General features: G+C 41.6%; 1 protein-coding gene across 1 annotated transcript; it reads right to left on the reverse strand.

The window, feature by feature from the left end:
- Positions 1-200: 200 nt before the first annotated feature.
- On the reverse strand, positions 201-106010 carry FOXO1 (forkhead box O1). The gene is made up of 3 exons (XM_059684508.1): positions 104929-106010; positions 1295-2650; positions 201-839 (listed from the first exon to the last, which is right to left on the reverse strand). Exons 1-2 carry the CDS (start codon positions 105568-105570, stop codon positions 1313-1315), a joined length of 1980 nt encoding a protein of 659 aa, XP_059540491.1. The 5' UTR covers positions 105571-106010; the 3' UTR covers positions 201-839; positions 1295-1312.
- Positions 106011-144179: the final 38169 nt, after the last annotated feature.

The raw sequence follows: 144179 nt of genomic DNA on the forward strand, positions 1-144179 counted from the left end.
TTACAAGTATACTGTAATAAAGTAGACTCTAGGTTTAAGAAAACATTACAGTTCAATATCTATTCCAAAAATGATCTCAAGTCCCAACAATAACATCAAAAATCATTTATCTGGAAATTAGAACCATTTATATGTTTGTACAAATTTGCAAGTAACAAAATAAACCAAAAAAAATAGAAAAGACCTGTACAAGGCTGGTGTTTACTCTTTTTTTTTTTTTTTCCAAAAGAGTTTGACAAGTCCATTAATTCAGCAGATTGATGACAGATTACTGGTTCTCATGGGAATTATGTGGCAAAATGAACAGGTTCAAAGCTGTTCAATGAAGGTGCAGAATGGAGAGTTTGATTCTCTGTGATTCATCAGTCCAGCAGAACACAGGTAGTACAAACAAAAGTTTAACTTATCAAGGACAGGAGACCATCACAGTATTACAAAAAGAGTATAAACTTTCCTTGGACCAAATGGATATACTTAAAAAAACAAAACACACACAAATACAATTCTGTAGCTACTGCTTATATACAAAACTTGAAAGCACACCAGGATCCGAAAGTCTTTTCTGCAGTTATATGGTGTAGTGAGTTTGGCACTTGATTGTAATGAAATTTCCAATGGCACAGTCCTTATCTACAGCAGCACATAACCTGCAAACGTTGGGCAAACATCCTGTACAGGAAAAGTGTCTTTGCTGCCAAGTCTGACGAAAGAAAAATAAAATAAAAAAGGTTTTTGGTGTGTGTGTTTTTTAATCAAGAAAATGAAAAGATGGGATGAAGGACATCTTTGGACTTCTTAGTTCTTGCTGTCAGACAATCTGAAGTACTTTTAAGTGTAGCCTAAGGAAAAAACAAACACACACAAAATAAAAAATATCCAAATTAAAATCAATGCAACTTAACATGTTGGAGTGACAGACATACTGGGGGGAGGGGAAATAGCTAGAGCTTTCTCAAACAGCTCTGAAATCATTCAATGGGGGCAATTCCACTTAAAAAGCCCTTCAGCATTTCATTTTTATTAAATGTATTCATTTATTGAAGAGCTACTAAAACGATGCAGCCATCTAACTGTTAAAATCTTTACAGCAGTTACAGGAAGGTTCTGTATTTAAACTCAAAAGGAAAATTTATAAGCTATAAAAAGGGCGAAGAATGAATAATAAGATACCTCTTTGCAAGAGGTAGCTAGTTGACCTTTAGAAAGTCTTAACCATGGAAGATAGATGGCAAGTTATAGTATTCCTCTCTTTTAAGTTCTGTTTGCATGTCTTTTGATAGTGGGGTAATCTTACCTGCTCAATAACTCACTCCTAGCCTGACACCCAGCTATGTGTTGTCGTCTTGACACTATGCGGGAAGCTTTGGTTGGGCAACACATTGTCAAAATTAAAATCCAAAGTATCTCCATCCATGAGGTCGTTCCGAATGATGGATTCCATGTCGCAGTCCAAGCGCTCAATAAACATGCCGTCCAGGTCACTCGGGAGCTTCTCCTGGTGGAGAATGCCCATCCTGCCATAGCCGTTGCAGCTGCTCATGGAAGAGTAGCCCCCAAGGGCGTTCATCTGCATGGGGTGAGGCAGAGGCACTTGTAAAGCTGTCTTCACTGGGGCCAGGCGGTTCATGCCTGAGGTGTGGGGCATGGTGTTCACTGCATGGGGCAAGGCGCGCCCATTAACTACAGATGTTGGCTGAGCATGTCCAGGGTGGGAATGGGAGCTGGGATTCATCATTTTGTTATGAGATGCCTGGCTGCCATAGCTTGGCATGACCGGATTAGGGCCCATCAACACATTCTGGCCCAGGACCCTACTGTTAGGTTGAGCCACCCCAGGATCAACTGGCGCCATAATGTCATTATGGGGAGGAGAATCAGAAGTAAGTAACTCCTTCAAGAGTCCTGGTGCACAATTATACTGATTCATACCTCCATAGCTCGATTTATTGTCCTGAAGTGTTTGCATTGACATCTGGGGCAAAGGGCTCATGCTGGATTGGCCATAGGTATATTTTTGGTAATTTGGACTGGGTGAATTCAAGCTGGTGTTTGGCGGTGCAAAGGAGTAGCATGGTGTCTGTTGCATCATGGCACCAGGTGAAGATTGGGTTGAAACAGTTAATGACGGTGGTGATGACAGAAGGTTGAGATTATCCAAAAGGTTTTCCATGTTTTCGGGATTGCTTATCTCTGACAGACTGGGCAGAGTAGAAGCCATCTTTGCAGCAGAGGGTGGGTACACCATTGAATGCACGTCGCCATCTCCAAGATCATCCTGTTCGGTCATAATGGGAGAAAGTCTCCCACTAATAGTACTAGCATTTGAGCTAGTTCGAGGGCGAAATGTGTTCCAGTTATCAAAGTCGTCATTGCTGTGAGAGCCAGGACTGGCAGGCCACTTGGAGAATTGAGACCCTGGGCTGTCCCCGGCACCCTCTGGACCAGACTGGAGGGATGCTTTTTTCTTGGCGGCTCGGCCGCGGCTCTTGGAAAATTTACTGTTGTTGTCCATGGATGCAGCTCTTCTCCTGGGGGATTTTCCACTCTTGCCTCCTTCTGGGTTGAGCATCCACCAAGAACTTTTTCCAGTTCCTTCATTTTGCACACGGATGAACTTGCTGTGCAGGGACAGATTATGACGAATTGAATTCTGTAAAGCAAAAACATCGTGTTAGAAATACAGTACTTCTCCAACCACATGGAAGTACAGATTTCAACCCATACGGTCAGAGTGGTTCTGAACCCCACTATAAAAGAGCTCAAACTGTAGGAGAAAAATATTATCTTATCTTAAAAATAAAATCTGTATCTTAATGAGGGAACAAAATTAAATACTCATTATTATAAATACCTTCTTTTATATAAGTATATTTTATAGGGGAATTACCGAAACTGGTTTTAAAACCACTTACATTTTGTTTATAATCAGTGGTATGCAAATAGTACTTCCTAACAAAGTGCTATAAAAACTCTTTCCACTCTATTATCCCTAAAACTACTGCCAATTCCATAAGGTTGCACATATGTCATTTACTTAAAGTGAGAAGTTTTGCATTACTGGGCCTACATGATTATGGAAAAGAAATAAATGAAGCAGCATATATTCTTAGTCAAGAATTAAAACCCTGAAAACTCTAAGACTTAGATTCATTTAAGCCCGAAATATCCATTAGGCAAATACAGGTGAATATAAGAAAAAAAATGGTCACTTTTTTTTAAATTTTAGAAAGCTGAGCTGCCCTCCATCCCCTGAAGAAAAATTTAAATTCGGGTGTTATTTGCCACCCCCTTCTCCCAAAAATAACCAGTAGTATGCATCAACTAATCCAAGGACACTGCATCAGAAGTTATGCTCTATCCAAAAAGACAACCTGGGAAAGGAGGAAGGCATGGAGAGTACAAACAGCTTGAGATTTCAACCTGCTAGGTACAGCTCCATGACTGAACTGTGCCACCTGTACTGCTAGGACAATTTGTAGAGAGAAATCAGCCTTTTTTCAACATTTAGGTGGCTCTGCTACTTACTGGCTACATAACCGCCTGAAATCCCTTGGACCTTCTCTCTCTCTATACAACACTAATAAATATGCAAATAGATCGAATGATGGAGCAACCGAACAATCCGTCACTATGATGTGTGCTGACCACCAGAGGGTGCGCACAGAACATGGTGGGCATCGGCTGCAGCAGGATGGTGGAGCAGGTGAGCGGGGGCACCAGACCAAGGCGGGGCACCGTCGCTGTCATTCGGGCAAGCCTCTGGTGGTTAATGAAAATTCTTTGCTCCTACGCGCAGTGGTCCCGCCAGGCGCTCGCACCTGTTGCCGGCGCTGGCCCCACTCGCACCTGCTGCAGGTCCCAATCACTCGCTCGACACCATCAATAAGTGGGGGTGTGAGCAGTGGCTGCTCGCACCTGCTGCCAGCTCTGGAGCTGCTGGCAGACAGGGGACTGGGGACACGGTGGGAGGGGCCAGGCGGGGGCGTGGAGGATGGGCCGAGACCTGCCCCTGTGCCCACCACAGCCTCAAAACCCACTGTTCCTTTCAAAGTGCACAAATTCATGCACTGGGCCCCTAGTGGTATATAAAATGCTCAGGGGTGTCTGGTACACAGTAATAGTCACCAAGAGGAATGTATTAGATCCCATCTTTGAGGACACAAGTTTTCACCAGGCTAAGCTCTATTTCCTTCCTCTTATTCACTAGGGTGTGAGTAGGAGGTATTACAAACACAAATCCACAACTCCAAACACACAGTGAAGGGAGCTGGAGACAGTCTTAAGTTACAGTAAAAGCAGCAAAGCTGGGCTGCAAACAAGGAAGCTCCAATTTGACTCCCCTACTGGGCCCACTTTTCCTTTTCCATATGTGCCAGCATCCAGAGAGCTCCTGGGACATATGGAAAAGGAAAAGTGGGCTCCTCAACCAGAGGACTTAGACTTACATCTTTTTGTTCCCAGCACAGGACAGGGCACAAAGTAAACTCTCCCTACCTGCTCATCCAGACCCCAATCCCAAGTCCAGGAACAAGATTCTCCCAAGTATCCTAGAACTTTGGGAACAGGGCTGAGCACATGGCCCAGCTGACTGAGCTCCCTGGACCCATCACCCCTTTCCTTGACCATGAAAAGACCCTGGCTGGATTTGTGGTCACCCCAGGATGCAGCCACAATGCCCACATCCTCATGCCACCGACATGCCAACCAATGCACCAGAACGAAGGAAGGACAAGGCTGGAGCTCCAACACAAACCATAAGCTCAACTTTTTTTCTCATTGAAAGAAGGTAGAAAACAAAATGAGGAAAATTTTTTTCACTTTCTTAAAGGAGATTTAAAAGTCTGAGTGAGGCCTTAGCCGGTTTGGCTCAATGGATAGAGCGTTGGCCTGCAGACTGAAAGGTCCCAGGTTTGATTCCAGTCAAGGGCATATGCCCAAGTTGTGGGCTCGATCCCCAGTAGTGGGTGTGCAGGAGGCAGCCAATCAATGATTCTCCCTCATCATTGATATTTCTCCCTCTCTCTCCCTCTCCCTTCATCTATGAAATCAATAAAAAAATATATATTTTTTTGAAAAGTCAGAGTGAGGCCCAACAGTCGGGGCTGAGAAATCCACATTTCAGAATGCCCTCTGACCCTCTGTACTACATTCCACCCAAGGGCTGTAACACAGAAGCTATGTGACAAGCCCTTCTGCCAGGGCACACAGAGAGTGTGGGTCAGAAATGGCCCTGAACAGGGTCTTCAGCCTGGATGGTGGGCAGGTGTGTCAAGTGAATGACAGGGAGCATTCTTTGTTCCCAAGACTTTCCTCTTCCTTTCCACCTATGGATCTGTCCCCAAACTCAATACTTTCTAAAAGAGGCCAAGTACTACGTTTCCCAAGAACTATGTTTCCTATTTCACTCCCATGACACTCCTTATGGGAAGGTCTTACACATACACACACGCTCCCACAGCCACAGCCTCATCTGCTGGGCCAACCAACACCAGCAAACCAAGTTCCAAATTCCTCCTTAAAGAAGCAAGCCTGTCCCTGGTGTAGACCAGAATGGAGTCAAGTACTCTGACCCTGTGACCTGTTCTATATTGTCAAAGTCTGGACATCTGCATAATGTTCCATCATGGCTACCTTGTTCTACATAACAGTCACACACATAAGCTACAATGAAGAAATCTCTAGAGAAAAGGAAGCTTGTCACATTTAGTTAATGATTAAGGGAGAAGATCTTCCTAAATAGTAACTTCCTGGCTGTCTTCGATGACTGGCAAGGAAAGTGAGGAAGTGGGGAGGGGGAGAGCCCTGCAGCTCCACAACATTTATAATTAGATCAGATCATTTGCAACTGCAATTGGGGGGCCTTTTTTTTTTTTTAATAGGACTGCAGAATACATGATGATGAAATCTTAAAAAAATTTTCAGGAAGCATTCACTAATTCAGCTGGGACATACATTAACTCACTAATTAGACTTACAAAAAAAGGTCCCACAGCAATCCCTTACTTATCAAAACATTATGCTACATATTTTTCTAAGAGGACATTTGAGGTCGCTCTTTGAGTAACGGAGCTGTCTCCTAACTTTGCCAACAATTAAAAAAAAATTTTCCGAACAGGAAAAGGTTTTCTGTGCAGGGCTTGTTACATAAATTCCTGTTTTTCACATAGCCAGCAGGACATTAAAGAAGCTATGATTTCCAGGGGGATAAGGTTGGGGGTGTTGAATAGGTAAATCTTGTAAAAACTGTGTTGCTATTTAATGATGTTATGTCTGCAAGTCTCTGCCGGACATGACCAAGGCCAGAGGAAAGTGTAGTTCATCCATGGAGCCATGAAGCAGAACCACATGCACTGTCAGTGCTCTGAGATAGTCAATTCTTGAACTATGACAACTATTTTGTAAGGAAAAAGGCAGGGTGTGAGGACAAAAAACTCATGCACTGCAAACCACTTACCCAAATCCTGAGTTTCTGCATAAAACCATTGAAGAAAAAGGCAAGTCAGCATATTTCCTCTCCACTAGCTGTATTTCTCTGCTGCCACAGGTTTCTGATAATGCAGAGCTTTCTTTTCTCTGAACATACCTCCCTCTGCAAACTGCTCCCTGACTCTACCCTGCCATCTGCTTACCTGGCCCTCCAAACAGTGCACTACATTCTTCTTGGGAAGCCTGACCCAATAAACTCCATGGATTATGTGGTGAAGGGGTATCGTGGACAAGATACGCACTTGCTTGTTCAACCTTCTCTGCTGGCTATTTCTAAGTCTCAGGTGTTTGGTTTTATGTGCTCTACAGACTGGATTCCAAGTTCCTTAAAGGGCACAGGGCTAAAGTTTATTTGTATTTCCTAATCTCAAATCCCCTAATATGCCCTACACACAAGATACAGTCAATAGTTATTGTTTATTTACAGCCCCAAAACATTACAAGGAAGTGTAGTCTAACAAACCTTTTATCCATCCATCCATGTACCAATTCATACCAGTTAACATGTACTGGGACCTATTTTCTGCTGCGTGCAGCAAAGGACAAAAGAAAGAATTAGACACAGATTCTGCCCTCTAGGTTTTATGATCTACCTAAATGCACACTAAGGACAGAAATCGATGCACAAAAAGGACTGTTCAGGAGCATCGACTTTTTCCCATCAGAGGTCACCCCCCACCTATGCCCACCCCTACCAACTTAGGTCTCAGCCCAAGCATCCCTTCTTTCCTGAAGCATTTCCTGATAACCCCACCCATCATGCAGCTCTCTAACACAGGACCTTGTTTACTCACCATAATCATGATTCTGCTATGCCTGGTCCCTTGGGGGCATGTCTGGCTCCCCACTATACTGTAAGCTGCATGAGCTCAGGGTCTGTCTTCATGTTACACTGTATCCTCACAGCTCCATCACCAAGAAGGCACTCAAGTATCTGTTGAATGGATTAACAGTTCCTACATTTACAGGGCTATTGTGAAGATTAAATGAGATAACACATGTTAAGTGCTTACCTCAATCAAAATTAGCTGATGGCATCTAGAAAATAACATGTCTACATTTTAGAGACTTATCTAGATTATAAACATCAGTCTCATTTCTTTAATATCTTGCACTGTTTCTACTAACATGAGGCTTTTACATGTTAGTTACTAGAAAAATAGACCAGTTTGCAGCTAAGAGTTAAGATATTCACTAGATAGTGTCTCGGATGTTAATGTACTACTTCAGATACTAAAGCTCATCTGTAAACACACTTGCTGGTCAGTGTCATCAGAATTCTTTTTAAAGTATTGCTGCCTAGTCTTGTGTGTGAGCATCACATACAGCTGTGGGCTCTCTGAATGCAGCCAGTGTGTGACAAGGAAGTGGCTGGTATCAGAGCAGGGCTACTTGAACATCTGGCATCTCTGTGGAGAATGGTTACAACTGAGCTCTGCTGGCCCACCACCTGCCTGGCTAAAGAATATGGCCCCTAGAGACCCTGAGGAAACAGGATAGGAACTGCCCCTTCCCCGACCCCCATCCTCTTAGCACCACCACTATCTAAAGCAATAATCAGCCAGCCATTAAGGTGTTAAGCAGAAATCATTATACCTTTCATTTACTTGTTTTTTATCTCATTTTTAAAAATTTATATTTGCAAATGTGTTATATAATATACACGATATACTGCTATAGTATAAATGAATAAATGTAGTATCAAAAGGGTATACAATTTTTACAAGCACATTTAAGACCACTAGGCTTATTAGAAGAGACTTCCAGTAGACTAGACACTCCAACAAAGAAAACCAAGGGGACAGAACTAGTCCTAGAGTCAAGTCTAGCAAACGCTTTGGCGCCCCAGTCCTGGGTTGTAGAAATGTTCTGGTCCGACCCTAGGTTTGCACCTCTCCTCTCCTCCCTGCCCTGACACTTACTACCCAGGGCTTCCGTGGATGCTGACCCTGAATCGTATCTTTTGACCTGAGCTGCAGCTAGGGATCCATCTAGCCTGCCCATCGCTGTATGTGGAGACCACCACCTCTCATCCATGGGTCTTCCCATCACTGCTGTGCTCCACTTTTCTTTCTGCTTAGCAGTATTAAGACTTCTCTGGTTTCTGTGTTTAACCAAACTAAAACAATACCAGCACTGACCCTGAACACATCCTGCTTATGAAACCTGGGTCTTCATACTTTATATCTATATTACCTTATAGATTTTACAAACTGCTTTCAATACACCATCTCTTTCCATCCTTGAGGGGTACCATATAAAGCAGGTATTATTGGCCCAGTTTCAGGAAAGGGAAAACTGAGGGTCAAAAAATTAACTGCCCAGCTAGAACTCAGACCAAGGTTTTAAGACTTTGGTTAAGAAGACTGGGGTTACATGTGTGCATCTTATGGGAGGGGAAATAATTCTGTTTACAAATACTAGTTTACAAAACTTGTTTTCTGCCAGTATGGGTAATAAATTTTAAAAACATAACTTGCTTTTAATTCTAGTGGTTACTCTTTGTGGGCAGCAGCTGAAGTGTGAATTTCAGATATGCACATAGCCCTGGGGAAAGTTTGTATAAAGAGGTTGTGGGAACCCACAAAGAAAATGGAAAGGTCCTCAGAGTCCACCACAGCCTAGAGCTGCCCATGACCCTGAGAGGGGGTAGGTATGAGCAACACTCATCAAGCCAAACAAAAGAATTTCCGAGACACTGGGATACATACTAAATGAATTTGGAATTCTAGAAATTCTTTCAAAATGCTAGCTAAACTAGATTTTTCCATAAACATTTTATCTAATTTCTGTGAACTTTGTCAGTGTGTGTGATTGTTTTGTGTACTCCTGGTATGAACTTTACTCCCTCCTCCTGCTTCCTCTCTTTCACACCATCTCTTCCTGAACTTCTACAAGTGAAAACAAACTAAGGAGAAAGTAGGAATAATCTCTACACAACAGTTCCCATTAGAGTTGCTAATAAAACAACTTTGCAAAATAATCCATTTTGCTTGCAAACAAAGAAAAGGTCACATTTTGCCAATAGTTTTTACAAGTGATGTCAATGGACGTACATTATCAATAGACAACATATAAATTTAACTTTAAAAAATGTTGTAAGATCTGCTGTAAACAGCTAACCTACAAGCTTACACATTAGGCCCGACATTCAGCTTTCCTTTCTTAAGGTTGATTTCATTTCCCAGAAACCTGTCCCTCTTGCCTAAACATTAATGATCCCAAAGGCTGGTCACACAACCTACTAATACTGAGGATTCAGGCTCCTCCAGTAATCCCAGGGCTGTAGACAGAGGTCTTGCAGCCTCATAACACTTTTGAGCTGGAGGTGATCTGGCCTAACACCCTCATTTTATATTAGGAAAGACAGAATTCAGGAAGATGAAAATGCAGATGAAAAGCTTATGTATGCTCATTTACAAAAAAAGCAGAACCGAATGGGGCTTTCTTCCTAGAAGAATATAAAACAAGAATTAACATGCAATGTCACCCTAACCGGTTTGGCTCAGTGGATAGAGCGTCAGCCTGAGGACTGAAAGGTCCCAGGTTCGATTCCGGGCAAGGTCATGTACCTTGGTTGAGGTCACATCCCCAGTAGGAGGTGTGCAAGAGGCAGCTGATCGATGTTTCTCTCTCATCAATGTTTCTAACTCTCTATCCCCCTCCCTTCCTTTCTGTAAAAAAATCAATATATATATATTTTTAAAAAGAACATATAATGTCCCTCCCCTTACCAAACCAATTCTTAGCTATTGATTCTCAAACAGGTAAAGATACACACTTACCCTAAAAAGCTTTCTCTCTGACTCAGGTCATTCCAAAAGGAAGGAAAATACGACTACATTAAAGTAGCTTCTACTTAAAATAAAAACCAACCATGTGGGAGATTATGCACTACGTAAATACCAAGAAGACAAATGTAAACACTCTTAAGTGCCATGAAACTTTTTGTCTGGGGGAGGCGCATAGGAAGGTGGAAGCCAAGGTCAGGCTGATTTCAGAGTCACTCTGAGTAAATCACCTGTTCTCACTCAGCCTGAGTCTTGACATCTGTAAACCAGAAATAAGTGTTACAAGGGATTGCTAGGGACTAACAGGCATAATATACATGGAAAGTGCCCATCACCTGGAGCAAGGCTGAGGAAATAAAGGTTGGTTATTTACTGATAGACAGTAAAGAGGTATATAAACAGGAATTTTTAAGCCATCATGAATGATTACAACTTGAATAAACATCATTCCTCACAAGCTTCCTGCTTAACAGGCAGCTAGCCTTCCTCAGGCTTGTTTTATGTCCTCCTAACTGAGCTGAAATCCTTCTTTTACACAAAAATTGTTTTCTCCTCTTAAGAAGATATTAAATTTAAAAATTTGATCATTTAACTAGTGTGTTCTATTAACTTTTTGGGTGACCTATGCAAGCATATATGTATGTCCAAAAAGGAGATACACCAACTGACTGATGACAGATTATATTCAAAATGGCAATTATTATTACAACTAGACGCCCAATGCACGAAATTCATGCAAGGGGTTTGGCCCTCGCAGCCCCAGCTTCGTCTGGAAGTACTTCCAGTCTAATTAGCATATTAGGCTTTTATTAGTATAGATCAGTGATGGCAAATCTATGACACCTCTGACACGCGAACTCATTTTTTTTGGTTGATTTTTCTTTGTTAAATGGCATTTAAATATATAAAATAAATATCAAAAATATAAATCTTTTGTTTTACTATGGTTGCAAATATAAAAAATTTTCTATATGTGACACAGCACCAGAATTAAGTTAGGGTTTTTCAAAATGCTGACACGCCGAGCTCAAAAGGTTTGCCATCACTGTTATAGATGATACTTTTGATGCTCTTTCTCATTTCTTCTCACACACTAGTTACACACCACCCTTTACTTCACAAAGAACAAGCCCCAAGAGGTAGGGGATTTCAAGAACATATTGGTAAAGAGATGAGTTACAAGTGAATGACTGTAGTATTAGAAAACAAACACATAGCACAGGAGGGCCAGAGAGAAAACAGACAATGCTCCACGGTTTGATCTTTAATAAGCTCTCAGCTTAGTCAAAAGCCAAAATATTTCAGAGTCACAAATTAGCCAGTAACCTCATATATATAGAATTTAAGAAAAAATCCTAAAGGATAGAACCAAAAATTCTCTTCATGATATTAAAACTATCTCAAGCTTTTGCTTCTCAGAAGGTCATAATTAAAAATAACAGTGACTTCCCTTGCTGTGTTCCACAGGAAAATCCCATTTCAAAGAAAGGTACCATTTCATGAAAGGAAGGGCAAATCCTTTAATTTTCAGAATGTGAAACTGGAAGTCTTTCCTGTGCCATTTATTGCCATGTGCTTTTTACACTATCTATCAGAAATCAGGAACCCTAAAAGACAAAACCCAGAAACAAACCAGGTGAGGTTGAAACCTTAGATACAAGCATCTTTCCTTCTTCCAGGTCATGAGTCACTTATCTTAATCACTTTCCTTCTACAACCTCCATAAAAGTTGCTAATGTCACCTAGCCTGTGTGGCTCAGTGTTTGAACATCGACCTATGAACCAGAAGGCCATAGTTTGATTCCCAGTCAGGGTACATGCCTGGGTTGTGAGCTCAATCCTCAGTAGGGGTGTGTGCAGGAGGCAACGAATCAATGATTATCTCTCATCATTGATGTTTCTATCTCTCTCCCTCTCCCTTCCTCTCTGAAATCAAAAATATATACTGTATGAGTCAACGAAAAGCTCTCATGAATATAAATTCAAAGGCAAGAATACTGAAACCTAGATTAAAATTTTTAGAATAATATCCTACTATAGGATGAACTATCTAGAATTGTGTGTTTTTTTTTTATATATTTTATTGATTTCTTACAGAGAGGAAGGGAGAGGGATAGAGAGAAACATTGATGAGAGAGAAACATCAATCAGCTGCCTCCTGCACACTACCTACTGGGTATGTGCCTGCAACCAAGGTACATGCCCTTGACCAGAATCGAACCGGGGACCCTTGAGTCCGCAGGCCGACGCTCTATCCATTAAGCCAAACCGGTTAGAGCTAGAATTGTTATTTTATCCTAAATATGTTTGCTGTCTGGAAAACCTGGGGAAAATGAATCTACCAAACTCATAATCTATTTACCAAGCACTGTTACTCTTAGTAAATAGAATTTAAAAGTACAAATTCTAGGTTTATGTGTGTGTTTTTCTGTTTTGGGACTCAGATACAATAAATCCAGATTACAAAAAGAACAACAAATTTCAATGAAAATACAACACTCTAAATTATTTGCAATGTAGTTTTCTTAGTTGTACAGAATCTTGAAAACCAGTTTATCCTGGTTTGTACTTCTGGCTAAGGAGCCTAATGAAACAATGATTTGTGATTAGTTAGTATACATTGTTTTGGGGCAACCTCCCAAAAATTCTTAAGAGCTGGTCCCCATGTCAAATAGCTAGAAAAATTCACTTGCAAACCCAAACCACCATAATAAAGCAAACATCGCAATAAAGTGAATCACAACAACTTTTTGCTTCCCAGTGCATATAAAAGTTAAAAATTACATTTACACTATACTATTAAGTATGAAATAGCATTAGGTCTTCCACATATGTCCACCCTAAAACTACATCTCCCTACTATCAAAGACTGTCTGTATCTGAGGCCTACACTTAACTTCACAAGCACCATTTGTCCACAGGCTCTCACAACACTATGGTGCTATGCTTATTTTAAGACTCCAAGTTTCCTCCCCAATGTAAACACTGTGAGCAGCATTTTCACCTGTTTGAAAACTCTGCATCAACTGAACAGGAAAGGAGCCTGAGAAGTGCTCCCTCACCCCTCTGTTGTCACTGACCCTCTACCAGAAGGAAGCATATTTATGCTAGTGTTGCCCACCAGGACTTGCAGCCCAAGTCAGGTCTCTAGTCAAGACCTAAGCCACCCTGGAAGAATGTGCTTCATGCCAAGATCATTCCTGGGCTCAGAGGATGCTGGGAGGAATTGGCCCTGAAACCAGATTTAGATAACCTGGGTATATTCCACTACGAATCCTTTGGGTTCCATTATTTTTTAGCTCATCCCCAGGGCTAGGCTAGTCTATATTCCAGAGAGAAGAGACAAAGTCAGAATAAAAAGGATCCTCACTTGAGTGATTAGCAAATCTTACCATCTGGAATATTTTCTTTGTATTAAACTTTTTACTCTAATGCTGTAGTTTGAATTCATGCCTTCTTTGGAAACATCAACAATAGTGTACCTAAGAATTCAAAGTACAAGACTATGTTTATAAATCCCCAAAGACAATAACTTCACAGCTACTTTTGATAGTTATGAATATCATTATAAATGCATTGATTGCACACAAACACATTTGTTGTTTGGGGTTAAAAAAAACAACACAGAGAAATTTGTACAGTTAGCTCTATCTTAAATTTTTAGAGGGAAACTAGCAAAGGAAGGATGAATAAATTATTAAATAAACCATTTCTTAGGATTCAAACCAATACAAAGTTAGACATTCTCACTCAAGCCCGTCGTTAGTGGCAGTGCACATTCAATTCCTTTCGTGCTCACTGTTGTCAGTGTTATCACTCTGACTTTACTCCAAAAGGGAACTGTGAACAGCAACCACTGTGGCTGGATTCTTGCAAGCAGCACAAATGTTTTGTATCTCTTCCAAACTACTACATTCGAGGATACGCGGAACCACAGTACAATTTTTACCACAGTATGTGCATTAGTATATTCCCAGGTGCCTTTTCTCCAATTTCTTAATATTATACATCTGTCAATATACTTCAGTATTAAGGGTCTTCCCAAAAGTCAAGGGCCTATATTCTGTCCAGGTTAGGTCATTTACTCAATTTGCGAATCTGAGCAAGTTAAATGATGTCTGCCTTATCACCATAACCCAAAGAAGCATTGTGAAGATTAAATGAGAATATGTTTGAAAATTGCACATGCATATTAAAAATGTAAAAGATGCTAACAATTTCAAGTATATTAGAGAATTCTAGAAATTCCTGATATTCTGGAACAAAAAAAAGCAAGGTTTTCTAGAAGTTGTTAGCCCCATTACTGAAGATACATAAACAACTATGAACAGTGTTTAATATTAATTCACTGTCTTTAAATTTTTATTACCAAAAAAAGAAATTTAGTTGAATTCTGAAAACCTATATAAGATTGTAATGGAGAACTGTTAGTGGCTGAACAAAGTTGGAAAAAATTATTCTCTAGGGCAATGGTTCTCAACCTTGGCTGCACATTAGAATCACCTGGGAATCTTTCTAAAATCCTGATTTCTGAATGTGCACCGCCACTAATGACGGGCTTGAGTGCGAACCACTGCTCTAGGGCAATCCTACCCAGCCCCCCCCCCCCAAAAAAATAAGTTGTTTTATATTTTAAACATTTTTTTAAAAAAGTCCATGACACATTTTCTTCAAACAATTCATTAAGACAATATATTGAATATAATGGATAACCATTTTAGTCCTCAAAGTAGCTATAAATTAAGCTGGAGTACTATGCAATTTTAGAATATTTATCTTATTGAATCACTGAACTAAATAAATGCTCAGTGTGTGGAGTGCCCAATAAAGATTAGCTGTTAGGGCCTAGCCCAGCGGTTCTCAACCTGTGGGTCGCGACCCCTTTGGGGGTCGAACGACCCTTTCAAAGGGGTCGCCTAAGACCATCGGAAAACACATATATAATTACATACTGTTTTTGTGATTAATCACTATGCTTTAAGTATGTTCAATTTGTAACAATGAAAATACATCCTGCATATCAGATATTTACATTACCATTCATAACAGTAGCAAAATTACAGTTATGAAGTAGCAACGAAAATAATTTTATGGTTGGGGTCACCACAACATGAGGAACTGTATTAAAGGGTCGCGGCATTAGGAAGGTTGAGAACCACTGGCCTAGCCTGTTTGGCTCAGTAGATAGAGCGTCGGCCTGCGGACTGAAGGATCCTAGGTTCGAATTCGGTCAAGGGCACATGCCTGGGTTTTGGGCTCGATCCCTAGTGGGGGGCATGTAGGAGGCAGCCAATCAATGATTCTCTCTCATCGTTGATGTTCCTATCTCTCTCTCCCTCTCCCTTCCTCTCTGAAATCAACAAAAAAATTTTTTTTTAAAGATTAGCTCTTAGTATTTGTGAAAACAATGTTTTAAAAGCACTAACAAGACATGTCTAGAGAAGAATGAAGAGGTAAGTGTGACTGTATTTGAATTCAGGCATAGAAAGAGGGGGAAATAAGGTAGGAGCGAACTTGAAAAAGCAAGGTTGGAGCATGTATTTTATTCTGCATGTCACACCCAGGAGAGCAACTGAAAGATCAGAATCAAGTTATAACCTGGAACCTAGAGGAAAGGGCCTTCCCATGAGATGATGGGAGAGGAGAGTCTGTGCTCCGCTTGGAAAGCAGATATTTTTGATTATTCAAAAATTTAAATGTGGGGGTGTCTGTATTATTTTTGCAAATACATTTTTGTTGATAAGCAAAAGTATCTGAGGGAGGTGCTATCTTTTGGTCTGGTTCTTGCCAACCCAGAAAGATGCCCTTAATTCCATCCCCTCAACATGATGCTCCTGCAGCTTTTGTGGAGAGCTTGATGCGGTTAGGGCAGCCTTGAGAAATGTTTAAGGCAGCCGTGGGCAAACTACGGCCCGTGGGCCGGATCCGGCCCGAATAAAACTATTGAAAAAAAAGACCGTACCCTTTTATGTAATGATGTTTACTTTGAATTTATATTAGTTCACACAAACACTCCATCCATGCTTTTGTTCCGGCCCTCCGGTCCAGTTTAAGAACCCATTGTGGCCCTCGAGTCAAAAAGTTTGCCCACCCCTGGTTTAAGGTTTTCTATTAAAGCAGCTGTTTGCTTTTGTCTTATGATTTGCATACTACTTGGTTGTTTTGAAACTCATGGCATAATCTGTGATTTTTTTTCATAGTTAGGAGGGCAGTATACTGAAGCAGTGACCATTTGTTTTTAAAACAAATTTTAAAACTCTCCCTTCGTGCAGTCTAGTGTTTTTTTTCATACTTTATCCATCCTTTACAACATTTGGCAAACAAATTTAGTTCTTACTTCTTTAAAGGATTATTTTTGTTTCTTGAGGTCATTGTCTAGGCTCAACCATTAATATCTTTCAGGTTGTTTTTTAAAAACAGCTGAAGGGAAATTAAAGGAAATAATGCCTTGCAAATGTAGCCATGCACTGTTCAACAGAAACTTGGATAAAGCTACAACAATTTACTTGTTAGTCGAGTAGTCAGTACTGTGGTAGGTGTTTATGAGATCCTGGACCAAGACTGACCCATGGGGTCGACTTCATTGCTGTGAGGATAAACTGAGATGACATCTGGCTCCCCCATAATTCCATATACAACACTCCCTCCACCACACAACACACACACACACCCCCATCATGAAAGGCAATATATACACAAAGAAACAGGTCTAAATCTTAGGAACTTAATTTTTAATGGTTGATTTTCCCACCAGCATTTGATTATAAATAAACACACGATCGTGGGTATAAACCCAACTCTTACACCTTTCTTCTTCAACAGTCCAGATGCCCTGGCTACCTTCTTTCCTTTCTGTCACAAAATTAAGTTAGTGCTATGCAACTTACAACCAACTTTAAAAGTCACAAGTTACTAGCAAATAAAGAAAGAATAACAGGTAGTTTAAACATTTTGTAAAATATAAATCACAAAGTCTAATACTTTGATCACTATTCTGGAGGACAACTGAGGAACACTTGCTAAGAGAAATCACATCTTAGGTCTTTAACGTTCCCATCTATTTCATAGCACTTTCTCCTATGGGGATAATTTTATTCTCCCACCCAAGCACACAAAATCAAACAAAGCATTTCCATTAACTCAGTTTCTATCTTCTGGGTTTTAAAATGCTGTATGTGAACTTTTGATCTACAGTCAACTCCTGGAACAGCTTAGCTTAGGTAAGGAGGAAAGCATGTAGATGCTTTGGAAAGGAGTGAAAGAGGGAGAAGGAAAGAAAGAAAAACAGAAATCATGAAGTATAATGTTCAATCTCAATTCTAACAAGTTGGACTTGCTTTCTTGGTTTGAGATTTAAATGCAAAATATAATCTATCATTTCTGCCTGGTTGGAACAATTTACTTCAAAATAAAAAGGTTTTATTAAGAAATTCTGGGGTGGGGCAGGTAGAAGACATTAACCAGAGAATTTATATGCATAACCAATGGACACAGATAATAGAGTAGCGGAGGCCTGGGTAAGGGACAGGAGAGGGCCAGAAGGGGCCGATTGGGGGAAAGGGGGACATATGTAATACTTTCAACAATAAAGATAAATAAAAGAAAAGAAATTCTGCCTCTGCTAAAAGGAAGGAGTGGGATGAATTCTGAATCTGCCAATTGTACCTTTACCACCAACCTCCCTTCCCCACACCCCAACATCAGCCAAACTACTGAGAACAACAAATGCAAGCAAAGTTGAATATTTAATATTAAAGAAAAGTTGGAAAGAAGGGTACTGATGCAGATGGCCTCACTCAAGGAATGTACCTTGTCAAACACTAGCAGAGATGTGGCAGCATGCTGTTCTGGGTCCAAATCTCTTAAGTTCATCCTTGCCAAACAATGCAGCTATCACTCAGACTACAGTTCATGATATTTACCTAACAACACTGACAACTAATCCTAAATGTGAATCCTGTTGGTTGAGAACTTTCCTGTGTCCTGATTAAAACTCCTACCTCATAAAGCTCCTGCTGAATTGCTGACAATGACATGATGACAAGGATTCCCCATGGCCAACTCCCTAAATGCTTTTAAGAGGGAGGAAGGCAAACAAGGTACAAGTAGAGAATGGGAAGAGAAGATGGGAGAAGAGTGTGGTAGGCTGATTTGCTTAGAAGACACAGAATGAAAACAACGACTTAGAGTCCTGAGACTTCTCTTAGGTCAGGAAAACACTCTAGCTTTGGCGGTGACACCACTCCTCACACTGTAAGAACCATGATGTAAGCAGGGGAACAGGTTCTAGGGTCAAGGAAATAGAGCCTAGGGGATTAGGAACCTACACACAGGTAGGTTCTCCCCATTAGCAAAAAGAATACAACTAGTACAGAACCAGATTGGGCAAAACCAGCATCTAGGATTGGAAAGTTTCTATACAGCATCTGACAATGAGTGTCAGTTATGATGTCCCTAAAACCTCTAGTGTACTCTATTTGTAACTAATATAAATCATGCCCTTTATGACCAGCTACAAGTGGTCTATATAGTCAGTTTTTTCTTTTATAAGACAACCCTAACGAATATAACAATGCTGTCATTGAGTGAGTGGTGAAGGTAATGGGAATTTTCACTTTCTAGTTCATCTTTGAGTGTTGTCTTTTTTGCAGTTGTTGACAAAAAGAGCATATATAACTTTTATAATCAGAATGAAGTTACTTCCTTTGGGGGAACAAACAAAAAAATCTACACTTGTTCCTCTTTCATATATTTATTAAAAATAATAAAATTGATTTTCTACAGTGCCAGGACCTGTACTATATGATACACACACATACGTAATTATATACACATTAGGGGCCCAGTGCACGAAATTCGTGCACTGGGTGGGGGGGGGGGGTGTCCCTCAGCCCAGCCTGCCCCCCATCACCCTCCAATCACAGGATCGGCCCCTTGCCCAGGCCTCATTTCCCCCCATCACTGGTTCTGCCCCCAGCCCCCTCCGATTGCTGGCTCTGCCCCTTGCCCAGGCCTGATGCCTCAGCCAGAGGCGTAGACCCCCATCACCCTCTGATCGCCTGATCGGCCCCTTGCCCAGGCCTGATGCCTCCGCCAGTGGTGTCAGGCTTGGACAGGGGACCCCCATCTCCCCCCGATCACTGGCTCTGGCCCCCGCCCAGGCCTGAGGCCTCTGGCCCAGGAATCATGCCTGGGCAGGGGACCCCCATCTCCCTCTGATCGCTTGCTCCACCCCCCGCCCAAGCCTGACGCCTCTGACCCAGGCTTCAGGCCTGGGCTAGGGGACCATCATATCCCCCCAATCCCCGGCTCCGCCCCCCGCCCAGGCCTGATGCCTCGGCCAGAGGAGTTGACCCTCATCACCCTCCGATCACCAATCACCGGATCGGCCCCTTGACCAGGCCTGAGGCCTCCGGCAGAGGCGTCAGGCCCGGGCAGGGGACCCCCAGCTCCCCGCGGTTGCAGGCTCCGCCCCTGCCCAGGCCTAACGCCTCTGGCTGAGGCGTCCGGCTCGGGCAGCGGGGACCCGCAGCTGCAGCGGCCCCGCGATCGTGGGCTCCGCTTTAGGCCCAGGCAAGGGACCCCTAGCTCCCAGGACTGCCAGCTTCGACCGTGTCCAGCTCCCATCGCTGGCTCCACCCCTACTTCCTGCTCTCACTGGCCAGGGCGGCAAAGGCGCCTGATTCTCCGATCATGGCTGGGGGGCAGGGCAAAGGCAGCCCCAGGGCCGCCTTTGCCCTGCCCCCCAGCTCTTAGCTCCCCCCTGGGTTTCCGATCACTGTCAGTGGCAGGGGGCTTCTTCCTGCTTTCCCTTTCGCCTCCCTGCATTGTGCCTACATATGCAAATTAACCGCCATCTTGTTGGCAGTTAACTGCCAATCTTAGTTGGCAGTTAACTGCCAATCATAGTTGGCAGTTAATTTGCATATAGCCCTGATTAGCCAATGAAAAGGGTATCGTCGTACGCCAATTACCATTTTTCTCTTTTATTAGTGTAGATACAAATATATGCATAATCAAATAAGATGAAGTTCAAACTACATCCTAAGATTTTTGTTTTTCCAGGAAATGATGGCACTTTTCTTAATCAAGAAGCAAAAAAACAAAATACCGATAGTTTTAAAACAGTTTTACACAAAACAGTGGAGTACAGCAGCCGAGGAACATGGGCTTATTTTCAGACAAACCTGGATTCAAACCCAGTCCTAACACTTAGGAAATATGTGACATTGGCTGAGTTTACCCGCCCCATGCTTTAATCACTTCATCTGCAAAATGGGGTAATAGCTGACATTTCAAAGGGCTTTTATGAGGATAAAATAAGATATTATCACACAAAACCCTTATACTATACAAAATGTCAAGCAAATGTCTTGCCTCTAACTACAGGCAAGGCAAACCTCATGTCACCTTCCCATACAAATTCCTAAAGAACTCAGTGCTGGTATGTTCTTTAGGCAAAACACAATCAGGACACTTAGTCTTAATGTTTATACAACCATTATTAGCAGTAGCAACAAGAGATGCTGTCATTTGAAGGTGAAAGTCATCCAGGGCACAATCAAGTTTTTCAGCCAGAAGCTCAGAGACATTCATTTCAGGTCGTTTCCATAGCACGCCTCTTAGCACTCACCTATCCACATGTATACAAAAACACTTCAATCAGGTAGACATGGGCCTTCCTGGGTTATGGCCTGGGCACCAATATTTTTAAATCTATCAGGAAGTGTGGGAGAAATGGAAAAGTTACCAAAAAAAAAAAATCAAATATTTCTTAAAGAATGCAGAAAGAGATTTAGGCTTTTACAGGGCTTAAGAAGTATCTAAAGTAGATAGTGCACCACTGGAAATCTTAGCTGGTTTTGTGATCCCTCCCTTTATCTTGAATAAACCCTGAAGAGACACTGCTTGAAGGCAAAAAGGTGAATGAAAATAGAGCACAACACTGTTGCTAAAACACATTCCTTCACCTTTGAGAGATAAGTATAAAAACTTGCAGAGAGGGCTGTCCTCATACATAGTACAAATTGTGTTTAAATTGGGAAACCACCTGCTCCTTGATCAGTCATCCTTTTATCATCAACAGAACTTTAATTAGCCCCCATCTGTTTCCTGTTTTACGCCACAAATCTTAACTTTCACCTGTTTGGACCAAACTGCAATAAACTACACACACACACATACACACACACACAGTGGGGCCTTGACTTACAAGTTTAATTCGTTCCAAGACCGAGCTCGTTAAGGAGCTCGTTAACTCAAATTACTCTATCAACTCAATGCAAAAAATCAGCCAAGAGACAGCTGGTGTCTCAAAAAACCCGTTAGTCGGGACACTCGTAAGTCAAGGCCCCAGTGTGTGTGTGTGTGTGTGTGTGTGTGTGTGTGTATCCCTAATATGCAAATAGATCAAATGGCAGAACGACTGAACAACCGATTGCTGTGACGTGTGCTAACCACCAGGGGGCGCATGCGGAACATGGCAGGCATTGGTGGCAGAATGGTGCAGCAGGTGTGTGTGTGTGGGGCGGGGGGGGGGGGGGGGCGGGTAGGGACCAAGGTGGGGCACCCATCGCTGTTATCAGGGAGAGCCTCTGGTAGTTACTGAAAATTCTTTGCTCCCAAGCACCATGGCCCTGCCTGGTACTCACACCCACTGCCGGTGCCTGGCGGGTCCTGATCACTCAGTGCCATCAGCGGGTGAGAATGGCGGCTGCCAGCCCTGATCACCCCTGAGGGCTTCTCCATCTCCCCTTGCTCCTGAGGGGCGATCAGGGCAGCAGCCGTCGCTCGCACCCACTTCTGGTGCCAGCCCCAATCGCTCCGTACCATCAGTGGGTGAGAGCAGGGCTGGCGCAGTCAGCATGTGGGATTGGTGGTGGTGGGAGCAGGGCTACTGGCAAACAGGGGACCAGGGGCCGCGGCTGGAGGGGCCCAGTTGGGACGTGGAGGATGGGCTGAGACCCGCCCCTGTGCCCACCACAGCCTCGCAGCCCACAGTTCCTTTCAGTGCACAAATTTAAGCACTGGGCCCCTAGTAGTAAATAAAAACAAGTAACTTTTCTTTCACACAACATGCAATTAATTCACAGTAAGCTGATAATGCACTATTTTAAAATAATGTGTGATTCAAATCAGATATTTTCCCAAAAAATAAATGTCGTATATTAAAAATTCAACAGAAACTCCTACCCACATCTTCATGCATTTTTTTTTTCCATTTAGAAGGTTTTCAAGCTGTTTGGCTTCAATTTCCTGATTTTACTGTTAAATATGGGGCCATGTCACATCATGCAAAAAAAAGGGGGGGGTCTCAAAAACATAATGTTGACTTAAAAAAAAAAGTTGCATTAATTTGCAATACTTATGTAAATTTTAAAGGGGAAGGTTACTATGTAGAGTTTATGAACCCAAATTAATATATTAGCCCAGCCAAGGGGCAGACTTCGGGAAGGTAAAAGGAGCTCTCCAACACAACAACTCTGGAATTAGTAACCACCTTTGGAATTACAGCAAGATGGGTGATATTTGTTAAAACCAGGTGGTGGCTTGTGGATAGTAACTATATTAGCTCTGTGGTTTTCTAGATGTTTGGAATATTTCATAAAGTTGTAAGAGAAAAACAAAAGGCGGATGGTGAGCTGAGCTGTCAACAAGGGGAGAGTTGATATCCTATACTTTCTAACTCCACCACACAGGCACATGCCCATCTCATAGCTGAGGAAGCACTGTATACAGGTTAAAAAAGCTCGCCAAATGGTTCTCATGTCAAACACACACCCCCCCACCGGAAAAAAAAATCAAACCTCACCCTTTGAGAAAGGCTGAGTAACTATTCATGCTCCTCAAGGGCAGTGATCCTGTTCACTCATCTCGAAACTGCCCACGCTCACCTACCTAGTCAGTACCTGAGACATAAATATTATTTGAATAAATCAATAGATATCAGAAGAGGATTTCTTGACCTGCTGCTATCTAGCCCAATAACCATGCACATCAAATCAATTTCACTTTCCTGAAGGAGTATGAATAAATTAGTGGTTACTACTCCAGACTAATGACCAGAATCTTCTAGGAAGCTTGTTGAAACTAGAAACACTAAAGCCCTTGGCTCAGAGATTAGGACTCAACAGGTATGGAGTAGTGGGCCCAGAGATCTGTATAAAACAGTCATGATATTGAGGGTCACCAGGTTTCAGAAGACCTGAACTAGCTTCATGTCCAACATTCCTTTTAGTTCTAATGTTCTAAGAAAAAAGCTCACCTGTATTGATTCTGATTCAACAGGAGGAGTGAAATCCCAGAATATTCTCACATGACAGACAAGTTTGAGAAATACTGTGTTAATGGTAGTTTGGGTCATTAACACCATATAATAAAAGGCAACTTACTAGGATGATATTATTTAATAAATAGTTAAGAAAGGATGTTCAAAATAACTATAGCCCTGGCCGGTGTTGCACAATTGGCTGAGTTTCGTCCAGTGCACAGAGCGGTTGCCGGTTGGATTCCAGGTCAGGGCACTTGACTAGTTTATGGGTACAGTCCCTGGGCAGGTCAGTGGGTGGGAGTTGACTGATCAATGTTTCTCTCTCTCCCCCTCTCCCTCATTCTTTAAAATCAATAAAAAACAATTTTTAAAAATAAAATAAAGTTATGGATAAAACACAGTTTGTTCTGAGATCAACTTTTAAATCATCATTGTCATTGTTTTTCACAAAGGAAAACAAAAGCATCCTTAGTGAATGAGGACGTGTCAACCTCACCTTTCAATTTCCTGGAATTTTCCTTCCCCGCTTTCCCCATTAATATATAGTATTCCCTTTAGACAAACACACAGCCACCTTCACAATGGAGTCTTTACAAGATCACTGCTCCAGATACCAACAGGCCAGTCAGAGACTCAGTGGGAGGAACACTACTGCAGCCTGATCAGAAATGTTTCAACTGCTCCTAATTTGTAAAGAAAAGGGAAATTTTTTCTTATGAAATTTCTTGGTATCCCCTAAAATTTCTTTACATTTCTGACAACCTATCTGACTCCGGTGTAGAGGTAGACTTCACACTTGCTCTGAGAAATGAACAGTAGAATGTACTTTTTCATGGATCAAAGGTTCTGCAGATAGCTGAGCATAGGTCAGGTGAACCAGACTCAGGTTAATGTAGAAAGAAGGGAGCATGAAACCCCACTCAGCAAAGTGGATCCAAGCAGCTGCCAAGTTTTTAAGGGTTGAAAGCAAAATCTAAAAGACAAAGATGTCCAGATAAGTGCAAAACTACCCTGGCTAGTCTGTCACATCAGGGCTCACATCACATTAAACATCTTTTGAAATTTAATTTAACAGCTTTTAACTAGTTCCATGTTGGAGACCAATCCAAAGAGGGGGCTACTACTTTTTTTAAAATATATTTTATTGATTTTTACAGAGAAGAAGGGAGAGGGATAGAGAGTTAGAAACATCGATGAGAGAGAAACATTGATCAGCTGCCTCCTGCACATCTCCTACTGGGGGATGTGCCCACAACCAAGGTACATGCCCTTGACCGGAATCAAGCCTGGGACCCTTCAGTCCGCAGACCGAGGCTCTATCCACTGAGCCAAACCGGTTAGGGCGAGGGGGCTACTTCTTATTCTTAGTTCAGCCCAAATCTTTCAGTGTGTGCCCAAGTGAACTGTGAAATCCCTCCTCTCTATTTCATGCCTGTGGGTCTGTCTTCTATACATGGATGCACTCACCTCTTCTCTCCTAACTCCAAGGCTGTTGCCATGACATGAAGGTCTAAAAATAATAAATGTGATAAAACCCTCAGGCTAAAAACTCTGGGTCACAATCCATAAAATGAGTGAATCTAAAGAATTGAGACCAGTGTTTTTAAAAAATAAAATAGAGCATATCTCACATAAAAGTACAGTATACTATTTTTGTAAAACCAGTATCGTGTGCACAAGTACATGAGTCATACTGTAAAATGGATTTCTTTCTATGCATTAGGCTGGGGGAAAATGAGAAAGCCACAGAAACAGAAAGAAATGTACAATTTCCTAAAGAACAAGCTTTCCCCCTCTCTAGGAAAGGCTTCATGACAAAGCCCAATGAACAGTAGCACAACTCCATCTCCAGGGTTTCTGAAGATATCCCATAACCTTCAGGGAGCTCCAACTTCTGCACAGGCAACATAGGTGCACTGCATGGCAGATATGACTCTGACTGCCTAGAACAGGGAAGGATGCAGAATGAATGAGAAAGGTTGTGTAGTACCACATTTAACAACTTTTTTAAACTAAGCAATTTCTGAGCAAGTTACTGTCTTATCAACAGATGAAATGTGGCATACTAAGTTTTCACAGAGTGCAGTTTTTAAAAACATAATCTTTTTTTATTGATTTTAGAGTGAGGAGGAGAGAGATTGATTGGTTGCCTCCACATGCGCCCTGACTGGGAACTGAACTGCAACCTGGGCATGTGCCCTGACCTGGAAATCAAACCCACCACCATTTGGTGCATAAGACTATGCTTCAACCAACTGAGCCACACTAGTCAGGGCTTCACATAGTGCGATTTTAAAGAAATATTATTACTGCTCTGGCCGGTGTGGCTCACTTGGTTGGAGCTTCCTCCCATGCACCAAAAGGTCAGCAGTTCGATCCCCAGTAAGGACACATGCCCAGGTTTCGGGTGCAGTCCCTGGGGTCAGGGTGCATACAGGAGGCAACCAATCCATGTTTCTCTCACATTGATGCTTCTCCCTCCCCCACTGCTTCCTTCCCCTCTCTCTAGAATCAATAAAAAACATATTAAGCCCCAACCAGTTTGGCTCAGTGGATAGAGCATCAACTCAAGGATCCCAGGTTCGATTCCGGTCAAGGGCATGTACCTTGGTTGAGGGCACATACCCATTAGGGAATGTGCAGGAGGCAGCTGATCAATGTTTCTTTCTCATCGATGTTTCTAACTCTCTATCCCTCTCCCTTCCTCTCTGTAAAAAATCAATAAAATATATTTAAAAAAAAACATTTAAAAAAATATATATTATTGCCCAGCCAGTGAGGCTCAGTGGTTGAATGTCAACCAATGAAACAGAAGGTCACAGTTCAATTCCTGGTCAGGGCACATGCCCAGGTTTCAAGCTCAATCCCCAGTAGGAAGCTTACAGGAGAATCAATGATTTTCTCCTATCATTGACTAGTGGCCCAGTGCACGAAATTCATGCATGGGGGTGTGTGACCCTCAGTCCAGCCTGCACCCTCTCCAATCTGGGACCCCCTCAATGGATGTCCAACTGCCTGTGGGATCGGGCCTAAACCGGCAGTAGGACATCCGTCTTGCAATCCGGGACTGCTGGCTCCTAACCGCTCACCTGCCTGCCTGCCTGATCGCCCCTAACCTCTCACCCTGCCAAACCTGCTTGCCTCCAACTGCCCCTCCCCACCCCCCGCTGGCCTGCTTGCCCCTACTCTCCCCCCACCCACTGGCCTAATCACCCCCAACTGCCCTCCCCTCCTGGCCTGATCGCCTCTAACTGCCTCTGCCTTGGCCCCGCCACCATGGCTTTGTCCAGAAGGTCTCCCGGTCTAATTAGCATATTACCCTTTTATTAGTATAGCTGTTTCTCTCTCCCTCTCCCTTCCTCTCTGAAATCAATAAAAATATTTTTTTATTAAATTAAAAAGAAAAATATTATTACTCCATCTTTCCCTTGGGTGGGTGCAGAGTCAGCACAAGGAAACCATGTCTCAGGCAAGTGAATAAAAATGAATTTAGATTATGTTTATAGCCAAGGAAAGGAGGAAGGAAGACACACTGAACAATCCTCTACTGGAAACATTGCTAAAGTGTTTTTAAACTGAAGATTATACCACCACTGAAGATATTTTTTCTCTACTATTTTGCCCAGCATATTACAAAACTGCATCTCGGACTGAAATAGCAGATTGCCTCAAGAGCAAATGACAATATTTGTAGCAGAAATGCTGGCAACCAGCAGCACAGATGGGTTTCTGCACTGCAATCATCAAACTGGGGCTCTAAGAATAACTCCACCCACTGCACCAATGCGAAACTGCTGAATCCAAAGTCAGAAGGGCTCATTATTCCACAGTTTTTCAACCACCTCCTTACCAAAAGCACGTGCACCTGCCTGAACCTCCTCTGCCTAAGAAGGGCTCAGAACAATGAAGAAAAAGAGGGAAAGCAGACCACAGTGAGAAGTTCTCCAGGCATCAACAGGTAGTAAATGGTCAATTATCCACAAAAGGCAGGAATACAAAAATGATGGAAATGTCCATAATAACTACTAACACAGTTCCAAAGGCAGTCCTGCACCTACAGCACAGCTCACTAGACAAAAAAACAAATCTCCTTCAAATGCTTGAAGAAAATAGCCACCTTTAAACAAAGGACTTGGCTCTTCCACATCTGCTCTACTGACTGACAACTGAGATGTGCTATTCTTCCTCTGTTCCTCTGCAATTTCTACCAAATTGTGGAAAGGCAAATTAAACTTAAGGAGACATTAATTATGAAACCCATCCAATTAAAGTACTGTCTATGGCATTCACAGTATCTTTTCCCACCTTTGAAAATGGCCAGGATTTCATTGTAGAAATAAATGGGTTTCTGCTTTGTGCTACCCCTGCCAACCTCCAAGTAAACCAGGGGGTCTTCCATACAAAAGAGAACCAATGTGCAAACTTATTTAGGATACAACAGTGGCTTTTCAAATAATCTTCAAATTACATAATGCAGAGTACAGAATTATGCTCCACATCCCCATATCTCCTGAGGTGCAAGAGGCGATCAACAAAAAAGGTTAGGGGTTCAGGCAAACAGAATCCTACATTTAAATAAATGTTAATTTTACCCTAAAGAAACTAACAGTGGAGGATTAATGGAAGGCTAATCTCCTGCCTTTCCTCTCCAAATGATTAATATGTTCCTAGGACAGGCTCTGGTTAAAATTCCCTGACCTATACTTCTCAGGAAAGTAAGGTATATCTGGAGGATGGACCTCGACTTTCATTATATTACCACTAGGGGCCTGGTACACGAAATTCGTGCACTGGGTGTGTGTGTGTGGGGGGGGGTGCCCCTCAGCCCAGCCTGCCCCCTCTCACATACTGGGAGCCCTCAGGCGTTGACCCCCATCACCCTCCAATCGCAGGATCGGCCCCTTGCCCAGGCCGGACGCCTCTGGTTGAGGCGTCCGGCCCGGGCAGCGGGGACCTGCAGCTGCAGTGGCCCCGCGATCGTGGGCTTCGCTTTAGGCCCAGGCAAGGGACCCCTAGCTCCTGGGACTGCCAGCTTCGACCGTGCCCAGCTCCATTGCTGGCTCCACCCCTACTTCCTGCTATCACTGGCCAGGGCGGAAAAGGCACCTGATTCTCCGATCATGGCTGGGGGGCAGGGGGCAAAGGCAGCCCCAGGGCCGCCTTTGCCCTGCCCCCCAGCTCTTAGCTCCCCCCTGGGTTTCCGATCACTGTCAGTGGCAGGGGGCTTCTTCCTGCTTTCCCTTTCGCCTCCCTGCATTGTGCCTACATATGCAAATTAACCGCCATCTTGTTGGCAGTTAACTGCCAATCTTAGTTGGCAGTTAATTTGCATATAGCCCTGATTAGCCAATGAAAAGGGTAGCTCGTACGCCAATTACCATTTTTCTCTTTTATTAGTGTTGATGCCTTCTTTCACCTGAATCTGAATAAACCCAGTGATGTCACAAGTGAAATAAAAATCCCTGCCTACCTTTTCATTTTCCACTGAGTTAGTAAAAAACTTAGTGAAAATGAGGCCCTTAAACCCTCCACTAACAGAAGCAATCCCAAAGTCTAGAAAAAAATATTTTTAAGCTTTGGAATACATCTTCATCTTTATATTTGAGGAGTGTGTATAAGCTATTGGGGGACATTTACTCCAAGCCAAAAAGTCATCCTAAGAAGACCTCACTTAAAAGGGGGCTGGGAGCCCTAACCGGTTTGGCTCAGTGGATAGAGTGTCGGCCTGCGGACTGAAAGGTCCCAGGTTCGATTCCGGTCAAGAGCATGTACCTTGGTTGCAGGCACATCCCCAGTAGGGGGTGTGCAGGAGGCAGCTGATCGATGTTTCTCTCCCATCGATGTTTCTAACTCTCTGTCCCTCTCCCTTCCTCTCTGTAAAAAATCACTAAAATATATTTTAAAAAGGCGGGGGGGGGGGGGGGAGCCTGGGAAACAATAGGTTTCTTTCTCAGTTATCCATCTAATCTCCTCAACCCACAATGGTAGAAGGTACCAGCCTACCAGAGCAATCCTCAACTAAATCTTCTCTAGAGAATTCAGAATGGAGCCTTTCTTGATAGAATAAAGGGCAGGTCCCTCACAGAGGTAATAAAATCTGAGTCCACAAGACTGATTAGAAATGCCACTAACTGCAAACTGTCCATAGGACAGTCAGATAAGACAGAGCATCAAGAAATGACTGCAAGAGTATTCTACACTAAAATAAACTTTTAACATTCCTATCTACTCTCATAAACAATTCAGTCCAATTCTCATCAATTCTAAACAAAAAAAGACTGGCATGAAATTTGTACTTTCTCATCATTCAAGGCCTAATAATGACGTGTAATTTTTTTTAAAAATCTCACACAAGCCACAGTCGGTATTATTTTTAGAAACAACTTTTATTTCCATTTCCATTTACTTAAAATTCAAAACTTGCTAATAATAGAAACAGTTTTTAAGTGCCATTAAAACCGGAAGTTGAAGTAAAATAAAATATAGTATTTCAGAGTCAAACTCAAGGATCTGTGTTGTAAAATATTCGATCTTTGTTACTCTCTCTCTGTAAAAAAAAAAAGGAAAGATTTTTCAGTTTGGTTAATTAACCATAAACTTAAGTCAAAAAACGAACACTGCTGCCTCCTTAATAAATCAGAATAAATTAACAGAATCTTCTGAATTTATTCTGTTTCAGAACAAATTTCAAAGCCACCACAATAACTCTGTCTGAAGTTTAAGAAAAAGGAAATGCATTTCTGTATGTCAAAACTAGAACAATTTTCAGGAATCCCATTGTTCCCATGTGCAGGGAGCTCAGCTGTTCTGAACTGGCAGGAGTTGAGACAGAAAGAGCTGACAGGCTTCTTGGGCTGGTCACCAGAGCATAACTGAACAAGAACCCAAAACAGATGTTTGAGGGCTACTTGGAAACAACGATGTGAAAACACAAATACTAGTATCTTGCTTTTACTCTTCTGCCATAACTGGCAATAAAGAAGTAAGTTCAAAGTCTGTGACCTTTTTCTATGGCTGCCTCTCTCTTATCTCCCCTGCTGCTTATGGCCCTTACTCAACTCCTCCCAGTAACAGTATTATTTTATAACCTCTACTGCAAGTCTGAAAATGTAACAGAGATTCAGAAGCATCATTTTTGTCCAAGAATGACTATTCCAACACAGTGACAAAAAGAAGCCCACTTGGATAAACAAACAAAAATCTATTTTCACAAAACAAGGAACTGAATTAGACTAGTTACATCTAATGACTTCTAAACCATATGATGCAAACAAAACACCCTAAGAGAAATTTACATCATGGCCTAAAATGAACAAATAGGGAAATCTTCTCCTTGCTCTTGGGGAGGAAGGAACTCTTGGGGTTCCTTCATACATAATGACTCCTGGCAGTTACCGTCCCTTGAAAGAACTTTCTTTCCAAATGACCATTATCCAAATGCCCACTCCTTCAAGAGTTAAAGTAAATCAAGTCAGAGAGAAACATTCATCTGTCCATGCGCAGAATGGAGACAGAGATTGCTTTCAGTTTGCTTTGAAGGAAGTAGAGCTGGGGAAAGGCACCATGCGTAGGAGAGGGCGCTGAGTAGGCAGCCAAGAAATCTGCTCTACCTGGTATCACTAACTAGCCTGGTGACCTCAGGGACAGCTTTATCCTGTGACTCAAATGCCTCTAGTAAACTGATAGCCTTCAAAGACCCTTCAATTCCTTCCTGTAAAAGTCTGTGTGCGTCTAAGAAAACAACCCCATTTTAGTAATCCAACCAAATTTGAGGAAACAGAGGGATCTAAGAATACTCTACAGGATAGATACTAACTATTCCAAGTGGTAGCCCAGCAAGAACTAAAATATGGAAATGTAAAACCAAAGTTAATGAAATATAAAAATGAACCAAAAACAGCAAACCAAACTTAGTTTTTCATCTCTGCAGCATAGGTTATCCCAGCAGTCACAAGCCCCATAACTTGTTGGCTCAGATTGGCTCTGAATGGAAGCAAAACAAGGATATGAAGATATACTGAAATGACATTCCAGTTTAAATAACATACCAAGAACTGTACTAATGCCTTCTGTGCGGCTTTCTTTGTTTCTTAAGAAAATAAAATTGTTTGGGGTGTGGGTGGACTTAATTTAACTAACTGAACATTTCACCTGGCACATGACTATTTTTTATTTAACATTCCACTTTACAAGTTGGCCAACACTATCCTCTTCTACTTAATGACTACTCTCCTCTTCCTTTTTTTTTATTCCCTTCTGGTTTTTAAGTTAGGTATTTCAAAAAGCACAATCAATAGGTTCTGGAAGACCTCTGGAGGAGTGGAAGATGACTGATGGATGTAAGATGAGTGAGGCCAAAAGGACTGGCAGTCTCAAGCAAAGAGATGACCACTCAAGGCTTTCATCAATAGTTCATCATTTCTGCTCTGCAAATCAACTGAGAAACAAAGAGGCCCTTCTGCCCACAAATCAAAAGGAAAAAGGAGAAGCACTGAGAGATCATAGAGGGGAACATACACTTTGGAAGAGGGCATGTTGGTAGCTTGCTGCTGAAAGATGGCAGTGATGTAGACCGTTTCCTAGTGGCTCCCACCTTCCAGGTATATAGCACCATGGCTAGGTCCAGACTAGGCAGTAGCTCATACGGAGAAGGCAAAAAGAAGAAACTACCACTGGCAATGCGAGCTATGGCCAAACTCGGCAGAATTGCAAACTAGCTGGAGGGAAACTAGAATTTTGAGCAACTGAAGCCCCAAAGACTTCCAAGACAATAGGGGGTGATTACAAGGTTAATTGAAGGTAGCCAGAGACCCAGAACAGGAATCCTAGTGTTATTCTTTTTTTTTTTTTTTTTTGCCTCTCAATGTGACAATTTATTTTCAAGCCCTTTTACCTTCGGAAGGGCCCCTGGGTGGCACAACCAGCAGAATCACGACTTGGTGACACTAAGGGGTCACCTTTTGACCCCAGATACAATCATCGTGGTTTGAGGAACAGACCTGAGCCAGCAGGTACACACAGTGGGGCACCGCGGTCATGCCAGGCTTGGGTCCCTGCCAACGCTTCCCAGCCACTGCGTAAATCAGGGGTCCCCAAGCGGCAGTCCGGGGTCCCAGCTAAACACGGCAGCTTCAGATGACAATTGAACTCCCGGAATATGATACTCTAGAGGAGAGCTCCAGAGAGCAAACTGGAGGAGATGTGGGAACCCGGAGTGCCTTCTCCCTAGTGTTATTCTTATTCAACAGGCCAACCAGCTAGAGCACCCAAGACCACTGGGAAGGACAGAGAGCAGAGTGGATGCTGACAAGAAACACCCTATAAACTGAGAAAACACAAACCCATTAAAGGTCAGTCACTTCGTAATCTTATTTTTGTTAATCCTTGTTTTCTTGGGATGAATGTTAAATATCTAATTGAAAACTGGATGAAAAGTCAGGAAATAGTTTCTTCTCCTTCCTTGAAGGGCAGGAAGAATTGTAGTTCTTTCTATCTCCTAGGTCTCAATGTCAGTCTGAAGAGATACGGAATAATTGAAGACCCTGCACAGCAGTCAGCCTCTAAGATGTCCCTAGGATCAACTCCAGATATTCAAGCCCTGTGTCACCTCCTCCCCTCCAGCCACCTAGCTAATAAGCTGGGTCCAGGATTCCTGACCCACAGAAACTATGAATAAGGACTATGTGTTATTTTAAACCACATAAGTTTTGCAAGACTATGCTATTCCGCAATTGATAACAAAACTATCCCATTTCATAAATGCCTTCAATATAAAAATTTAAATAACTGAAACTAGTATTTCCTTAAGTACAAAGCCATCCAACTGGATATTCAGCTACTTCTCCCATCTTTGGGCTCAAAGACATCATTGGGGCCCAGGATCATGAGAGAGTGAGATAGCATAGCCAGCCAAAAATTGACACCATGTGTTTTCCTTAATACTTATTTTTGACAAGGGAATGCACGTATGTGGTAAAAATTAAAAGATCCTAAATAAAACTAACCATTTCAGTTGTCTGCAAAAACGTTACCACAATAAGGACACACAGGAACTCAGGATCCCCCCCTTTTCTTGCTGAACTTTTCCAAAGCACTTAGCAACATAACATACTTCACATTACTAGTATACATATCTAATTACTCTCTCTCCCTCCTGCTGGGACTGTAGACTTACGTGGGTGTCAATTTTGTGATGCTCTTTTCTTCTGGGTCTCTAGTCCCCAGGATGGTGCCTAGTGTGTACAAAATATTTAGTACATATTGACTGGGTGAATAAAAAGGAGATATAATGAGAAAAGTCTCTGCATATTCATGACATGGCTACTGTTGTGGGAACCCATATATACTTTTTAAAATGTAAATTACTTTTCATCCTGAAGTTGATGTCTTTAAGAGCTCCAAAAGAAAGATGATTTTTCTGCAAAAACACTGAACCTTGCCCTGGTGGATATCAGATGAAAACAGCTCATAAAGAAGGACTTTTCTTTCAATGATATTTGTGAAATCCTACTTTTGATAAGAGGTTCCTATACATATTTTACCTTAAGTTAAAATCATTACAGATATTTCTAAGTGTGACTGCATCATCTTCCCAATCACTGTTTTGTTTAACCAAGTCTTCTATGGAAAAAACTTTAACTCCTTACACCATTCCCATGAGCTGCAGGTTGTATGTTATCTCCCAGGGATAGCATGTAACTGAAAACCATGGCAAGGACTATTGGAAATTTTTGGTTGCTATCACTAAGTTAAAGCTTTGAAAGTAGATTAAATGAAAAAGATTATTATTAGACTGACTGAATTCTTAAACTGACATCCTCATTCCTCAACATTATGCATGTTTCACTCTTCCAAACTGGGTATTCCATAGTGTGCAATCCCCATCTCATTTAATCTTCATGCTACTTTCACCTCTTCCCTTCAACAGCTCTCAGATTACTAAACTCCAGACAAACTAATTTGAGGACCTGTGTACCTCCCCTCCATTAAAAAACAAACAAACAAAAAACACAGCCCTGGCCTGTTTGGCTCAGTGGATAGAGCATCGGCTTGCAGACTGAAGGGTCCTGGGTTTGATTCTAGTCAAGAGCACGTATCTCGGTTGCAGACTCCCAGCCCTGGTCAGGGGTATGTGGGAGGCAACCAATCGACGCATCTCTCTAGCATTAGTGTTTCTCTCTGTCTCTCCCGCTCCCTTCCATTCTCTCTAAAAATCAATGGAAAAAATATCCTCAAGTGACAATTAAAAACAAAACATCAAAACTCAGGACATAGCCCTGGCCAGGTGACACAGTTGGTTGGAGCATCCGCCCATCAACCTAAGAGTGGCTGATTCAATTCCCAGTCAGGCACATGCGGGAAGCAACCAACAGATATTTCTTTCTCTCTCTCTGTCCATGTCCTTGGGTGAGGATTAAAAACAATTAACAACAACAAAAAGAAACATCAGGACACAGAGAAAGTTGCTTCTTTTGTGAACTAGACCTACAGTATCTTTCAAGGAGCTGCCTTAATTTTTAAAAGCAACAGATCAATTCCAGAACAAAGAACACTGGCTTTTTTAATAGCAGTGAGAGCAGGGAAGAATTACTAAACCAGAGGGTGCCTTGATTACTACATTGCTCAGGAACATTTTCTGAATAGCCCCAATTCTACAACTAGAACTGTAACATCAGTGACACCTGCCTTGGAAGTAAGCTCCTGAAGAACTAAAACTGTCTTACACTTGTTTGTCTTTCTGTAATATTTACCACATTCAGGACTTGAACTTTTAATAACTGTCAAGAATCTAAGATATGCCCTCTTTTTTCAATTTCCATAATCTCAATTCCCATTTTCTGGCTGGTCCCTATTATCTTGCATGAAATATTAAAAGAGTGTATGGGAGCCTTTCTGAGTCTCACATTATTAAACAATAAAAAAAGGTACACGGCTTGTAGTATTACCACTCTAATAAGCAATCATTTCACAGCCTACAGAACAGTTATGTACACAAAACTTAACACTGCTAGAATATCAACTATGTCTCAAGAAAAGAAGGAAACCTTTTTTTTTTATCTTGATTAGTATTTTATTGTATCTGACAGAGGGTATGTAGCAGAACTGCTGCAATTGATAAAAGCTACAGAAACTGTCAAGAAGGAAGACCACTCCCCACCAGATCTATGGTTTAAAACCAGCGGAGACCATTGTGATCCATCTATCTTAACCCATACCCTCATTTACGCTCACTGTAATGTTGACATACTGAACACACCCAGGCTGCTGGGCCAAGAAATGGAAAGCCCATAGAAGGACACAAAATGGCGACAGAGCTCCTGAGAAATCTCCACCCCTCCCCTTTCCTGGGATGATCCTCAGTATTTCTCCCTCTTATTGAATACCCTACCTCCTAATTAAATGAACTTCAATAAAAAAAGCAAATTTCAGTAAAGGGAGGCTAATCTGTCTTACTAGTGAAGCAGTGAGATAGAAGGAAACATTTTGAATGAGACAATTTAAAATCTTAGACTCAAACCTGAGTCATCCATATAACAGAGTAATTAGAAAACAGTAAACTCCCAGCATTTCAGGCAGCAGTTTACAATCATTCCAAGATGTTACTGTTTTCTAGTTGTGTAAAAAAGCTTAGCAAGATAAGTATACATGCTGCAAAGAAATGCTATTACCACTGTATATAGTGTGCTTAAAATTTTAAGTTCAAATTTGGACCCTGAGAATAAATAAGTAACACAAACTACTAAACTTCCCAACCTAAGAGCTGGTTCTATTTATACCACAGGTAAAGAATAGGAAAATTTTTGCCTAGCCACTCAGTTGGCGGAGTGACATCCTGTGCACCCAAAGGTTGCAGCTCCATTCCTGGTTAGGGCATATACCTGGGTTTCAGGTTCGATTCCTAGTTGGAGCACATGCAGAAGACAACCAATCAGTATTTCTCTTTCTCTCTCTCCTCAGTTGATGATTAAAAAAATATATGAAAATTTTAGTTTTTATGTTGTTTGCTATCTTCAAATTTTTATAAAGAATGCTCTGGCTTCCAGTAAAATCTATCCCAATATAATATAACAAAAAGTCAGTATTTTGGATCCTTCTCTGCTGCTTAATTAGATGATTCACGCACGGGCTTTCAAGTGAAACTCAATTGGCTCTGAGATCATTTACATTTAATTAGATATTTTAAGCTGCCCTGTCACCATTATAGAGCACTGCCTAATGAGGTCCCCTTAGACAAGGGCTTACTTGATAAACACACACACACACATACACACAACCACAGTCACAGTCAATAGTAAAATGATTCAAGATTTCCTAATTTCTCTGAATCTGGAAAGGATTTAGTGAATCATCCTCCCTAAAAATGAGAAATAAAGGAGAGGTAACATTTCATAAAGGAGTACCTTCTACTTAAAGCAGCACCAAGAGAACTGGTCAAGTGGACAGTAATATAAATTCAAATAAATTCACAAGTTCACCTCTGAGTCCTTGAACAAGGAATCTGCCCCCTCCTTGAACAGTTAATGGAGAGTGCACGAAAACCCCACACTGATCACTTCTATGATCTTCCGGAGTTTAAGGGTGTTTCTGAGGGCAGGAGGAGTCTAACAAGCGGCAAGGCATTTGAGGGTGGAGAAGGAAAAAGAGAAAGGAGGGGCTATTGTAAGTGTGGGCAGAAGTGGCTATGGCCATGAAGAGCTGGCTAGACAGGGTGGAAATAAGCTGGCAAGGACCTCTGGAGTATTAGAATCCAACACCTTCATTTCTGGAGGAAACTGAGGCCACGGTCAAAAAGCCAATAAGTGACAGAAATCAGGTCCAGGTTGCCTAAATCCAGATGCTGAGAAGGCAGGGTGCATGGACAATAAATGAAGAGGTTCAAATTGCCTCATGTGCAGCACCTTTCCATGTGTTCACCTCACACCTCCCTCTATAAAAGAGCACAAGATGAGGCGGGAGAAAAGGTGCACAGCAGGAAGAGGATAACACAAATGGTTAGTGGGCTTCTCTCTCCAATGGTACCTACATGAGATATATTATAAACTTGGAATGTGGTTATGCTTTCTGTATTCTTCAAAGGTCAGATAAATGAACACCCTACTAGCTTTGCATAACAAATAGAGTACAAGCGCAGTACAAAAAGAAAACTGAGATGGAGTAATTAAGGGTTTAATAAATAAGTCAGACTTTGCTAGAATTGGCAAAATGCCCCTTGGTGCTAAACAGCTACTAGTACACTTGAGACTTCTGTTCTTTAGGGCTCACCTCTAAAAATATAAGATTTTACTCTGAAACAAGCTTTACAGAAAAGAAAAAAAACTTCCACTGAATAAGCTTAACTTGGAGAGGAAGATGTACCATAAAAACCCAGTGCTACGCATACTTAAACATGCACAGGAACTGCCGTGGCTTGGTCAAATACATCTTCTGGTTCAGTATGCCTGGGGATCAGGCCTGAGTTTCTAACAAGCCCCTGGAGACGCTGATGCCACCAGCCCAGTCCGCAGACTATGCTTTAAGTAGCAAGGCCATAGAAGACATGAGGTAGGAACGCCACATTTCAAGGTATGTTTATTTCACAACTTGGACTGCTGGCTACAAAACAGTGACATGTTTTTCCTTCTGGTGAGTGACAGTCTCTGTGGAAATGTCAACATAATTTCTTTTGGGGGTGGGGGAAAGGGTAAAAGTCCAATAAATAAGTAAAGAAGCATTCACTATATGGCATGATGGTTATTTAATACAACAGAATTTGCTATGAGCTTAGGGAGGAAAACTTCAGCCTACCGGTTTGTCATAACAAAGGGACAATAAAGGCTGGTAGAGTTATGGAAACTGATTTAAGTCCTCTTGAACCTGGCCAAATGAACCAAGTGTTCATTTGCATGAAAACTAATCTTTCCTTCCATATAAAAGAAACTAACACCAACTTGCTCTCAACTGGGTACTGTGTTGTTACTGTGTTGTTGTTTTCCAGGATTCCTGAGGCTTTTTTTTTTCTTCCCTAATACCCCATAGAAAAGCTTGGGCCAAGATCATTAAGTAGGGTTGCTCTACCCCAGGCAAAAAATTGTTAGTATTAATACCTGACACCATTTCTTTTCATGGTTTTATGTGACTTAGAAATGGAAGCTTTCTGAACACTATCCACAATCTTTGTGGGCAATTCTATATTTGAGGACTAAAACTTTTAAAACTAGCCTTAGGATATGATGTGGCTTTGGACATCTTTATTAAAATCCCTGCCATTGACTAGTTATGTGACCTTGGGCAAATTAAGCCTTCTAAGTTTGTTTCCTCAACTATAAAATGAGAACAACAGCCACCTACTGAGGTTAAGGTTCAAGAGCAGAATTACCACTTTTACCATTATGACCACTTTCTCCAACTGAGCCAGCCAATCCCAAACTGCACTGTACTAAACATGTGTCACCGGCTAGGCTGTGTTTTCAGCAAGCTTACATTTCAAGCCAGCAGCATATGTTAAGTAACACCCACTTTTTATTTTTTTTAAAATATATTTTATTGGTTTTTTAAAGAGGAAGGGAGAGGGATAGAGAGTTAGAAACATCGATGAGAGAGAAACATCGATCAGCTGCCTCCTGCACATCTACTGGGGATGTGCCCGCAGGTACATGCCCTTGACCGGAATCGAACCTGGGACCTTTCAGTCTGCAGGCCGATGCTCTATCCACTGAGCCAAACCGGTTTCGGCCACTTTTTAAAAGATCACTGATAATTCTTGATTTCTACATACTCATCTAAGCAATGTGGTATTCAGGAAAGAAAAACTCTAAAATGTACAGCCATTCTCTTCACTGTCCCATGCCATCTCATCATTAATCCTCCCTCTGCCTTCCCACTATGTGCTCCCACCCTCATTCTATCTAAAGATATTACAGTACCAGCACAGTACTGCAAAGAGTAGGAAGAGAGCCTATCCCCTAGTTCCGTCTCCCTACTATGTGTTCTTCCTGAGCCCATAGTAATTCATCTCCCCCAGCATGGTGTAAGTAGGAATGCACTGCCCTTTCTCTGCCAATTGAGTACTGGTCACAGGGGAAGGAAAACCATTATTTACAAATAAGTAAGTGTGATTAATGCTTTAAAGTCCATAATCTTCTCATACATATTATCTCAATCAATCCCAACAATAACCGACTGAAGGATTTAGGACTGCTATTCTTACTATCATTACAGATAAAGTCTCACAGGGTTTGATGCCAGAGAAAACTTCATGGCCACTCAGCCTTTGTACAAGTTCTCTCATTCTCTAAAGCAGAGATCTCCCCCAATAAGAGGGAGGATCTCTTTGTTATCTGAACCATTTACATAACTAAATTACACACACTGTTTCTGACAGAGACCACTGAGCCCATTTTTATCAGTTTCAGCTGTACCCTTAAGTCATTAAGATCTGTAACCTACAGTCTAACATCTGAGGCCCTTAATCACAGCTTTAAAATGGTCTCCCGTGTAGTAATGTAAATGGAAACGCTGAGTCAAGGCTGAGGATGAAACCCCACATTTTTTCTTGGTGAACGGTCCTGCTCTATGCTTGCATATGTCTCTTCTGCTGATTCAGGGCAGACTAGATGCAGCCAGTCTTGGCGCATGCGTCCCAAAGAAAATCTGAGGACCCTGTTCACCAGTGTGACATCTCTACCCACATACCCTTCTTAGGCTGAATGGGCCCTTTCAAAGGAATTAGAGGTGAGCTACAAAAATCTTCATTAAGTAATTTGATGATGTGTGCATCTGGTACAGAAAGGAGCCAGCAGGCAGAGCCACATTCTTTCTGATACCCTGTGAAGCGGGTGGGGCACTGCTTCCCCAACATCGAATCGTAGGATCTCATCTTCAATTTGTAATTTGGATTTTTCTCAGTTTCAAATCATAGGCTGACAGAGGTTAAAGACTGACAGGGTATAAAACCATCTTCTTCTGAGTCCAGAATATGACAAGTAAAAAGAAACAACAGAATAAAAGAGGTTGCAGTTTCAGAAAAGGGGAATGGAAATCTACCCGCAGTAAGTGGGAGGACATGAATAGTGACATTGGCTCTTCAAATGATAGATATACAGCCTAGTAGTGGTTATTCTGGCAAATATTGTTCACTGAATACAGTGACAAATGCAGAAGGGCTGTGTCTTGCTGGTGTTAGTTTAGTCTTTTTAAAAAAAAATTTTTAAGAGGGGCATTCACAAATGGTTCTTTCTGAGTTATTTCTTAAGTTCCTTCCCTAAAATTTCTGATTGAATTCATGACCATTTCCACTGATATAGCATTATTTGCAAGGGGGAACAAAAATAAATGATTGAAATCATACAGGCTTGCCCAGCAGCATGAAAAAAATTACATAGCACCAACACCTGAAAAGAAGAGTTACTCTTTCCTTAAATGGATTATTTCAGGAATATTTACACAAATGTGGCTCACGTAGTCACCATCCACCCCAAATTTGTGGAGTGTTTTTATGAGTTAAGTTCCTCTTGTTTTGCCCTTCATAATGTTGGGCATTATGCCCTTCATATCTAAACCTGAATATACCCCTAAATCCATGCTACTCAATGTGTGGTTTAGGGACCAGCACCACCACCTAAGATCTGGTTACAAATGTAAAACCTCAGGATTCACCCAGACCTACTGAGTCAGAACTTATAACATTTCTACAAGATCCCCACGTGATTCATATATACATTAAAGTCTGCTAACCACCACCTCATAAAATATCTTATTTAAACATCATTTAGCCCATTTTAACAGCTCTACAAAGAAAGTGTTCCTTACACTGAATTGTAATATGCTGTCCCATAAGTCCCATTTATAAATGCTTCTCTGGTAGTTAGAACAATTCCAGAAATAACTCCAATCTTAAGCTTACTGTGTAAATTCTTTTTAAATAAACTCAAAGTTCTTCTTTTGATGTGTGCAATGTTTTGGGGGAATTTTAAATCCATTACTAGCATTCTATGACATGCCACACTGCCATTATTCCTATTAATAGAAATGTAACTGCAAACAAAAATAAAAGCAGGTGCCCACAATAAGTCAACAATAGCAACTGAACAATAAGCATGGCAGTAAGATTCAAGTGAAAAATATATCACACAAAAAAATATCTCTAAGGCCAAATTATTTGCAAAATTCGTCCTGCTGGGGAATATCTACTATACAATCAACATGAGAAAAACTACTTTCATCTAACTGAAAGAGATGCGATTTTCCCCCGTGTGCCAGAGTCTGTGCTCAGCATTTTATAAATATTACTAGAGGCCCAGTGCACAAAATTTGTGCACGGATAGGGTCCCTAGTGGCGGCCGGCCAGGGCCTCCCTTCGTTCCGCACCGTCCCCTGGTGGTCAGCACACATCGTAGCCAACGATCGAATCCCTGGTCAATTGAACTCCCGAGGGGATACTTTGCACATTAGGCGTTTATATATATAGATCACATTTAAGCCGTACCACAAGCCTTGTAAGTGGACACTGTTTTAATCTATGTTTTACTGAAGTTTAACTCACATATAGCCAATCACCGAAATCTTCTATGTACAGCTTGATGAATTTTTACATTTGTACATGATCCCTGTAGCCACAACCCAGATCATTTCCAGTACCCTAGCAGGAGGCTTTCTCATGCCCCACCCAGTCAGCAGCCCATACCCCACAGGTAACCACTATTCTGACTTCTAGGACATACACTAGTTTTGCTTATTTACTGAAATTCATACAAATTGAATTATGTAGAATGTACCTTTTTGAGCCTGGCTTCTTTCATTGAATAGTTAGAGGATCAGTGTGGACAGAGAAAAGGGAATGCCCTGTTGAAGGAACAGAATGAGTAAAATAACTAGGAGAGAGGAGAGTGCCTTAGGCACAAAAGGTAGGCTGGTAGAGAACTTGTAGGAAAAGAAGTTGGAAAGATGGGCCTTTTAGATGATGGGTGGCCTTGAATGCCAGTAGAGTGTCTCTGAAGGTGAGGCAATGAAGGATTTAATGAAAGTGGTATGTCAAGGAATTCGACAACACAGCTTGCCCAGAGTAGAATGAAGAAAAACAGGAAGCAAAGTGAAGTAGTGATTCAGGTGTGAGATAGTAAGGGCCAGAGGAAAGGGGAGAGAGGCAAAACTCTGAGGGAGCCTCAACTTGATGCTCCACTGTTGAGGCTAGAGTTGAGGAGTTCTTTCGACAGCTCTAGGATGAGACTACTCAAAGAATGGTGGTAGTGCTATTCAAAAAATAATGAAGTCAGTAGGGAAAGCCAGTTTTAGGGAGGAAGATACATTTAAGACAACAGTGAAATAGCCGTTTTAGTCAATAGCTAGTTGACAAAATTAAGACTAAAGTTCAGAAGAGAAGATGTGGAGATGTAGAGAAGCAAAGAACAAGACAGCAAGAACTGGCTCTGGCCGGGTAGCTCAGTTGGTTAGAGTATCGTCCCAATGTGCCAAGGTTGCAGGTTCAATCTCCTGTCAGGGCATATACAAGAATCAACCAATGAATGCATACATAAGTGGAACAATAAATCAATGCTTCTTTCTCTCTTTTCCTCTCTCTCTAAAATCAATCAATAAAAATTTAAAAAGACAGCAAGAACTAAATGGGACTCCAGAAACCACATGTTTACATCAAAGCAATTGGCTGAAACCAGAAGAGAGACCACCAAGAAATAGCATGAAGTACAGGACTGAATTTTGCTGAATACTCACATAAAAGAAAAAAAATGGGGGGGGGGGATATGCAAAAAAAAAAGGGGGACAGAAATAGGACTAATATAAAAGCCAGACGATCCTAGCATAAATTGAATTCCTGCAATAGGTTTCAATTTAAAGACACCTTTCCCAAGCACAACCATTGTAAATGTTGAATTAGATTCTCTAAGAAAATACAAGGTAACTTTAGAAGCTTCATTAACTTTTTCTAGCATCATCAAGGTGTTACTTTGCAAATTACTGTCTGGGTAGGCTAAACTTAGTAAATTGGTGTTTGGGTAAACTACGTAGTAACCTAGTACTCTGAAATAGTTAATGGAACTTCCAACCCATCTAATTTACTCCTAAAAAGTGCTTTCATATTCAAGACTCTAACAAAATCTGCCTATCATCAATGATGATTTAAAGGCAATCCTCTACTTGGGTATTCAAATTTCTGTCCCACTTGGATCTAATGGATTTTTATTTAGCCTTCCTAATCAGCATGATTATCAATCAATCCACAGTGGTCCTCCCTCGAGAAATCCACTACAAACAAAAGCTGAAAACAGACAGAAAAACAAAAACAAAACAAAACAAAACAAAAAAACAGAAAACCTGAGATCAATGTCTGGACAATAAAGGTGTTTTGAAACATGAAACATGGGTTCCGCCTGTGTATTAAAGTATCCCATGGACTGAGATTATCACACAATCCCCCCGTTTTTCTTCTTTGCATTGACCTTCCTCCTTCACCAGACTATCACTTTCACCACATGACAGTCATTGAATTTGTTAAAACCCAGTTTTGGAGAAATATTAAATGAGAATCCTTTAAGATGAAACATGACTGTTTTCTCTAAATGAGGATGATAAATAATATTAAAAGAGGAATTTAGCTTTAACATGAAGCTAGTTTTTAGGGGCTCAAGTCACTTCCAGTTGTGCTGTCTATGATCATATTTTATATTATTCCCTGATTGAACTTACTCTATTAATTAAAAGCAAGTTGGCAGGTTCTATACATAGCACTCAGCAGTGATTTTTTTTAAAGTACAAAAAAAAAGAGCATGGAAGCATTGATAAAACAGTAAGTTTTGTTTCATTAAGTAAATATGGCTGAAAATATGGCTGTTAGTTGAACTACTGTGTAACCATTTCACAGTATATGTAATTCAAATCTTCATGCTGCACTCTTTAAACTTATACAGTGATGTCAATTATTTCTCAATAAAACTGGAAGGAAAAGAAAAATATAGCTGACTCTTTTCCCTATTTTTCAGATTTTCTTTAAGGATCATATTTTTATTATAAATATAAGTACACATTTAAAGTCAAGTTTCCTCTCATCAAATCTCCTAGCAAATCTGAACAAATCAATCTACTGAACTGCCCAACACACTATACATTAATACTCACTATAATATGATTTTGGAATTCCTATTAAAATTCTCAGTGGTTAAATGGCTTTTGTCAAACTGCACTTTTGGTACAAGTTTTCAAAGATGTTATTCTTACTCTGATATTCTTTTGAAACAGAGCAATAACTAAGTCTATCTTTCTACAAGCATAGTTTTACAAGTAACACCTTCATTTGATAAATACTATAAAATAGAAATATCACCAAAGATCCTCAGTTCAGACCTGTTATCTAATCTAAAAAATTATACCATAGAAAATCTATCTACATTATCAAATATTAGAGATGTAAAAACAAGGTAATTGGACCTCTATGGAGGTATGTATGTTATTGTTAATAATGAAGTTATATATACACAGCTACAAATTAAGTAACCAACCTATGCCTTAACTGCAGGTAGGTTATGCTTCCTCTCCTTACTTTCTGAAGGTGAATCTGAGAAAAGAAACAGTGATATAATAACCAAGGGACAGTGAATTTGAACATATTCTCTGGCATTCAAATTAGTCATTTGCAAAATAACAAAGCCTGTTGTACAGAGAAATTTTCAAAAGGAATATATATGAGATAAATAAAAGCTTTCAAAGGAAATTTGAAAAGCTTTCCTTCTCTTTCTCCCCAGTTTCACTTTTTAGGATAAGATAAAAAAAATTTAAGTTCAAAACATAAAATTCATTAATACAGATCCTTTGGGGATTTATGCACAATGTACATGACAATGTCCCCCCAAAATATATACATATAGATAGATAGATAGATAGATAGATAGATACTTTGAATGATTATAAAGTCACTGTTTATTAACACAGTTCATTTTTAAAACTTAAAAGAATCCACAGAAATTAATAATATATATATTTTTTGGTCAACACATTTTCAAACTGATGACAGTTCTTGCACTGCTGTTATTGCAAAGCAACAGAATCACAAACACCAAGAATCATTTCAGCCCGACCTGTGTGCTCAGTGGTTGAGCGTCAACCTATGAACCAGGAGATTATGGGTTCAATTCCAGGTCAGGGCATATACCCAGGTTGCGGGTTCAATACTTGGTTGGTGTATGGGAGGTGACTAATCAATGTCTTGCTCTTTCTCTCTCTCCCTTCTCTCTAAAATCAATTTTTTTTAATCTTAAAAAAAAAAAATCCTTGGGTAAGGTTGTTTTTTTTAAATGTTCTTTTAATTTATCCCAACACAATGCATTCTATCAGTAGGTATGATTTACACAGCCACTTTTGGCCACTGAGTGCCAAACATTTTAAAGCTTTCCCAGGATTTGTGCCAGAGATTTGGGAGTATGTTAACAATATTATCCTTTTTAGTTGAAACATGTAAAGTTGGTCCTAAATGCAAAACGAAAAAAGCCGTATTATCAAGCCCATCTATTTGATAAGCAAAATTTTCTTTTATGTTATTCACACTACTATGAAATTGATACAGAGTTTAAGGTCCCAATCAAGAGGAACTTCGTATGGGATGAGTAAAGAATGAATGTGAACACCACACACACAAGCACACACTACACACACTAACTCACCCACTCACTGCCTCCTTAGTCACTCAATAGTCACACCACTGTAAGTCTCTCAACTTCTTACTATGCCTATGCCTTTTATTTGCATTTTAGACTGCTCCCAGCACATGCTTAAGGTAAATCTATAATTTCAATATTAGGTAATGAGAAGAAATAGACTATATCCCTAATAAAGTAGGTTAGATGTGCCTTTTTGGCAGTCAATGTTCTTGCTATCAATGACCATTAGGTTAAAACATGTTTGCTATTTAATCCAATCCAATCCAATCCAATCCAATCCAAAACAGACCAAAATCCTAATTGTTCAAGTAAAAGCAATTAAAATACATAATATTTTTAAATTATATACAAGCCTTAACCATTTACCTTAAAATTTTACATATAGCCCCAGTCAGTGTGGCTCAATGTTTTGAGCGTCAATCCACGCACCAAGAGATCACTGGTTCGATTCTGGTCAGGGTACCTGCCTGGGTTGCAGGCTCAATCCCCAGTAGAGGGGGTGTAGGAGGCAGCCAATTGATGTTCCTCCCACATGGATGTTTCTATTTCTCTCTCCCTTTGTCTCTAAAAAAAAAAATCAATAAAAACATGTTTAAAACATTTTTTAAATTTACATATAAACATGCCTGAAATGGTGGGAATGCAGACTGGTGCAGCCACTATGGAAGACAGTATGGAGTTTCCTTAAAAAACTGAAAATGGAACTCCCATTTGACCCTGTGATCCCACTTCTAGGAATATATCCCAAGAAACCAGAAACACCAATCAGAAAGGATATATGCACCCCTATGTTCATAGCAGCACAATTCACCATAGCTAAGATCTGGAAAGAGCCTAAGTGCCCATCAGTAGATGAATGGATTAGAAAACTGTGGTACATCTACACGATGGAATACTATGCTGCTGTAAAAAGGAAGGAACTCTTACCATTTGCAACGGCATGGATGGAACTGGAGAGCATTATGCTAAGTGAAATAAGCCAGTCAATAAAGGAAAAATACCACATGATCTCACTCATTCATGGACAATAGAGACCATTATAAACTTTTGAACAATAATAGATACAGAGGCAGAGCTGCCTCAAACAGATTGTCAAACTGCAGCGGGAAGGCCGGGGAGGGTTGGGGGGCACGAGGTAGGGGGGTAAGAGATCAACTAAAGGACTTGTATGCATGCATATAAGCATAACCAATGGACATAAGACACTGGGGGATAGGGGAGACTAGGGGACTGTCTAGGGCGGGGGGATAAAATGGATACATATGTAATACCCTTTGTAATACTTTAAGCAATAAAAAAAAATAAAAAATAAAAAGAAAAAAGAAATAAGGTAAAACCTTTCCTTTTAGGCAAGGTCCTATGGCTGGACTTCCTGTCTTTCTTATAAACCCATAGTGCACTGTTACCAAAAATTTATAATTTTGATTTGAGAGTGGAGGAATCTCCCTAACCACTGCATGGCAATCCAACTACAGAATTCTTCATGCTCTCCCCTCATCTTGTATAGGGTATGATCACACCTAATTTATCAGCAATTTAAGTCTTTCCAAAGTGCTTGATTTAGTTTTCCTATAGATAATTATTTCATTGCTATTTAATGGGTTCACTTAATATTTAGTTTTCATTAATTAGGAAAACAAATACAACTGCACAAACGTCTGAAAAAACACAACTGACTTCCAGGAGAAATACAGATTAAACTGATGTACTGAGGGTAGCTTAGGCAGTCAGAGTGCCGCAAAGGGTGCTTTATGGAGAGAATAGAGAACAAGGATGTGCGATGGTGAAGCAAATGTCAGCTAAGAGAGCTGCTAGAGTAAATGCTGGTTTTACCACCAAGATTATCCTAAATTATTTGTGCGCAAAAGGGAAGACTACACACAGGACAATTTTTTAAAAAGGTTTATGTTGAATGTGATAGAATAAGCCTAAATTATTTCAATTTCCACTAAAAAATAAAATGAAGACTTGCCACTCAAGAAACATTTTAAATGTGTTAAGAGTTGAATGTTACTTGTTCCTACAGGACCATCTTCTGGAAAATCTGAATAGTGATATTATATATGTACTAGAGGACTGGTGCACAAAATTTGTTCATTCAGGGGGGGTCCCTCAGTCCAGCCTGTGCCCTCTCGCAATCCGGGAGCCCCCGGGGAGCGGGCCTAAGCTGGTAGTCAGACATCCTTAGGACATCCTTAGCGCTGCCGCAGAGGGAAGACTCTCCTGCCACCACTGCTGCTGCACTTGCCAGCTGTGAGCCTGGCTTCTGGCTGAGTGGCGTTCCCTCTGTGGTAGCGCACTGACCACCAGGGGGCAGCTCCTGCATTGAGAGTCTGGCCCCTGGTGGTCAATGCACATCATAGTGACCAGTCATTTCTCCGTTCGTTGATTTATTAGCCTTTTATTATATAGGATGTGCGCGTACGCGTGTGTGTATGTGTGTGTGTGTACACACTAATTAATGTGCACATATAAGGTTTTACCTTATCTCAAGTAACTCAGGTATTTCATAATTAGTTTGATGCCTGATATTTTAATTCTCCTGGGCTTTAGAATACATGATATAGTCTATGTGGTTCTCTCCTTTTAAAAAATATATTTTTATTGATTTCAGAGAGAACAAGGGGGAGGAAGAAAGAAAGAAATATCAATGATGAGAATCACTGATTGGCTTCCTCCCACATGCCCCTTACAGGAGATCAAGCCCACACAACCCAGGCATGTGTCCTAACCGAGGAATTGAACCATGATCTCCTGGTTCATAGGTCACCACTCAACCACTGACCCACACCAGCTGGGCTATATGTAGTTCTCTTAGACTGTTTATCTTCCTTTATGTTCTTTATACTTACATTAGAATAGATTCAGATGCCTTCAGGATAAAGTTATATTGACACTATGCAAGGACACCAAGCCCCCAGCCATCTATAAGAAGGCAGAGAAATGCATAATTTATACTACAGATGACTAAAAGGTAGCCATTCTCTGCTGGAAGCTTCCTTCTTTGAAAATATCCTAACAGGTAATATTGGCTCTACATTAGACAGCTCTCTGTTTGCTCACACATCTGTAAATATTACTGCCATCCCTAAAAACAGTCCTATGTAGAACAAACCACACACCACTATGTTACTAAGATGCTATTTTTTTCCGACAGAAACCAAAAGTGTATCTATTCAATATCATAGACAACAAAACAGCTATTAGTATCTCCTTCTTCCTAAAATCCAACTGATTCCTATTTAACACAAACTCTTTCCCTTGATTCTTAAACTACTTCAGGAATGCAGACTTGCTATGAATAATTACATTTATTAAATTCCCTAGAAACCTGGGTATCTGTTTCCAGAATTTAAAAACTGATACATAGTTCTTGATTTACTCAAAATCAAATAACAAACCTGGGTAGAATGTCCTTCATCACTTACTCAAAATATATATATATATGATTTAACATTTTTTAAAACTCTGAAATATGCACTCGGAGTTTGTAATAGTAAAGGAACAGGCAACCCTAGGGAAAAAAATTTATGCTCAGTTAAACTAAAGTCCTATTAACATGCTTTTAGGTGGACAAAACTGGCAACTCAAAATTTCCAATGATAATATTTTTTTAATCAGCTATTATCCAGGCCTCATTTTTAGTCAGCAAAATTACACAAGGTAGAAAACGTCAATACTAAAAGTTAGTAGTACATGTCTACTACTAATTTACATGTTAGGAGTAAATTAACTACATAAAAAAATAAAACTTGCCGAAACCGGTTTGGCTCAGTGGATAGAGCGTCAGCCTGCGGACTGAAGGGTCCCGGGTTCAATTCCGGTCAAGGGCATGTACCTGAGTTGCAGGCACATCCCCAGTGGGAGATGTGCAGGAGGCAGCTGATCGATGTTTCTCTCTCATTGATGTTTCTAACTCTCTATCTCTCTCCCTTCCTCTCTGTAAAAAATCAGTAAAAATATATTTTTAAAATAAATAAATAAATAAAACTTTAAAAATCACTGCTTTGGTCATATAATTTTATTCCCTGACCAAGGAACAAGTGGATATTTTTCAGGATATTTTGAGGATAATTTCAATTTCTTTGCAGATGCTCAGTAACAATTCTAAGCAGTTCAGAGTGTCATAGTTGCTGCTTACAACTTTAATAGTATTGCCCTGGCCAGGTGGCTCAGTTGGTTGAAGTGTCATCCCATACACCAAAAGGTTGAGGGTTTGGCTTTGACCCTGATCAGGGTGCCTATGGGAGGCAAGTGATCTATGTTTCCCCCTCACATCATTGATGATTCATATTCTCTCTCTCTCTCTCTCTCTCTCTCTCTCTCTCTCTCTCTCTCTCTCTCTCTCTCTCCCTCTCTCATCCTCAGGTGAGAATTAAAAAATTAACTGTCAGCAATACACATATAAACAGCTCCCTGGACAAGGCCTTCACTTTTCCGGCATTATTACCAGTAATCCAATCCCAACTACACTCCACTTCTCAATTGCCTCTACCCGCCACCCTCTCCTATAACCATCCCTTTGTTCAGGCTGCTCCTACCACCCTGAATCTCTTCCCTGCCTGGCCCAAAATACAGCCACAGCCTGTTGAAAGTCTACCTACACTTCAGCACTCATCTTAAGTGTGGGTTCTATTTTTCCTGGTGCTTCTAAACCCAACGTGACCTTTCTAGTGACTGAAACCCAAACTATTCCCTTTTACATTTCCCTCTACTCACTTGCCCTTAATATTTAAGTATCAATTGTTAGCCTCTTAATGAAGAAACTGTGTTGTGGCAGGGCTGACAAAAATAATCATAATGTTAAAAATAATCATAGTGTTTTAAAAGATGCCACGAACTATACCAACAGTGCTGCCAACATTAACCACTAAGAGATGTCTCTTAATATAGGGTGGAGCAAAAGCAGGTTTACAGTTGTTCGCATGGAAAATAATACAATGAATCTATAATAATAATAGCATAATATGCTAATTAGACCGGCTATCCTTCCGGATGAAGCCGGGGCTGTGAGGGAAGCCTGGGTCAGTGCTGGCAGCTGGGGGAAGGAAGGCCTACTGGCCTACTCTTGCACGAATTTCATGCATCGGGCCTGTAGTAGTAATGTAAGAACAAACTCTGTGTTTTGGGTACTCAGAACTGTAAACCTACTTTTGCCCCACTCCATATCAGTGATTTATAGCTAGTAGGTCAGTGATTTTCAACTGGTGTGCCACAAGAATTTTTAAAACATGCGATACCTATTTAGTCAGAGGCACTGACCTCTTTTCCCTTACAACAGACAATACAATAGTCATCTGGTGTGAATGCCTTGTCTTGAACCATAAATACTAGTATATAGGTCATATAATTGAGTTGCATCTTATTGGTCATGTTGCATAATAAGGTTGTGTCTGCTTGGTTAAAGCTTGGAAATCCTTATATACAAGTATAGGCACCTGATTTTTTTAAGTCACTATGGAGCAAAAGGATAATTATTTCTTGTAAATCAAAATTATACCTGTTTTTTGTCAGATTGGCAAAAAAGACAATGTGTTTATTTTGTGCTGCAAACTCCAATAAATAGTTTATGTGTGCCATGAGATAAAAAATTAGAATATGTACATGGGCTGAATAAAAAATACCAAAAACCTGGGAGAATAGAAAAAAATATTCTGACATGATAATACAGTGGAACTTATAGAAAGGCAATGTCTACTTAACCAAAACACTGTGAAAACAGTTTTTCCAAATGTTAGATAGCAAGATACTGTAAAAATTGAAGGTCAAAATGACCTCACTAATTTCCCACATGAAGCATCTTACTTCATTTGTTCCAAATGTGTTCTTGGTTTCAAACATAGCAAGTTGACTATTTACCAAATTAAGGTTAGATCACCATTCAACACTGAGATTATACCACACCCATCCTGGCACCTGAAGCTATCTAACCTAAAACAGACTCTTTCAAAGAATAGCAACATTTCAGAAGTAGTACACCAGCTACTGTCAACTTATGAAAAGGAGGTTTTAACTGACCACATACGATGTTCTTTATTTTTTGGAAGAACAGGGAAGAAGACAGGGTACCAAGAGATTGAGGAAGGCTGTGGAAGTGACTGTCCATGCTAGACTCTCTACTTGCCAGAATCCCCCTCACCTTCCATCCTTCCCAAGCCATACTATCAAATTAGGGTCCTTCACCCCCACTTTCTAAAAAACTTATCACATCTCTGACCCTGATTAAAAGTCCTTGGTAGCTTTCTTTTTCCATCAGGTAAAGATCAAGTTTATGCAAGGCTCTCAGATCTAAACTCTGCCTGATTCTGCAGCTTTGTCTCACCCTGTCTCTCCCTTCGAACTTTGTAGTTAGGCTTCCAAAATAAACTGTGCCATTTCATGTTTCCCACAGACTCTCCATAAATCCCTCAAATTTCTTGTAAGTGAGGTCTCCCTGTCCCTCCTGACCAGAGGTCACTGCTGCCTCCTGCATGTTCCCCCTTGTGCTTTGTCCATACCTCTGTTACAGAGGGAGGAGACAAAAGGTGCTGCAACTGCAAGAAATGAAAAACTGGAGGACAGTGACCATTTTTCCTTGTCCTACACCCTGAGTGCCTAGCAAAATGCCAGACACAGCAAGGAGTCAGAGTACCTGATATTTATATCAATGTTGCAATCCTTGGACTACTGTAACATTGCAAACTCACAAAGGCAGACTACACATCCAACTCACTAAAAACGAGGCCTTGAAAACCCACATTCTCATTGGAGATGCTTTTAGGCTATTCCCTCGCTAATTTCCCACATGAGGCATCTTACTTCATTTGTTCCAAATGTGCTCTGCTACACATCAGGTACTGTTCTAGGCACAATGGATAGGTGGGTGGGTGGGTGGGTGGGTGGATGGATGGATGGATGAATAGGAGGGAAAGGGAAAAATAAAGTTAGGTATTGTCTCCACTCTCAGGGAATTTAGAGCCTACTGGAGGAGTCTATAACCCCAAATACAACATTCAGTAGTCAGTATTCATTATAAAACACATAGATAATAAGTCTCTATACATTCAGTGCTTTTTTTTTTTTTTTAATTTTCAGTGCTTTTATTCTCATCCACTACTTGACCTCCTTCGGCTACTAAAGTTATTTCTGTTGCCTTTGGGTGTTTTACATCATTCTGACACTTGGCAACATAAGGTGGACTAGAAGGGCCAATAAATGAAACCTGTATTTACAGATAGGAAATGAAATCTCAATTTTAGTGGTAGAAGGAACTACAGCAACAGACTAGCTCAAGTCCTTCATTTTATAGAATGAGTGACTCAAGACAGAGAGACAAACTACGTGAACTGCCTGGGGTCTTCAAACGTGTCTCTAGCCGAATATATTTAAAATCCAGATCTCCTAAATCTCAACCCCATTCTCTTTCCCTCTCTCTTGCCCATTACCTGATAGTAAGGTGGCCGTGATGTGTTCAGTTAAGTCCAAAGTCATATGAAAAGCTGAACTGGTGTTTCTTGGGACAGAGGAAATGACAAAAACCAAAGGCAACAAGGTAGTACCATATATTCTCATAACCAAATGCTTCCTTCAGCTGTTAATATTTTTAGCATTTGTGGTAAATAGAATTAATGATCCCAATTGTTCCCATGTACTTATTTTCCATGGACAATACTATTAAAGTTGTAAGCAGCAACTATGACACTCTGGACTATTTAGAATTGTCACTGAGTATCTGCAAATGAGCATCAACTCTGGTTGGCTGAAGTACTTCCCTACTCCTTGATTTCAGGCTTTGCATGTGACTTATTTTGGCCAATGGGATGCTAGTTTACCTGACACTAACTGAGGAACTTGCACATCCGATACCACCATAAGAAGAACAGATAGTTACTTACCTTCCAAACTGGGCCTCAAAGTGAGAAACAGTGAGCTAGCTGCCCCAGACAACTTCATGCAGTACATGTGAGCAAGAAATAAATGCTTATAAGTGTAAAAGCCACTGAGATTTTGAGGTTGTTATGCAGCAAAAGCTGACTGATAGAATGTCTTATCCTTCAAATCAAGAATTCATACTTCTGGTTATCTGTCACTGTGCATCCCCTCAGAGTATTAGCTCCCTGTTAAAGTAACAATCCCTTTACTCTTTTTAATTTACATTTTACTAATTTTGAGGCCATCTTTTATTTGAATTATCCTCCAAAAAGAATAGGATTCTAAATTAAAATTATCACCCAAGTGCTTTACTGATTCTGAAGGTAGATATTTTGTAAATGGGAGAAAAATATATCCTTTCGGTATCACTTCATGAAATGCCACCTTCTCCTTTCAAAGCAATAAGATTTGTCACAATCACAGTTAATTTATTAAAAATTAATTTTCAGCTTATATGATGGATCCTACAGATAGGTGAGAAGTATATGTATTTTTTAGTGCAGACACTAAAGATTTTTAAAAGACTCTGTTAAAACTCTAAACTGAAATAAGTATTAAAATACAAATTTTTAAAAATCTTTTTAAAGGTCCACTCAATGTAAATGTACTTCAATTCAGCCATTTTCTTATTCCAGTATATAGCTCAATGCTGTTAAAACTACTCTAATTTAATTAATTATCATTATCTTCTGTAATTTTTGAAGCTCAGTAGACTTGAAATAAATTACGTTTGGATGACAAAACACATTCAATAAAGTCATCTGGAGGGTAGAACCAAACTGAGAATCTACTGTTTATTTTCCTTCTGCCTTCTGTGGCAAGGTTAATTTGTCTCCTTTCTTTATCCTGTCTTATAAAATGAAAAGGATAAAATTATTTTTGAAAGTATACAATTTTCACGTTTTATATATCGGTATACACAGTATTATATGCGTGGTGTGTGTATAAAATTATGCATGAATACAGGTTTGAAGGCATCTATCTTTTGATATCCAAACAGCTGGTGATCTTCTTAGGAAAACAAAGGCCGATTTGTCCATTTTGGACTCTAGTTAACTAGCATTTGACCAGGAAAACAAAGTTAAACAATCCTCTCTCTTTCTGAACCAAAAAAGAGTAGAATAGCGTGTTTTTAGGGAAGCTTGGATTTGCAAATATTGAAACATATCTGAAGATAGTCTTCAGGGAAAAAAAAAATCCCTTAGGGGCAAGGGTTCTTAACATAGAAGCCAATGGATAGAACTCAAAGAATTTAGTGAACTTAAGGGGAAAAAACATATATTTTTATTTTTACTAATCCCTCACTGAAACTTAGCATTTCTTTCAATTATGAAAACTGGTACTGCAGCACAGTATTAGTAGTACCTGTGACTCTCACACCAATGGAAATCTGATACCTTCAGTTGCTGTCAAAAATTCAAAATATTATTTACTTGTGATGAGTACCTCAAAATAATGTTGACTTGCTACTAAATCCTATTGTTTTAATGTATTGAGAAAGAAGCACATCTATTACCATATGATAAATTTCACTATAACTAGTTGTCTTTGCAATCACACGTGTAGCTATTAACTGTCAGAGTGGGGAGAAAGACAAGCATACTGGGGAAAGAGAGAGAAGATAACAACATATATGTCTATAACATCAAAATTAAAAAATGGTAATTATGATGAGGCATCTGTCTATTTGGCACCATCTAAAACTGGCAAGCAACAATTGTACAACAAGGGGATATTTAGTGTATGAGGTTTAAGACATTGTGCCAGAAAACTTAAAGCAGCCAAGTTGTTAAACATTGTAATAAGCAGGTAATCCTAGGCCTAGCGTCCAAGTTTCTGCCCTAACCTGTTCCTTATGATTATGATTTTAAAACATCCCAGTGTCAGCAGGTTCACTGTGAGTCAGACCTGAAATAATAAATGGCTTATTTTCCATCCTGATGGAGGAAATACATCATGGCTCTTTGTGGCTTGCTTAACTGAGGCTGTTTTTACAGGAAAATATAAAAATAACTAAGTCATCCCGCCTTACCATTTTTATTTTTTATCAACAAAGCTCTATATTACAATCCACTTTGAATAGAAAAAGCATGTTTTCAATGTAAGCTATAAAAACAATACCTCATGAACACTTAGGAGGAAAAATAATATAAACAGTCAGAAAGAAATTAAGTTTTGACCAACAAATACCTGCTTGGTCAAGATAACCAATTAAATGCATTCACTTCATCAAGATAAAGTACTGCTTATTTAAACTGTCAACCACATGATAATGCTGTTAATGACAGCCAAAATCTTTCACACCTTTTGTTAAAGTTGCCAGGATTTATAAAACTACATTTATTTATACAGAAATATATACATTCATTCCAGAAGCCCATGTCTTTAATTATCACAAGCTCTCAAGTTAGGGGAAAGTGACATCTTTACCAAAAACAAATGCTTATCCAATGACATCTGTACTTCATATGGACTATAAAACCCATCATGTCTGCAGATAAAATAACTAGAATGAGTGAGCAGTAGAGAGAACAGTTTGTTCTGTCTTGCTATTTAAACATATTCTACGTGAACTTACGGCTTCCAAAAACCACGGATGACACTACTTCAGAATGTACCCAAAATTGTGCTACAGTAGGTTCTATACATTTAAAAATAGAAAATATTTGGTAGTGATGACATTTTTTTAAATTCTCACCTGAGGATATTTTTCCCATTATTATTATTATTATTTTTTTTATTTATTTATTTTTAGAGAGGGAGGGAAGGAGGGGAGAAAACATTAATGTGAGAGAGACACATTGGATTACTTGCCTCCTGTATGTGTTTCGGGGGCTAGGCATCAAACCTGCACCCCAGTTACACACCCTTGACCAGGAATTGAACCCCAAACCTTTGATCCCCAGGCCGACACTCTAACCAACCAAGGCTAAAAATAAAGGCTGTTTGAACAAGACGTCATCACTGTAGCCAATACTAAGTCAGAGTATATATGTCAGCATATGACCAATGAATTTAGAATTATATATAAGGTTCTCAGTAGATAAGAACATTTGAAGACCAAAAAAAATCCGTAACTCTGCTGACTTATTATGTTGAGAGAATGAAGCCATCATTCCATCCTATCTCCATGAAATGGTGCTGAGAGGTAATAAAATCTGCTAGAGCCCTGACCAGTGTGGCTCAATTGGTTGGCCATCATCCCATGCACCAAAGGGTGGTGGGTTCAATACCAGGTCAGGGAACATGCCCAGGTTTCAGGCTCATCCCTGGTTGGGGGAATGCAAGTGGCAGTTGATTGATCACATCGACGTTTTTCTCTCTCTCTTCCTCTCCTCTAAAAATCAGTTAAAAAATCTTAGGAGGAAATAAAACCTGCTAGAAGTTCCCACTGACTTACTGCCCATTCCCTTCTCACTTGACTTAGTGTGCCCCTGAGCATAAATGGAGAAATGAAGAAAGAACACATAAAGACAAACAGAAGTTGTATTTGGTGGTGTTTTCATTTTCAAGTACTAATGAGTTTTAAAAGGCAAAACTGCACTCTCAAGAGCCCTGCTATCTCCCTCCTGCCATCACAGCTAGTGTTTTCAATAGTATAAAAAACGAAAAACTGGGGGCAAAGTTTTACCCTGCCTAATACAGGAATTACCAAGGACAGGATCCATCTAGTTAGGCTATTAGAAGCCAGTCAGAGAAAGCACTGTACTTGGAAGTTCCAATTTGCCACCTTCCATTTATTAACTGTCATACAGTGGAGACCTCGAGTCTCATGGACAAAATTTGGACTTCACCACCTCTTCCATGAGGTTCTATAAAGCTCAAATGGCACAGAATATGGCAGACACACAGCATACCACAGACACTAAAATATCAAAAGATGTGCCATTTATGGAGAAAAAGATGTTACAGAGTCTCCATGAATCTTTAAAACTAAATAGCAGGATGACACTTCAGGTTTTCAACCTTACAGAAAAAAAAAGAAGGGATTCTTGATATATATGTGTGTGTTACTGCTGGGAGCCGGTCCATTCTTGCTGTTTCAAGGGACCTGGCATATATGGCATACGGTTCTTAGTATGTTTGCTCACCTTCTTGGCGCTGTGTTTTAACCAAGGTCACCTCTCCGAGAAAGGTTGAATCCCCAGGTAGGGATTTTCCCCTGAAGTTAGGGAGGGAATAAAACCCCTCAACTAAGTGCCAGGCGGGTAATTAATCCCTTTAACTACGAACAATCATGCTTAAGCTACATAATCTTTACTCCCTGGAATGGAGATAAGAAACGCCCTAACCTTTGTAATAGAGATTGATAGGATTGAATCAACTGGTATAAATACAGATGTAACTAGACAGCAAGACACAGAACTTAGGAGACAGAACTTAGAACACAGAATTTAGGCACAGAACCTACACAGAACGTTCTCTAGAGACAGAAGAACTTCACTGGAGAGAACATGGCAAAAGATCCTGGACAGAAACTGGCCTCAGAACCTAGAGACAGAACCTAGCGAGAGAACATGGCAAAAGATCCTGGACTGAACCTGACTACAGAAATTGGCAAGAGAACCTGACTAGAACCTGGTGACTGAACCTGGCTGGAGAACCTAGACAGAACTTGGCTGGAGAACTGGCTACAGAACCTGGCTGGAGATCCTGACAAGAGAACCCGGCTATGATGATCACCTGAACACTGCCTCCGTGTCATTCCTTCTTCGCCGACTCCGTCCACACCTTTGGGGACCCCTGGACCCGCTGGGGCTGGACCCCGGCATGTTACACATACATACACACACAAATATACACACCTACACAAGTGCAAGCATATCTATGGAGATTTCTTTCAAAAAGTAGGATGACCCTACAATTTCAATGGCCAAGAAAATTTTTAAGTCCTAGGCACAAAAATTTCTTGTTTGTTTTCTTAAGTCAATTCCATTATTAGTGTATCAACTGATCTCGAGTTTTAACAGCAATAGTTTAAAGAGGAAATGATCCACAAATTTTGTTTGAATTAAACTTTTACCAGCCACAATTTTAAGAAATCTGCTGGATGATCCCAAGTATTTGAACTTTGAGACCTTGGTTAAAAAGAACACCTAATGCACATAAACTCTCATTTCTCCATCAGGATTATCACTAGGTCAATGAAACAAGCAAAGTCAAAGTGTCCTCCAGCCTAGCCGGCATGGCTCAGTGGTTGAATGTCAACCTATGAACCAGGAGGTCATGATTCGATTCCTGGTCAGGGCACATGCCCAGGTTGCGGGCTCAATCCCCAGGAAGCACCCGGTCAATGATTCTCTCTCTCATTGATGTCTGTCTCTCTCTCTCTCTCTCTCTCTCTCTCTCTCTCTCTCTCTCTCTCTTCTCTCTGAAATCAGTAAAAAAGTACTTTCTCTTAGAGGGTAGCAGGGTCTGTGTGAGGAACAGCTAGAAGTGGAGAGCATAAAAGGTCAGATGTGACAGAGTTATATGTGGTGAGAAGAAGCCTCCTTCCTTTGTGATCCGCTTCTCCAACCCTTCCCCAATCTAAATCAATTCTTATTTTCAGTTTGGTGTTTAAAGAAAAAAAGAGTTACCACACACAGAGGGATTTTAAGTCTGAGACTTTAATCACATCAAAGTCTAGAACTTCAAAGGTGCAGTTCCAACAGCAACTTGGCTCCCATTGGCAATATGAGTGTTACTGTATATGGTAGTCTCTCTGACTTAAGACCTTGATATGTGTGTGGGCAGTGTGGCCAAGTCACAGACACTATGAACTTCCTGCCTCTTACTTGGTTGAGTTTAATGAGGCATCTACATTTAAAACAGGTCCCCAAAGAGAAAGCACATTTGGGTCACTGCAGAACCACCTGAGTGACTACCTGGGAGCCCCGCTTTTCCAGATGTTTAGTCTTCCATCCGGATCCCATAACCAGGACTGACAGGACAGCTCATAGGATTTCAAGTTGGACCTTCATTGCTGGTACCATTAAATGGCTCATTTTACTAAGAGCTTATGAAGAGCTTTGACAAAAGAGAAAGTATGTCAAGCTCCCCCTTAAGAGAAAAAAATAGAAAGAAATAAACTAGCACACAACTCAGTATTTGAACTAGTGGGAGTTACCTTTTCTCTACCATAGTGTTTTCCAAAGGTATTTTCCAGCAGTTCTAGTTCCTGGTTTCAGTGGCCACTCTGTTTCAGGAATAAGAACAAAATTCAATAGAGACAAATGTTGGTAAATCCCAGGGAACTAATCTGACGACAGTGGTTTTGTGCAGGTTCACCCAACCCTGCCAGGATGCTTCTAAAAGCCAAACTGTTTGATGTATGCTTGGTCCCCACTGTCCTGTCTCTTGCAGTGGCTGAAAATATGGAGGCTGGATACATATAACCACCAGGATGTGTGCTGACTATGAGCTAAGTCCACTTTAGAAAGGCAAGAGCACTACCGGGAATATGACCCTACGTTTCAAAGAACAATCCTGCAATATGATGGCACCATATTGAAGTAATCTGAACACACTACCCAGAACCGTGGTCAGCAAACTGCGGCTCACAAGCCACTTGCGGCTCTTTGGCCCCTTGAGTGTGGCTCTTCCTAAGCCTTAGGAGTACCCTAATTAAGTTAATAACAATGTACCTACCTATATAGTTTAAGTTTAAAAAATTGGGCTCTCAAAAGAAATTTCAATCATTGTACTGTTGATATTCCGCTCTGTTGACTAATGAGTTTGCCGACCACTGACTCAGAAAGTAGCCTATAAAACTCAAGGTCACTGGCTTTATAAAAGTCTTGAAAATATAGTTAGTCCACTTCATTTTACATATAGGAAAACTAAAAACAGAGGGTTTTGTTACTGAGAATGATGCTAGAAGAATTCAGTCAGTGGGACAGATACCAAGGCCCTGGACCCTGCAGAGAAAAAGTACACATCTAGCAATACCCGTTTATCTGGTGGCCAGCCTTCCAGCAATCTCAGCTGTTTAGAACACATTTAAACTGCTTGAACAAATAGTGAACCAGAAAGTCAGGGACGAAGACAATGATAAAAGCAGAGTGCTAATCACAGAGCACAGAGACCCCCTCAGACCGTAAGCTAGAGTCCGCTGGATTTAAACTTTATATAAAACTAGAGGCCCAGTACATGAATTCGTGCACCAGTGGGGTCCATCAGCCTGGCCTGCGGGATCAGGCCAAAACCGGCTCTCTGACATCCCCCGAGGGGTCCCAGATTGCAAGAGGGCATAGGCCAGGCTGAGGGACCCCACTGGTGCATGATCGGGGCCAGGGAGGGACGCAGGAGTTTGGCCAGCTGGGAAGAGATTGTGGGAGGACTCCAGGGCGTGTCTGGCCTGTCTCGCTCAGTCCCAATCGGCTGGACCCCCAACAACAAGCTAACCTGCCAGTCAGAGCTTCTGCCCCCTGGTGGTCAGTACACATCATAGCAACTGGTCGACTGGTCAACTGTCTGCCCCTGGTGGTCAGTGCACATCATAGCGAGCAGTTGAGCGTCCTTAGCATATCATTAACATATTATGCTTTGACTGGCTGAATGGCCAACCGGACAACCAGACACTTAGCATATTAGGCTTTTATTATATTGGATAAGGTCAGTTATTTAACACACTATATTATACAGTTATTCTGAGAACCTCATTCCATCCTTGCTTAAAGACCATTTTTAAGTAGCTAGAGACCAATCAACACATAGTTACAAAGAAATGTTTCAATAGCTCCAGAAGGCATTATAAAACAGAAAAGGGGGATGTTCCCAATGACTATCCCCAGTCACCCCAGTAAGGTAAAAAGCATAAGATGAACTCAGATGTTCAGGAAAAGTACATTCATGCAACAAACACTTGCTGAGCATCTACTATGTCCTGGGTTCAAAGAAATGAACAAAACAGACAAAAATGCTTTCTTCATGGAGCACATGCTCTAGAGGGGAGATGACAAGCAGACACATAGTCAGGTGGCAATAAATGCTATGAAGAAAAATAAAGCAGAAAGGAGGGGGGGTGGAATGTACTGGGGAGGGTGAAGGCTACAATTATCAATAGATTTGTAAGGGAGGTGAAGAAAAGAAAGTTAGTCATCCACATACCTGGAGAAGAGCATTCCAAACAGAGGCAATGATGGTGCGAAAGCCCTGAGGCAGGAGGATGCTTGGCCTGCAAAGAGGTCACTGTGACCAGAGAAATATGAAAAAGAGGGAAAGGAGGCCAGAGGAATAACTGGGAGATTAGGCCAGGGAAGCCTCCTGCACCATTAGAGGAACCTCAGCTTTTATACTGAGGGAGCTGGTCAGCAATGGGGGAAGGTTTTCAGCAAAGAATTTATCTGCCCCTTCAGACAATAGGCTAACAGGAAGCAAAAGGCCAAAGCAGGACACCAGTTAGGAGGCATAGCAAACAACAGGTGAGAAAAATATGGCTTCAATCATGGGTAGCAGTAGAGGAGATAAGAAATGGAAGAAAATCTGGATATATTTTGAAGGTATAGATGGCAGAATGTGAGGATTAAATTGTATGTTAGGGGATGGGGGGGAAGAAAGAAAAAAGATCATCTTGAATTTAAAAATATTTTAAAGTTATTTGGACTGTTTACTTAAGTGGAACACAGCCCTGGCTGGTGTGATTCAATTGGTTTGAGTGTTATCCCATACATCTCAAAGTGGTGGGTTTGATTCCTGGTCAGGGTGCATACCTAGGTCGCGGGTTTCATCCCCATTTGGTGTACAGGAGTTACATTGATATTTCTCTCACACACTGGTGTATCTCTCTCTCTCTCTCTCTCTCTCTCTCTCTCTCTCTCTCTCTCTCTCTCTCTTCTCTCTCTCTCCCTTCCTCTCTCTAAAATTCAAAAAGGGGCACACAAATATCTCTAACAGACCACACTAAGACAAGAATACTGCACACACAACAAAAATAAAGAGGTCTCTGCAGAGGGTCAAATGTTTGAAGAAGCATGAAGGAGAAAAGATAGAAATATTGATAAAAAGACAAGAATCAAAACAGGCACCTATAGAAAGTTCTATGGAGGAAATGAGTCTTGAGGATGAGACAAGGTAGGCCTAATGAAGAGGTTAGGGAAAAGAATTTCAGATGAAGAGGCTCAGCAGATGGCAAAATACATGCAAGGAAGGACAAGAGGTCTATCAATAAAGTCAGTCACTGGTAGGAGCAACAGGTCATTATCTAATGGGAAGTTACTCGGTGGCACGAAAAGGCTATGAAGAAGAATGTTATTTATTACAGGAAGTTAAGTGTTAGAAGCTAGCACAGGGGCAGAACCAGACTGAAATACAGAGGGAAGATGAAGCTATTGTTCGTGCTGAGTTAAGGTCGGTGCCAGAGGAAAGAAACACAGTAAAAGTTAAGACCTAAAAAGGACATCCACAAAATGAAAAGAATAAACTGGCACTACATGGTAGTCTAGATGGAGGGCCAGGGACAAAAGAAACAGGCCGAGAAAGTAGCAACTAATCCTTATGGCCAATTTCAATTCATTGGTGGTGGTAGATTCTTAGAAGAAACACTAGACAAATTCTAAGTTTTTCAGGTTTTGATTTTTTTCAAGTGAAATCCATTCTGCTCTAGAACCCTTACCCTAACATGCAAAACATACACAAATGCTCCTCCCCACCCACCTTAGTGAATCCAAGCCACTTTAAATTGGGTTCAATTCCAGGTTGGGGCATGTATGGAAGACAATCGATAGATGTTTCTTTCCACCCACCCCCAACCTCCTTCCGTTCTCTAAGTATGTCCTCAGGTGAGGATTAAAACAATAAAAATAAAATAAAAAATAGAGAGAGCCCTAACCAGTTTGGCTCAGTGGACAGAGCGTAGGCCTGCGGACTGAAAGGTCCCAGGTTCGATTCCAGTCAAGGGCATGCACCTTGGTTGCAGGCACATCCCCAGTAGGGGTGTGTAGGAGGCAGCTGATCGATGTTTCTCTCTCATCGATGTTTCTAACTCTCTATCCCCCTCCCTTCCTCTATCATTGGATAGAGAATCGGCCTGCAGACTGAAGGGTCCTGGGTTTGATTCTGGTCAAGGGCACATGCCCAGGTTGTGGTCTTGATCCCCAGTGGGGGGTGTGCAGGAGGCAGCCAATCAATATCTCTCATCTTGAGTGGATTAAAAAACGGTGGTACATCAACACAATGGAATGCTACGCTGCTGTAAAAAAGAAAGAACTCTTACCATTTGCAACAGCATGGATGGATCTGGAGAGCATTATGCTAAGTGAAATAAACCAGTTGGAGAAAGATAAATATCACATGATCTCACTCATTTGTAGAATATAATGAACATAAACTGATGAACAAAAATAGATCCAGAGACAGAGAAGCATCTAACAGACCATCAAACCTCAGAGGGAAGACAGGAGAGGGTGGGGGGGCAGGGGCATAAGAGATCAATCAAAGGACTTTTATGCATGCATATTAGCATAACCAATGGGCACAGACATTATGGGGGTGAGGGCAGGTGCTGGGGGGTGGAAGTAGCTAAGGAGAGGTCAATGGGGAGAAAAGGAGACATATGTAGTACTTTAAACAAAAAAGATTTAAAAATAAATTTTTAAAAATGTCTGATATGTGAAAAATTAAATGAGACCTAAACAAAATCAATAAAGACATTTTTAAAAAAATTTTTTTCTCCTCACTTGAGAATATGCTTTTTTAAAATTAATTTTAGAAAGGAGGGGAGAGAAAAAAAATGTCAATGTGAGAAACATTGATCTAACCCACAGTCTGGGTATGTGCCCTGACCAGGAATGGAATCCTCCATCTTTCAGTGCATGGAACAATGCTCCAACCAAACACACTGGCCAGGGTGGTTGATATTTTTAATTAACTACGTTATCTACCTAAAATATCTAAACTTTAATGTCTACTTCAAAGAAGAGGAACGGCCCAGCCAGTTTTGCTCAGTAGGTGAGCACTGACCCATGAACCAGATCACCATTCGATTCCAGTCAGAGTATATATGCCAGGGTTTCAGACTCGATCCTCAGTAGGGAGCCTGCAGGAGGTAGTCGATAGATGATTCTCTCTCATCATTGATGTTTCCATCTCTCTCTCCCTTTCCCTTCCTTTCTCTGAAATCAATAAAGACATTTTTTAAGAAAACTTGAGGGAAAAAAAGACTTATGTATGTGGAATATGCACTTACCATTTAACACAAAATAAGTGCTCAATAAAAGAGAGTTATCTCATTAGCGTGTCTACAACTTAAGCTTGTTTTTTATTTCCACTGGCATTCCAAGAGCAGAAAACAGTACAAAAATGGTTTTTTCCTACTCTTTAAAATACCCTAAACCACTCTGTGAGACTGGTGGTTGTCTGCAAATGTTTAAGGCCCCTCAAAAGATATTTAATGGATTAATGTTATTCTTTGGCATTACATAATTATTTGTATACAGTATTATATCATATTCGTATAATTTCTCCTTATTAATAAGCTTGACATTTCTCTTATTTAAAAGCCTATATTCCATTAAAGACTTATCGTTTATTCTAAAATAAAATTATCAAATTTCATAACCATAGAAAGAGCTAGCTAGGCGTATAGAAGAGGTATTTATTTAAAAAGAAAAAGCCCAGACAGTGTGGCTAAGTGCACTGAGCATTGTCCCATGCACCAAGAGGTTGCTGGTTCAATTTCTGGTCAGGGCATATGCCCAGGTTATGGGCTTGATCCCCAGTAGGGAGCATACAGAAGGCAGCAGATTGATGTGATATTTCTCTCTCATTGATGTTTCTATCTCTCTCTCTTTCCCTTTCCCTTCCTCTCTCTCTAAAGCAGTGGTTCTCAACCTTCCTAATGCCGCGACCCTTTAATATAGTTTCTCATGTTGTGGTGACCCCCAACCATAAAATTATTTTCGTTGTTACTTCATAACTGTAATTTTGCTACTGTTATGAATCGTAATGTAAATTTCTGACATGCTATGTGTTTTCCGATGGTCGCAACCCACAGGTTGAGAACCGCTGCTCTAAAGTAAATACATAAATAAATAATCAATGGAAACATTGTTTTTAAAGAAAAAGAAAACAAATATTCATTGAATTACCCAGAACCTCAGCACATATCACTTCTCCAGTGCCAGTTCACCTAGGCAGTTTCTTTCTTTTCTGGTGAAGGTGAAACTGACTTTCCCAAATCAAAGGTATCTATATAAACAAAGGTAGCCAAGCCTTCTGCCAATTCCACTATTTCCTGAGCCCACTTCCACTACCATAATACAGAGCTAATAGCAGGTAGTTATTTCAGGATTATTGTGATGACAGTGCACGGCAAGTATACAGCTCTGTGCATAGCATACAAAGTGATTTTTTTTTTAAAAGTTAGCTCTTCGTTATTGTTACTGATAAACTTCAGTCCTTTAAAAATTATTTTTTCATTTTCTAGTGTGCTCCTATTTTGCTCATTCCTGAAGAATTACAAGAGCTGTAAGTAAACATGAAGGAGGAAGGGTGCTCATTAAAAAACTTCTCCAGATAGGAGGCAACCCCCCAGGGCATATCTGCTTCCAGAGTTACATTTGAGATTTAAGGCTATGCCTATTATTTCATACTAGAGGCCCGGTGCACAAAAATTTGTGCACTTGAGGGGGGGAGGGGGGAGCCCCTCAGCCCGGCCTGTGCCCTCTCGCAGTCTGGAACCCCTGAGGAGATAACGACCTGCTGGCTTAGGCCTGCTCCCAGGTGGCAGAGGGCAGGCCCAATCCCTAGGTGCAGCCCCTGGTCGGGCTCAGAGCAGGGCCGATTGGGGAGTCGGGGCGCCACCCCCTGTCATGCACAGAGCAGGGCGGATTGGGAGGTTGCAATGCCACCCTCAGTCACGCTCAGGATAGGGCCGATTGGGGGGTAGGGGCACCGCCCCCCTGTCACACTCAAGGCAGGGTCGATGGGGAGGTTGCGGTGCCACCCCCTGTCATGCACAGAGCAGGGCCAATCAGGGGGTTGGGGCGCTGCCCCCTGTCACTCACAGAGCAGGGCCCATCAGGGGGTTGGGGCTCCGTACCCTGTCACGCACAGAGCAGGGTCGATCAGGGGGTTGCGGAGCTCCCCCCTGTCACGCACAAAGCAGGGCCCATAAGGGGGTTGGGGAGCTCCCCCCTGTCACTCACAGAGCAGGGCCCATCAGGGGGTTGGGGCTCTGTACCCTGTCACGCACAGAGCAGGGTCGATCAGGGGGTTGCGGAGCTCCCCCCTGTCACTCACAGAGTAGGGCCAATAGGGGAGTTGGGGCACCACCCCTTGTCACACACAGAGCAGGGCGGATCAGGGGGTTGGGGTGCCGCACCCAGTCACACTCAGGGCAGGGCCGATGGGGAGGTTATGGCTCTACCCCGTCACACACAGAGCAGGGCCCATGGGGGGTGGGGGGGGTGGGGGCGCCGCTCCCTGTCACACACAGAGCCACAGGGCAATCAGGGGGTTGGGGAGCTCCCCCCTATCAGGCACAGAGCAGGGCTGATCAGGGGGCTGGGGCGCCTTCCCCTGTCAGGAACAGAGCAGGGCCGATAGGGAGGTTGTGGCCCCACCCCCTGTCACACACAGAGCTGCAGGGCCATCAGGGGGTTTCGGCGCTGCCCCCTGTCACGCTGATCCCGGTGCCGGGAGGCCTCGAGGCTCCGCTGATCCCGGTGCTGGCAGGCATATTACCCTTTTACTATATAGGATAGAGGCCTGGTGCACGGGTGGGGGCCGGCTGGTTTGCCCTGAAGGGTGTCCTGGATCAGGGTGGGGGTCCCCACTGGGGTGCCTGGCCAGCCTGGGTGAGGGGATGATGGCTGTCTGCAGCTGGTGACACATTCTTCAGGGTGGGGGTCCCCACTGGGGTGCCTGGCCAGTCTGGGTGAGGGGCTGAGGGCTGTTTTCAGGCTGGCAGGTGACTAAAGCTCCCAACCGCTCCTTTTTTTCTTTTTTTTTTATTCTGGGCCAGCTTTAGCTCTGAGGCTCCAGCTCTTAGGCCTCCACTGCTGAAAGCAAGTTTCTGGCCTTTGTTTACCTTCTGTATTTGAAACAATGTTGCTATCCTGCTGGCTGAAGCCTGGCGACTAAAGCAGGTTTCTGGGGTTGTGTTTAGCTTCTATATTTGTAACATAGTTGCTTAGAGTTGCAGCTCAGAAGCCGGCAGTGGCAGGTGGGGAATGTTGGAGTCCTCTGTCGCTGAAGCAAGCAAGCCTCATGTTCGCTTCCAGCTGCCTGGCTGCCGGCCGCCATCTTGGCTGGCAGTTAATTTGCATATCGCCCTGATTAGCCAATGGGAAGGGTAGCGGTCATACGCTAATTATCATGTTTCTCTTTTATTAGATAGGATACTAGAGGCCCAGTGCATGAATTCATGCATGGGTAGGGGCTGGGACGGTCAGGGGGAGGGGCCACAGGCTGTTGGCCCGGCCGTTCCCATCCCCTGGTCAAACTCCCGGTCGAGAAGACAATTTGTATATTAGCCTTTTATTATATGGGATGACTCAGGGACATAAAATTGACCTTTTCAATTTTTCTTTACTCCTCTCTATTTTTTATTTATTTTTCCAGATTTGGAGCATTAGAACTCTGCAATCACCTCTGCTCTTTTCCAGTTCTAACCACAGCCAAGTAATTTTGTCAGTACTTCCTCCACACACCTAGGCCTCTCATAATCAGAGTAACAAGGCCACTGCCTCGGACTCTGCCCAAAACCCCCATCTGCCTCACACCTTGTGATCTTCCGCAAGCCTAGATGGAACATATCGACTGACCTGCTCAAAAACCTTATGACACTATAAAATAGCTGATGTGTAAATTCTTTCCAATTGTCAACTGCATGAAAGATGAAAACTCAGGAACTGTTCAAATCAAAAAATACTAAAGGTAAAGCTTAAACGCATTGTGTAACAATGCAATGGATCCTGTACCAAAAGAAAAAGAATGCAGCTATTAAGGACATTATTAGGAAGCTAACAAAATTGGAAAATGCAATGAAAAATGCAGCATGAATAAATTTCCTGAATGTGATAGCTATACTATGGATACAAAACATTATTTTCTGGAAATATACACTGAAAACATTAAAGAATAAAGCAACACAATTATATCAGCTACTCTTGAACAGATTGGGGGAAAATTTGTATATAAATGTATTCCTATATAAATTTACACATACACATGCATATATACATAAGATTGCAAGCAAATGAGGCGTGTATTAAAAACTGGTGAATCTGGATTACAAAATGGTGGCAGAATAAGTGCAAGCTACACTGACACTCTACCATGACCCAACTGGAAATAAAACCAAAATATAGAAGAACCAACCTAAAAAATCAACTGAAGATTAGCTGGAGAGAACCCTGATAACCAAGGGCAGAAAGTGGAGATTGAATAGAGACTGGAAGGAAGTGCGGAAGCTGGCCGGGCTCCCACAGACAGCAGCTGAAGTTCTGGAGGGCTATCTCAGCTGTGGGGGGTTCCTCCTGAGAATTCTAGGATCTTAAACCCCAAGCAGGACTCCCCAGCCAAGAGCACCAGAACGGAGAAAGGTGCTCACATAACATCTTGCTGTGAAAAACAGCAGGGTTACTGTCTGCCAGCCAGAGACAGATGGAAATGCAGGCATCCTCTTAAAGTGCCAAGACACAAAATTTTGTGTGCAGCCACTCACCTTGGGCTTTGGCAGAGGGAGGGCAGAGTGGACTGAAGCTGTGTGGGCAGAAGCCAGGACTAGGGGCCCTAGGACTGTAACTCTACAGCAGCCATCCCAATTTCCTCACACTATGGAGGAAAAGTTTCTCCTGTGGAACTTTGCTATCCAGGCCATTTTTGCCTGGGGAGAAGGCAACTGCCCCACCTTTGGAAGAACTCTCACCCACCCTGTAGTCAATAGCCTGAGACTAATCAAGTCTGGGATCAATGGGACTGCAGGAAGAGGCGGGTCTCTGGAGGCTTTGAATCCTTGCCTATTCCAATCCTGGTCCGGGGGCTAGGAAAACTAGACACTAGTGCACATCTAGGTCCTTTCCACAGTCACCCAGCCCCAGCAGAGGCTACCACAACCTGTGGATTGTTGATAGCTTCAAGTAGGGTACTCAGGGCCAGTCATAAACAACATCTGACACTGTCCTGCACTAGAGATTGGGAGGCATAGCAGACCTACCTAATACACAGACACAAACCCAAACAGAAAGCCAAAATGAGAAGATAAAAAACAAGCCCCAAATGAATGAACAAGAGAATTCTCAAGAAGAGCTAAATGAAAAGGAGATAAGAAACTTATCATTGAGTTCGGAATAATGATAGCAAAGATGCTCAACAGCATGAGAAAAGACATAGTAACTATGAAGAATGACATAGCACAAGGCCAGCATGGCTCAACCTATGACCTAGGAGGTCCCAGTTCAATTCCCAGTCAGGGCCCATGCCCGGGTTTCAGGCTCAATCTCCAGTTTGGGACATGCAGGAGGCAGCCAACCTATGATACTCTCTCATCATTGATGTTTCTCTCTCTCATTCCCCCTTCCCCTCTGAAATAAATAAAAATATATTTTTCTTAAAAGCATGATATAACACTATTAAAGAATACTGTGGAAGAAATACACAGCAGATTAGGGGAAGCTGAAGATTAGATCAGTAAATTAGAAGACATAGAAAAAAAATCACTCAACCAGAGAACCAAAAAGAAAAAAAAAGGACAGCTTAAGTGAGCTATGGGATAACCTGAAATGTAACAATATTCACATAATAGGTGTACCAGAAGGTGAAAAAAGTGAACAAGGGATAGAGAACATGTTTGAAGAAATAATGGCAAAAAACTTCCCTAACCTGGTAAAGGAAAAAGTCACCAAGGCCAGGAGCACAGAGAGTCCCAAGCAAGAAGAACCCAAACAGGCTCACTCCCAGACACATCATAATTAAAATGCCAAAAATTAAAGACAAAAGAGAGAATCTTAAAGGCAGCAAGAGAAAAGCAATTTGTTACCTACAAAGGAGCTCTCATAAGACTGTCAGCTGATTTCTCATCAGAAACTCTACAGGCCAGAAGAGAATGCTATGAAGTATTCAGGGTAATGAAAAGCAAGGATCTGAAACCAACATTACTATATCCAGCAAGGCTATCATTCAAAATAGATGGTGAAATAAAGAGCTTCTCAGACAAAAAAAGGTCAACTAGCACTGCCAAAAATGCTAAAGGGATTGCTGTAATGAGAAGAAATAAAAAGAGAAAATCATACACATAAAGAACGGGGGAGATGAGGGCATGGGGGGGGAGGTTGGGGTCAATGGGGAGATAAGCACACATATGTAATCCCTTAATCAATAAAATAAAATAAAATAAAATAAAATAAAATAAAATAAAATAAAATAAAATAAGAATTAAAATGGCAATAAATAAATTCATATCAATAATAACCTTAAATGTAAATGTTTTAAATGCTCCTAACAAATGATATTGAGTAGCTGAATGGATACAAACACATGAGCCAATTATATGCTGTCTACAAGAGACCAACCTCAGAACAAAAGACACACAGGATGAGAGTAAAGGGATGGGAAAAGTTTTTTCATGGAAATGAAAACAAAACAAAAAAAATCTGGGATAGCAATACTCATATCTGACAAAATAGACTTCACAATGAAGGCCATCACATGAGACAATAAAGATCATTACATAATATTAAAAAGATCGATCCAACAAGAGGATATAAACTTGGTAGACATATATGCCCCCAATAAAGGAGCACCTAAATATATTTTAAAATATTCTAGAGGACTTTATGGGAGAGATGCACAGCAATACAGTCATAGTAGAGGACTTTAACACCCTGCTGACGTCACTGGATAGATCTTCCAGACAAAAACTTAACAAGGAAACAGAGACTCTAAATGACACAATGGATCATGTGGGTTTAAATGATATTTATAGAACATTTCAACCCAAAGCTGCAGAATATACAATCTTCTCCAGTACATGTGGGTCATTCTCAAACATAGACCACATGTTAGGAAACAAAACAAGTCGATACAAGTTTAAGAAGATTAAAATCCATTGACCATATTCTCAGGCCACAATGGAATGAAGTTAGAAAGCAACTACAGTAAAATCACTAAAAAATATCCAAACACATGAAGGCTAAATACCATGATATTGAACAATGAATGGGGTTACCAATGAGATCAAAAAGAAATCAAACACTTCCTGGAAACAAGTGAAAATGAACACACAATAACCCAAAATCAATAGACACAGTGAAAGCAGTCCTGAGAAGGAATTTCATGGCACTACAGACCTACCTCAAAAAACAATAAAAATAAACAATTTAACCCTACAATTTAAAAAAATTAGAAAGAGAAAAACAATAAAAGCATAGAGTAAGTAGAAAGAAGGAAATAATAAAGACAAAAAAAAGAAATAAATGCTATACAGGTTTAAAAAAACAATACTAAAAAAACACACAAAACAGTTCTTTGAAAAGGTAAACAAAAACAAGATTGATGAACGGTTAGCCAGACTCATCAAGAAACAAAGAGAGGGCCCAAATAAATAAAATCAGAAACAAAAGCGGTGAGGTAACAACTGATTCCACAGAAATACAAAGAGGACTGTATGAAAATACTATGAACTATATGCCAACAAGCAGGACAATGTGGATGAAATGGACAAATGCCTAAAAAAAAAGTCTTCCAAAACTGAATCTGAAAGAACCAGAGAACCTGAATAGGCCAATAACAACTGATGAAATAGAAGCAATAATCAAAAAACTCCCAGCAAACAAAAGCCCTGGTCCAGATGGCTTCACAGAGGATTTTTATCAAAACTTAAAAGAACAGCTAACACCTATCCTCCTCAAACTATTCCAAAAACTCCAAAAGGAAAGAACACTTCCAAGCTTCTTTTATGAAGCCAACATTGTTGTAATTCCAAAACCAGATAGACAGTACAAAGAAAGAAAAATACAGGTCAATATCCCTAATGAACACAGATGCTAAAATCCTCAATAAAATATTAACAAATCGGATTCAGCAATATATTAAAAAAATCATAAACGATGACCAAGTGGGATTTATTCCAGGGATGCAAGGCTGGTAGAATATTCACAGATCAAGAAACGTGATACACATCACATAAGAAGACTGAAAGACAAAAATCACATGATCATACTAATAGATGCAGAAAAAGCATTCGACAAAATCCAACACCCAGTTTTGATAAAAACTCTCAGCAAACTGTAAATAGAGGGATCATATCTCAACATAATAAAGGCCATATATGACAAACCTACAGCCAACATCATGCTCAATGGGCAAAACTAACACCATTTTTCCTAAGAACAAGAACAAGACAGGTATGTCCGCTTTCACCACTCCTATTCAACACAGTACTGGAAATTCTAGCCATAGCAATCAGACAAGAAGAAGAAATAAAAAGCATCCAAATTGGAAAGGTGGAAGTAAAACTCATTATTCGCAGATGACATGATATTGTACATAGAAAACCCTAAAGACTTCACCAAAAAAACTACTAGATTTAATAAAGGAATTTGGCAATGTAGCAGGATACAAAATTATCACCCAGAAATTGACGGCATTTTTATATACCAATTGTCAGAAAGAGAAACTAAACAAACAATCCCATTTATCATTGCACTACAAAAAATACCGTATTTTTCCATGTATAAGACGCCCCCCACTTTTCCAACCCAAAATTAAGAAATCAATATTTTAAACATTTTGCTGGTTTTCCTCTTAAGGCCTTCTTCTTTTTTGGCATCTTAAGGTGTTGTTCTTTCTGTTTTCTCCATTGTCTGATCATACACTCTGTGGGGGGTGGTCCAAATTGTCTCTCTACAGCTCTATTTCCATGCTCTTTTGCATAGCTGATTATGTTCAGTTTGAATTTTGCAAAGTAAGACAATTGCTTACCGATATTTATATTTTTTGACATCTTTATGGGCCCAGAACACTCCGGTTCCTATTGCATCTGCGCACTCTCCATCTCCACCTCCAATTACAGCATCAGCTGACATCAGTAACAATGAGGCTCATGATTAGCGGAAGCCTGTTTGACAAGGTATGTGCAGCTACGCACCGCACAGCTCTCTCCTCGGATGACTTCTATGTATACGATGCCCCTCGATTTTCAGTCTAACAATTTTAGAAAAACATAGCATCTTAAACACGGAAAAATACAGTACTTAAGAATAAACTTAACCAAGGAGGTAAAAGGCTTATACTCAGAAAACTACAGGATGTTGAAAAAAAGAGATAGACAAAGATATAAACAAGTGGAAGAATATACCGTATTCATGGATTGGTAGAATTAACATCATTAAAATGTCCATACTACCCAAAGCAATCTACAGATTCGATGCATTTCCTATTAAAATACCAACAATATATTTCACAGATCTAGAACAAATACTCCAAAAATTTATATGGAACCAAAAAAGACCCCGATTAGCCACAGTAATCTTGAGGAAGAAGCTCAAAGTTGGAGGGATCACAATACCAGATATCAAGTTATACTACAAATCCACTGTAATCAAAACAGCGTAGTAAAATGCAGCTAGTACAGTTCAGTGGTTGAGCACTGATCTATGATTTGATTCCCAGTCAGGGTATATGCCCAGGTTGTGGGCTCAATCCCCAGTGTGGGTGTGCAAGAGGTAGCAGATCGATGAATCTCTCTCATCATTGATGTTTCTATCTTTCTCTCTCCCTTCCTCTCTGAAATCAATAAAAATATTTTTTCAAAAACAATAGCCTGGTACTGGCACAAGAACAGGCATGTAGATCAATGGGGTAAAGGACAGGGGCAGGCTAGAAGGGGTTACTAGGGGAGAAAGGGAGACATGTAATACTTTCAACAATAAAGATTTAAATTAAAAAATAAAAACTGGCCCTAACCGGTTTGGCTCAGTGGATAGAGCTTCAGCCTGCGGAGTGAAGGGTCCCAGGTTCAATTCCGGTCAAGGGCATGCAGGCACATCCCCAGTAGGGGGTGCGCAGGAGTCAGCTGATTGATGTTTCTCTCTCATTGATATTTCTAACTCTCTATCCCTCTCCTTTCTTCTCTGTAAAAAAAAAAAAAATCAATAAAATATATTTTTTTAAAAAATAAATAAAATAAAAACTGGTGAATCTGGATAAAGGATGATAGAAGTTCTTCCTATTATTCTTGCAACTTATCTGCTGAAAATATTTTAAGAATGTTTTTCTTGTCTTTTTTTATTTTTATTTTTTTTTCAAAAAGAAACTCTTTGAGGGGGCAGTAGTAAACTTTTCATGGTGATAGATGTTCATTATCTTGATTGTTGCAATGTTTCACAAAAACATACATGATTCAAAACTTATAAAAGTATGCCCTGCAGGTGTGCCTCAGTCATTGAGCATCAACCCATGAACTAGGAGGTTACAGTTTGATTCCCAGTCAGGGCACATGCCTGGGTTGTGGGCTCAATCCCCAGTAGGGAGCATGCCGGTGGCAGCAGATGTTTCTCTCTCTCTCTCCCTCTCCTTTCATCTCTCTGAAATCAATAAAAACATAATTTTAAAAAAACAAAATATCAAATTCTGTACTTTAAATATGAACAGTTTATATATGTCAGGTATACCTATAAAGCAATTTCTTAAAAACACATACATTCAAAGCCCTTTGAGAGTTTTAGTCTTTGTGATCTCTCTCACCACTTGTCTCAACACACCTTGAAACTGTGTGACCCTCTGATCCCTGTTCTACAGTCTTCACTGTTGCTTCCCACAATCCTAAAGACCCCATATTATATGACCTTTTCTTCTGCTTTTTTGTTCATTTTACTACAACTTCCTGGAAAAGGGATAAATGAAATTTAGACTCAAATTACAGCTATATGAAGTCACTACCAGTTAAAAGTTCAGTTCCTCATCTGTGAAATGGGGATTTTGGCCACCTACTGACAAGATGGTCATGGGAATTAGCAGGGTAACTGAAGTTCAAGTTAACTGAGATGGAAAGTATGAGTGTTTTGTAAACTTAAATAATACAAAACAGTGTTCAGTGTCATCACCTCCACATATCTAAAGCCCTACATGCTCAACCTTCTTCCCAAAGTTGGTCCCAGCTGCCTTCTTAGAAACACTCACCTCTCCTCTGAATTCACAGAGTACTAATTATAGATTCTTTTTTTTTAATCCTCACCCCAGGAGTGAGGATATTTTTTCCATTGATTTTTAGAGAGTAGAAGGGAGAGGGGAGGAGGAGAGAGAAAAAAAACATCAACATGAGAGAGACACATGAATTGGTTACTTCCTGCTCTCGCCCCAACCAGGGCCAGGGATTGAACCTGCAACTGAAGTACATGCCCTTGAGCAGAAATCGAACTTGCAACCCTCGGTCCCACTCTAACCACTGAGAAAACTGGCCAGGGCTAATTATAGATTATTTGAGATCACCTATGGTCTACCATGTTCATCACAAGTGTACCTTGTCAATAAAAATCACCTATGTTATACTAGGTCCCCAATTGTAACAACCTCATAAAGATGAGGCATAAAAGATACTAGAGGCCCAGTGCATGAAATTTGTTCACGGGGCTTCCTTCCCCTGGCTGCCAGCTGCCAGCCAGGGCCTTCCTTAGTTCCACGCCACCCCATAGTGGTCAGCACACATCATAGCGAGCAGTTGAACTCCCAGTCAGTCAAATTCCTGAGGGAAAAATTTGCATATTAGCCTTTTATTATATAGGATGCCAGCCTTGCACACATAAAAGTTCAATATTTGAACTCAACAGTGTATTGAACTACAATTAGATTGGAATCCTTGAAGAGGCCTTGAAACAACAGGTGTGAAACTGCCTACGACTTCATTCACAGCCTATGAATATATGACGGCCCTCCTTTCATATGCTTGGTTGTGGGCCTTAGCTAAAACCTAGGAGGAGGAGACCACAAGGAGGTCCAGTTTCGCTGAGGGACGTTTGGGTCCACGTGCCCCTTCTCAAGCACTGGGTTCCTGAAGAGGAAGTTAGAGGGAGAGGGTTCAGGGTGATTAAAGGAGAGCCAGGGGAGTGAGAGTACATCATTCTGAAACCAGTAGACCCAGGAACTAGGAGTCAAGAAGACTCTGGAAAAAACAAGTAGCTGAGTTTATGCTGTTCTCATGCTCAGCACTCAAGTACATTAACATATAGTATGACAACAACTTTTAGTTACATCATATTTAGTATCTTTAATATATTAAATAATGCTCACCACTTTTTAAAAACAAGATAATATCTTCTACCTTTACCTCCAAAAAAAATAAGGGAAAAAGTTTAATATGTAATGAGCTAAACCAGGAACCCCAGAGCTGTCAAAATGCTAGGCATTTTGTTCTAGGAATTCAAGTACTGTTAATTTAAACAACAAAGGGAAGTGAAACCCTGAGAATCTCTGATTATATAGAAAATCTGCAAATAGTTTATACACATGCATGCCAGGGGGAAGCCTTTAAAAACAGTCTAAGCTCAATATTTATTTTTGTTTTTGTTTCTACTGAAAAGTAAAAGTTATTTGTCAGCACTGGGGGAAAAAAAAAAAAAACAAGGAAGGCTTGCCACTTAATGATTGGTGTGGTAAAGAAAAAAATGACCCTGGAGAGTATTATGCTAAGTGAAATAAGCCAGTCAGAGAAAGACAAGTATCACATGATCTCACTCATCTGTGGACTCTAATGAACAATATAAACTGAAGAACAATATAGATCCAGAGACATAGAAGCATGGAATAGACTGTGGAAACTCAGAGGGAAGACGGGGGGGGGGGGGGGGGGGGCGGGGGGGAGAAACAGGGCAGACACAAGGTGGGGAGGGAAATTAACCAATGAACTTACATGCATAGATGCATAACCCATGGACACAGATAATAGGGTGGTAAAGGCCTGGGATGGGGAAGAGGGGGCCTAAATTTATTTTTCCCCTTGAAGTACTGTGAAGACTATATGCTTTGGCAACAACACTGTTATTTTCTTTGTTTAAATCTCTTAAATTTCTTAAATGGAAGAGAAGCTGCCTTAAGGTATAACATCATGTTGTTCAGGTAAGTGAAAAAGAATGAAATCATAAAAATTAATAAAGAAAAGTGAATCAGATGCAAAAATAGCCACTGTCAAAGTCTTTGCTCCAGAGTTCTTAATCCTGTGGGGCCAAGAGAAGGAGGGCTTGGGATCCTATAGAACAGTCGTTCTCAACCTTCCTAATGCCGCGACCCTTTAATACAGTTCCTCATGTTGTGGTGACCCCAATTTCATTGTTACATATTGAACATAATTAAAGCATAGTGATTAATCACAAAAACAATATGTAATTATATATGTGTTTCCCGATGGTCTTAGGCGACCCCTGTGAAAGGGTCGTTCGACCCCCAAAGGGGTCGCGACCCACAGGTTGAGAACCGCTGCTATAGAAGGTGGGAGTAGCACCATTCTGGTGGATAATGGCTGTGGTGGTAAAGGGCTCCCTGCTATAAGATTTATGCTCCAACTTCACAGGATAACCAAAGCAAACCTAACACCTGAAAGATAAGTTTAGAACAACCATGCCACAAAATATGAATGTGACCTCACACTATATGCCAAAAGTAACTCAAAAGGATCAAAGACCTAAATGTGAGAACTAATACCATTAAACTCTTAGAAGAAAATGTACGCATAAATCTTTGTGAACTTGGATTAGGCAACAGTGTCTCAGATATTGCACCAAAAGCACAAGCAACAAAAGAAAAAAAGTATACTGGACTTCATCAAAATTGCAAACTTTTGTTCTTCAAAGAATACCACCACCATTTCTATATCCACGTTCATAGCAGCAAGTACACAGTAGCCAAAAACTGGAAGCAACTCAAGTGTCCATTAATGGATGAATAAATAAACAAAATGTGGTACATACATACAATGGAATATTACTCAGCTTTAAAAAGGAAAAGAATTTTGTTATATGCTATATCTACATGAAGACATCATGCTAAGTGAAATAAAACAGTCACAAAAGGCCAAATCCTGTATGACTCTCTCATGAGATATCTAAAACAGTGAAATTCAGAGACAGAAAGTAGAATGGTGATTAACAGGGGCTGGAGGTAGGAGGGTATGGGGAGTTATCATTCAATGGTAATGAGTTTCAGTTTTATAAGATGAAAGGAATTCTAGACATGGATGATGATAGTACTTAATGCTATTGAACTATACACTTAAAAATGGTTAAGATGCCCTGGCCAGTGTGACTCAGTTTGCTGAGAGTCATCCCATACACTGAAAGGTCCCTGGTTTAATTCCCAGTCAGGACACATACCCAAGTTAGGGAATTGGTCCCCAGGGTGCATGCAGGAGGAAATGTTTCTCTCACACAATGAAGTTTCTGTTTCTTTCTCTCTCTCTTCTTGCCCCCCCAACCCCGCCTCTAAAATCAATAAAAACATATATTTTAAATAGTCAAGATGGTAAATTTATGTATTTTACCACAACTTAAAAAAAGAAAAAGAAAACATCACCAAGACAGTAAAAAACCAACCCACAGAATGGGAGAAATTATTTGCAAATCATCCTATATAATAAAAGGCTAATATGCAAATCGACCGAACGGAGGAACGACTGGTCACTATGATGCGTATTGACCACCAGGGGGCAGATGTTCAAGGCATGAGCTGCCCCCTGGTGGTCAGTGCACTCCCACAGGGGGAGTGCCTCTCAGCCAGAAGCTGGGCTCACAGCTAATGAGCACAGTAGCAGTGGCGGGAGCCTCTCCCACCTCCGCAGCAGCACTAAGGATGTCCAACTGATGGCTTAGGCCCGCTCCCCATGGGGAGCGGGCCTAAGCCATCAGTCAGACATTCCCCGAGGGCTCCTGGACTGCAAGAGGGCACAGGCCAGGCTGAGGAACGCCTCCCCCCACACCCCCCAAGCACAAATCTCATACACCAGGTCTCTAGTATAAGAGATTTGTATCTAGAATATATAAAGAGTTCTTAAATCTCAATAATAAAAACATAAATAAGGCAATTAAACACTGGTAAAAGATCTGAAAGATATTTATCCAAAGATATACAAATGGCCAATAAACACATGAAAAGATGCTCAGGATAAATAGCCATCAAAAAAATAGAAAACAAAATCACAATGAGATACCACTTCACAACCACTTGGATGGCTAAAATAAAACAGACAGTAACAAATGTTGTCATGGATATGGAGAAATTAGAATCTTCATGCCCTCCTGATAGGAATATAAAATGGTACACTGTGGAACACAGTTTGGCAGTTCCTCAAAAGATTAATCATGGAGTTAACATATGACCCAGCAACTTCACTCCTAGCCAAGAGAAATGAAAATATGTACATACACACACAAGTACATGCCAAAAAAAAAGAAAAAACACTGTATGTGAATGATCTTAGCAACATTATTCATAAGTCAAAAATTATGAAAGACCTAAATGCCTATCAACTAACAAATGAATAAATAAAATGTAGTATATCCATACAGTGGAATACTATTTGGCAACAAATAGAAATGAAGTAATGTCTCATGCTGTTACAACATGGATGGACCTTGAAAATCTATATATATAAAAGCCTAAGCAACCGTCCAACCATTCAACTGTCAGACTAGAAGCTATGATGCGCAATGACCACCAGGAGGCAAACACTCAACACAGCTGCGGTAACTTGGCAGCTGCAGTTCTCGGGTGACGCACCCGGAATCTGAGAGGAGGGAGCCCGATTCTGGGTTACATCACCCGAGAACTGCCTTCTCACAATCCAGGATCCCTTGGGGGACGTTGGAGAGACAGTTTCAGCCTGATCCCCATAGGTCCGGCTGCGGGACCCCACTGGTGCACGAATCCATGCACTGGGCCTCTAGTGTTATAATAAGTAAAAGCCAGTCACAAAAGATTATATGATTCCATTTATATGAAATGCCCAGAATAGGCAGATCCATAAGCACAGAAAGTAGATAAATATTTAGTGGCCTAGGGCTGGAAGGTAGGGAGGAATGAAGAATGACCAGCAATGGTTATAGTTTGGGGAGCGTGAGGGGAGTGATGAAAATGTTCTAAAACTGATTGTGGTAATGGTTGCACAATTCTGTGGATATACTAAAAACTACTGAATTGCACTCTTTAAATGGGTTAATTGAATGGTATGTAAAGTATACTTCAATACAGCTATTATGAGGAAATATGAATATGGATATCCATTCCATATCTAAAAGATATTTAGTCAGTCTCTCAGGATGGCAAAGGAAAGAACTCACAGCTCTCCTTATATCAATTATAGGAACTAAACTTCCCTCAGCAGCCCCCTTGGTAACACTAACCCATGCACACATCAGTAGACATGCCTGTTGTACATATTATGCAAAGCACTTGAGGTTAAAAAAAAGTTACAAAGTACTGCACCAAGTAAAACACTCATTATTAAGGTTAGAAAGTAATTATGAAAAGTTTCCTTTACAATCTATGACCTGACAATAGCTCTTGAACATCAAAGTGTTTGCCCACATAATAAATAGGTATGTGATAGGATACCAATGCTTGATATTCCATAGCTATGTGATTTTACAGTGAAACTTAAAGTTGTTTCACTTTTCTAATAAGAATGCAGATGGCAAAGTCCCCTCAGAATTTTCCCAATGACATCACAAAGCCTTGCTTTGTGTTGGACTAATTTGCAGGAAAAGACTCAGCAATTAACCGTTTCACGTCTATACAACCACAAACAAGCTTATATAATTGTCTTGCTATACTTAGACATCAACAAATGAACAGTCCCATGTTCAATAAACTGAATATAAGCCTAAGAAGCTGCAGAGGAAAACATATAATTTATAAGTCACTCTAAGTATATTATTAAGAAAAGTGGCTTTGGTCCTAATTTCTTAAAAAAACAACACTACAAATTCAACATCAATTTAGCATTATTCACTAAAATTTAAGCCTCTAAACCTACTAACAACATTTATGAGTCATAATCAATTAAGTATATAAATCATTTACCACATGGGGCACCTGGCATTGTTCTATCTGCCTGAAATGAAGTAATAGATATCTAGAAAAATATAGGTTTTGAAAAATTCTGTTTTCTCAATTCCTCCTAGGAAAAAGATAAATAAGTTGTGAATTCAAGATGATGAAATTTTTCTATAGGCTACTAAATATCTGCAGCTTCACAAAACCATTACAAGTTTCTTTTAATATGTAGAGAAAATTTTAGTTGTTTCTAATCAAAGGTCCTTTAACACATAAGGCAACTTTTAAACTTAATATACAGTTTAATATTGCAATCTATGGAACGAGGAGGAGGAATTTTATATATTCTTGAGGCCATTAAAAAAGGGGGGGGGGGGGGAGCCCTGACCAGTGTGACTCGGTTGGGTGTCACCCCATGCACCAGGAGGTTGCCAGTTGACTCACAGTCAAGGGCACATGCCCGGTTGTGCTCTTACACTGATGTTTCTCTCTCTCTCCTCCTCTCTCTAAAAATCAATAAACTATTTTTAAAAAGATAACACTGCAATAAACATATGGATATGTATATCTTTTTTTAAAAAAAAGAAATCACCATGGTCAGTTTTGTTTTTACTCAGGCTTCATAATCTGCTTGTCAAACACTATTGAAATTTTTGAGGTTTATAATCCTTGAACAAATACCCTGTGAAGACTATAATGAAAATACGTGTACAATTCTGGCAACAATTGTATATAGATGAAAATCTAGAAGATGTCATGTCTGGATGTCTCACCTCTAATTAGTGCCTTCTACAATTGTTCAGGGCTGGTCCCTTCTGTAGGAAGGGACTCCAGTTCTGACAAGCGTGATGGCTTCACCAGTCCTTCGTCCTCCACTGGGGGCCTACCCTACCCATTATCAAGGACCTGAGAGTGGTCCTGGACATTCAGATGCACTGTCCTCTAACTGCTGCCTCCTCCCTGGCGCTCCCATCTTTGGAAAAAGCAACGAGTCAGTTAAACCCCTGCCAATTCAACTGCCAAAACAAGCTATACATTCCTGGGCAAGTTCTTCTAACTCTGGGTCTTCTGATGATGATATTTACCTTTAAAGGTTGCTGTGAGAATAAAATAACATTTACAACAAGCCTAGCACAGTATCGAGCACCAAGTACAAGCTGAATATAAATGATTAGAGAGAGGACCTGGCCCAGAGATCAGGGCCAATCAGGGCCTTCCAGCTGGCAACCGGGGCCTTCGTTTGTTCCGCGCTGCCCCCTGGTGGTCAGCACATGTCATAGCAAGCAATCAAACTGACGGTCTTCTCCGGGTTGAACTCCAGAGGGGGACACTTTGCATATTAGCCACACACACACACACACACACACACACACACACACACACACACACACACACATATAGATTAACTACAGATGAGGGCAAATATTTTGAAACACCACATATTAGGGTCATTTCCAAGTTGTAATACACATTTTTACCCACATTCCTTAACAATGATATTGTCTGCCCACATTAACTGTGTTTTAATTCTTGAAATTTGTTTTTCTGTCAGCATGTTCCGTGGTAGAGAATAGTGGAATACAGTGTAGGATTCTCTTCCTTTCTAATTTTAGAATCATCATGGACTGGTTTAGCTTAGGTTAGTACAATAACAGTGAAGCAGGTCATTTAAGAACCCAAAAACTTAAAAGGTTGCTCTAGAAAAACATGTCAAGCCAGTATGATCACCATCATTTACAGAGGAATAGTAAAGGGATGTAAGAAAGACATAATATGAAATAAGTTTTTACATCCTCATCAAGAAAAATATGCGTTATTTCCTAAATATCTGTTACATGACCATTATTTGAGGTACAATATTCAGTTGTTTCTGGGGACCAGGAAGGAGAAGGGAAGAATTCTTCCCTAAAGAGCTAGCAGTCTACCCTGGCTGGTGTGGTTCAGTTAGCTGAGCATCATCCCATGCACCGAAAGGTTGCTGGTTCAGTTCCCGGTTAGGGCACATGCCCAGGTTGCAGGCTCAATCCCTGGTAGAGAGTATTCAGGAGGCAGATAATCAATATTTTGTTCTCACATGGATGTTCTCTCTCTCTCCCTACCTCTCTCTCTCTCCCTTTCCTTTCCACTCTCTCTAAAAATCAATTAAAATATATTTTTTTAAGAGAATTAGCAGTCCGGGGAGACACAGGAAGCAAAAGACAACTCCAGGAGAAGTTCCACAAGAAGGTGCAACCTTTATAAGGAATCAAAGAAAAGACAGAGGCCCCATTCAACTGGGAGGAAATCAAGAAAAGCTTCATAAAGGAGATGGCAAAAGGTCATGTGGCAGGAGAAAGGAATCACAGCAAGAGTAGGGTGTGACCAATGGCCGCTCCATAAAGGAATCAGGGGCGGAACCAGGCTGGGCCTGAGCTGAGTGCCAGGGAGCTGGGATTTCAGAAGGCAGCAAACTCATGCCCTCTTATGACAGTGATGAGAAGAACTGAATCAAACTCTATATTCATGGAAAGAAAGCTGAGGCCAGACAGCGTAAGAAGTCTCTATAAGTTTTGAAGTAATCCTATATAATAAAAGGCCAGCGACCATAACGGCGTAGCAACCAGAATGACCAATCAACCAGTTGCTATGAGGTGCATTGACCACCTCTCAGTCCCTCCCCCAAGCCCACAGGCTCCAATCGCTGGATGGCCAACGGGGAACCACGGGGAACCAGGGTGGGTGATGGTGGGGTGGGACTGGGGACTGGCAAGCAGGCGGAAAGCAAACCTCTTGGTCTCTCCCCGAGGCCCACAGGCTCTGATCACCAGATGGCGAATGGGGAACCACAAGGAACCAGGGTAGGTGTCAGCAGCCGGGCATGACTGGGACCTGGTGAACAGGCAGAAGATGGCCCTGATAGCAGACTAGGCCTAGGACCCTACCCGCACACAATTTTATGTGCTGGGCCTCTAGCTTAGTAGATAATAAATCAAGGGATTTTAGTTTAATTTTTTTCCCTTTTTTAGAGGAAAAAATATAGGATAATTTTGCATAGAGCAAGGTTTCTCAACCTCAGCAGTGCTGACATTTGAGGCCAGGTAATGACCTCCGTTAGGGGGTCTGTCTTGCGCATTCCTGGATGTTTACCAGCAATCCTGGTCTTCCCCTCTAGATGCTAGTAGCATCTCCCTCCCTGAATTTGACAACCAAAAATGTTTCCCAAATTGCAAAGCGGGGCAAACTCTCACCCGCCACCACCATCACCTGAGAACCACTAGTCTAGTCTTTTGCACAGGAAGAATGTAGAAATACTTAGAATTTTTTCCTTCCTCCCTTCTATCTGAAAAATTTCTGCAGATAAAATGGACTGAAGACAGGGAAGACAGTAAGCTTTGTCTTCTTATGTGTCAAAAACCCCAATCTCTTAGCCCTCACAACAATCCCAGAAGGATTATTCTCATTTTACAGGTGATAAAACCTATATTTAATGTTAACTTGTCTAAAGTTCTGCTAAGTTCAACAAGCTTGAATAGACTTGGTGACAATACTCTAGGCTCTAAACACTACTACCGCCCCAAGGAGCCCTTCGGTAAACAGAAAGTCCATTACTTAATAAAACAAATAGTAATAACCCTTTACATAATCCCATGCTAAAATGGCACAAATCCCGTCCATTAGTAACTACTTGTTCAGGAAAAATCTAATGTGCCACCACTTCATACAGGCAACAAATGCAAAAGCAGTTGAAAGAATCACTGTGGGCTGACATGACCTTTTTTTTTTCTTTCATTTATTAGGGTGACATTGGTTAATAAAATTATAGGCTGACATGATGTCTTAAAGGCTAAATGGGAAGACAGTGAGGATAAATAATATTTGGAAGCAAGATCCAAAGCCAAGCAACACCTCCCTCTGAAGCCAGGGTTGTAACTGCCTCTGAACCACACTACTCTCCTCTTCGTGCTTCTTTCAAAGCAAAGCCAAAGCCTTCCTCTTGGCAAGGGGAATCCTGGGAGTTATCCAGGCCAACTGATGCTCTAGCAAGAAGGGTAGCTTTGGCATCCCACAACTCCCACCAATTCCAGGAGGGCAGTCTGAGCAAGTCACACAGACTCCCTTGGCCTCTGTTTCCTATCCATACACTGGAGATACTTCCAAATGGCAAGAAGACTGAACAGTACTTCATAAACTTTGGATGACAGCTTAAGAACATTACCTCATTCTTGTCCCTTAAGTAAAGGCTTAGTAGCCTTCCTGAAGCTTAAGTTCACCAAGAACAAAGTCTTTTCTGTCCAAACGAGGCCAGTATTTGTTCTTTCTATTTGCCAACCCCTGAGAGCATCATCAGGCTGAGTCCATCTCCCTGTGAAACCAAGTACTTTCCCTCCTTCTAAGCAATATGTGAAAGGGTGACAGAGCCCAGAGTGAAACAAACTAGAGCCCACCTGGTGAGGAAAACATGGGACAACTCCTTTTTGCCACACTGTGAGCCATGACTGGGTCACTTGAGTCAACTCTTCCCAACTGCTCATTAATCATCATCACAACCGTATTCCTTCTCAGAAGACAAGCAAATTCACTAATCCAAGGACTCTCTATCAAAGTTGTTTTTCATCTTTAAGAGTCTAGTTAACCAGCTGAACAAGTCAGCAAAACTTGTCTTAGGATTGTCAGGATGCATTGATTACTTAGATTGATTAACTGATCATCTACCTATTAATTTCATTTTACCTTTGTATTTCCAACTTAAATTTAAAGTCCTATTTTTTCCTCCAAGATTCCAAAGACAATCATCTCTCCTGTGTAGCAAAGTGGTTAAAAGCCTGATAGCTACAACAAAACCCACTGGCATCTTGATTCCATCACTTACTGTGTGACATTGGGCAAAGTATTTTTTTTAATTTTTTTATTAAGATATTACATGTGTCCTTATCCCACGTTACCCCCATCCCCCCCACGCATGCCCTCACCCCCCTGTTGTCCGTGTCCATTGGTTAGGCCTATATGCTTGCATATAAGTCCTTTGGTTGATCTCTCCGCCTTACCCCCAACCTCCCCTACCTTCCCTCCGAGGCCTGACTGTCCGATCGATGCCCCTCCATCTCTGGATCTGTCCTTGTTCATCAGTTTATGTTGTTCATTATATTCCACAAATGAGTGAGATCATGTGGTATTTATCCTTCTCTGACTGGCTTATTTCACTTAGCATAATGCTCTCCAGTTCCATCCATGCTGTTGCAAATGGTAAGAACTCCTTTTTTACTGCAGCGTAGTATTCCATTGTGTAGATGTACCACAGTTTTTTATGCCACTCATCTACTCATGGGCACTTAGGCTGTTTCCAAAAATCAATAAATGTGATACATCACATAAACAAATTGAAAGACAAAAATGACAGTCATATCAACTGACACAGAAAAAGCATTTGACAAAATCCAACACCCTTTCTTGATAAAAACTCTCAGCAAGGTGGGAATAGAAGGATCATTCCTCAACATAATAAAAGCCATATATGACAAACCCCCTGCCAACATCATACTCAATGGTCAAAAACTAAAACCATTTCCCCTAAGAACAGGAACAAGACAGGGATGCACACTCTCACCACTCCTGTTCGACATAGTACTAGAAGTACTAGCCATTGCAAGTCAGACAAGAAGAAATAAAAGGCATCCAAATTGAAAAAGAAGAAGTAAAACTGGCCTTATTCGCAGATGACATGATACTGTACATAGAAAACGCTAAAGACTCCATAAAAAAATTATTAGACTTAATAAATGAATTCGGCAATGTGGCAGGATACAAAATTAACGCCAAGAAATCTATGGCATTTCTATATACCAATAATGAACTTACAAAAAGAAAGACTAAAAAGGCAATCCCATTTACCATCACACCAAAAAAATTAAGATACCAAGGAATAAACTTAACTAAGGAGATAAAAGACCTATATGCGGAAAACTACAGGACACTGAAAAAAGAGATAGACGAAGACATAAACAGATGGGAGAACATACCGTGCTCATGGAATGGTAGAATCAACATCACCAAAATGTCCATAATACCCAAAGCAATCTATAGATTCAATGCAATCCCCATTAAAATACCAATGGCATATTTCACAGACCTAGAACAAACTTTCCAACAAACTGCAGCAATCCTGAGAAAGAAGAACAAAGTAGGTGGGATCTCAATACCAGATATAAAGCTGTATTACAAAGCCACTGTTCTGGGAAAATTAACTTGTGCCTCAGTTTCCTCATGTAAGAAATAGGCAGAGTAATGATATTTACCTTATATGTTTATGCAATGAAATAATAAATATAAAGTCTAATTCCAGTTCTCTTCTCTGCCCTTTAACAGTATAACAAATCAACACTTGCTTGAATCCAATATTCTCTCAAGGAGAAGATGAAAAAACACAAACTTCATTATCATTTCAAAAACCTTAGTGCTTCCTCTAATAAAAGTATTTGTTACTTGAAAACATAAAAAAGACAAACTATAAAGAACAGATAAATTATCCATATTAATACAATCCACCACTAATACTTACGGGTATTTCCTTCCTGATATTTCACACAATTGGAAATTGAAAGAGATTTCATACAACTGGATCAGTTCACATACAATTTTGAATTCTGCTTTTTCATAATGCCAGGCATTTTTCCAAATCATGAGAAGTTATTCCAAAACATAAGATAAGTATTCCAGAATGCCCTATCAAACCTGCTGCAGAATTTATAGAAAAGCTAGGTCTAGTTCGGTGTTTTGGCTCTTTCTTTAGTTCTCACTGGTGTTTTTTTATCTAAAAATATTCCATGTAATCAAGAAGCCCATAAACAAAAAATGAAAGCCCCAGATTCCAAACTACTCTGGTATTTTTTTATGAGAGAGAGAGAGAGAGAGAGAGAGAGAGAGAGAGAGAGAGAGAGAGAGAGAGAGAGAGAAAGAAACATCTATCAGTTGTCTTCTGCATGTGCCCTGACCAGGGATTAAACCCATAACCTGGGCATGTGCCCTGACCAGGAATCAAAGCAGCCATCTTCTGGTGTACAGGACAACACTCCAACCAACTGAGCTACATTGGTCAGGGCCCAACAACTCTGAATTTTAAGTCCAAGTATTTAAGTCCAAGTATTAAAGTCCAAGTATTTAAGTCCAAGTATTTAGCATTGGCTAATGCTAAAATGTATTATGACATAATTATACAGCTTCCTGCTCTGAGCACCTCAACTTGCCCTACAAGTACTTCCCAGTGGTATCATTAACCCCATTTTACAGATGAAGAAGCTAGTGCAGCAGTGATGTGACTTCTCTAAACATGAATTATTATTGGGTTACCAATCTAGAAACTGAATCTAGCACTCCTAATATTTACTGCAAAATTACAGATCTGGGCTAGCTCATAAAAAGCAAATGCTACAGGCAAGTCTGACAGTTCTGAAATGACTCCAACATCAGTTCTGGATCACACTATTGATCTAAGGGGCATCTTCCCAAGGGGTGTGAGAGAATATACATCTTCCAAGGATCTCTAATATTTTGTAGACATGGGCACTGGCTGGCCAATTATCACTGACAAAAATTACAGGTGGGGAAATCGAGACAGAGGAAATTGAAACACATCCCCATCAATCTGTGATTAAGACAGGACAGTCATCCTCTTCTATCTCAGCTCACCCCAGGGGGTGCCAAGTAGATAAAGCTTTTATGTAGACTGACAAGGAGAGTAGGAACTTGGCTGCCTAGGAAAAAGTTACTTACTAGGAGGGAGAAATGAGATGGGAGGATGAAAGGACAACCAATTAGAAGCCAAAGATAGAGTGAGAGCCAAATCCAATAGAGTGGGAGAAACATTCATGATAGAAGATCCAGAGTCCCAAGGGATGTACCAAGTTACACATTCAGCATTAGCTCAGGTTCTTCCCAAGTGGTTTATAGGAGCGTATAGCCCTTCGTGATCTCAACTCCAGAAAGTATGGTTTAACTAAGTCAAATCTATGTAATCAACAGATAAAATGTCTATCTATGAAATTATTCACCCAAAATACAGGGGCAGCATTATCTTTCATCCTTATTAAAGACAAACTCATACAACCCTTTGGTTTTAACTCCTGTTATTAATGTAGAGACTACCCTAGTCCACAGTCTCATATTCTCAGGCCAGAAATTAACATTTAAAACTTGAAAATGTGAAGTCAGCCAACACCACCACTCTCAAAGTTAATAATTTCCAAATTTAACACAGATGGAACAGGAAGGTTACAGAATTTGCTAAACTAGATTATGGCTAGAGACAGTTCAAAATTCACCACTGGAAAGTACAAAGACACTTTTTTAACTCAATGATAACAGCTGGTGACATTATACAGACATGGCTATGATTACTCATCTTGTACCTCGGTGTGGTTCTCTCCTCCCAAAAATCAAATATAGGTTAACTACATATCACAAAATGAGATGGATTTGTGAGAGCAAATGCTATGAAAATTTACATCTATATGACCCGACACTGGAAAAGGTATTTCCTTCAGCGTGGGAATCTTAATCAGAAGTATTCAAGGTTGAGTTGCTATATGCAGGTGCAAAGCAAGAATGCAGTAAGATGTACACTGTGCAAGCGTGCCCTTCTATAACCCAAACAGTGAGGTCGCTATTTGGAAAGAAGTCTCTTTTGTCTAAGTAGTATAAAGTTGTTATTGACCAGCCAGTAGTGGGCTGTATTATGGGGAAGATGTTACTGACCAGCAGGCTGCTGCTGTGGGTACAGAGGCTGCTGCTGCTGTGTGGGAAAGATGTATTGTTACCTACCGGGTGTGCAGCTACTACTGTATGGAACTTTGCTTTGAAAAACTGTTTTGTCTAGTGGCTCCTTGTTAGCAATGGCTCCTATAATAAAGACTCTCTTAGAGACCCACAACTTCTCATGGCTTCTCTGTTTAATACCCGGCATCCAAAAAGGTCCAGTCCCTGGCAGAGGGGCTCGGACCCAACAGTTGGTGTAGTGGAGCAGGATGAAGGAACTGAGTCCCAACACTAGCACAGGCTTTTTCAAGCCACCCTACCAGAAGCATGCTGTGCCTGGACAGGGCACTACCACCCCAGCCACAAACTTGCTTGGGATTCTGGGTTTTGATAACATATAGAAAAACTAAGTCTCCTGAAGGGCTCAATAAGGAGTTAGGACTGGTTACCTGAGGAAAGAATTGGCTTCAGGTACCTGAATGGGAAATAAGCTAATTCAATGTAGCTCCCAAACCCAGAAAGAGAAGCAAGCTGAGATGGGAATGTGGGACAGAAGTAATAATAGGTGAAGATAGGTTCAATACAGAATAAACTTTTAGCAGTGTAAGAGGTAATAGATTCTCAAAACCTCCAAATGGCTCCTGTATCAGGTGGTAGTTTTAAATTTGTTCAAAGTCTCCACGATTCTTCATACCTTCTATTACACAAATAAACTTAGCCCTTGAGCCAAAGCCCAAGAACTAGGAAATAAAGGGGAATGCCAACACTTTAAGATAACTCCTATACAGACAACTTGTCAGACAGTAAATCTTCTACTTGTAAATACTTCTGAATGGGATTAGATCCATTAATAATTCAGTGACCATTCCCAATGGCAGTAGTAAACACAACAGGGTTGTTGCAATAAAGTAGAACATACCAGTAACCAACAATGACCTTTAAAGGAACTTTTCACTTAATTTACATTAACACATGAGAGAAATTTATTAAAATCAAATATTTGAATGAGGGGGCTAAAAATTAGGAGGAAAAAGCAAAGGAGGAGTTTAAAAAGTAGGGAAGAATGTAGGAGATGATAAAAAATAAGTGCCCTTATAACAGGAGCCATTTAGATGTATATCCTCAAAAGCTCAGAAGGCTACATGTGGCATTCTTCAACTAGTGGATAACCGAGAACAGAACAGATAAGACTACAACCTACATTTTTAACTAATGTACTCTGGGTATTAGCCTTAGATGGGAAGTAAAATTAAAAAACAAACAAAACAAAAAACTAATGATCAAAAAACAAATTAGTAGACTGAGGGAGGGAAAACGGGGCAGGGGCATCATGATCTTCCGTTTAAAGCAGTTAAAGCAAAAGTTGACTATTGTGACTTTTAAAAGAGAAATATTGTAAAACTCTGGCTTCAAGGTTTCATTCTACATCAAATGTTAGATATTTTAATTTCATGACAATTCAAAAGGGATAATTTTTTTAAAAATCTTTATTGTTCAACGTATTACAGATGTACCCTTTTTCTCCCCATTGACCCCTTCTAGCCCACGCCCGCACCCTCAGCCCCTAACCCCCTACCCCACCTAAGGTCTTCACCACACTACTACCTATGTCAAGGGGTTATGCATATATGCATACAAGATAAAAGGGATAATTTTTTATGGTGGTACTGATTAGATTCAGGAAACAGAATCACACATGTAAACTTTTAGTAAGTAGCAACAAAATCCTCTCCTCCCTCATGGGAGAAGTGCAAATGTGGTTCCTTTTGCACATTTCTCTGCTGCTGATAGCACACTTAAGACCGGTAAAAGCATCATAAAAAGACATGACAGGGAGTTTAGTTCTTTCTACCATGTGCACTTAAATGCAAAACAGTTTCAAAGGCGCTAAAATGTCAAGCTAGTCAAGTCCCGATCAAAGAAAACAAAACTAAATATTATAGCATTTTCTCAGTATTCTGCACTAACTACTTTTGTAGGTTCAGACTCCTATAAAAAAGCATGCCAGTTAAACCACACCCGCAGGAATAATTAATACCCTCTTTGTGTGTTTCAATTTTACTTATTTCCTGTCTTCCTCCACCTCTGATTGAAATAGCCAAAAGTGTATTTCCCACACTATCACAGGAAACAAAGCAAGGGAATTCCATTTAAATTGAAGGCTGTCAAATTCTCAGGCATAGCCAAGCAAGATGTCAAAGGTCATGCCCTATATTTGACAAAAAACAAAAAAAAATTGTATTGACATATTTATAGCCAGAATTAGTAGCTATAAATCCAAAAGCTATAACCTAATAAAAAACATGGGCGGGGCATTAAATCCAAAAGAAAATTTAAGTCTTTTAATTCTACACAGGTATGCTGTCTTGGTGACATTCAAGTTCATTTGCACAATAAATGTGATCTAACAAGTCATTATGTTCTTATCAGTGAGATCAAGATGCTCTGTGCCCTGTGCAGGTCCTTCAGGAAGGTGGCTGCTAACGTGTTTCAGGCCACAGCAACAAGATAGCAGCCTCAGAGAGCAAGCTCATCTCACCAAAAGTGGTGAGCTTTTGTTCTAAAGGCAGGTCATGCAGTTTGCTTAATAAAATTCAACATCTTTTTTTTAAGTGAGTTCCTGAAACTGGCAGAAGTAAGCTTAATAAAGAAGGTAACTAAAGGAGGTGAGTGAGTCTCCATTTCAAATCCCAGAGGTGTATTCACAGTTAAGAATAACAAAGAATTTAGTCATGAAAGGAATCCTTTAGAAGGTGCATTCATTACCTTAGAATCTGAACTGTTTTAAGTTTTCATTTTATCCCTCCAACTTCATTACTTTTCCTCCCAGTCTTAAAAGTTATTTGAAACACAAATGAGGGTGGGGAGTGTAAATGAGGCTTAATTGGAGGCCTGAGTTGTCAATCGCAGTAGAATAGATCTCAGCTCATGACTTCCTTTATTTAATGTGTTTTCCTTTTCTCTTCTTGTGTTCAGGTGGAAGTCATGGTTAGGCTAAAAATCATGGCCATCAAAAAACAGCTTGTCTTTAAAATGATTCCATAATTTCATCACAAAAGAAATTAAGTAGGGTCTTTTTATGAATATATTCAACATCTGATATAACCCAAGATCATTTACATTGTTCAATGGGATCACATGGCACAATAACTATTTTTAATTTTTTTCTTAAAATACAATGTATAAGGTATACAATCAAAAGGTAATGAATTCTGAAATTAACTTCAAACATTCACCAGCCTATAGGTTATAAAGAAAAAGCATTTGGCATAAATAGAGGCTACATTAATATAAAATTACCTCCATTTTATTCTATATCTCTCACATCCTTCACCTTTAGCTTAAAGCAATCACACTAAGGGATGCAATGGCACAAACTTTAATATCCAAACTACTTATTAAATGGTTTGAAACTCAACTAAACTGAACAGATTGCTTTAAAAATACTTACTCCTGAGTTAGACACCACAGTGGAAATTCAGATCATGAACACGAGCCATCTCTGAAGGGCAGTGACAGAAGGTGGGGGACTATTGAGGGCAGGGTAATTCTTGAAGTTTGTGACAACATTGTTTAACTTTTTTTAATAATCTGAATTCTGCTTTCCTTTTACTTTTTTTCTTTAGTATGTCCGCAATCGTTAGGAAACATTTCAAGAAATATAAAGCACCTTGAAGAAAAATCCCAACAATACTGGAATATAATATTACAGAACTACTATGGAGTAACTGGGGAAATATCCATTACAAAAAAAAAGGATGTAAATATCATCGAGACATGCCTAATTACAGAAATTTTTAACCCTAATAAATTTCCTTAGCATTAATTTTTAAATTATCAAGTACTTCAGAAGAAAAAAATAGCAATCAAAACCATTTTGGGGGCCTCTTCTAAAATGTAAAGCCATCAAATATTGTGTCTAAAATCAGTATTACATCATAATCTCAAAGCCTGCATGTTAATGCAAATGCACATAAATTGTTTAGGGCAAAAGTAGGTTTACAGTTCTGAGTACACAAAATAGTTTTTTCTTGTTGTTTTAAAATTTTTGTATTCTTTTCCATATAAATAACTGCAAACCTACTTTTGCCCCACCCTGTACATTAACATCTTATATATAAAATACATATATACACACACACATATAAGTAACTAGAAATCTAGGCACTACATAATTCTATTTCATGACTTCTAAAACGGCTCAAGAAACTTTGGTTGCACAGGCAACAGAAGAGAATGAGAGTATATTCAATGTATGCAAATGTCATAATGAGCCACTAAAGAGAAAGTTAAATTCGCAAAAGATTGAAGGAGAAAGATCAATTAGGTCAGATTACATAAAAGTAGACTGGTTCAAAGGAAGCTTTCACATTCACTGTATGCAAATAGTATGATGGCATGCATATCTACCCATCCAGAGAAAAGGCTTAGAAAAAAATTAGAGAAATGCTCCCAGCTTGGTGCTGAGCACATAAACAACTTCAGTTGATAGTTACAAGTTCCCCTCCTCTGCCTCTACCTCAACCCCCTTCAGAGAGGGAGGTTCCCTGCTAGAGACTGGTGATGTAATACTTGGGTTTCTCCTCTATTCAAATTACAGAACCACTGGCTGAAACCTGACACCGAACCCTCACTGCTGTGACAAATCAGTGATTCTGAAAATTAAGCCTCAAAGAGACATGAAGATACATCATCTATGATACAAATTGTGGTGAGTGAATGCACCTATCTTGATGCATTTATCTTAATGCAATCCTACACTTAAGGTTATATGAGAATAGCTGAAAAATATTCCCTTCCTGTCAAAATAGTACAATAAAATCCACATTTGATGCTCACTACCTCAAGAATCTGCCAAAATAAGAGTCTCTAGCTAAACCCTATGCAAATCATTTCCTTTGACCTTACTTCCAAGCAACCTAACAGCCTGAGAGGTATTTGATATTTACTTGTATAGACCATTTCCAAATATTTATGTGGTTATGTTTTTCAGATTTGAAGGGCACAATATTTACAAGCATAGAAATTATGTAATCCAATTATATTTTATCTCTCCAAATTGAATTTAAAATCCAATGCATTTCTTTTCAGAAGCGAAATGAAGGGTATGCCTTTCCTTTTCACTCTCACCTTCATCATCACTGGGGAGATAAAAGACCTTCCCTCCCATTATGTCTGCAGGGATTTCTCACTCAGACAAGATAGAACTTCCTTCAATCCACCTCACACAGGCTTCTGTGGCATGGTACTGGTGGAGGAAAGGCACTAGTTTTCTAGATTAAAAAAGGAAAACTATTGGGAGGGAGGGGGGACAGAGGAAGCATAATTAAGTGCCTCCAGGCCTCAGATAATTATTGGAGAAATAAAAAGCTACTGACAAGATCTTTATCTTCCTTCATGGTCCTTGAAACTTTAAACTTTTTTTTACTGCTGTCACAAAAATGCACCACTGAGGTCCTCCCCTTCCTGATGCCAGGTTCATTTAGCTACTTTCAAATGTTTAAGTCAGCAAACCAATAATGAGGCCTCTCACCAGCAGTGCAAAGACAACTGTGTAACAACTTTAGGATGACAGTTGTAAACAACTTTTTTTTTTCTCAACCCTGATGCTTAATCAAATTTCCCCCCTCCTTGCCAAACCGGTTTGGCTCAGTGGATAGAGCATCGGCCTGCGGACTGAAGGGTCCCAGGTTCAATTCCGGTCAAGGGCATGTACCTTGGTTGTGGGCACATCCCCAGTGGGAGGTGTGCAGGAGGCAGCTGGTCCATGTTTCTCTCTCATCGATGTTTCTAACTCTCTATCCCTCTCCCTTCCTCTCTGTAAAAAATCAATAAAATATATTTTTAAAAAAAAATTTCCCCCCTCCTTATTCATCACAGCTTTGTTTTAATCAGATGAACTGGGCAGCAGTTCTGTAACTTAAGTCACACAGAAAAACGACACTATAATTAAGATAAATATCATCTGGAGGGAAAATTAATCACTGCAGAAAAGTATTTTCATTTTAGGTCTCAACATACAGAAATAATGAAACCAAGTCACACTCAAAAAGGTGACAGTCTCGAGATTTCCCTACATGAAGCTTGCTGGAGGTAACAGCACACCCCAGGTCACAGATGCTGCAGTGCAGACAAATGAGCCACACACTTTAGAGGTGGCATTTTCATCTGAGAAGACAAATACACCATTCACTATCCCTAAGAATTAAAAACCTCATGTGACTTAATAACAGTAGGGACAAGCTACCTTGGTAGATATAACATATCTTCCCAGAGACCTACAAATTGACTTCTGTCTCTCCTTCCAGAGGGAGATAAGACCCCACACTTCTCTTCAATATTAGAACCAAGATGAGACTTAAGTTGAAGGATGATGTTTTATATTTCTCTCTGCTTATGGAATGAAAAGAGCAAAGATGAGCTGCAATTTTTTGAAATTCACTAGATCTACAAACAATAACAGGGAAAATTAGACTGACCAAGTCCATACTGTTTCCTACTTGGTTTAACTAGTTTACCCTAACATCATTAGTAATCACGCAAGTGTGCTTAGGAAGCTATTTTGTCTATGTGAAAGATAACTTACACATTTAATAAAACCCTACAGTAGGGAGCTATTCAGTCTACTTTTGTTTCACTGTCCCCAGACCACAGAGTAACTTTTTAATAAAGTATAGTCTGCTATTATAGGTACAAACATAACAGTAAAACAGTTCACTATAAACTAGTCAGACAAGTATTCTGAACACGTTCAGTTAATGTCTGTCTGCTTGGCATCAATTTTGGGTTTAGCCAAATTTAACCTCCTCTGGATCCATTGAAGCATTTCATAATCTCCTTTATTCCTGTACTTGGGGTAGTAAAGATCTAGTATATCCAGGCTATCCAATATTCAGCTAATGCAATATTAACACTGATATTTAACCCTAGCTGGTTTGGCTCAATGGATAGAGCATTGGCCTGTGGGCTGAAAGGTCCCGGGTTCAATTCCTGGCAAGGGCACATAACTGAGTTGCAAGCTCGGTAAGGGGCGTGCAGGAGGCAGCTGATCAATGATTTTCTCTCATCATTGATGTTTCTATCTCTCCCTCCCTCTCCCTTCCTCTCTGAAATCAATAAAATATATTTTTAACTGATATTTAAATATTAAAACATCTTTTTAAGTCAGTATAGTTTTCAGTTACCCTGAGTATATTTTGAGATTTCTAACTTTAACTTGAGAAATTCTCATTTTTCAAAAAAAAAAAAAAGAATTATGTTCAATAGTGATATTTCTGTGTGTGAATCACTCTGCTCCTAATACATGAAAGTTACTTTTCAAAAACAGACCAAGCAAAAACCTAAATATTTTGTAAATGCCTACTATTCATATTAAGTCAATTATGTAATCTGTTCCATGTATTACCAAATTCTATATGTCAGTTTTAAATCAAAAGCAGTATACTACCAAATAATATTGAATGTAAAATTTTTTAAAATGCAATATACTACTGGCTTTAAATTGCATTCCATGGGTCTATATTTATACATGAGAGTGTTTCTAAGTTGCACTTAAAAAAACTAAAAATGGCCGAAACCGGTTTGGCTCAGTGGATAGAGCGTGGGCCTGCGGGCTGAAGGGTCCCCGGTTCGGTTCCGGTCAGGGGCGTGTACCTGGGTTGCGGGCACATCCCCAGTGGGGGGTGTGCAGGAGGCAGCTGATCGATGTTTCTCTCCCATCGATGTTTCTGACTCTCTGTCTCTCTCCCTTCCTCTCTGTAAAAAATCAATAAAATATATTAAAAAAAAAACTAAAAATGTAATCCTATTTTTATATTACAAAATTTATATTAAATTTCTTATATTACAAAAACAAAGATACCATTTCATAGAAAAATTTGGTCTTACAACACATTACTTTCATAATAAAGCCCAAGTTCAGTCTGACAAGACTTTGCTATCTATACTATATATGTGTGTGTGCGTGTGTGTGTGTGTGTGTGTGTGTGTATGTATGTATATTTATTTATTTATTTATTTATATTTTCCTCAAAAAGGAAAGGAGAGGGAGATAGAGCTAGAAACACCAATGATGAGAGAGAATCATTGACTGGCTGCCTCCTGCATACCCCACCACGGGGGATCAAGTCCAAAACCAGGGCACGTCCCCGGACTAGGAATAGAACTGTGACCTTCCTGACCAAGAATAGAACCACTGAGCCACACCAGCCAGAACCTACCTATACTTTTCAAGCTTTCTGTATTTCATATATCCATCACTCTGATACTTCCCCTATTTTCATGTCTTTATGAATGCCAGTCCATCATTCCAAAAACAAATTTTAAAATTAAGATGGACTGCCCTGGCTGGTGTAGCTCAGTTCAAACTCAGGCAAAGCAAAAATGCCTTCCAGCACAAGCCAAGAATAAAAGTTGGTGGAACTAACTTGAGCCGTGAAGACTATAAGTAAAATTTTTGGAATTTCCAGTAAAAGCACAGATGATCCAAATCCTAGGGACAAAATGGTCTAGGCCTGAATTAAGAGCTAACCTCGGGGAATAATTAGAAGCTAATACAGGAAAGTCTCAAAAAACTTTAAAGAAAGAGTTAACAGACTAGGGGACATTGAACCCATAGAAGAGTGAAGAGGACATACAGGTTTAAAAACTAGGGAAAGAACTAAGTAGACCAAGATCCAAATCGGAGAACTCAAGACAGGAACCTCATCTGAGAGGAAGAGGAAATATTGTATGCTTAGGTTTAGACATGTTGAATTTGAGGTGAAAGTAGGACATTTATGGTTTTTAGTACCTGGAGACATAGAACCATAGAGGGGTAAGTCATCTAGAAAACAACCAGAGAAAAAGATCACAACTAGTCCCATTGTATACTCATGACTTAGCATAGGAGAAGGAAAAATCATGAGTAAAGCAATTGGAGAAGTCAGAATGAAGGGTGAGGAGGAGTATAATACAATGTACTCTAGTCCAAGACAAGAAAATACAAAGAGTGGTCAACAGAAAATGAGAAAGAGAAAGACTCACTCTCCTGGACAGCCTTTTTTATCTACTGACCATAAAGAGTGCAGCTTCAACAATCATTGAAACACAGAATTTGGGACTGCAGAAGCTTATCACGCAGCTCTGTCTCATTGTGTTTTTTCCCCTGTAATGGATACAGCCTGAACAAAAGGACACATGTTGAATGTATGTCCTTCAGTAATGCATTATGGTGAAAATTCACTATATAATAAACTGAAATAATAATAACTGTTACAGATATGGCATCCTAATTTTATTTGGCTTAATATCAAAAATACTTTATTTTTAATTTTCTTTAGCTTATAGTAAAGCTATATAATAGATGAAAAAGAAATTTTAAAAAGGAAGGCAGCCAAATACCTTCCATGTGGCAAAGATAACTCAACCCAAAACTCAGTACTTAGAGTGCTTTAACTCATAGGTAGATTGATAAATCATAAGTAGATTGCATGGAGTAAAGTGAAGTGCCAGTGGAAAAAGGGTTTTTCTAAAAGGTTGAACCATATGAAATCACCAATACACAAAAATGTATTATCTTGTTTCATACGTTCCTTAGAAGACCACAAATAACAAGGAGTAATTCTCTGCAAAAAATTTCTGTGCCACTGACAAGTTCTGTTAGTCCTTACCAGGAATTAGCAAAAAGGGAGACTTCTTCCAACCTTCAGTACATTTGTATACAGTACCCACTGAAATACAAGCTTGCATCCCTTCGACACCAAAATAAACATTTTTCAAGTTCATCTGGTCCTCTCTGTTTCACAACTGAGAACCACACCAACTTCAGAATTTTGTATGCACAGAAAAAAGATAGTTATCTGACCAAAGAAACACCCCAGGGGGTTTGGGCAAGTCTCTGCAAGTTGTTCCTATGAGGGCCAAGGCAAATTTTAAACTGCAGAGAAGCAGGACTAAAACCACTGTGTTCGCTGATACTCCCTATATTTGCAAACTCCTTTGCTCTCTCCAATCACCATGGGGTTTATACTGCCTTTCCAAGAGAATTCCAGGAAGCACCAAAGTTACAGCACACACATACTAAAAAAAAAAAAAAACAGCCAAGTAAATTCCCATGATGCCAGGTACTGGGTAGTTTCCAAGGGCAGAGTGTTCCAGAAACATACAAATAGTTCAGGCTTCCCAAAGAAATTCCAGACAAATACAGACAGCTGCTCTCTCAGAAAGTCATGCAGGCCTTGGCCAGGTTAAAGCACAGCCCCAATACACCATGGCTGTGCCATATCCCAGGTCAGGATACATACAAGAAGCAACTAATGAATGCATGAAATAAGTGGAACGATAAATCAGTATTTCTCTCTCTCTCTCAAAGTGGCATAGATAGATAGATAGATAGATAGATAGATAGATAGATAGATAGACAATAGGTAGAATGTAAGTCATGCAGAATTACAGTTTAGGAGTCTGGATGAAGAGCTCAAGGACAGACAAAACTTTTCCAGCCTCTTAAGGATTCTAACTAAGCACTGAGTATTATTTCCCCTTATCTTCACTTCAACTGTACACTCAGATTCCCTGTGCAGTGCATGATATCTAGCAATATTTGTGTCCATTGCCAATGTAATAGACTTTCAGTAATTATGGGAAGGTCTCCACAAACTTCAACCTTTTTTAAAATTTACATGAGAACTTTTATACCTTTCTTACCAATATTCAAATGTTTGCCACTTAAAAAAATGATTTTTAAAATTTTTTCAGTATCATTCAAAAATAGAAGCCCCTCCCGTCACATCTCCCCTTTTTGCCACAAAAACATAGGCAAAATAAAAATAAAGTTCTTATGAGTCTCAATTAAAATACTTGGCATCTATTTTAGAATTTCTGAACAAAATAAGTTCTCATAAGACATGTTCATGTTCACATCAGTCCCACACAATTTTCAATCTTTAGCAAATAATATATACTTGGCTGCATGATCATTACCCACTTTTAATTCTCCTTCCTCATGCTTTCTTCAAATACATATATTGCAATTTTCACCTAACTGTAAAAAAGGGTTTTCCTTAAGGTCATTTCAGTAACAAACAAACTAGAAGTTGGCTTCACCAGGATTATTTATGTCAAATGTAACTGTGCAGCAAAAGAGCAGCCATCTTCCTGCCAAGGGATCTCTGTAACTAGTTAAATTACTCACCTACAGCTTAAAAATACAAATTACAGAATAGATATTAATTTTAAAATGCAAGAAAATGTACTCTCAGTTCACAGACCAAATTAAAGAAACTTCATTCCAAAATAAAGAGTATCTGAGCTACTTAGTAATAAAACAATTTAAATTTTTTATGTGTTGAGTCTTGAAGCATTCTTTTCACCTAAATTAAGTGTTGCAAATAATACCAAAACAAAAAACAAGAGCCAACTCAAAATTACCATTTACCAAAAAAAAAAAAAAAATGTCAGAACTCACAATATTACTTCCCAAACTCTAGACAGCTTTCTATTTGAAAAAAAAAATAGGTCATGGGAAAGAAGTTTCACTATTTATAAATACTGTACATGGTTTAAAAGATCTTTAGTTTTCCAAAAACTTTAGCTTCTACTTTATGTGTCAACTTATGACAGTTATAATAAATGTTAAACAAGTGTAAAGTAGATTTAAGGTACCATCCCTACAAATACAAAATTCATGTCCCAAAAACATAACCAGTATTTAAGGAACTAGAAGTTTTTGAGCCCTTTAACAGTTTCCCAAGAACTTTGTCCATGCAAATGACTTTCAAATTCTCAGGCAGGCTGTAAGAGGTAAAACACAAGAAACTAGATTTAACTAAACATTCCGTCTAATTCCTAATAGTACATCACAGTAAATATTTAAGTATTCCTAAGCAGCCTCTCTTCAGTTCTAAAGCAGTTACGTTTGGGTTGATTTGCATTTTACAACTGAATTTCTTCCTTTTATGATTCTTTAAAACAGGAAAATCTTTCAGATCTGAGTGAAACTTGGTTTTAACAAGTAACTCATTTTTATGAAAACTAACCAGAAGACTTAGTTATGAGTTAGAACACCTCATGTTGTTTCTTTTCTTCTTAAAATACCCATTTACTCAAAGTGAAAATGCACTTGCTGTAATCTGACTTGCATCAACTGACTCTTGATTACACCTGAAGCACTTCATTCCAAAGCCCCACTAGGTTTCTACTAGGTCCTGCTACTGGGCCTCCAAGTCTAGACAGATAATCCTAACTAATACTTAATAGACCTGCTACCTTGGGTAAGTAAATTCTTAAAAATAATAAAACTATAATTGCATTTGAGAAAAAAATTAGAACAAGTAAGAATCTAATAAAATGGTTGGCAGATGATTTGGCTTTATTATCTGTATTTTTTTACTAAGCACTAAATCTTAAAACTTTAAGTTATATTCCTAGTTTAAGAATAATACCGACTTAAAGCCATTTGAGAGGCAAAACTAAAAATAATCCTAAAACTTTGCCTTTCTCTACCTTTAAAGAAAGGCATTCCAGCAAGTTTAAGTAGGATGTACCCATTTCCAAGGACATAAAAGAATGGTGTAAGTATACCCTGTACTTTAAATGGTAAAAAATAAAATAAAAAATTTAATGGCAAATGCTTTATCATAGCTCAAGTAGTATGGATAGATGAGCAAGTAAAATAAGTAGTTAAATTCAAACGTTAAGTAAAATTGGACTTGACAGACAATTATGACTTTGTGACTTAAAAGAATACAGGGTGGGGTAAAGTAGGCTTAGAGTTGTTCATATGGAAAATAATACAATAAATAATAATACAAGAGTAAACTCTGTGTTTCACGTACTCACAATGTAAACCTCCTAAGGAGGCACTTTACCTTTTTGAAACACTTGTTAAGTTGCATGGGTACCTAATAATAAAGTTGTAAGTGATAATTTTACTCTAAAACACACTGGAAAAAAAAATAAAATCCTGTTTCCTTCCCCAGGAACTTCAACACGATGTAAATAACGTAACCTTTTTGACACACAATAACCACGGGAATGACAGTGCACATAAAACCACCTTGGTGTAACAATTGCGCAGCAAGGATTATGCTGTATATAAAGATTATGATTATCTTTCTTATGGTGCCTGCACAGTCAGGATGAGGCCCTCGGATCTGTACCTCCGTGCTTGGTGGTAACTGAGGTGGCAAAGCAAGAGAAAAGGTCTACAGGTCCCCAGCCCAGGATACCCAGGGGAGCCTCTTCCGGCCCATTTAAAGGCTAATCGAAGTGTGCGGGCACTTCCTTGCTAGAGAAGTGCTGGCCGCGCTATTCCGCGGCCGGGCCAAAAGCCGCGCTGGCCCTTTAAAGGTTCTCGCTTCCTGCACCCTCGGCCCCTCCCTGGCTGTCGCCTGCTCCCGCCTCCGCCCCCACCGAGGGTCACACTTGAACTTTAACTCGCCTCACGCAGCCCGGCACCACGGCTCCGCAGGCTGTGGCCACCACATTGCACTCGTCGGATGCGCTACCGCAAGCTCGACACGCCCGGTTCCCTGTACTCAAGGCCCCTTCGGATAAAATCAAAACAAAGCAAAATGCACGCCGTCCTCCAAAAACTGTGGAGGCAACCCCCATAAGCAGGCTCGCGCCCTGCCTCCCCCCTCCACCTGCTGGCGGGGCTCCGAAGCCCCTCGCCGCGCCCATACCCGCCCAGCGCAGCGGAAACCGCTCCCAGTACGGTCCAAGGCTAGGAGGTCCGTAAGGAACCTTCCGCGTCCCCGAGATTCTGGAGGTGAAAGAGCAGCCCCAAAAGTCCGCGCGGGCTGTGGGTGAGGGAGCAGCTCCCAGTGAACCCCCTTCTCCTTTCACTGGCAAACTTTTACCCCTGCTTTGATGTACACTTCTTGGCGTACTTTTCTCACTCCCTTAAACGAGCCCGCTCCCCGTTCCATCCTACCCTCACTTGAGCGCACGAACTCTTATACCTGTGCCCCCACTGGCCCCGAGCAAGTCCACCACCCACATCTGCCAATTTTCATCCGCTCCCAGCACGCGCACCCCGTACTTTCAGGACAGGCAAACATGTACAACCGCCTTATCTGCCCACCGCGACCTCGGGCGAGATAGGGGGCTTCGTACCCCGTCTCCGAGTCCTGCTGTGCGTCCTAAGGTCACTCACCTTCCAGCCCGCCGAACTGTTGCTGTCGCCCTTATCCTTGAAGTAGGGCACACTCTTGACCATCCACTCGTAGATCTGCGACAGCGTGAGCCGCTTCTCGGCCGAGCTCTCGATGGCCTTGGTGATGAGGTCGGCGTAGGACAAGTTGCCCCACGCGTTGCGCCGGGACGAGCTGCTCTTGCGCGGCTGCCCAGCCAGCGGCCCGGCAGCTGCGGGGGGCACAGGCGGGTGCTGAGACAGCGGCCCGGGAGGCGGGGGCTGCGGCGGCGCCGGGTGTAGGCAGCCCGCCTCCGGGCCCTGGAAGTCCCCGCACAGCCCCCCGGTGGCAGCCGCTGCGGCGGCCGCCGCCGCCACCGCGGCCGCCGCAGCGGCCGCCGCCACAGAGCCAGGCGCCTGCTGGAAGTCCCCGCTCTCCTCCAGCAGGCTCAGGTTGCTCATGAAGTCGGCGTTGACACCGGCCGCCGAGGGCAGGCCCGCGGCGGCGTCGGAGCTCGCCGCCGCGCTGCCCGACGGCGCCGGGCTGGAGGTGGCCGAGTTGGACTGGCTAAATTCCGGCCTGGGCAGCGGCCAGGTGCACGAACGTGGCCGCGGTAGCGGCTCGAAGTCCGGATCAATCTCCACCACCTGGGGCGCTTCGGCCATGGTGACCCCCGCCCCTCCCCCAGCCAGGGAGAACCAAGAAGGGGTAGAGCGCAGGATCGGGGTCCAGGGGGGAGGGGCGCGAAGAGCTGGTCCGAGATTGGGGGCGAGGTCGGTGCCGCGAGCAGACGGAAACCGCGAGAAAGGCGCAGCGAAGTGGAAGCGCGAGCCCAGAACTTAACTTCACGAGTCCATCAACAACTAGACTCCTCCGGGTCCGCTGCACCGACGGGACGGCAGGCCAGAGTCGCCGGGCTCGGGCAGCACCGGCGCCGCGCTCCTGCTGACAAAGCCCGTGGACTGGACAACTGACGGGCGCCGCGGGCTGCTCGCTCTCCTCGGCGGCGCGACCACGGCGCTGCTGCCTGTTGAATGTGGCTGCGGCAGCGGAGGCTACAGCGACTACGCGGCCGCCCGACTTACGGGATCTGCCGCCACCCCCCTCCCGCTGCGGCGCGCGCGCCGGCCCGCCTCAGACTGACAGCTCGGGCGGCCAATGAGCGCGCAGCACCGCCACCGGGGCAGCCAGTGGACGTCGGCCTGGGAGGGACCTGTTTTCCTCCGGGAGGTGGCAGTATGTTGGTAGGGGGTAATGGGGTGTCTCTCTCTCTCCCTCTCTCCCTCTCTCCCTCTCTCTCTCTCTCTCTCTCTCTCTCTCTCTCTCTCTCTCTCTCTCTCTCTCTCTCTCTCTCTCTCTCTCTCTCTCTCTCTCTCTCTCTCTCTCTCTCTCTCTCTCTCTCTCTCTCTCTCCCTCTCTCTCCGCCCCCCCCGCCCGCTCTTCTCTTTCCTCCCTTTTCTCCTTCTCCCTTTCCCCTCTCTTTTCTCTCTCGCCCCCTTCCTCCCTCTCTCTTCCGTCTCTCCTCGCCTCCCTCTTCTCTCTCTTGCCTCTCTTCCCTTCTCTCTCTCTTTAATGTTATTTTCTGGTAATTCTCAAGTGTTTGTTTCTGTGAGCCTCTCGCCCTCTGGGTGTTTGATTGCTAGGAGGCAAACCAGCGTGGAGGCGGCGGCCACACTTTGTTTACTACTGAGGAGCGAAGCCGGGAAGGACCAGAAGGACGAGTCGCTCGCTTTGCCTCGACTCCCTCTCCGGGCCCTAAGCGGGGTGAAGCCGGCCGGGGGAGGCGCCGCGGTCCGGCGGCGCTGGGTGGGCGGAGGCGGCCTCGCGGAATTCTGCCTCGTCCGGCTCGGAGCTCCACCCACGATTTCTTTGCAGAGAAGCGTGGGGCAACCGCTGGGCTTTGGTTTGGTTTTTTGTTTTCTTTTCTCCGCGATCTGTCAAGTCCTCCGCCCGCGTGGGCCGCGCACGCCCCCCGGCGCCGGGCTCTGAGGGCTGAGCCCGCGCGTCCAGCACCTTCCCGCCGCCTCCGCTCCGAGCACACCTGTCCGCTCCCGTTAGCCGAGCCTCTGCGGCTCGGTCTGGTCCGGGGCCAGTGGTCCAGCCCAGCAGCCACCAGCCATGTTCACGCACCCCATTCTTGACCTAAAAGGCCAGAAATCAGGGGGAAAGGGGCTCGGCCTGGCAAATGCCACCCTATTTCACACGCAAATCCTAGACCTCATTCCCTGTATAGAAACCTCTTCTGGGCGAGAAGCTCAGATGGTCTTACGAGTCCGTACAGGGAGGGCAAGGAAAAGGAGAACGTTTAGTGAGAAACTTGTCCCTTTATTACATACCCCTAATTAAGTTTAACTGTAATTTCTTTGCTATTTAGAATGGAAATGATGAGGTGTTGAGAAGTAAAAACTCTATAGAGTCTTGAGGTACAGCCCTGCCCCACCCCCAGGTTCCTAATTTACGCTGTTTGCCACGTGCGTCAATCTACCCACCCACTTTCCGAATCTGGAATCCAGGTCCAGGACGTCCTGTGGAGGTCAATGGGCCAAAAGTAAGAAGACAATGGTCCTTCTGTCTCAGGGAGCAGAAGAAACAATTTTCAAGTTTTGTTTTGCTTTGCCTTTTTTAGGAGGAATATGGAAGCATTTCCTTTCAGAGGGATGGGATCTCTTAGGATGGAAGATTGACAGTAGGGTTTTAAATAGCTTGTCCAAAATGACAGCTCCCAATTCTAAAACAAACCAAAAAAAAAAAAAAAAAACCCTCTTTCTTACAGCTAGTTCTTCAATTGAAAAAATAGCATCTTACCTTGCAACCATGTTGGCTGTGGAAACCAGCAGTATAGCAGCCACTGGAAGGATGGAAATGGATTTGAGGCTCTCAGACAGCCTCATCTTCAGAGAATTGTCATTATTTGATTTGTCTTGCAGCTCCCTAGAAAAGCCCCATTTACAGCACTTGTCTTTATTAGATCTGAGAGCTCATTCAGTGATAGAAGCCCTATCTCTAGTGCTTCTGTTAAAATAAATAAATAAAATTCTTGGCTATTGTCTAACATAACACCATAGCTGCCTAAGAACAATAACAGTTGAAGCAAACAAGAGGTGGACCAAAAAACTTAAGAAAATTTGGGAAATGAGATTCCCATAGAGGGTTTTGAAAACTCCCTATATATTCCTAAGGATAGAGTGATGATTCTCAAAGTATGCTCCAGAAACTGCACAAGACAAAAATAATTTTCATAACAAAAGTAAAACAATACCTTTTGCACTCTGATTTTCTCATAAGTGTGCAGTGGAGTTTTTCAGAATCTGCATGATATGTGATGTCATAAAAGATTGAATGCAAAAGTAGGTAGGAAAATCCAGCTGTCCTGTATTAAGTAAGCATTAAGTGAATTTAAAAATATATAAAACAGCCCAGCCAGTGTAGCTCAGTGGTGGAGCATTGACCTATGAACTAGGAGGTCACAGTTCGATTCTGGTTGGGGCACATGTCTGGGTTGCAGGCTTGATCCCTAGTAAGGGGGCATGCAGGAGGCAGCCAATCAATGATTCTCATCATTGATGTTTCTCTCTCCCTCTCCCCTTCTCTTTGAAATCAATAAAAATATATTTTAAAATTTTAAGTATATATATGAATATATAAATATCCTATGTAATAAAAGCCTAGGTGGCATCACGCGCAACGTCGTCACAAGATGGCTGCCCTCATGTCATCACAAGATGGCCACCACAAGATGGCCGGCAGGGGAGGGCAGTTGTGGGCGATCAGACCAGCAGGGGAGGACAGTCAGTTGGGGGCAAACAGGACAGCAGGGGAGGGAAGTTGGGGGCAATCAGGCTGGTAGGGGAGGGCAGTTGGGGGCCATCAGGCCAGCAGGGGAGGGCAGTTGGGGGTGAGATCAGGCCAGCAGGAGAGGGCATTTGGGGGTGACCAGGCCAGCAGGGGAGGGAAGTTGGGGGTAATCAAGCTCGCAGGGGAGGGCAGTTGGGGATGATCAGGCTGGCAGGGGAGCAGTTAGGTGTCAATCAGGCCAGCAGGGTATCAGTTAGGGGGCAATCAGGCTGGCAGGCAGCAGTTAGGGGCAATCAGGCAGGTGAGCAGTTAGGAGCCAGCAGTCCCGGATTATGAGAGGGATGTCTGACTGCCAGTTTAGGCCCAAGGGGTCCCAGATTGGAGAGGGTGCAGGCCGGGCTAAGGAACACCGACCCTCCCTCCCCCCACCTGCATGAATTTCATGCACCAGGCCTCTAGTGTATATATATATATATATAACAATGTCATCCTTGTCAATATTTTTTTAAATAGTTATTTTCACACACACAATAATGGCATCTTAAAAAATTAGACCTCTTACAAAAGTTTGAAGACTTAGAGATTTATTTCTTCCTTTAACATTGTCACTATCATCTCCCTAGTACAGACCCCTATGTCTTTTATAATCCACTTATCTCAACAGCGTCTTACTGATTTTGAGGGTGGTGGGCTGGGGTGGGGGTCGAGAAACTGGTAGATTGGTTCACACCCTCTTCCTGTGATCTCTCCATTACTATCAAATTTGGACATTTGGGCCTCCTCTGCCAGCCACTAGGGAACCTAAATAATCCTGATGATGAGCTCAAAGGAAAGTCATAAAGTCGATCTGTTGCTACCCTCAACTTTTCCAATTACACTCTACAGAGGCGGTCCTGGATCCAGATGGCCACACCCTACAAACCGGGGGGTGCTCTACTGGATCATTCTTGGCAAAGGAAGTCAGCTGCAAATTTGGCCTTGCCTTCATTTTAATTCCCGTTTTTCAGGGCTTCAGTCTTGTGAGAGTGTTTGGCTAAGGGAGCTTTCTTATAGACTACCCAGATCCTTGCATTCTGTGCTATCCTTCCTAATTATTTCTTTGAATGTCATAGTTTGCTTTATTTTGGTCTTTTGTAAATTTTTATTTGAAGCAGGCACAGCATATATACAGCACCAATGTCCCTGACACACGGTTCAAAAAAATTAAAAATATATGTTAAAAGGTGTTTGTGGCTGCCTACCATACCAGTGTATGTATCAATTTACTGAACTGTAGGGTGCTGGTGAACTGAGAGTGCTTGTTTCCAATCTTTAGCTACCACAAGCTATTCTGTAATGACCTTATATAGCTTAGTTTGCATCTGTCCAAGTGTATAGGAGGGATTTCTGTAAAAACAGTTAAAACGCATTTGTAATTTTAAGACACAGTACCAAAATTGCCCTCCATAAGAGTTGCCTTGCTCTAGCTGGTTTGGCTCAGTGAATAGAGCATCAGCCTGCAGATTGAAGGGTCCCAGGTTCAACTCCAGTCAAGGGCACATACCCAGGCTGCAGGCTTGATCCCCAGTGTGTGGCATGCAAGAGGCAGCCAATCAATGACTTTCTTTCATCATTGATGCTTCTATCTCTCTCCCCTTCTACCTTCCTCTCCGAAATCAATAAAAACATTTTAAAAAATAGAATCAATCAATTACTGCATAAATAGGTGGACATCAAATTAATGTTTCTCTCCCCCCTTTCCTCTTTCTCTCTCTCAAATCAATCAATCAAAAAATTTTTAAAAGGAAGTAGTCATTAATTTTTCTTTTTTTATGTTTGTTTGTTGATTTAACAGAGAGAGGAAGGGAGTGAGAGAGAAACATTGACATGAGAGCAGAACATCCATAGGCTGCCTCTGCATCCCCTTCCTCCCCCTCCACCCACCACACACAGATCAAGACTGACATCAGGCCTGTGCCCTAACTGGGAATTGAACTCTAAACCCTCTCGTGCATGGGACAATGCCCAACCAATTGAGCCACATGGGCCAGGGCAATACATTGTTTTATTGTTTTTTGTTCTTTTTCTTTTCTTTTTTTAGTATATTTTAATCTTCACCTGAAGATATGGTTTTTTGTTTGTTTGTTTTTTAAATATATTTTATTGATTTTTTACAGAGAGGAATGGAGAGAGAGAGAGTTAGAAACATTGATGGGAGAGAAACATCGATCAGCCGCCTCCTGCACACTCCTACTGGGGATGTGCCCGCAACCCAGGTACATGCCCTTGACCGGAATCGAACCCGGGACCTTTCAGTCTACAGGCCAATGCTCTATCCACTGAGCCAAACCTGTTTTGGCTGAAGATATGTTTTTTTAAGAGAAGAAGGAAGGGAGAGAAAGAAACATTGATCTGTTGCCTCCCAAATTCACCCTCGACTCGGGGATCGAACTGGCAACTTAGATATGTGCCCTGACTGAAAATTCAACCCGAAACCTTTTGGTGTACAGAACGACACTCCAACCAACTGAGCTACCTTGCCAGTACATTGTTTTGATGGTAAATTCCTTGAGATTATAACAGGTTTGTTTTCTTTTATGTCAGAATTAAAACTATGTTGCTCTTAAATGACCAGCAATACATAGTGAAATATTTCTTTGGAGGAATTACACACACAAAAAGTATTTGATGGCCCTAGCTGGTTTGGCTCAGTGGGTAGAGCGTTGGCCTGCGGATTGAAGATCCTGGGTTTGATTCCAGTCAAGGGCACATGCCCAGGTTGGGGCTCCATCCCCAGTGGCAGGCGTTCAGGAAGCAGCCAATCAGTGAATCGCTCTCATCACTGATGTTTCTCTCTCTCTCTCTCTCTCTCTCTCTCTCTCTCTCTCTCTCTCTCTCTCTGTCTCTCCCTCCCTCCCTTCCTCTCCTTTCCTCTCTGAAATTATTTTTTATAAAAAAGAAAAGTTTTTTTTAAAGTAATTGATGGATACAAGGGCTGCTAAAACAGGAAAAATTCAAATATTATCATCTTAACCGTTTTGGAGAAAAATAAGATGAGGTATTTAAAAAAAAGCTAAATAAATGTGCCACCACAGATATTGGGAGTATGAACTCTAGCCACCAAGCCTTGGGTGGAGATAATTTTGTCCCAAATGGACAGAAGACACTAGCTACGTCGTACTATTTGTCTATGACAAATAAAGGTGGTGCTTACTAATCCGTAACTAGGGGGGAGCATTAGGCAAGTCATGAACTAGATATTCAATATTTTATTTTATTTTTTATTTTATTTTAGAGAGAGACGAAAGGAGAGAATGAGAGAGACAGAGAGAGATAGACAGAGAAACACTGATTTGTTGTGCAATCCATTCAGGCTTTCATTGGTTGACTTTTGTATGTGCCCTGACTGAAGTATCCAGCCCACAACCCTGGCCTATTGGGAGGATGCTCCACCCGACTGAGCCATCTAGCCAGGCTCAAATATTCAATATTTTCTGTTCTGTTATGAAGAGCCAATGTTTCTCAGCCTCAACAAACTCTCTTCCTTCACTTCGTTAGTGAGAGTCTACTTGTGGGTCTCTACAAAAATTTTATTATTATTTTAAATCTTTATTTTTGAAAATATTACATGTGTCCCCTTTTTCCCCCAATTGACCCCTTCTGGCCTGCCCCTGAACCTCACCCCTCCATCCCAGGCCTTCACCACCCTATTGTCTGTGTTCATGGATTATGCATATATGCATACAAGTTCTTTGGTTAATCTCCCCCCCCCCCCCCGCCCCAAACTCCCCCAATCTCTTCCCCCCTGCCTTCCCTCTGAGATAGAATAGTCTGTTCCACGCTTCTATGTCTTCTACAGGAATTTTAAAATATATTTTTAAATAATCTAAATGACCAACAATAGAGAATGGTTAAATAAATAATGGCTTATGTGTAAGGTAGAATCTTATGTAGTCATCTAATCTAATAAAAGACAAACATGCAAATTGAGGATACCTTCATTACACCTTAAGCCACTCCCACCAGCCAATCAGAGTGACTATATGCAAAATTAACCCAACCAAGATGGCGGCCAGCAGCCACGGAGCTGAAGTGAGCAGGAGGCTTGGTTGCTCCAGTGATGAAGGAAGCCAAGCTTCCCGGCCGGCTCTGAGCTCCACTGAAGGCAAAAAAATTTCAATTATAGAAAGTAAATAAATCCCAGAATAAAAAAAAAAAAAAGAAAAAAAGGAGAGGCTGGGAGCGTCCATCACTGGGGGGCTTGGCCAGCCTGAAAACGGCCATCAGCCCCTCACCCAGACTGGCCAGGCACCCCAGTGGGGACCCCCCACTCTAAAGGGGGTGTGGCCAGCCTGAAAACAGCCATTAGCCCCTCACCCAGGCTGGCCAAACCTCCATGGGGTGAGGGTCCCCACTGGCAGGGGGGCTTGACCAGCCTGCAAACAGCCATCAGCCCCTCACCCAGACTGGCCAGGCACCCCAGTGGGGATCCCCACCCTGAAGGGGGTGTGACCAGCCTGCAAACACCCATCAGCCCCTCACCCAGGCTGGCTAGGCACACCAGTGGGACCCCCACCCTGATCTGGGACACCCTTCAGGGCAAACCAGCTGGCCCCACCCATGCACCAGGCCTCTATCCTATATAATAAAAGAGTAATATGCAAACTGACCCTAACAGCAGAACCACTGGGAATGACTGGTCACTATGACACACACTGACCATCAGGGGGCAGACGCTCAATGCAGGAGCTGCCCCGTGGTGGTCAGTGCACTCCCACAGGGGGAGCTCTGCTCAGCCACAAGCCAGGCTGATGGCTGCCAGTACAGCAGTGGTGGTGGGAGCCTCTCCCGCCTCCTCAGCAGCGCTAAGGATGTCCGACTGCAACTTAGGCCTGCTTCCCGCTGGCAAGTGGACATCCCCCAAGGGCTGCTGGGCTGCCAAGTGATGTATGACTGCCAACTTAGGCCCAATTCCCCAGGGAACGGGCCTAAACCAGCAGGTGGTCATCCCCCAAGGGGTCCCAGACTGCAAGAGGGCACAGGCCAGGCTGAGGGACCCCCCTGAGTTCACAAATTTTTATGCACCAGGCCTCTAGTTTAAAATAAAATGGACAAAGCATTTGTAATGACTTAAAGGATTTTAAGGTATTAGCTAAAAGTGTTAGCAGTGCTGGTATCTGAGTGATGGATTTATAGGTGATTGTTATTGATCTAACAAAACCCACTCATTTTACAGATAAGAAAATAGAGACGCTGATAAGTGATTGCTTAAGACTATACAGTTAATGGATCCTGGGGATCATAATCGGACCACCTGGTATTCAGAAAACCTTCCGCTTTCTATTGCATTGCTTTTTACATTACCTTTTCTAACTGGAGTTTTTCAGATTATTTGATAAAACTCAACCTATTTTAAATACTAGGTCTTTATCTTTGAGACAATAAAATAACTCAAACCCCAAACTGTGTACATATTACAATTAAATATTTTCTAGCATTAGGGACTCATAGAAATGCTATGAAATTAATGGAGGGCACATGAAATCCCAAATTCTTTGAATGTCACAAATCTGAAATTTCCATCCATGCTTGAAATATCACAATTTTCTTTCTGTTTCATGTCATATTAAAGCTTTTAACATGCTTCCAATAAAGGAGGACATATGTATTAAATTTAAAAATGCTGCCATGTAGAACACAGATGGTAGTACATTTTTGGCAGAAGGGAAGTTTTTAGCAAGGCATCTTATTTACTTGGAAAACTAACATGTACGAATGTTCAAGTTAAGCAGTAAGAGTTAATTGCTGTTTTACAATAATCAGTGTGTTTTTTTTTCAAATCAAATCACCCTATTTCCATAATACTATAATAGGGAAAGGGAGTCCAATGTGTTATAAACCACTAAGAGTCCAGTAATGAAAGAATGAAGGAAGAAGAAACTGTTAGCGTTTTATAGTAACTAACCATGTTGCTTGTCATTTGCTAATAAAAATCAATAACAGGAGGTAATGACTGTGTTGTGAGAGTACATATGTTTTAATATGATAGGTACAGTCACTGTGTCATTATGGCATAAAAACAGGAGGTAAGAGTTTATCAAATTTCAGGTTTGGCTGACTCACAGGTCCCTTCCATATGCAAAGTCCACTGTGTCAGAGAGTATAAACATAGATGAATAGAGAGCATTTTTACATGATATCAGGCTTCTATTTTGTGGTAAATACAGCTTTTAAAGCACACTGAAATATTCTATATTCTAAGGCTTAACATTTAAAATGGAATTTCTAATTTCTGATCACTGACATCGTGCTGGTGGAAAAATTGAATTTTCCCATATCTTTAATTAACTTTGTGTTTGAATAGCAAACTGAAAACAGAACATCTGACAACTACCTTGCATGCCTGCACTGGATTTCAACCTGGAGAAACTTTCCACAATCCAAGACTAGGCTTGGTGAGAGTCCTTCCGCCTGTTTTCCATATTCATGTATCATCTGAAACAAGATGATATATAAATTGACAAGTATAAGTATATATATCTCTTGTTTCAAATTTTTTTCAGTTCAAAATCATAAATTTTTACCCAGAATAAGAATAGACACATGAAAGTTCTTTATGGACCACTGTTAATAAAAATGACTGGTTTTTTTCAACAGTAACTATAGACTAAGGACTTTATAGTTATAATCTAAGTCAGTCCTCAAAACTACCCCAAAATGTAGGAGTCATTAGAATTCACATTTTACAGAAATTGAAAACTGAGGCACAAAGAGCTAAGAAACTTATCTTAGAAGCTTACCTAAGTATAATCATTATGAAGCTACCATTATCAAAATCCAGAGCTCATCTTATTAATATTATACTTTCTGCCTCCACTAAATGTTGGAATTTTTCTAGAGGACTAGAAATTAACCAGATATAATTTGATGATTCATTTTTTTTCCCAGAAAATTGATATTTGGGCTTTTGAGGGAGGTAGGATTAGTATCAGCGATCAGCTCTGCCTGAAACCAGTTCAGTTTATGTTAATGAAAGAAGTCTAGAGGTAGGACACAAATAACAATAATAATGCTGATGTTCACATTTGTATAACGATGATGTGGGAGATTTCAAGCCATTAGCCATTCTTTGAACTGGCAGCCTCAGATCTTAAACATAAGAGCAACCTCCCTTCAGAATAGTTGGTTTATGTGGAACTCTTTCCAAAACTTTCTTCATCTAGAATAAAGACACATCTAATCAAGTCCAACAGCTTTATTGAGCTCTATCCCCATCAAAGAAAGTGATTAGCATTAGATTTTTATCTAAAAATGCTTTTCCTCATCTGAGTTTCAGAGGCTTGGAATTAGATTAGAACAAATTAATAGATTTACAATTCACAGGGGTGTTGTTATTGCAGTACTTAAAAAACCCAGCTCTGTTGCTAAACTTACTGGGGACTGGTTGAAGTTATAAGGTTTACTTTCATGAGACAATATACAAAATTAAAAGCAAAACAAAATATTGTGCTCCTCTCCATTTTGAAATGTACCTCAGAGTGAATTGGAAGGTCCCCCTCCACTACCACGTGAGCAGAAAGTATCAGAAATATTTTTAAAGCACCTTTAGGAAAACATTATGGGAATGCACCCAGTTTTCCTAAACAGCACAAATAAAACTGCCTTTAGCTAAGAGTTTAGGCTGTGCTATATCTTCAGCTTCACATCCCAGAGAAGAATAGGCAGTCTCTTTACAAACCACAGACTGGGGACCGGTATTAGTCAGAAGAGCTTATCTGTGGCTACCTTCCTTTCAACCAGAAGCAGTTTAAATTGCCAATGAATCACTAAAGGAAAATCTTCCTTGGTGTTTTCCCATTTCCAGGAGGCATTCTAGTTTTAATGACCTATTGAACATCATCCAATACACCCATCGATATGAAAGTCAGCAGATGTTGACAATTAATGCCAACTTTTATAGGACAACCGAGTAAAAACAGTTAATCACCCAAATATATTCTCTTCTTTAATAGCTATATATTTCATAGTTGATTTGACTGTTCACTTTTCATTGTAGGCACAGTCATATTAGAAACCTGAGAAGACCTGGGGAAAGAGTGGGAAAAAAAGAGCAGAATGCCTCCACCTGGATATGAAAAGACACTAATTTTGTCCTTCAGTTGTCTCCACCCAAGAATAGAAAGTGGTAGACACACAGTCTCTTACAGATCATGGTAGCTGTTTTAAGTATGACATGCCCTGGCCAGTGTGGCTTAGTTGGTTGGGTGATGTCCTGTGCACCAAAAGGTTGTCAGTTCAATTTCTGGTCAGGGCACATGCCTGGCTTGGGGACTCAGTGCAGGAGGCAGCCAAATGACGTATTTTCACATCAGTGCTTCTCTCTATCTCCCTCTCCCTTCCACGCTCTAAAAATCAATTTTAAAATCATATATATATATATATATATATATATATATATATGCCATATTTTTCTGTGTATAAGACACTATTTTTTTCTAAAAATCATTAGACTGAACCTGGAGGTCTTATACACAGAAGTCAGTCAAGGAAGGAGCCTTGTGGGTGCGTAGCTGCCCATACCTTGTCCAATAGGCTTCCTCCAATCATGAGCCTTATTGTTAAGTGACATCAGCTGATGCCATAATTAGAGGTGGAGGTGGAGAGTGTGCAGATGCAACAGAGACCAGAGTGTTCTGAGCCCATAAAGATGTCAAAAAATAAAAAGATAAATACCGGTAAATGATTGTCTTTCTCTGCAAAATTCAAACTGAATGTAATCAGCTATGCAAAAGAGCACGGAAATAGAGCTGCAGAGAAACAATTTGGACCTCCTCCCACTGAGTGTCTGGTCAGACAGTGGAGAAAACAGGAAGAACAACTCCTTAAGATGCCAAAAAAGAAGAAGGCCTTAAGAGGAAAACCAGCAAAATGTTTAAAATACTGATTTCTTAATTTTGGGTTGGAAAAGTGGGGGGCGTCTTATACATGGGGGTGTCTTATACCTGGAAAAATATATAATAAAAGCCTAATATGCTAATTGTCCGGTCGGCCGGTCAACCGGTCAACCAAAGTGTAATATGCTGATATGCTAAGGCTGCTCAACTGCTCACTATGACATACACTGACCATCAGGGGGCAGACGCTCTGACTGGTAGGTTATCTTGCTGCTGGGGTCCGGCTGATCAGAACTGAGTGAGACGGGCCAGACACACCCTGGAGCCCTCCCACAGTCCTTCTCTGGCTGGCCAACCTCTGCGTCCCTCCCCAGCCTAGATCGTGCACTGATGGGGTCCCTCGGCCTGGCCTGCACCCTCTCCCAATCTGGGGCCCCTCAGGGGATGGCAGAGAGCCAGTTTTGGCCTGATTCCGCAGGCCAGGCCGAGGGACCCCACTGGTGCACGAATTCATGCACTGGGTCTAAAATATATATATATATATATATATATAAAAGCCTAAGTGACCAAACAACCAAACGACTGGTCGTTATGATGCGCATTGACTACCAGGAGGCAGACGCTCAACTCAGGAGCTGCCTCCTGGTGGTCAGTGCACTCCCACAACCAACCTCCTGCAGGCGGCCAACCTCCCATGGTTCCTCCCCCCAGCTGCCCGGTCCTGATCAGCCCGGATCATTGGCCAGGCTGAGGGACCCCACCCATACATGAATTTGTGCACTGGGCCTCTAGTATATACATAAAGTTTAAAAAAAAACAAGTATGACATAATGTGGGTCCTACCTTCAAAATAAGGTAAACTGAAATCACCAATATATCTTACAAGAAAAGTAGAAAATCAACAAATCATGATCAACTAGAAATTCTTTTATTTCCTAAGTAGTGTTCAGTTTATTCTGCATTTTGAATTTTATCTTGGTATGACTTGCCACCTCCATACCTCAAAGAAGTATTGTAAGAATTAAAATAATGACTTAAAATGCTTGGAAACAGGGATGAAATATTTGTTCTTTGACACTGGTAAAACCTCCTGGGTAGGTTTTTGTTATTATATGAATTACATTAACTTAGGCAAATACCTGATTTCTAAGTCACTGATATTTTTTTCAAAATCCTACTCAGTCTCCTTCCTATTTGAGTATTACGCACATTAGTTGCCAAAATCCAACTGATTCTTTGTGAATTCAGAGATAATGCTTTTAATATGCATGGAATGTCATAGCAAGAATTTAGGAAAAGTCTCAAATCTCAGGAATTTTTACTACCTGTCCATGCCCTACAGCTGAGTTTTAAAAGAAAAGTACATAGAAATGACTTGAGAATTCTGAACCTTTGATCCACCTTTTTTTTTTTTTTTATTGCTTAAAGTATTACAAAGGGTATTACATATGTATCCATTTTACCCCCCCGATCCACCTTTTTATATGGTCTAATGTATCAAAAAATTTGTATAAAGGCTTTAAAAATGCTCTTATATTGTTCTTGAGGGTCTCAGAAGGGAATTAAAAAGCAGTTAAAAATAAAGTTAGCTGACTCATTTGGGGAGTTTAGCTGATGATGTTACTGGCAGCTTCAACTTAACAGATAATGTTATCACAGAAAGCAGCACAACTTTAACAATAGAGCAAATTTTTCGAAAATAATTGCAAAAAAGAATTGATACAATGTATTCTTTGGTTTTCTGTAGTTCTTCTTTTGTGTGAAATTCTTGAAAACTAAACCCACTCAGACACCCCAACTTGTTTTATGAGTTAGATGTTGCCTCTATGAAACATAAAGACTGGAGACAAGTGACTTTCTCATGAAGAAGAAACAAAAAACCTTACAGAAAATTTTTTTTAAAGCAAAGCAAAACATACAGGATAATAGTAACAACAATAAGTATTCCACTTAAAGGGAAATGGAATATAATGACTTCTAAGTCCTGGATCTTTTTTTTCTAGATTTGATTTTAGCCTGGCCAGTGTGGCTCAATGGTTAAGCATCACCCTATGAACCAGGAGGTCCCAGTTCAATTCCTATTCAGGGCACATGCCTGGATTGTGGGCTCAATCCCCAGTGTGGGGTGTTCAGGAGGCAACTGATTTATGGTTTTCTCTCATCATTGATGTTTCTATCTCTCTCTCTCTCCTCTCCCTTCCTCTCTGACATCAGTAAAAATATATTTAAAAATAAATTAAAAACTACTTATTTAGGAAAGAAGCAGAAGCTCAATTTTAATGTTCACTAATAAAATTAAAAAGAATTCATGCCTGTTCATGTAGATAAATTATTTCTAACATGAAACCACAGGCATTAATAGATTCTACAGTTATTCCTTGATTAGTTATTCATGGCAATTGTACTGTAAAACCATGTGTCAATTTGTGTTTGTGTGTGTGCACATGTGTGTGCTCACATGTGAATGGCTTCATGTTTCTATGTATACATACCAGGATTCTATTAAATGATCACAAGTTCACCTTATTTTCACAGCCCAATTAAAATGTATGATAAATTTAGTCACTAATCAACAAAAATTGATGAGAATCATGGACATTTAAAAACTAGAAATCAGGAGGACCTGAAATTTAAAGACAAAAAATTTTCCTAAAATTACACAGTCAAGGTAAGAATTTGTAAAATATATACATATATATAAAATAATTTGTAATATAAATGTTACTAAAAAACATTTAAATGTGTGAAAGTTGTTTTGTTTTGTTTTTAAATATATTCCATTGATTTTTTTTACGGAGAGGAAGGGAGAGGGATAGAGAGCTAGAAACATCCATGAGAGAGAAACATCCATCAGCTGCCTCCTGCACACTCCCCAGTGGGGATGTGCCTGCAACCAAGGCACACACACGCCCCCAGCCGGAACTGAATCTAGGACCCTTGAGTCCGCAGGCCAACACTCTGTCTATCCACTGAGCCAAACCGGTTAGGGCTGTAAGTTTTTTATTAGCAAAGACCTTCTTAGCTACCTTTGCTGATAAATTCTTTTTCATTATGCTCAGGAAAATTGTAATGGGAAAAAATATTTTTAGCCCTGGCTGGGTGGCTCAGTTGGTTGGAGCGCTATCCCAATACTCCAAAGTTTCGGGTTTGATCCCCAGTCAGGCCACATACAAGAATTAACCAATGAATGCATAAATAAGTGATACAACAAGTCAGTGTTTCTCTCTTTGTCTAATCAATGCATTTTTTAAAAAGAAAGAAAAAATATTTTTAATGGGTCATCATGGGGAAATTTTAATAATTTCTCCATGATGACCCATTAAAAATATGATCAAATGGATAAAATACTTTCTCTGTTCTCCAGAGAGATTCACAAGTGTTTCTTGAGTTGGTTCCATGTGGGGGGAAACCAGCGTTCCTGGAATACCTCATCTCAGCCCACATTCACTTCCTTCTACTGCCCCTTTAACACTTTCCCTCTTCTTTTAGCCAACTGAGAACAACAGCAGGAGAGAGAAACTAGAGGAAAATTTTAAATCATAATATTCTACTCAATTTAAAATCCTGAGTGTACTTTGGTACCCATGGTCATATGATGACACTCCCTCTAGTATCCACCATCTGCTCCCAAGCTCTCAGCTTCTCCCTTTAAAAGCTACTTCTTGCATTCTTTCATTGATGTTAGTGCAAAAAATATTTTTTATTGATTTCAGAGAGGAAGGAAGAGGGAGAGAGAGATAGAAACAATGATGAGAGAAAATCATCAATCAGTTGCCTCCTGCACACCCAAGAATGGGGATTGAGCCCACAATCTGGGCATGTGCCCTTGACTGGAATCAAACCCAGGGCCCTTCAGTTTGCAGGCCAACACTCTATTCACTGAGCCAAACCGGCTAGGGCTAGATTTGTTTATTAATTGAGGGACCTCATTTCTATGGACTGAATTGAGTTCCCTCCCCCCACCAAATTCATATATTGAAATGCCAGAACCTCAGAATGTGACTGTATTTGGAAATAGGGTCTTTAAAAAGGCGAATAAGTTAAAATGAAGCAGTTATGTTAGGGTGAGCCCCAATTCTTTTATAAGAAAAGGAAATATGAAAGATACCAGGAGCGAGAGCACACACAGAGGAAACATGGTGTGAGGACATAGCAAGAAGGTGGCCATCTGCCAGCCAAGAATAGAGGCCTCAGGAGGGAAAAATCCTCTTGACACCTTGATCTTGGACTTCTAGCCTCCACAACTGTGAGAAAATTAATTTTTGTTTTTTAAGCCATCTAATCTGTGGTATTTTGGTATGGCAGCCCTGGCAAACTAATCCACTGACTAAAGGATCAGTTATGTTTTTCAAAGGTTAGGTTAGATTTTTAACATTCCGTTGAGAAACTAAAGGGGCCCTAACCCAGAAAAGCAGTTAAGCAAATAAAGCACTAATCTAAGAGCCAAAGTCTCAACCAAATCTATCTGCTCATGCATGGTTTATGAACAAGCAGCAAGGTCACCATTAGAGTAAAATATATATCTAGTACTTACTATACTATGTGTTGGCTGTAGGTCTAAGCACTGTTACTATATAAACTCATTTCACCTTCACAAAAACCGATGGGGGAGGTGGTCTCCTACAAAAGAGGAAATGTGGACACAGGGAGGTGAGGTTGAATCACTTAGCCAGCAAGTGTGGGAGCTGGGATATCAACTCAGGGAGTCTGGTCCAGAGTCTTTGATCTTAATCAGAAACCATGTGGCTTCTTTAGTTAGTAGATAATGATACATATTTCTTCTCTTTCATCAACCCCAACACACACCAGTACACAATGGTAAGAAGGGCATTTTATTTCTCCAAGCAGTTTCCTTATCTGGGCAATCCTATCTAATAAAGAGGGAATATGCAAATTGACCGTCATGCCATCACAAAGATGGTGGCGCCCGTAGCAGAGGCCGAGTTCCTGTAATGAGCCTTAATGAGCAATCAGTAGGGACCTGAGGCTGCATGGCGCTGGGCTGGGGCAGGGGACCTGAGGCTGCGCCACCTTCTGTCAGAGTCTGGGGCTTGACAAGGGTGGGGCTGGCCATGTCTGGATCTCGCCCAATGGGTGTGGGGCCGGCTGGGTCTGGGTCTCGCGCGATTTTGAGGTGCTGCGGGTGGGCAGGGACTTGACTCTGGGTCTCGTGACATGCCCCAGACTCTGACAGTAGGAAGATTTTCATACACATTTTACTAATTTTCTTTAATCTCTGATACTTCTATTATAGAGAATATTTAATAGCAATATTAAAATATTTCCTCTAATTAATTCCCTTTTAATGTGCATGAATTTCATGCACCAGGCCACTAATGAGAGAATTATAATGTCTTTCTGCAGTTTGTGGGACAACTGAGGTAACTATATAATAGTGCTTGCAGGTGGGATTAGCCCCAGGGATTGTAGGCATATGTACAGGGTCTGAGATTTCTTTTTAAGATAGTCAGAGGTGCTCTATATTGAGTGGGAATCAACCATGTCCTTAGTTATATCCCCTTCCAGTTGGTCTTACATCTGTAGTACATGAAGGCTCAACCATGCCCACCCACACAAGTCTATCACCCATTGCCCTCAGTGAAATGTCCTGTGGATCAGTAAGAGTGAGAGGGAAAAAGTGTCCTCCTTCGAACTTTCCTATCCTCTGGAGCTCTTCTCTCCCACCTTCCCTAGGCTTCTGGAGAGCCATTAGAAAATATTACGTTTAGGAAAAGCAGAGCCTAAGGCTAAGTCATTCCCCTGCAGGAGCCTGAAGAACCCATGCAAAGCTACTCCACCCCACACCCAGCAACCAAAAATGCATTCAAGCCCCTCACCTACTATGGTCCACGAAGGATGCTAATGCCAAACCAGCTTTGCCTGGAGCTGGCCTCAGATGTGCCAGTGCTGGATCCAGTCCACGCAGATTGTGGACACAGGCTCTCCCACAACCTCTACGGCTTCCTTTCAGGCCTCCCACAACTCAGGTCTTTTTGAATCCCAGTGGATAATGTGAGTTACCAGTCAGTCACCCCCATCTTTAAGACTTGGTCTCAGCAGTGTTGTCCATGCCTTTGCTATACACCTGTTTGGGTTGATGACAATTAATTCCCTTCCTAGTCTTCCCCTGCCCCTTAATTTTATTGAAAAATAATTGGCATACATCACTGCACAAGTTTCAAGCATACAATATGATGGTTTAATTTATATATATTGTAAAAGGATTACCATAACAGGTTCAGCTAACTCATCTTTTTGCACAGATATAATAAAAAAAAGAAAAGAAGGAAGAAAGAACCCCTTCCTATTCTTGATATTAGCACAGGCCTCTGAATGGGAGGAGAAACACTCTTTTGAGAACCAGCTTTTGAAATTGGCATTCCCCACATACACTTGCATTCCTTTCAGCTCATATTACTACAGCTGCTTCCATGCCTGGATCTAAATCCAGCTCATCTCACCTCTGGCGCAGCTGAATTACTTTGCAGAGAGAGCTTTCAACATCTTGGCAGGAACAGAGCACCAAGCCAATAGACACTAGCTGGGCTGGGTCTTACATATTCAGAGCCATAGGAATTCCCCCTGTGCCTATGGTTTCTTTCTACACTACTAAAATTTGTGAGACCAATGACAGAATGTCATGGGCCAGGCTAAATTTAGTGCACATCCTCTGGGTGTGCAGCATGACCAAAGGGAAATGCAAGGGCTTGCTTTTCCCTCTCATGCTCATGGAAATAAAGAATCCAAGAAATAGAGCACTCACTTTTTAAGGACCAGTTGTTCATTTTCCTCATGGTGATGGTTGCAGAGAACAGGACCCCAAGATGTCCAGCCCACCAATATAAATCTGGCACTGACAGCCAAGAATGTCATCTGGCCATTCCTCACCATATATTCTTGCCACACTTCAAGCGTCCATACCCAAACTATCATCATTCTGAAAGCTATAACATTCTAGGATTTTTTTAAACTCCCCCCCCATCAGCATTTATTCCCTCCATGCCCTCCACTCCCACCACTGCCCCCTACAATCATCACACTGTTGTCCATATCCATGAGTTCTCTCTTTTTACATTCTAGGGTTTTAAAGTTACATATTCTAGACCACAGTGTATAATCAAGTATGTGCAATTGAGTTTTGCCATTTATTTTAGTTTGGGGGATTCCCATTCATAATTGTCCACAGTGATTATGGGGTATCAGAGAGCTAGCATGAAGTTTTGTGTCCATGAGACATTCACTAATACTAAACATCTTAAACATAGCTGTCACTCTGGCTTTCACACAGAAAATGTTTCTCTCTCTGCAAACTTAGTCATGGTAATTTGTTAGCTCTGATCTTCTAATTGAACTGTTTCTCTCCCTTGCCAGTGTCTTTCATCATTTTCCGATATGCTAAGGGGCAAGAGAAAAGTTGCCAAAAAGTCCCTTTCAAAATACTTTAATAATTTTTTTTAATATTTAAAAGCAATGTTTTAGTGCCCCCTACTGGTATATGACATTAGTGGTCCATTTGCAAAAGAGGTTCACTTATAGAAAATAAACTCAAAAATGTAAAAAAAAGAATTTGATAAGCCTTTTAAAACTTGTTTAATTTTTATAATATATTAGAAGTAATATAAATATGCCACCGTTTTCATTATTGCTCATTATACATTTACACTTAAACATTAAATAGCTTGACATTTCAACATCTTTTATTCTATCTAATATTTACTTTTGGTGGGGGAAAAACCTGCCGGTTGCATTTTGGAAAAGTGCATCATTTTTACTTAATAAATAAATATATGTAAGAGAGAATTTTCCTTAGATCTTTATAGCCTCTCTGAAATGTCTTTTTTATTCGTTTAAAAATAGAATCTTTGTTTTACTTGAGAAAAAAGGAGGAAGCAGGCTTTGGGAATGGGTGGATATTTTTTTAAAAAATTTTTTTTATTGATTTCAGAGAGGAAAGGAGAGGGAGAGAAATAGAAACGTTATTGATGAGAGAGCATCATGGATTGGCCACATCCTGCACGCCCCCTAGTGGGGATCGAGCCTGCGACCCAGGCATGTTCCATTGACCAGAATCGAAACCCGGACCCTTCAGTCTGCAGGCCGACGCTCTATTCACTGAGCCAAACCGGCCCAGGTGGGAATGAGTGGATCTTTAAAGAAAATTTATGCCTTGGATTTTCATAAACAATGATAATTACAGAAATGGATTGATGAATACCATAATGATAAAACCCAAAATTTCGATAAGGACAATAGACAAATACTCCATGCCCCATGATAGACTAGTGGAGGAAAGGAATGCTAACGTGGACAGGAACTGAGGCAAAGTGGTTAGATGGGGATATAAGGTGAAACTAGAATGATTAATTAAATGTGGAAGTAAATGTTTTTGTCCCCGAAAAAGAATGCCCTGCTTTAGATAGTAAAATAATTTTGCAACATCAATTTACACACAGAAACCATTTTTTCACTATTGTATTTAGGTAGAATGTATGCAACCAGGGCAAAGGGGACCCCACGTGGCCTAGAGCTCTCTGTCCACTCTTAAGCAGAACTAAGGGGAGCAAATATAATTGAGCATCCAAGCAGCACCGTACAGCCAACTGGCACCTGATAGTTCCTGAGCCCTTGTGGGGAAGGTAGACTGAGCTCACTGACTCAGGGGTTTCCACTTCAGCCAGCGATGGGTGGACCTTTTCTTGTAAAGCCAGAGGGAAACTAGAGATAGATTCATGTAAAAAATCATTTCACTTACAATTTTGTACCAGATTTGAAAGGTTAGCCTTGACAGTGAAAAATACTCTCAAAGTACTCACAACAAAGCTTCCAGGAAATTTAAATAGCCTAAAATACTCCTCAGTTCTCAAGGATTTTCTAAGTAGTTTTCAATCTTGCTCTTCAACTCATGCTTTTTTTCCTTATTTTAATTTTAAGATTCATTAGAGGACAAGCATTTAGAGTATATTTGTCAGATAACTTTTATTTCTGTCATTTGTTTCCATGGCTTGCTTTTAAAATCTAAGTGAGGAGTGAACATTTCATCAAGGCATATGCTAGTACTTAAAATGTGCAAAACAGCCCTAACCGGTTTGGCTCAGTGGATAGAGCATCAGCCTGCGGACTCAGGGGTCCCAGATTCGATTCCGGTCAAGGGCATGTGCCTGGGTTGTGGGCACATCCCCAGTGGGGGGCGTGCAAGAGGCAGCTGATCGATGTTTCTCTCTCATCGATGTTTCTAACTCTCTATCCCTCTCCCCTCCTCTCTGTGAAAAATCAATAAAAATATATTTTTTAAAAAATGTGCAAAACAGGAATGTAATTGTGTTCTGCCAAAATCTTAATTCTAGGTATTTTAGCTTCACTTTTAATAACTGCCATTATTAGTCATATTGGGAAAAGACTGCTGATAGTTCTTCTAAAACCAAAGCTACCCAGTATAATTTCATAGGAACTAGAAAACTTGAGGATTCATGCTTGTTTCCAGCATTTATATCTCATAAGGTCAAAAGCACATTATAAATTTGACTCAACTTTATGTCTCAGCTTATACTCTGAAGGAAAGGAAGGGACGGGACTTTTTTTTTTTTTTTTGAAATAATTAAACCTATTAAAGTGTAAAACATTCTTATAAAGGAGGAGCTCACATGCATCTGTATTCCAGCTTGACTAAAATACCTACCTCAAAGAAAGAATAAAAATATACTGCCATGCTTGGCTGGCGTGGCTCAGTGGTTGAGCGTTGACCTATTAAGCAGGAGGTCACGGTTCTATTCCTGTCAGGGCACATGCCTGGGTTGCGGGCTCAGTCCCCAGTGCAGGACATGCAGGAGGCAGCCGATCAGTGATTCTCTCTCATCATTGATGTTTCTACCTTTCTCTCCCTCTCTCTTCCTCTCTGAAATCAATAAAAATATATTTTTTAAAAATAGAAACTCATTGAAGCTTGATTACACAATGTTGAAGACTACAATAGAAATGTATAAGAGGTAACATTTAGTTCATGCTTATTATGTGCCAGTCACTTGTCTAAGAACTTTATTCATATCACATGATACAGGGTAACAGTAAATTTACGATCATATCAGATGAGGAACGTAAGACACAGAGATGGTAACTAATTTATGTACAGTGACACTGCTTGTCTTGGAGCCAGGCTTTCCATGTTGGTGACCTAAGTGTTGTGTGCTGCACTGACGCTGTGCCACACTGCCCTGTGGGAGCAATGGGGAGGCCAAGGCCACCTCTACAGGGAGCAGCCAACTGGTAAGTTGTGTCTTTAGGGGAATGGTAAGAAGTTTCCCAATTAAAGAAGGAGGTGGTTTCCCGAAAAAGGGGAACAAAATATGGAAATGTACGAAGGTGTGAAGTTTGCCATTTAACCAATGCAGGGTTATGGAAAACTTTTATTTGGGAAGGGGGGACTTTTTTTTAAAAAAAGATTATCAACACTTAAAAAATGATCACTCTGGAGAAATTGTGCGATCTATTTTTGGCTTATTTATTTATTTATTTATTTATTTATTTAATTTTATTTCAAAGAGAGGAAGAGACACGTTGATGTGAGAGTGAAACACTGATTGGTTGGTTGCCTCCTGCACCCACCCTAACCAGGGACCGAATCCTCAGCCTAGGTATGTGCCCTGACCAGGAATAGAACCCACAACCTTTCAGTGTACAGGATGATGCTCCAACCAGCTGAGCCACACCGGCCACACTATTTTAAGCTCTTTTGTTATGCATACAGTATAAGCAAATTTATCTTCATTGTTCTTGGGGAAGACGGGGATGCCATGCTTCAGGAGGACAGTCAAAGTTTCCTGCTCTTATTTTCTTGTAGGATTATGCTCCAGTAAGTTGTTTCTATTACGGGAGCCCTTCTTCCTCAAATCTGGATTTAGCCTGCTCTGTGCTTATATATTGTAGGATGGTCTTACAGACTTGAATGTGCTAAGTAGGTGTTTGTAAGGATGGTAAGGACTGAGAGAGAGATCTGAAGGTTGGATCCTTTCCCCACCTGGGCTGGATGTGAGAGTAGGAAAGGGGGCTGGGATGTCAGTGTGCCCGAAGTGGGGGAATCAAGAAAACTGACCTGAAACAAGGAAGATTTTTCAGGACAAGAAAGTAGATGAAGATTTTCATATGTTGTGGTAGTTTAAGAAAATTTTATCATTTTGTTATATTTTCATCAAAGGTTTATTGAACTTTAACTCTGCCAGCTAGCATGCTAGCTATTGAAAGTGAACAAGACACTTTTCTTAAAAAATAAAAAAGAGAGAGGGGAAACCAAGATGGCGGCATAGGTAAACACCGAAATTGCTGCCTCCTACAACAACTTCAAAAATACAACAAAAAGACAAAACGGACATCATCCAGAACTACAGGAAGGCTGGCTGAGTGGAAATTCTACAACTAGAAGGAAAGAGAAAAGCACACTGAGAGTCAGGAGCTGCGGAAGTAAAGTGCAAAGGTACAGAGGCTCGAGCGTGTGCGCGGAAAGGGGCTGGTACCTGAGGACACGGCTCTCTTTTTGAATCGGGAGGGAGTCACAAGCTCCCAACTGCTCTGAACTCCAGTTCCGGGAAGTCTCTGGGGACCCAGGACTCATACGGGGAGAAACTGGACTGTCTGGCAGCAGGCAGAACTCGGAACTCGAGGGTGGCATTCCCTCAGAGGTGCTTGCAGCAATTAAATTACCGGGACACTGAGATGCGCAGCCCCTTAGGGCAGGGCTTAGGATCTGCCATAGCTGCTTGCTCTGCCCTGTTGATTCCTTGAGACCCCGCCCCACCCAGGCTGCAGCAGAGGCTTTTGCATATGAATGCCCTGGCCCTTTGTAACCTGAAAATTACCTAAAAAATTACAGCTGGGCCAGACAGACCCAGAACTTCCAAGAGAAGGCCCAAGGCCCCACAGCAGCTTGCATTGCTTCACAGATGGGCCTCATCTGGGCACCTCCAAACTCCAAAAAAGGAAGGGGAATCTGCAGATCTTTTCATAGCTCCTGCTGGGTAACCTCAGGAAGAGACTAAATTAGCACCTCCTTAGATCCAAGAGCCAGTGTACCCAGTGGTCAGAGTGGGACCATCCAGATTACATCTCCTCAGATTCATAAGGGACACACTCAGGGGGCAGACTCAGTGAGCACCAAAGCCCCACTGAAGCAAGTCTTGCCCCAGAAGGGTGTCTCCAGCACAGAAGTTCTCCTACTGCAGACACAGCTGATTCTCACTGCCAATTGGCCTGGAGGTCAATTCCTCCCAGTGATACCTACAACAATCAAGGCATAACTACAACAAGACTTCACAAAGCCCACAAGGGGGTACACCAAGAGTGTCCACCTCAGGTAACTGGGGAGGCTGAGCCACTGGGCCCTATAGGACACCTAGCACACAAAACCACTCTACCAACACAGGGAAGCATAAAAAATGTGGAGACAAAGAAACAGGTCACAAATGACAGAAATGGAGGAAAGCAAACGACTGAATATAGAGTTCAAAATCACGTTTATAAGGTTTTTCAAGAATTTTATGGAAACCACCAATAAATTTAGTGATACCCTGGAGGATATGAAAAAAGACCAACTAGAAATTAAGCATACACTGACTGAAATAAAGAATAATATACAGAGATCCAATAGCAGATAAGAGGATCCCAAGAATCAAGTCAAAGATTTGAAATACGAAGAAACAAAAAATACCCAACCGAAGAAGCAAAAAGAAAAAAGAATCCAAAAATTGAAGATAGTGTAAGGAGCCTCTGGGACAACTTCAAGCGAACCAACATCAGAATTATAGGGGTACTAGAAGAAGAGAGAGGGCAAGATATTGAAAACCTATTTGAAGAAATAATGACAGAAAACTTCCCCTACCTGGTGAAAGAAATAGACTTACAAGTCCAGGAAGCGCAGAGAACCCCATACAAAAGGAATCCAAAGAGGACCACACCAAGACACATCATAATTAAAATGCCAAGAGCAAAAGATAAAGAGAGAATCTTAAAAGCAGCAAGAGAAAAAAAGTCAGTTACCTACAAGGGAGTACCCATACGACTGTCATCTGATTTCTCAACAGAAGCCATGCAGGCCAGAAGAGAGTGGCAAGAAATATTCAAAGTGATGAATAGCAAGAACCTACAACCAAGATTACTTTACCCAGCGAAGCTATCATTCAGAATTGAAGGTCAGATAAAGAGCTTCACAGATAAGAAAAAGCTAAAGGAGTTCATCACCACCAAACCAGCATTTTATAAAATGCTGAAAGGTATTCTTTAAGAAGAGGAAGAAGAAAAAGGAACTCTTACCATTCACCACAGCATGGATGGACCTGGAGAGCATTATGCTAAGTGAAATAAGCCAGTCAGAAAAGGATAAATACCACATGCTCTCACTCATTTTTGGAATATAATGAACAACATAAACTGATGAACAAGGACTGATCCAGAGACGGAGAGGAATTGACTGGACTGTCGGGCCTTGGAGGGAAGGTAGGGGAGGGTGGAGGTATGGGGGAAAGATCAACCAAAGGACTTATATGCAAGCATATAGGCCTAACCAATGGACAAGGACAACGGGGGGTGGGGGGGGGGGTGAGGGCATGAGCGGGGGGATGGGGGGGTAGGGGGTAGCGTGGGGATAAGGACACATATGTAATATCTTAATCAATAATATATATATATATATATATATATATATATATATATATATATATGCAAGTTCTTAGCTCTACTCTTCATGACACTGATTTGGTAGTTACGGGTGAGGCCAAAAAGCATCCAAGTATTGCTTATTGGAAACTCTACCATGGGTGATGAGTGGGAACCCCAAAGAATTTAGGAAATAAAAACAAAGGATGATAAGAAAGAGCTACCACATCTGAATTTCTCTTAAAACTATGTATGCGGAACATGTCTTTCAAGTAGATATAGTGCTTTCTACACCCAATTTTGCCTTCTGGATGAAACTGACCTGCCCACAGTTCCTGCTCAGGGAAGCTTCCCTGCGCTGGGTGGGGCATGATTGATCATGATTGGACAAGACAGATCAGAGGATCTGATCTGAGGTCAGCCCATCCACAGACAGTCTGGCTCCTTCCAAGTTTAAGTATATAAGGTTGAGATGAAGTTGGCTAGTTGATAGGGAGGGGAAGCCAGGGTAGCTATAATGAGAGCATGTAGGCCATGTTAACTGGACAGAGATGCTGGCTCCTCCAAGGGCCTCTGATCCAAGTCATGTCCACGTGGACTTACCACAAATCATTTTTTTCCTAAGGCAGCGGTTCTCAACCTGTGGGTCGTGACCCCTTTGGGGGTCGAACGACCCTTTCACAGGGGTCACCTAAATACATCCTGCATATCAGATATTTACATTACGATTCATAACAGTAGCAAAATTACAGTTATGAAGTAGCAACGAAAATAATGTTATGGTTGGGGGTCACCACAACATGAGGAACTGTATTAAAGGGTCGCAGCATTAGGAAGGTTGAGAACCACTCTCCTAAGGGGATTTGAGTGAGTGAGTCTTTACTTCTGAAATAACTAACACCTAGAAACCATTCCAGGAATAGTGAGGAAGATGGATTTGCACAAAGGACGATTTTTGGCAACTCTGCATTTGATTAAATGTTTCATTGAGCTCTTTTCAAATTATTAGTCTAAACTAGAGGCCCGGTGCATGAAATCCGTGCACGGGGGTGGGGGGTGTCCGTCAGCCTGGCCTGTACTCTCTCCAATCTGGGATCCCCTCAGGGGACTGCTGGGTCCTAACCACTTGCCTGCCTGCCTGATTGCCCCTAACTGCTTCTGCCTGCCAGCCTGATTGCCCCCAACAGCCCTCCCCTGCCGGCCATCTTGTGGTGGCCATCTTGTAGTGACATCATGCGAGGCACCACCTAGGCTTTTATTATATAGGATTATTTGCATTAGATGCTGTCACTTCTCATTTATTTATTTTTTTAAAATATATTTTTATTGATTTCAGAGAGGAAGGGAGAGGGAGAGAGAGATAGAAACATCAATGATGAGAGAGAATCATTGATCGGCTGCCTCTTGCATGCCCCACTCTGGGGATTGAGCCTGCAACCCAGGCATGTGCCCTTGGGGCCGGAATCGAACCTAGGACCCCTCAGTCCACAGGTCAACGCTCTATCCACTGAGCCAAGCCGGCTAGGGCCACTTCTCATTTAGACTCTCATATTCTTCAGGCACCTTCTCTTCACTTTGCACTCTAGAGTGGCTGACACTGTGTTCCTTAAACTTTGCATCTAATGGGCCCTCTATAAATGTTAAATTTCGAAAGCATAGTATGCTTACAGACAAAACTACTAGTATACTCCTCATAAGCTTTTTGGCCAGCAGGAAATTCAGATTTAATAAACATAGTAGAGTTCTTATTTGGAGAATTAAGAGAGCTGTTGTAAAGTACTTAGCATTGTGTCTGAATGTTAATTATAATGAAAAAAATATCTTTTTATTGATTTGTTTTTAGAGAGAAAAAAAGGAGAAGGAGAAAGAGAAACACCCTTGTGAGGGGGGAACATTGATCTGCTGCCTCCTGCATGCTCCCTATCAGGGATTGAACCCACAACCCAGCCATGTGCCTTAAACAGGAATTGAACCAGCAATCTTTTGGTGCAGCAGATAATGCTCAACCAACTGAGCCACCTGCCAGGGCAGAATCTATATATATAAAAGCCTAAGTGACCATTATGACTGCTCGACCAGTCCGTATGATGCACACTGACCACCAGGCGGCAGATGCTCAATGCAGAATCTGCCCCCTGGTGGTCAGTGCACTCCCACAGTGGGAGCACCGCTCAGCCAGAAGCCGGGCTCACGGCTGGGGAGCACAGCTGTGGTGGCGGGAGCCTCTCCTGCTGCCACAGCAGCACTACTGAGCAGTGGTAGCAGGCATAGCAGGCTAGCTCAGGCTCCTCCTTGGCCATCTGCTGTTTCACAAACTACTAGATCCCTCAGGGGATGTCGTACTAAACAGGCAGTCCAACATCCCTGAGGGGTCCCAGATTGCAAGAGGGCATAGGCCACGCTGAGGGACCCCACCAGTGCACAAATCCGTGTACTGGGCCTCTAATGTTAATTTATAATTCTTTACTGAGTGCCTGTCATGTAATAGTCTCATGCTCTGCTCACTCTTTTTATCTAATTTACTCTTCATAGCAAAGTTGTATAACAAGGATGATCATATTCATTTTACAGATGAGGGAACAGAAACTCAACAATACAGTAAAACCTTGATATAATGGACTAATTCAGGTGAGGGGGTGTTCATTACAGTCAAAAGTCTGTTATATAATAAAGTAGTTTTCTAAATTTATATGTTAAAAAACTAACAAATTGCTTAGTTTAGCTGTTTGTAGACACATTTGTGTAATTAAAATTAAATATATATGAAAGTTTAATTTCACAGAAAAGTTTTCTATGTATATTACAGTAATTTATAAATTTATACTAAGTGTAATAATTGCATTCATTCACCAGTCACCTCAAGTACACAAATGCACATGGGAACATCTGCCAGTATGCTTGCTACAGAAGGTCACGCCACCAGACAATTGAAGCAATCACCAAGTGCAATTACCGAGTGCAATGTGGTGTGATCACATGCTAATCATTCGTAAAATACTGTTTATGAGCGGTGACAGGTGGATTTAAATATGTAGACTATAGTTGTAGGTATGTAATGTTTATTTATGTTGACAAAATTACTATAGTCTTTTGTCCAACATTTGTTCTATTTACTAAAATTTGTTAAAAATAACAGTGAATTAATGAAAAAAAGAATAACCTGTTATCTTAATTATAATGACGAGAAATTTGGGAGAAGGAGCAAAGTGTGAACATGCCTTTTGACAAGACAGCCAACATTACCATCTCCCTCAGTGTTGACGATAAGCACCATAATGCCAACCTGCTTGAGATATGCTACAAGGACTGGATCCAGAAAGACAGAGCCTGGCAGGGCAGCCAGCTGGCCAGGGGGTGCCACCTGGGCCAGCCTCCAGGCTTTCCAAGTGGAGGCAGCACAGAGAATGAAGAAGACAACAAGGAGGATGGCCAGATGTCCCAAGATGCCATCCGGCTCTCTTACCCTAGCCCTGGCCCTAGCTTCCCAGCCCCAGCTGGACAGCCACCTTTGACCCAGTGCCTAGAGACGCCTGACCAGCCCCTAAGACTGTGGGGATAAGGAACTGTGCTCTGGGACCCCTGCCCCACAGGGCCTGCCTGGTGTGCCCAAAAACTTCCCTGCCTGGAACCTGGCCAGCCCTGTGGCCTGTGGCATCCTGCAGCTCAGGCCTCAGGATCCTACACCCTCCTCAGCGCTCCAGGAAGTCTCAGATGGCGGCAAAGTAGCAAAGCCCTCAGACCCCTGTCAGGCCTTGGTTAGCATCAGGGACCTCCAGGACACCCTCAGAGTAACAAACTCCATCCCTAGCTCCTTGGACAGTGCAACCAGAAACCCAGCTACCTCTGTCCCAGCTTCTGGGGCCCACCAGACCCCTTAGGCCATGAAGGAGGACAAGAGCCCAGAGCCCTCAGGGCTTCCCCAAAGCCAGAGCGCTCAGACTCTCCAGCTGTCTCCAATGCCCAATAGCCCTGCCCAGGAAGGGCCAGTGTCCCCAGACTCCCAGTAACTGCCTGGCTCTGGTCATGGCCACCAAATCCTCATCCTGTGCCTAGACTCTGCCAAGGTGGGGTCACAGTGTGACCCATGATGGCCTGTTGCCCCATCATTGCATCCCATCTTCACCCCATTCCATCTCCACTGCCACCCCTCCAGATTCTCTCCTCTGGACTCCCAGGACGTTGGTGCTAGGGAGGCAGGCTCCCTCCCTCCTGCCATTTGCATTGAGAAAATAAATGATGGAGTTTTGTCTTCTAGAATAAAGATATAGAGTCTTGTAGAGAAAAAGGAGAGTGAGTGCCCTATATTATCCTATATAATAAAAGGGTAATATGCAAATTGACTGAACAGCAGAACAACCGGTCACTATGACATGCACTGACCACCTGGGGGCAGATGCTCAATGCAGGAGCTGCCCCCTGGTGGTCAATGTGCTCCCACAGGGGGAATGCTATTCATCCAGAAGCTGGGCTAACAGCTGGTGAGTGCAGCAGAAGTGAGGTAGTGGGAGCCTCTCCCACCTCTGTGGCAGTGCTAAGGATGTCTGACTGTGGGGAGCAGGCCTAAGCCATCAGTCAAACATCCCCCAAGGGCTCCTGGACTGCTAAAGGGTGCAGGCTGGGTTGAGGGACTCCCTCACCCCCGAGTGCATGAATGTTGTGCACAGGGTCTCTAGTATATCATAAATATGTTGAGGGAGGAGCAAGGGGTGGGAGGAGAGCCAGAAGGAAGCAGGGCTCTGGGGAAGGATGGGGGTTAGACCTTTACCCCAGGATGACTGCATTGGGGTTCCTGAGGCACCATCCACCCCCCTCTCCCTCTGTGCCCATCTTGGTGCAGATGACCATACCCACTGTTGGCCTTACAGCTCAGGTCCTCCTGGGGGCCCAGGAGGTGTGGGGCCCCCAGTTGGGAGCTAAAGGACCCTCTGCCTGGCCCTGAGGCTCTCTGGGGGCTGGGTCCTGGTCTAGGAAGGTCTCTCTGGTGATTTCCCTTGAGGCCCTGACACACTCATGAGACCCCTGCACTTCCCACAGACCCTGGGGCAGGGTTTGGTGGGGGTCCAGCTGGAGTCCCCCTCCAAAGCCTGAGGGTCTGGGATCCAGCTGAGCTGCCAGGTGCCCTTATTCCAGGTCCTTTTCTCAGGCTGGCCTGAATGTGTGTGTGTTCGTGCTGAGCTTCTATTTCATATTGCAAACATAAATAAATAAAGGAAGATAGTTTAAAAAATAAATGAAATAAAATAAAACAGGTTGGTCCCATTTGGGGGGTCTGCTAATCCCTTGTCACTCACCCATTGTCTATCCAGACTCCAAAGTTTTTTCATCTTTTCTCCCATTCTCTCCAACTGTATGTGCTTATGCCTCTTTTTAAAAAAAATATGTTTTTATTGATTTGAGAGAGAGAGAGAGAGAGAGAGAGAGAGAGACAGAGAGATTGAAACATCGATCAGCTGCCTTTTGCATGGCTCCCACTGTGGATCAAGCCCACAACCTAGGCATGTGCCCTGACTGGGAATCAAATCTGCGACCTCTTGGTGCATGAGTTGATGCTCAACACTAAGCCACACTGGCTGGGCTGCTTATGCCTTTTTTTTAAAAAAAAAACATCTTTCCTGCCATTTTGGTAAAGTTTCAGGAAGTAAGGTAGGTAGCACATATTCAATCTGTTACATTTAGATAGAAACTCTGCTGTAGATTGCATATATGACATATTTCAAAACTTTTTATTATGGAAAGTTTAAAATATATACAAAATACAGAGAATGCTAATGACCTCCCCTCTCCCTGATATTACACATCACCCAGTTTCAACAATTTTCACCTCAAGGTCAATCTTGTTTTATCCATATTCCTACCTATTTGCCCTTCTTCCTGAATTTTTTTTTCTCCTGGATTATTGTGGGAAGTCACCCACCGCCAATACTATCATGAGAGTGCACCAAGGAATGCAGAAGGCTGATGGACCTTGGGAGTTAGCAGGGCTGACGCTAAGCACCTCATCTGTTGAGATAGTGGTAGCTCAAATTATATGCAAATTAACTGCCAACTATGATTGGCAGTTAACTGCCAACTAAGATTGGCAGTTAACTGCCAACAAGATGGTGGTTAATTTGCATATGTAGGCACAATGCAGGGAGGCGAAAGGGAAAGCAGGAAGAAGCCCCCTGCCACTGACAGTGATCGGAAACCCAGGGGGGAGCTAAGAGCTGGGGGGCAGGGCAAAGGCGGCCTTTGCCCTGCCCCCCAGCCATGATCAGAGAATCAGGCGCCTTTGCCGCCCTGGCCAGTGATAGCAGGAAGTAGGGGTGGAGCCAGCGATGGGAGCTGGACACGGTCGAAGCTGGCAGTCCCGGGAGCTAGGGTTCCCTTGCCTGGGCCTAAAGCAGAGCCCACGATCGCGGGGCCGCTGCAGCTGCGGGTCCCTGCTGCCCGAGCCGGACGCCTAGGCCAGAGGCATTAGGCCTGGGCAGGGGCGGAGCCAGTAACCGCGGGGAGCTGGGGGTGCCCTGCCCAGGCCTGACACCTCTGCCGGAGGCCTCAGGCCTGGTCAAGGGGCCGATCCAGTGATTGGTGATCGGAGGGTGAGGAGGGTCAACTCCTCTGGCCAAGGCATCAGGCCTGGGTGGGGGGCGGAGCCGGGGATTAGGGGGATATGATGGTCCCCCTGCCCAGGCCTGAAGCCTGGGTCAGAGGCGTCAGGCTTGGGCAGGGGGTGGAGCAAGTGATCAGAGGGAGATGGGGGTCCCCTGCCCAGGCATGATTCCTGGGCCAGAGGCCTCAGGCCTGGGCGGGGGTCAGAGCCAGTGATCGCGGGGAGATGGGGGTCCCCTGTCCAAGCCTGACACCTCTGGCAGAGGCGTCAGGCCTGGGCAAGGGGCCAATCAGGTGATCAGAGGGTGATGGGGGTCTATGCCTCTGGCTGAGGCATCAGACCTGGGCAAGGGGCAGAGCCAGCAATCGGAGGGGTCTGGGGGTCCCCTGCCCAGGCCTGATGCCTGGGCCAGAGGCATCAGGCCTGGGCTGGGGGCAGAACCAGTGATGGGGGGAAATGAGGGTCCCCTGCCCAGGCCTGACGCCTCTGTCAGAGGCGTCAGGCCTGGGCAAGGGGCCGATCCTGCGATTGGAGGGTGATGGGGGTCAACGCCTGAGGGCTCCCAGTATGTGAGAGGGGGCAGGCTGGGCTGAGGGACACTCCCCCCCACACACACACCCAGTGCACGAATTTCGTGCACCGGGCCCCTAGTCCTATCTAATAAAAGAGTAACATGGTAATTAGCCGTACGTCCGCTACCCTTCCCATTGGCTGATCAGGGTGATATGCAAATTAACCACCAACTAAGATGGCGGTTAACCACCAACAAAGATGGCGGCTAATTTGCATACTGTAGGCAGGATGGGACAGCGCCATCCTGCCTGCCCCTCCAACATCCGGGCCTGCTATCTATGACCTGGATGGTGGGCGACCCGTGTGCAACCCGACCCAGGGCTGGCGGGCGTGACCGCAGCGGTCCGCCACTGGCCAAGCCCCCAACCGGCTCTCCCGCCAGGAGATCGGGGCTGGTGGGGGGCTGCGGCAGTCCGCCCGCAGTCACGCCCCCAACCCACTCTCCCGACGGGAGATTGGAGCTGGCGGGGCGGCTGCGGAGGTCCGCCCGCAGTCACTCCCCCAACTGGCTCTCCCACCTGGATTGGGGCTGGCGGGGCGGCTGCGGTTGGGAGCTTCAGTCACCCGCCAGCCTGAAAACGGCCCTCAGCCCCTCACCTAGACTGGCCAGGCACCCCAATGGGAACCCCCACCCTGATTCAGGGCAAACCAGCCGGCCCCTACCAGTGCACCAGGCCTCTATCCTATATAGTAAAAGGGCAATATGCCTCCCAGCACCGGGATCAGTGTGACAGGGGGCAGCGCCCAAACCCCCTGATCGCCCTGCAGCTCTGTGTGTGACAGGGGGCGGGGCCACAACCTCCCTATCCGCTCTGCTCTGTTTGTGACAGGGGAAGGCGCCCCAACCCCCTGATCAGCCCTGCTCTGTGCCTGATAGGGGGGAGCTCCCCAACCCCCTGATGGGCCCTGCTCTGTGTGTGACAGGGGGGAGCTCCCCAACCCCCTGATGGGCCCTGCTCTGTGCGTGACAGGGGGGAGCTCCCCAACCCCTGATCGACCCTGCTCCGTGCGTGACAGGGTATGGAGCCCCAACCCCCTGAGGGGCCCTGCTCTGTGCGTGACAGGGGGTGACGCCGTAACCTCCCCATCAACCCTGCCTTGAGTGTGACAGGGGGCGCTGCCCCAACCCCCAAATCGGCCCTACCCTGAGCGTGACTGAGGGTGGCATCGCAACCTCCCAATCCGCCCTGCTCTGTGCATGACAGGGGGCGGTGCCCCAACTCCCCAATTGGCCCTGCTCTGAGCCCGACCAGGGGCTGCGCCTAGTGATTGGGCCTGCCCTCTGCCACCCGGGAGCAGGCCTAAGCCAGCAGGTCGTTATCTCCCGAGGTGTCCCAGACTGCGAGAGGGCACAGGCCGGGTTGAGGGACCCCTCCTTCCCCCAGAGTGCACAAATTTTTGTGCACCGGGCCTCTAGTTTACTATAAGCAGAATCCTCTGAACTCATATTTGTTTTAAGAGACAACTTTCTGTAACATCCCCAAACATTACAGTACTTTAAACTCATTTGTACTATGGCTGATTGCATAGCATGTGGCACAATACTGAGACATTGTCAAAAATCCCCTCCAAGAATGAGAAGTTTCCCACCAAATGCAACATTCAAATTCATAATTTCTCTTAGTAATCTGTCTATGGAGTTTATAGCATGACTGGATGCCATGGTGCATTCATCAATAATGAGAAGTTTGGCCTTCTTAATGGTTTTAGCCACTTCACTCTTTATATCAAGTCTAGAAATTGAAGTTTCATTTAATGGAATTGGTAATTTATATTGGGAATGAAAGGTTCTTCCACCGAGAAGTAAATTTGCAGCAATTCCTGTGACGCTGTGGGTAAAACAGTACCACCACAACCTCTAATATAATGTATTAAAACTTTATAAAGATATGTTTTTCCACTACCACCTGGACCATCCAAGGAAAAGCATTTTGGGGTGTACAGTTTGATCTTTGATGGCTGAAGTTATTCTTTCTACAACGCCAAAGTCCTGTGTCATCCCCAGGACTAATCCCTTCTACAACTGCCTTACCCAGACCACAGGCCTCCTGGGCAGGGCTCTGCCCTCTGCTCAGCCTCACCTCCCTGCTCATCCAAGATCAACTCCACTCCCACTAACCCCCTGCTGGACCCTTAGCCTATGTCATTCTCACTCACCCTCTTATAATCCGGGACTTGAACCAGACACCTGGTGCAGCATGTGGAGAAGTGGCTATCTTACCCAGAACACAGGCCTCCTGGCCAGGGCTCTATCCTATGCTCAGCCTCACCTCCCTGCTCATCCAAGATTGACTCCACCCTCACTAACCCCCTCTGGTCCTTTAGCCTATGTCATTCTCACTCATCCTCTCACAATCTGGGACTTGACCCAGACCCCCGGTGCAGGTGTAGGGAGAGGTGTCCACCACGGCCCTGCCCCCAATGCGGACCCCCTGCTGTTTGGTCATTCGTCTGGTCGTTTAGGTCATGACAGCCCCTAGCTTTTTAAATATTAGAATAATGAATTGTCAGAAAGAGAAACTAAATAAACAATCCCACTTACTATTGCACCAAAAATTTTAAATACTTAGGAATAAACTTAACCAAGGAGGTAAAAGACTTGTACTTAGTAAACTATAGGATGTTGAAAATGAGATAGAGGAAGATATAAACAAGTGGAAGAATATACTGTGTTCATGGATTGGTAGACTTGACATCATTTAAATGTCCATACTACCCAAAGTGATCTACAGACTCAATGCAATCCCTACTAAAATACCAACAGCATATTTCACAGACCTAGAACAAACTTTCCAAAAATTTATATGGAACCTAAACAGACTCTAATTAGCTACAGAATTCTTGAGAAAGAAGAACAAAGTTGGAGCGATCACAATACCAGATATAAAGTTATACTACAAAGCCACTGTAATCAAAACAGCCTGTCACTGGCACAAGAACAGGAATGTAGGTCAAGAGGAACAGAACAGAAACCTTAGAAATTGACCCAAGCCTTTACACTCAATATTTGACAAAGGAGGCAAGAGCATACAATGGAGTCAAGACAGTCTCTTCAATAAATGGTGTTGGGAAAATTGGACAGATACATGCAAAAAACCAATGAAACTAGACTATCAACTTACACCATACACAAGAATAAACTCAAAATGCATAAAAGACCTAAATATAAGTTGAGAAACCATAAAGATCCTTGAAGAAACCAGAGGCAGCAAAAATCTCAGAAATCTCTCGTAGCAATGTTTATGGATACATCTCCTACAGCAAAGGAAACTAAGGAAAAAATGAACAAATGGGACTACATCAAAATAACAAGCTTCTGCACAGCAAAAGAAACCACAAAAAAATAAAATAAAAAATGAGAAGGGAGCCCACTGTATGGGAGGACATATTTGCCAATGATGCATCTGATAAAGGTTTAATATCCAAAATATATAAGGAACTCATAAAACTTAACAAAATGAAGACAAACTACCCAATTTTAAAAATGGGCAAAGGACCAAATAGATACTTTTTGAAAGTGGACATACAGAAGGCCAAGAGACATATGAAAACATGCTCAAAGTCACTAATCATCTGAGAGATGCAAGTCAAATGTCAGTGAGGCACCATCTCACACTTGTCAGAATGGCTATCATCAACAAATCAACAAATGACAAGTGCTGTCGAGGATGTGGAGAAAAAGGAATCCTCTAACACTGCTTGTGGGAATGCAGACTGGTGCAGCCACTGTGGAAAACGGTATGGAGTTTCCTCAAAAAACTAAAAATAGAACTCCCATTTGACTCAGTGATCCCACTTCTAGGAATATATCCCCAGAAATCAGAAACACTAGTAAAAAAGGATATATACACCCCTATGTTCATAGTAGCATAATTCCCAATAGCTAACATTTGGATACAGCCTAAGTGCTCATCAGCAGATGCGTGAATTAAAAAATGGTGGTACATCCACCCAATGGAATACTACACTGCTGTAAAAAAGAAGGCCTCTTATCATTTGCAACAACCTGGATGGTCCTGGAGAGCATTATGCTAAGCAAAATAAACCAGTCAGAGGAAGATAAATGCCACATGATCTCACTCATTTGTGGAATATAATGAACATAAACTGATGAACAAAAATAGAGACAGAAAATTTTTCTTTAGAATATAATAGAAGTAATCCTGTTTTTGCAGATTTTTAATATTTCCTACAACTTTTGTGATATACTATGTTAGTACAGCTTTGGTAATATTATTATATTTAAAATCTTTTTTCTTGAAATGTTAATGTTTATTGCATGTAATATTATATTTAAAATCAGTTTTCTTGAAATATTAATGTTTACTGCATGTAAATGGCTAATTATTTTGTATCTACAATCTGATAATAGATTTATTTTGTATATTGTAAATAAATAAATAAATGAATAATAAAATAAAAGAGTAGAAACCAACTGATTACTGCACCCAAGGAGGCAGGGGGAAGGGGGGAATGACAATGAGTTATCACCTCATACCTGTCAGAATGGCTACGATCAACAAATCAACATATGACAAGTGCTAGGGAGGATGTGGAGAAAAGGGAATCCTATCATACTGCTGGTGGGAATGCAGACTAGTGCCACCATTATAGAAAACAGTATGGAGTTTCCTCAAAAAATTAAATAGGGAACTGCCATTTGACCCAGTGATCCCTCATCTAGGAATATATCCTAAGAAACCTGAAACATCAATCAGAAAGAATGTATGCACCTCTGTGTTCATAGTAGTGCAATGTACAATAGCTAAGATCTGGAAACAGCCCAAGTGCCCATCAGTTAGTGAGCAGATAAAAAAGTTATGGTACATTTACAGCATGGAATACTACGCAGTAGTAAAAAAGAAGGATCTCTTACCCTTTGAGACAGCATGGAGGGATCTGGAGAGTATTATGCTAAGCAAAATAAGCCAGTTAGAGAAAGACAACTATCACATGACCTCACTCATATGTGGAATCTAATGAACAAAATAAAGTGATGTACAAAATAGATCCAGAGACACAGAAGGATGGAACAAACTTTGGAATCTCAGAGGGAAGGCGGGGGTGGTTGGGTGGTTGTGAATTGATTAGCCAAAGAACTTGTATGCATAAATGCATAACCCATGGACACAGACAATAGGGTGGTGAAGACAGGGGACAGGAGTTGGGGGCAGGCTAGAAGGGGTCAAAGGAGGAAAAAAGTGGACATATGTAAGACTTTCAACAATAAATATTTAATTAAAAAATAAATAAAAAACACATCTTCCTCTTATGTATGGTGCCAGGTGGGTACTGGAAATATTGAGGGTTATATTTAGTAAACTATATAATTGTCTAACCACTATACTTTATACCTGAAACTAATACAAAATAATATTGAAGGTAAACTTTAATTGTAAAATAGATAAAATAAAATCCACATTCTCCTGATTAAAGCTATGGGGAGGACTTGAATTTTATTCAGAATTTCCCCTGTGCTTTTACAAAATGCTGAAATGTTTTAAAAACAATTTTTATTTTATTTCTCTTCTTTCATCTTGTGAGTATATTGACTTCGCTGCTCTTCATTCATAAAATAATTCTTACCTGCTTAGGCTATTGATTGATTGATTGATTTAAAAGAGACATATGATCAGGGGAAAGGTCCCGGTCTGATGTCTGAGGTTCTGGTCTCGGCTCGGCTGCTAATGAACTGTAAAACCATAAGTAAGTTACTCCTTTGGGCCTTAATTTTCTACAGCTATAAAGTGAGAGAGTTAGAAAAAGATATTTGTCTTTCTGAATTTAGGAATTCTATGTGTCA

This window comes from Myotis daubentonii, chromosome 2 (assembly GCF_963259705.1).
Source record: "Myotis daubentonii chromosome 2, mMyoDau2.1, whole genome shotgun sequence".
Lineage (NCBI taxonomy): Eukaryota > Metazoa > Chordata > Mammalia > Chiroptera > Vespertilionidae > Myotis > Myotis daubentonii.

Excerpts from the sequence above, each read along its gene's own strand:
- FOXO1 (XM_059684508.1), bottom strand. The coding sequence starts at position 105,570 with ATGGCCGAAGCGCCCCAGGTGGTGGAGATTGATCCGGACTTCGAGCCG. Across the intron at positions 2,651-104,928 it reads ACAGTTCGGCGGGCTGGAAG|AATTCAATTCGTCATAATCT; the intron begins GTGAGTGACCTT and ends TTTGCTTTACAG.